We start from the raw sequence: 134,055 nt of genomic DNA, 5'->3' as shown, positions 1-134,055 counted from the left end.
TGTAGGTTACCCGCGGTGGCTGAGGAAAAATTTGTCCCATGCGCTCCGATTGGAGAAGGATACTATGGTGACGGTTTAGTATATTGTTAACGCTTGGAATATTGCTGCTGAATGTTAAGATGAGGTTTACGAAACCATTATCTAGCACCCGTTTGTGGTCTTGGAACAGGGCTTTGCGATCTGCTTTGCGGGCTTTGTTTAGAGCGTCGTCAACTAGGCTAGGTGGAAATTGACGACCGATGAATGTTTCCCTAAGTTCGAGCTAGATTTCTGTCCAAGTCATCGTCACTGGAACAGATGCGCCTGTATCGAAGTGCTTGGCTGTAAGGAATGGCAAGTTTAGTATGACGCGGGTGACAACTGTTAAATGCTAGATACTGTTGAGAGTCCGTAGGTTTACGGAACAGGTTTGTGGACAAGACCCCGTTGGTTAACTTTACTTGGTCATCGAGAAAGTTAACAGTTAGAAGGGAATAAGAATACGTGAACTTAATGGCCGGATGTGCTTTGTTAAAGTCGCTGATAAATGTGATTAGGTCATCTTCTGAGTGTGGCCACACCATGAAGATGTCGTCGAGGAACCGCTTGTAAAACGTCGGCTTCTTTAGGCGCTTAGACAGAAATTCCTCCTCTAGAGCTCCCATAAAAATATTTGCATAGTTAGGTGCCATTTTTGTACCCATAGCCGTGCCATGAACTTGCAAGTAGTGCTTACCGTCAAATTCGAAGTTGTTATTTTTCAGAATAGGATTGAGAAATGTGCATAGGACACAAGGATCGTATGCGGTATCAGAATATTTTGAAAATGCCCTTTCAGCTGCAGCAATGCCATCTTCGTGGGGGATGTTAGTATATAGCGAGGAAACGTCTAGCGTGACTAGCAAACTGGAAGAAGGAGGCTGACATTCACTTAAAACTTGAAGAAAGTGATCGGTGTCCTTAATGTAGGATGGTAGTTTAGGAGGTATATCTTTAAGAAGGTGGTCAACAAAGCTTCAAATGTTCTCGGTAGCTGTACCGTTGCATGAAACTATTGGGCGCCATGGATTTCCAGGTTTATGAATTTTAGGGAGCATATAGAACCTGCCCGCTGCGGGGTCTTTGGGGAGTAGATAATCCTATAGGGTGGAGTCTATCTTTTTACTTGCTTTTAGATCTTTTAGACTGCGGATAGTATGAGCCGTAATTTCCTCTGTAGGGCCAGCCTCGAGGAGTTTGTAGAACGATGCGCACGATAATTGCCGGATGCCTTCGTTAATGTAATTTTCTTTGTCCATTACTACGATTGCACCACCTTTATCAGCTTTTTTAATGACTATGTCACTGCGGTCCCGAAGGTCAGAAAGGCTGCGCTGCTCAGCCGGCGTTAGATTTGGCTTCGATTTGCTGTTGCATGATTTATTGTAAGCGTTAATGATATCTTTCTGAACTGCACGGATGTACATGTCCAGAGCCTTGTAATAGATGCGCTTGCATCTATTACAACAAGAGGTAGTCTCCTCGTTTGCTGGTTTGGCACAGGCAATAAAAGACATTGTTAATGAAACCGTGAATCGATTCACTTCTTTTCGGTTCGTTGTTACTTCGTGCGCAAAATAGGCTTTCCTTCATGCGAAATAAATAGATGCCCGTATTCGGACATTTATTTTTTGGACGGAATATAGATGCCGAAAAAATCCGATTTATAGTCCCCCATATAAATGCCGATAAACACCCCCAAATTGGATTGAAAATAAATGCCGAAAACCACAAACCCTACGTATAACCTACCTGCGAAAGCCGCATTCATGTAGCCCATATAGTCTCATCAGAAAGATTCGGTAAAAATATACATACGAGTATATAAAAAACGCCCTGCATGTTCTGCGATTCGTTCTAGTTAGATTGATTCGTTCTTTCTGTGTATTGTAGTCAGGGGCTTACCGACACCCTATTAACTGATGCGGTGCAGTGTAAGGATCGCCAACTCTTATGCGGGAACACGTCCGCACGATCCGCTACGCGCGCTACACGTCGGCCCGCGAGATCACCATCATGACCGAACAATAAAAGGTTTGAGTTTGGAACGCGAAGAAGCGAATACAAGACCCTATAGCGTACGTCAGCAACAGTTTCCATAAAAAGGCGCGCATTGATGACGAGAATGCCATTTACAACTTGAACAAGAACCTTCCGCTTGTAGAAGAATCCGAAGGTAAGCTGAAGTACAAGGTATTATAGCAATCGAAGAAGTAATGAACGGGTCGATGAGCAGAGTGACTGCTGGCTTCCAAATTAGGCGATTGGATTGGGTTGCAAATGAACTGGTAGCTGTAATCTAGTACGTGGGTTGCGATGTACCAAATGAAGGGAGGACAGCTGCCGCAGCTCGGCTTGAACCTCCACAGTCTAGGAAGACATCACAGAAGGATGCAGGCGTTTCCTGCGCAAACAAAAATCCTAGCCGGTTCTTATCTGGTGGACCTAGATACTCCCGCTTGCGAAATCCCCGATCCGGAAATTCCCGTTCTCGAAACGTGGAAAATCAAAGAAAATGCTCGATTGCTACGTAAGATGTTGTATGCCATGTTTAAAAACACAGTACCAAAATTTAAACACCCAAATTCACCCCAAGCAGCACAATGTATGTCGCTTCGCACATCTGCCACCACGATGCTAATAGGTGTGCAATCACCGCCGACCAAAGAAAGAAAAATAAAGAACTATTGGTGCAGCACCATTGGAGGATCCCGAAAGTTTGGGGAGAATGTTGTCATATCATGCGTAAATAACGCAAACTACTTCAACGAAGTCTAACCGTTCAGACAGGTATAAGGTGCACAATGCTTTATTGCAATCAGATAGTGAAGTTCTCTTTAGCGCTGCAGTTAGTAGCGGTACCGATATCTTCGTTTGTTGCTATTTGTCGTCATGCAGATCTCATCGTCTTTCTTAGAAGCGTGGAAGCTGTCCACACGCCATGCAGTGTAGATGACGTTTTGAAATTCGTCGTACTGGAGGAAAGGCTCATCAGTTGTAGCGATCTGGGTTAACAAACAGGAATGTAGGAGTTTATGTTCACGTATAATCTACGAAGTATGCAGATATACAGGGTGTCCCAGCTAAATGGGAACAGATGTTTAAAAATATATACGGTGAATCCTCGTTAATATGACCCCCGATAATATGACACTCACATTATGACCATTTTTCTTGGTAACCGTTCCGTCGCCATGTAAATCCATCTCGTTAGTATGACAATCCGCTTATCAGACTATGACTGAGGTTTTTGTCACAAGTATGGTCAAACACAAGCATTATCTTCTCGTTATTATGACCACGTCACATAACCCGCAGAATAGCCCCAGGAAGAGGCTACACACATGCCTCAGGCAGAGGGTGACGTGTTGAAGTAGGGCGCCAAGGTTTGGGATGACTCCTGATGTTGCTGACGTCGGAATTACTCATAGCGCTTTTCGGACTGCCAAAGCACTGTAGTGCTTAAAACAGCAGTGAACACGTGACCGGATCACACTATGCCGATGTTGTGCACCTAAGAATGGCCGGAACGAAGCGGTCTCTGAGGTCAGCGCATTGTCCGTTTCTCGTTCGCCTTACTCTCGTTTGACAATTCGCCTTATGACCAAAATCTGCGGGAGCGGTGCTGGTCATATTAACGAGGGTTCACTGTATATCACTTTTCCAAGATGAAATCTATTGCAATATAGCATATGATGAAGGGCGTTCGGTTTCCGGCGCATTCTGAATATTCGCATTCTCCACGTCGCCAATCGCTCTAAAAACGCTATTTAGGACTGTTTTCATGATCTAAGACGTTTTCAGCTTGATTTTTCGATTTCCGGCGCATTTTGAATATTTGTGTTCTCCACGTCGCCAGTCGCTCTAAAAACGTTACTTAGCACTGTTTTCATGATCTAAAACGTTTTCAGCTTGATTTTTCGATTTCCGGCTCATTTTGAATATTCGTGTTGTCCACGTCGACAATCGCTCTAAAAATGCTATTTAGCACAGTTTTCACGATCTAAGACGTTTTCAGCTTGATTTTTCGATTTCCGGCGCATTTTGATTATTCCCATTCTCCACGTCGCCAACCGCTCTAAAAACGCTATTTAGCACTGTCGCACTGGAAAGTCGAACGCGTATTTCCATCATCCCCAACGTGAGAGGGGAAAGGAGTACAGTGTCGCCTCATGCGTCGAAGATGAGCTTTAACTTGCGGAAACAAAACAAAAACAACTCTATCGGGTGACTCTATCGGAACTAGCCTTATCTTGGGTTGCATTTTCTGTTTCCTTTTAATCTTTTTCCAGGACGCGAGAGGCAATAGCAGTCCTCCTCAGGTAACCGAGTATGTGGCTGTAGAGTATGTACCACTACGCCAATCTACAACGTTGCAAGCTCATTGGCCTAGACTGTGTGCGCGCTCCGATTGGTCGACAATGTTTTGAAATCGCATTTTCTACGCGCGCATCTGCGTGGAGCGTCCCGGGGGCCGTTTCAACAGTTTCAGCATGGTTTCGAAATAGCTCGCATCGGCCGGCACGGCGTCCGTCGGCTTGTGTTCCGTGTTTCGGTGATGTCAATTGGCAGAACAGTTTGTGATTCTACGCGTGTTGTGCTGTTCCTGAACACGACTATTATCCCACGTACAGCCTATCTATTAACTACAGAACTGGAATGCTTCTGGGTTGGAGCGGTTGGAGAGTGAAGGACGCGTTCGGGCACCGTTGGACTTTGAGAGCTGACAACAAAGACAGGATTACGATTAGGTGCCACACAAGAGCCTTCCGCTCTGCAAGCAACGAAAGAAGATGCTTATCATAAAATCGGCCGCCACGGCAGTAGTATAGATATAAGCGGTATAATAACCGTTACGTACAACGACATCCTTTTTCTAATCCAAGATGGCCGATTCTAATCCAATTCTAAGCCAAAATCCAGTTCTAAGCCATCACAATCCACTTGTAATCCACGCACAAGCCAAATCCAAAGCCATCTGATTGGCAGCCATTAGCCCCGCCCACTTCACGTTGATTGGCCACCACGCCAAGCCCCCCCCCACTGATTGGCTGACCGTAGGTCCGCTCCTTTATGCTAATTAATTGGCTTGGCTCCACCCAGTTTGTGCTGAATGGCCCGTGCTAAGCCTACTGATCATTGATTGGTTGACTGTAGCTCCGCCCCTTTATGCTAATTACTCGGCTCTTCACGCTGATTGGTGCATGCGTATCGCTGAGCACGCCCCCGTTATGCTAATTAACTGGCTCTGCTGATTGGTCCATTGTAGGGCTACTGATCACTCTCCCACACTTTCTAAGCCCTCTGATTGGCCGCCGCCACCGACTGGCCCGCTGAACATAGCCTTCGTTAGCGCCCGCCAGACGGCAGCGGCCCCACTGCGGCTTTATCTCGGATGTTCAAACTTACCTTGTGGTGTGCGCCCACTTCATGCTGATTGGTCTGATTCAGACGTCTAAGCCTACTGATCACCCTCCCAATGTAAGCCTGCCGATTGGCCCGTTCTAAGCCCACTGACACCGGATGGTGCAACCCTTTACTGGCTCCACCCACTTCACGCTGATTGGCCCATTCTAAGCCTACCGATGGCTGGCCCTGATTGGTCCACGCTAAGCCTACTGAACGGTGATTGGCTTACCTGAATTTGTCGCTCCTAAGCCAGGCAGCAGCTTCAGACAAGACACACGACAATTGTTGATTTCAACCTTTATTTGGTACAACAGCCTCCCGGTCCAGCTGCATCAGAGAGATCATTGGTCCATAATTCTATGTGGACATCTCTCACGTTCACTCAGCTCCCTCGGTAGATTCCAACTGTTATTGGTTCATCTGACTGCACGTGGCCACCCAGCCAGCTTCTTATTGGTTCTAGTTGGTCACAGCTCCCTCATAGGCTCCAACCCCGATTGGTCCATCTAACAGCAAGTGGTCACTGCTATTGATCCATTGAACTGCAAGCCACTCATCGGTCACTCACACTCATCTCTAGACGAGATAAATTTAACTGTGGGAGATTGTAACTTTTACCATAGGATAACTTTAAAGGGGGTTGGTAGGCTCCAACTGCTATTGGCCCGTGCTAACCGCATGCCTCCACCCTGCTGCTCATTGGTTCACAACGCGCATGCTCTGCCGGTGCCGAAGAAGGTTCCCTACACATTTAATAGAAATTATGCTATTGGTCCAGCTGCGTCATAGGGCACGGCTTGGTTCTGCTGTGGCTGGCCCCGATGCTACTTACTTCGTGGCGCAACTCTTTAATGGCTCCACCCACTTCGCATTGATTGGTCCATTCTAAGCCTACTGACTTCTAAGCCGAACCACGCTAAGCCTACTGATTGTCCTTTCACACCAAAGCCTACCGATGTCTGGCCCTGATTGGTCCACGTTAAGCCTACTGAACAGTGATTGGCAAGCCTGTCGCTCCTAAACCACAATGCAGCAGCTTCAGACAAGACACATGACAATTGTTGATTTCACCCTTTATTTGGTAGAACAGCCCGTGGGTTGGTTCAGCTGCATCAGAGAGATCCCGGTCATCTCTTGTGCTCATTGGTCACTCAGCTCCCTCGATAGACACCATATGGCTCATCTAACTGCAAGTGCTCATTGGCCCATCTGACTACAAGCCTCTCATTGGTCACTTATGTCTAGAGCTCCCTAACAGGCTCCTACTGCTCATGCCTCCATCCGCGGCCGCTCAATGGTTCACAATGAAACTTTTTCACATGCTCTGCCCTACACAGACAAGAGATGGCGCCGCTTGTCTTTGCAAAGATGGACAGCTGCCATTGCATTGGTGACTCATTTCTATCCAACTGGTTCTAGAGAGCCAGCGTTCTGAACAGCTTACATGCCGCCGCCTGTTCACATAGACGCAGTTGGCAATAGGGACAAATTTTTTTTTCAGGGTACACATCTCAAAACACGCTCTACACAAGTAAAGTTGGCTTCCCCCGGTTGCATGCCTCCGTTAGGTGAAGCCCACCTCTGGGAGCAAGCTTTCGTTCTTGTGATAGTGTGCTTTGCACTTCAACATCAAAATATACTTCAGTGTTTATCAAGCAGAATGGAGAGGTAAAAACATAAATAATGCTCATTCTTAAAAGCTGAAGAACGGATTTTGTCGCAGATAGTGTGCTTCGACAACAACAAAAAAAGTTTTCAATGTTTAATAAACAGAGCCCCCCCCCGCCCCCCCCCCCCCCCCAAAAAAAAGACACTCATCGTGATGAGTGAAACCCACTAGCTCAGCACGCGTTCGAAATAAGCAGGAAGAAGCACATGATCGAGAAAACAACGATAGTTGATGCTGTGCAGAGAAGCTGGTTTGAGGGAAAAACTATTTCAATGTCGATTGAGCAGATCATCAAGAAACCCTGTAGAGCTGTACCTGCAAGGAAGCTTTGGATCGTTTTGTTTCAGACAGTGTGCGTTGCACTTGAACACAAGAGACTAATTAAATGTTCATCAAGCAGAATGGCGAAGCATAGTAATGGTGAAGCTCAAGATTGTTTCTCTCACTGACGCTCCAACGCTTATTAAACAAAGTGATCGGGTAGACTCATAGTGGTTGGTGCTATGCAGTGAAACTCTGCACGTACTCAATATTAAAAAGAAGACTCAACCCAAGCTGAGTAGCAAGAAGCACAATTTCAGATTGCTTTCAGAGCTCTCACGGAGGCATTCTGTGAAAACGTATCCAGCGCACACGACACGCCTAGCACGCGTTCCTTCAAAACAGTACGCAATATCACTATTAGACAGTAAGAAGCATCATTAGAAATATAAGTTAAGGGTGATCACACACATTCAAAATTATCATCACATTATAAGCAAGTTCATCTCTGAATAAATGCGTTTACGTTAAGAGTATCACAGTTACAAATATGACAGGTTTTACGCCACATAGATTCACCGCGCGACACGAGCACCATACAGCACGCAATATCTGAAACGCCTGGACAGCTCACGCGATTTTAGCCTGCCCATATCCGCGTATATTGCAATTTTTCACCTGGGAGGCATGCACACACCGTTATCACGTAGCTATGAATACACACACACACAATACAATTTTGAATGCGTAATCTGCGCGACGCACGAGCTCAACATGCGCCGACACACCAAACTATCGCGCGCCTTCCAGGTTTACATCACGCTGCAAACGTAGCCAGCGTGTATTTCACGCGACACACCTCCGCGTTCGCACGAGCACTACTGAACAGTATGAAGAAATATAAATTAAGGATGATCGCACTCAATCTTAAAAGGTATTGAAAAATACTTCAGAAAATCTTACAAAAGAAATCTCTCAGACTGCTGAAGGAATTTCTATGAGGTTATGAGACTAAATCTTACAAAATTTCTCTCAGAGTTTCGCACAGGGATCCTGTAGGATTCCAGGGAGGATTTCTTACAGGCAGGGGCAATGCAGCTTTCTTACAGGGCTTCTTACAGGGTGGCCTGTGAGGCTTTTTCACAGGATTTCTTACAGGCCTCGAGACCTGCAAGAAAGCCTGTGAGAAAGTGTAATGGGCCACCCTGCAAGAAACATCCTAAGAAAGCTGCACTGCCACGTATGATAATTGAAGGGTCCCATACTTACTTGCTGAGAAGTATTGAGAGTAAGTCGCATGCCGTCACTGTAAGGAATGTTGCAGAACATTTGTGGCCCAGCCAAAGTTCAGAAAGGCATGACCCAACGCATTGTACACGTACTTGAAATGTCCAATGCGACGACCAAGAAATTTCTTCATGTGATTATGACAACTTTTTGTTTCGCACATTGGGAACGCGTAGGCTTTTTTCCGTAAAAGCATCATCCAACTTTCTCGAGACGAGAATGGGTTACGACCACGTACGAATCCAATTAATTTCTGCTCGCTGCCGCTTCTTCCGAGTTTAACCTAGAAGAAACAGCACTTTAAAAAGCACGGTTAAAACAACATGTGTGTGCGTGAGAGATAGGCATACAAATATGTAACATACCGTTTTCCCAAAGCACAGTTGCTATAACCATCTCACTGCATTCTACCTTCCATTCCTCAGAATACATGCGAACAGGGGTAAAGACTCATAAAGAATGAGAATGCGTAGTACGGACGATTATATACCACACACACACACGTGCTATATACCTCAAAAACGACGAAAACACTGAATTCCTGGCGATATTTGCATGAGATGCGTAGCTGCATCCATGCGCTTCAACGTTTCAAAGCAGACTAACGAACTTGCTGGCAGTTGGAATAAACGCTGTTTCTGAATCACGCTGTTTTCTCATAGAAATCACAAGGCCAGACCCTAAATTATCCCACAGGATATTTTCACATTGGTGTGCCTGTGATGATAGGTATTCGAATCTGCATCCTTTGTGGGAAATTCTGAGGGACGAAGACGCTTCTGTAAGAAATTCTGAAGGAATGCTATGTTTCTATGAGATTTTCTGAAGTATTTTTCAATAGGGAGACTCAACCCAAGCTGAGTATGAAGAACACATTGCTCTCCCAGAACATTACGTGCAAACATAGCCAGCGCACGCAACCCACCTCGCGCAACTGGAAGCACCATTAGAAATATTAGGATAGTCGCATCATGAACAGGTTCATCTCGGAAAAAATGTGCTCACCTCCGCTGACGGGTCACGAGCACCATGCAGCAATATCTGAAACGCGCGGGCAGCTCACGCGACTTTAGCCTGCCCATGCGGTTTTAGACTTCAACATAAGAAATTAACTAAATCAAGCACAAAGCACAGTAATGCTATGTCGTGACTGACGCTTATTAAACAATGCTATGCAGTGAAACTTTGCACGTACTCAATGTTAAAAACGGACACTCAACCCAAACTGAGTATGAAGAAACACAATTTCAGATTGCCTTTCGCAGAACATCCCGCGCCTCCGCGTTCCTTCTCTGTACTGGAAGCAGCAATATTAAGATCGTCGCACTATGAACAAGTTCATCAAGAAAATAGGCTCACCTCATCACATCCGTATGGCGCACGTAGATTCTTGTCGCGCGACGCGCTACAGCAGGGTAGGGAAACACGGGCGCGTGGATAGCTCACAGGATTTCAGCCTGCCCGCGCACACAGGCTCAACATGCGATGACATACCAAAATGTCGCGCGCACCTTCCAGGCACCCGTTACCGTGCCAGCCGCACGGAAAACTTGATAGCCGAAACACAGGCGCGTAACACACCCCTCCGGTTAGGACCATCTTTTTTATATCAGTGCTCGCTCGTTTCCGCAAGGTTGCAAGTACGAGAAATTGGGTCACCTTGAAGATGTGTTGGAGCTATCTGTTTTATATCAAAACGCGCTTCATGGCCAAACTCTGCGGCGGACCCTAGCGTAAAAAAATGTTGCGTCAAGGTGATGTAAATAGACCTTCTCCGAGAAACTGGGTCACCTCGTAAATCATGTTTTCCGAGGCCGTGCGTATTAAAACCAGTGATCACACCACGCTATGCGACCACCTGCTCATTGCCGAAACAAGCACCAAGAACAAAGGGTTCGCTTATGCAGTTTCCAAATGTCCTTCGCGCGAGCGAGCGCTCGGGCGCGATTGTGTTAACAAAATCGCGCCATCCTCCAAGGGCGCATTTGAGTTCCGTCGGCTGTGGGTCAAGCGCACAACGAGGAAGATGAGGAAGTTCTCATTTTCAGTTCATTCGGTGTGCGTAGAAACTGAGAGCTCATGTCACCTAAGCCAGTATCATCGTCTAAGCGAGTATATAGTTTGTGGAGAGGTTACGATGCTTTCTTAAAGCAATTTTATATCATATCCCAAACGCTCGGCGCGATCAAACAGCATTATGGAAAGAAGAAAACCGTTTCATGCATCACGGTGCGTGCGCGTTCAGCGTGCTCAAACAAGTTCTGGCTATTAGTAAATAAGAAGTAGTTTTGGGTTCCCAGGCGGGTTCTGCATGGTGTTTCCAGCGCATCAGGCGACAACGTAAACTGTTCTGCGCGATCAAACAAGTCCCGCTCCCACGCGCGTGCCATATCATAACTTGTTTCAGCGTGCTCAAATAAGTTCTGGCTTTTGTGGTCGTATGATGGTGCAGATTTGTAAGAAACACTGAAGAGATTCAAGAGGATGATCCTCCGACATGAGAAAAGTGATGAGCATCGACTTGACAACCGCAAAAGTGCGAAGGCCCAGTGTGTCGTGTGAGATGGATCAGTTCGTATGCAAACGCATGCTGGCAGATTTACAATGTCTAAACAACTTTTTAAATGGACACGGAGAAGAGAGTGATTTTAGCGACATTTTGAGAGCTATTCCCGTGCGGAGTACTCATAAAATAAGACAGTTTGTGAGATACAAGTTGAAACTGTTGGAGCGATATAGAAACGGAGAACCCATCAGCGAGACAATCATAAATGCCGGGTTTTCCATCCCCGTGGTGCGTGCCTACTGGAAAAAGAACCACACGAGCTTGGACATTACCGTCGTCGAGGGAAAGGAACGTGTTGTCTCCACGTTAGAAGACGTCCTCGCTAAAGTGTTGTGAATAACGTGTTTACCACAAACAATTTTTTCATAATCTTTATTGTTTGTGACATAAAGTTCGCACGAAATAAATGCGGGAATGAAGCAAGCACTATATTCTTATGATGTAAACCAAATCCAACTCGCGAACGCGAACTACGCGGCGTATTGCCACCCATTGAGTAGATATGTAGTGACAACGCGAAATCTTCATTGTTTACGTAGATTGAGATCATCCATAGACTTTTTATGAAAAGAAACGTTTATTTGCCTGTACTGTTTCACTCAATTCTTGGGAATATAAACCGACCGCTCACTTGGTAAATCGTACAACAACAACATTGATTCCACCGATAGACCAGCATGCGTAGCAGAAGGAGAGCTTGAAGAATATCTACAGGTACAATGTCTTCGTAGCTCGACCTCCTTAGGACTTCATCGAGATTACGTGATATTTTGAATACAAATGAGACTCCTTGCTTTCGCTCGATTACGTAGTACATGCGTAAGATCTTGTCCACGGCGCTGTCTACCCTGTCATCTGCGCTGAATCTTTTGTTGATGAAAGCTTCATATATTCCTTCCGGCACCTCCTGTTCAGGTATCCATTGGAAGAAGGTTGTTACAACATCGAGGACCGTGCGTCCTACAGAAAATGTGATTTTCGTCAGTTCTGTGAAGAGAAGGCGTGGGGGCAAGAAATCGATTTACCCCTTCTTCTATCAAACACCATGCTGTGTCGATGTGCTATCCCGAATGGTGTGCGGTGGGAGCTCGAATTGCACAGCGTGTTGCCTATTTACAAATGTAGAGGGAGAGTATTTTCGCACCACTTACATCAGGCTTCGAAAGTACCTTATTCCCCATACTTTGGTTTAGGGTTACTCCATGTGTGGTTATAAAGATACGCAATGTCAAACGCCCGCGTGGCAATTTCAAAAAAATGCGTCGAATGAGGTAGGCTGGACGTTCGAAATCGTCTGTTCATGCATTCAAAAATATTTTGTGCGGAAGAAAGAGCTTTTTTTTTTTACGTGAGGATTACACAGCAGTTTCACTCGATCTTTAGGGGGCAGCCATACGGTTCGTACATGATACGACAGCATTCATTCCAGAGGTAAACTAAGACGTGCAGCAGATGGAGAGCTTGAAGAATATCTAGGCCCGCGATGTCTCTGTAGCCGTATCTCTTTAGGACTTCGCCGAGATCGCGTGATATCATGAATACGTTCGCATCTCCTTTTTGTAGCTCAGTTTCGTGGTATACTCGTAGGATCTCGTCCACAGCATCGTCGACGCTGTTGATGGTGGTGAATCGTTTCCCGATGAAAGCTTCATACAGACCCCGCGGTACTGCATCTTCCGGAATCCAACCGAAAAACGCCGTCAAAAGATCGAGGACCGTTCGCCCCGCTGAAAATAGTGCTTTTGATTAGACAGCGAGGATAAAATCGCAATACCTCTTCTAATTCGGCTGTCGATTTCCATAGCGTGTGCCCTTGAATCTCTTCAGTGTTTCTTACAAATCTGCACCATCATACGACCACAAAAGCCAGAACTTATTTGAGCACGCTGAAACAAGTTATGATATGGCACGCGCGTGGGAGCGGGACTTGTTTGATCACGCAGAACAGTTTACGTTCTGATGCGCTGGAAACACCATGCAGAACCCGCCTGGGAACCCAAAACTACTTCTTTTACTAATAGCCAGAACTTGTTTGAGCACGCTGAAACGCGCTCGCACCGTGATGCATGAAACGGTTTTCTTCTTTCCATAATGCTGTTTGATCGCGCAGAGCGTTTGGGATATGATATAAAATTGCTTTAAGAAAGCGTCGTAACCTCTCCACAAACTATATACTCGCTTAGACGATGATACTGGCTTAGGTGACATGAGCTCTCAGTTTCTACGCACACCGAATGAACTGTTTCCTCATCTTCCTCGTTGTGCGCTTGACCTACAGCCGACGGAACTCAAATGCGCCCTTGGAGGGTGGCGCGATTTTGTTTACACAATCGCGCCCGAGCGCGCGCTCGCGCGAAGGACATTTGGAAACTGCATAAGCGACCCTTTGTTCTTGGTGCTTGTTTCGGCAATGAGCAGGTGGTCGCATAGCGTGGTGTGATCACTGGTTTTAATACGCGCGGCCTCGGAAAACATGATTTACGAGGTGACCCAGGAGAAGGTCTATTTACATCACCTTGACGCAACATTTTTTACGCTAGGGTCCGCCGCAGAGTTTGGCCATGAAGCGCGTTTTGATATAAAACAGATAGCTCCAACACATCTTCAAGGTGACCCAATTTCTCGTACTTGCAACCTTGCGGAAACGAGCGAGCACTGATATAAAAGAGATGGTCCTAACCGGAGGGGTGTGTTACGCGCCTGTGTTTCGGCTATCAAGTTTTCCGTGCGGCTGGCACGGTAACAGGTGCCTGGAAGGTGCGCGCGACATTTTGGTATGTCATCGCATGTTGAGCCTGTGTGAGCGGGCAGGCTGAAATCCTGTGAGCTATCCACGCGCCCGTGTTTCCCTACCCTGCTGTAGCGCGTCGCGCGACAAGAATCTACGTGCGCCATACGGATGTGATGAGGTGAGCCTATTTTCTTGATGAACTTGTTCATAGTGCGACGATCTTAATATTGCTGCTTCCAGTATAGAGAAGGAACGCGGAGGCGCGGGATGTTCTGTGAAAGGCAATCTCAAATTGTGTTTCTTCATACTCAGTTTGGGTTGAGTGTCCGTTTTTAACATTGAGTATACGTGCAAAGCTTCACTGCATAGCATTGTTTAATAAGCGTCAGTCACGACATAGCATTACTGTGCTTTGTGCTTGATTTAGTTAATCTCTTATGTTGAAGTCTAAAACCGCATGGGCAGGCTAAAGTCGCGTGAGCTGCCCGCGCGTTTCAGATATTGCTGCATGGTGCTCGTGACCCGTCAGCGAAGGTGAGCACATTTTTTCCGAGATGAACCTGTTCATGATGCGACTATCCTAATATTTCTAATGGTGCTTCCAGTTGCGCGAGGTGGGTTGCGTGCGCTGGCTATGTTTGCACGTAATGTTCTGGGAGAGCAATGTGTTCTTCATACTCAGCTTGGGTTGAGTCTGCCTTTTAAGATTGAGTGCGATCATCCTTAATTTATATTTCGTCATACTGTTCAGTAGTGCTCGTGCGAATGCGGAGGTGTGTCGCGTGAAATACACGCTGGCTACGTTTGCAGCGTGATGTAAACCTGGAAGGCGCGCGATAGTTTGGTGTGTCGGCGCATGTTGAGCTCGTGCGTCGCGCAGATTACGCATTCAAAATTGTATTGTGTGCGTGTGTATTCATAGCTACGTGATAACGGTGTGTGCATGCCTCCCAGGTGAAAAATTGCAATATACGCGGATATGGGCAGGCTAAAATCGCGTGAGCTGTCCAGGCGTTTCAGATATTGCGTGCTGTATGGAGCTCGTGTCGCGCGGTGAATCTATGTGGCGTAAAACCTGTCATATTTGTAACTGTGATACTCTTAAAGTGAACGCATTTATTCAGAGATGAACTTGCTTATAATGCGATGATAATTTTGAATCTGTGTGATCACCCTTAACTTATATTTCTAATGATGCTTCTTACTGTCTAATAGTGATATTGCGTACTGTTTTGAAGGAACGCGTGCTAGGCGTGTCGCGTGCGCTGGTTACGTTTCCACGGAATGCCTCCGTGAGAGCTCTTAAAGCAATCTGAAATTGTGCTTCTTGCTACTCAGCTTGGGTTGAGTCTTCTTTTTAATATTGAGTACGTGCAGAGTTTCACTGCATAGCACCAACCACTATGAGTCTACCCGATCACTTTGTTTAATAAGCGTTGGAGCATCAGTGAGAGAAACAATCTTGAGCTTCACCATTACTATGCTTCGCCATTCTGCTTGATGAACATTTAATTAGTCTCTTGTGTTCAAGTGCAACGCACACTGTCTGAAACAAAACGATCCTAAGCTTCCTTGCAGGTACAGCTCTACAGGGTTTCTTGATTATCTGCTCAATCGACATTGAAATAGTTTTTTCCCTCAAACCAGCTTCTCTGCACAGCATCAACTATCGTTGTTTTCTCGATCATGTGCTTCTTCCTGCTTATTTCGAACCCGTGCTGAGCTAGTGGGTTTCACTGCTTGGCATCACGATGAGTGTCTTTTTTTTTTTTGGGGGGGGGGGGGGGGGCTCTGTTTATTAAACATTGAAAACTTTTTGTGTTGTTGTCGAAGCACACTATCTGCGACAAAATCCGTTCTTCAGCTTTTAAGAATGAGCATTATTTATGTTTTTACCTCTCCATTCTGCTTGATAAACACTGAAGTATATTTTGATGTTGAAGTGCAAAGCACACTATCACAAGAACGAAAGATTGCTCCCAGAGGTGGGCTTCACCTAACGCAGGCGTGCAACCGGGGGTAGCCAACTTTACTTGTGTAGAGCGTGTTTTGAGATGTGTACCCTGAAAAAAATTTTTGTCCCCATTGCCAACTGCGTCTATGTGAACAGGCGGCGGCATGTAAGCTGTTCAGAACGCTGGCTCTCTAGAACCAGTTGGATAGAAATGAGTCACCAATGCAATGGCAGCTGTCCATCTTTGCAAAGACAAGCGGCGCCATCTCTTGTCTGTGTAGGGCAGAGCATGTGAAAAAGTTTCATTGTGAACCATTGAGCGGCCGCGGATGGAGGCATGGGCAGTAGGAGCCTGTTAGGGAGCTCTAGACATAAGTGACCAATGAGAGGCTTGTAGTCAGATGGGCCAATGAGCACTTGCAGTTAGATGAGCCATATGGTGCCTATCGAGGGAGCTGAGTGACCAATGAGCGCAAGAGATGACCGGGATCTCTCTGATGCAGCTGAACCAACCCACGGGCTGTTCTACCAAATAAAGGGTGAAATCAACAATTGTCGTGTGTCTTGTCTGAAGCTGCTGCATTGCGGTTGAGGAGCGACAGGCTAGCCAATCACTGTTCAGTAGGCTTAACGTGGACCAATCAGGGCCAGACATCGGTAGGCTTTGGTGTGAAGGGACAATCAGTAGGCTTAGCGTGGTTCGGCTTAGAAGTCAGTAGGCTTAGAATGGACCAATCAGCATGAAGTCGGCAGAGCTGGTGAAGAGTTGTGCCATCTGGTGTCAGTGGACTTAAAACGAGGGCCAATTGGTAGCGGCCAATCAGAGCGCTGGTGGAGTGATCAGTAGGCTTAGCGTGGGCTGGCTTAGAAGTCAGTAGGCTTAAAATGGACCAATCAATGCGAAGTGGTTGGAGCCATTAAAGAGTTGCGCCACGAAGTAAGTAGCATCGGGGCCAGCCACAGCAGAACCAAGCCGTGCCCTATGACGCAGCTGGACCAATAGCATAATTTCTATTAAATGTGTAGGGAACGTTCTTCGGCACCGGCAGAGCATGCGCGTTGTGAACCAATGAGCAGCAGGGTGGAGGCATGCGGTTAGCACGGGCCAATAGCAGTTGGAGCCTACCAACCCCCGCTAAAGTTATCCTATGGTAAAAGTTACAATCTCCCACAGTTAAATTTATCTCGTCTAGAGATGAGTGTGAGTGACCAATGAGTGGCTTGCAGTTCAATGGATCAATAGCAGTGACCACTTCCTGTTAGATGGACCAATCAGGGTTGGAGCCTATGAGGGAGCTGTGACCAACTAGAACCAATAAGGAGCTGGCTGAGTGGCCACGTGCAGTCAGATGAACCAATAACAGTTGGAATCTACCGAGGGAGCTGAGTGAGCGTGAGAGATGTCCACATAGAATTATGGACCAATGATCTCTCTGATGCAGCTGGACCGGGAGGCTGTTGTACCAAATAAAGGTTGAAATCAACAATTGTCGTGTGTCTTGTCTGAAGCTGCTGCCTGGCTTAGGAGCGGCAAATTCAGGTAAGCCAATCACCGTTCAGTAGGCTTAGCGTGGACCAATCAGGGCCAGCCATCGGTAGGCTTAGAATGGGCCAATCAGCGTGAAGTGGGTGGAACCAGTAAAGGGTTGCACCATCCGGTGTCAGTGGGCTTAGAACGGGCCAATCGGCAGGCTTACATTGGGAGGGTGATCAGTAGGCTTAGACGTCTGAATCAGACCAATCAGCATGAAGTGGGCGCACACCACAAGGTAAGTTTGAACATCCGAGATACAGCCGCAGTGGGGCCGCTGCCGTCTGGCGGGCGCTAACGAAGGCTATGTTCAGTGGGCCAGTCGGTGGCGGCGGCCAATCAGAGGGCTTAAAATGTGTGGGTGGTGGTGGTGGTGGTGATGTGTGGGAGAGTGATCAGTAGCCCTACAATGGACCAATCAGCGGAGCCAGTTAATTAGCATAACGGGGGCGTGCTCAGCGATACGCATGCACCAATCAGCGTGAAGAGCCGAGTAATTAGCATAAAGGGGCGGAGCTACAGTCAACCAATCAATGATCAGTAGGCTTAGCACGGGCCATTCAGCATGAACTGGGTGGAGCCAAGCCAATTAATTGGCATAAAGGAGCGGAGCTACGGTCAGCCAATCAGTGGGGGGCTTGGCGTGGTGGCCAATCAACGTGAAGTGGGCGGGGCTAATGGCTGCCAATCAGATGGCTTTGGATTTGGCTTGTGCGTGGATTACAAGTGGATTGTGTTGGCTTATAACTGGATTGTGTTGGCTTAGAACTTGATTTTGGCTTAGAATTGGATTAGAATCGGCCATCTTTGATTAGAAAAAGGATGTCGTTGTACGTAACGGTGATTATACCGCTTATATCTATACTACTCACGGCGTCCTCTTGTGTTCCGTGTTTCAGCGATGTCAATCGGCAGAACAGTTTGTAGAAGTGTTCGCTGCTTTATTCATGCGTCGATGGGACTCAACGTGTGTTGTGCTGTTCCTGGACACGACTGTATTATCCCACGAACAGTCTATCAACTCCGGAACTGGAATGCTTCGTGAGTTGGAGAGTGAAGAACACGCTCGGGCCGTGTCGGATTTCGAGGGCTGTGTTGGTTTTGCTTCAAGCTCGAACTTAGTTACAGTGCGTCCACAACGCAGTGGGCTTTGTATTCACAGTGCACCCATGTTTCAGATCTTTGAATCAGTGTTTTGTGTCAAATAAATATTTCTTTTAGCCAAAAGAAGCTTAAGTTATTTTGAATATCGGGTAACGGCGGTAGGCGTGAAATCCGGTAGAAGTCGATGGAAGCAAGAACCGGCCGAAAGCTCAGCCAAAGTTAAGGCTCCTGATTGCCCGACTGGCATTGCATAATTTCTACAACGTTGCACTCTCATTGGTCGTGTGCCCAGTGTTGTGTGAATTATCTCAAACTGTGGGCTCTATGGGGAGCTATTGGAGCCTGGCGATAGTGTGCTCTTTCTCCCTCTCACATTGGGGGTGAAGGAAAGACGCGTCTGCGAAGATGCGCAATGAACAAATAAAGAAAAAAATGGCGTTCCTTCACTATTTTTTTGCGGGCGATCTATCGAACAGATTTTTGTTCTGAACACGGCTACGATATCAGGTGACCGAAAGGAACAGATGTTCTCATTGGGACAACTTTGTAGCTTTTATAATTAATAAGTTAATTAATGAAAGTTAATTAAGACATTGCCTTTGAGCTTTGCTAATGCCCTCCTAGGGAGTGCCTTTCAGCATATGCTATATTGCAATTGATTTCATCATGGAAAAAGTATTATATATATTTTTAGAAATATGTTCACAGTTAGCTCGGACACCCTGCATATATTTAAAAACATGTTCGCATTTAGCTGGGACACCCTGTATCCGTACATTACGTAGTCCTACTGTACTTTACCATACACACAAAAGAAAGAAAAGAAAAACAAAATGTGTGTCGACATTAACACCAATCGTTTGCCGAAATGACAGCAAGCGCGTTCCGCATTGTGGGATTTCCTGTGTTTGGGAGGTGGAAGTATGAATTGCACTTTCTTTCGCTCGTTAAGGCCGGCCCGCATGATGCGTGTTTCTATGAATATCGCGATGCGTAAAACTCAGCCGCTGCGGCATTACTATCACACAAAATTCAGCATGGCCACGCACCGTGTAAAAATTCGCCTGTCAAACCGCGTGGGGTGCAATTCCCGCTGCTGCGTGCACAGCGTGGTTTGGCGTATGTGCTTTACGAAGTGTTGGCAACATTCTCCTCTCCTTCCTGTTCCGTCCTGAAATGGTCGATTTTGTGTGCGTTCGGTTGTAATTGATTTCAATTGGAAAAAAAAATTACCCTCAAGAACGAAAGTTGTTGTACCAAGAGACGTCCTTCTGCAGCTTTTTCCCAAGAATGATCATTGCTAAAAAGGAAGTGGGATGCTGGACCGGAAGGAGAAACGACTTGCTGCGCCGTGATTGGTTGCTATGGACGCCCGTGAACTGAATGATGCGTGAAATATCAAACCTGCTCTCATTAGTGAATCACGTGCTACGAGCATCTGGGACGTACAAAATTTCGCGCTGGGCGTGAAAACTCAGCTTTTACGCAAGAAAAACCTATCATGCGGGCCGGTTTTTTCAGAAATGAAGTGAAGCGCGGAACGGATGGTTCATGTTCCTTATGTGTCAGTACCAGGGTAAAGACATCTCCCATTCAGCGAGGAAAACTTTTTGCACTTTAGTCTCCCTTTAAAGTTGGTCACATCTCCTGCGCGGCCTTTTGACTTTGTGACGTAGCTGTGACGATTCTCTTTTAGTGGGCCATACCGCTCCAAGGTTATCGTTCAGAGCGATGCCCTTCTGGCTTGACCTTTGACCTCTATTCCTTGACTAGCTTGACCTATCCGAGGAACATCAACACCGTGTGTGGTATCCATAGGTCGGCGAATTCGTTCACGAGCACCTTCTCCGACCTCACTCATCATCACATCATAGAGAATGATGTGAGATGAAAAGCGGTTGGGTTCCACTTTTTGAGAAATTTTCAGGCTGCAGTTCCTGTGAAGTTTACAACGCTTTTGTCACCGTTATGACTCCCGTCCGTTATGACAGCGATAATATCGCTGTTATCAAAATGAAGAGGTGCTGCTGGATGTTTGGCTGTGTTAGAGGTGTGGGGGGTGCTGAGAACAGGCCCTGCGCTGATCTGTACAAACCGCGGGCCTTAAGCGTTTTTATTAGACGTAACATAAATGCCACAGAAAGAGGTGCGGCTACTGTGTGTAATAAACCAGGGGAAATAACAATGCCATTCGGGATAATAATAAAATAATAATGGCACTCTGATGTTACACGTAAGGTTTGTCTGCGCAGTGTGGCGACATGTTGCACGAATTAGTTATGTAGCAGTAGCCATTCGGGATGATGGTTGGCTAGGAGCTTGTCATGGAGTTAAATTCTGTTTAAAGGGTGTACAACAGCAGCGCGAGGGAGAACGGTAAGACGACGTGTAATCTGAGCGAACCTTTGCCAAAACATGACTAATGCCGAATGCTTGTGGTCATTTGCTTGCAAATTCTTTTCTTTTTTTTTTGTTAGATTCCAAGCAACTGCGTTGGCTTGGTCAAAATGTAGCAATGTCGTGTGTTCTCGTGGCGCATCTCGAGCGCCAGGAATTTGGCAGCTAGCACTTTTGGCGCTCGGCCTCGAAGCGACGGGGCGGCAGATTGCCCACCTATATCCGGTGACGTCACATGCGCACCGCGAAGCTGGCGAGGGCTTTCATTGGCCCACACGTCGGAGACCACGTGGGTTAGCAGACAACGGAACCGGGAGAGTTTGAGTGGCAACGGTCACGTGTTCCAGCGCGGGCGCCGACCTCGCAATTTCCGAGCGCTAGGCCGTGTTGCAACGAAATGACCACCCGAATTCGCCACAAGAGACTTTTTGTGCAGTGCCGTTAGACGTCGCTGTCGCCGCGACAACAGTCCAACGGTTTCTCTTACTTTTACTCGTGGGGGAATGAAAGCTTGAACAGTGGGCTATGCCGCATACCGTAGTTCTCAAGATGCGTTGCAGAAGGCGGCGGTCTTGACTGTACAGTGTCTATAGTTCTGCAGAAATATGCGACTATGCAACAAGTTACACTATGCCTTACTATATCTACCTCGGTATGCGTGACGAATGTGCAGCAGTTTACTTACGTTGGCATCGAAATCGGGGCAAATATGTCTCGTCTCCTAAATGAGAAAAAATAAAAGAAGTTTGTCATGAACATTGCAAAGGTATAGTGTGACAAACTGCATTTAAAAATTTCGAACAAATCCGTCAGGTTCACCAAAACTATCGTCCTTTTGTCTTTGAGAGTACATCTTGACTCTGTTCCTTCCCTGCACTCACGCCAAAGAAGGCTTTCCCGAGTCGCAGCCGTGACGTACGAGACCTACGTCATCGAGTCCAGCCACCTAGGGTTGTGTTCGTTTATTCAACTCGCGCAACCCGCCGGCGAGAGTCGTACGTCATCGACTCCAGCGACCCGCATCGAAATGAGAGTCGCTGGCAGTCGTCTCTCGAGCACCTCTAGTGTCGAATCCTCCAGGTTTAGAACGGGAGTCACTGCCACAAAGGTGAACGCCACGAGAGCCGGCTCCGCGGCAGCCAGTTCCGCTCACCAAGAGGAGACACACGAGTTGCTAGGGTCCAAAAATTAAGTGGCGATTCAGCGGTAAATGCGAGAGAAATGCGTTAGCATTCAGCGCCTTTTCCGGTCTATACTTGACTTCCGGGTATCCACTTTCCGTCTAGACCCAACTTCCGGTTGTCCTCCTCCCTCTTCCCGTCTATACTTGACTTCCGGTTCGACACTTTCAATTACAGTACGTAAGTTCATTTAATGAACCTTTAATTACCTCAGTTACTTTAATTTCCCTTTAATTGCCAAACGTAACCACAAGTACCTGAGCTAATATTGGATTTCATTTATTTATTTCAATTACGTTTGCTTGCGTTAATCACTCTCAATTTCCCTTTACCTGACGTTAATAAACTATAATTACCTCCGGTAACCTGTGGTTACCTTTGATAGTCTTAAATGTTATTTAACCTTTCTCTTAATTATACCGGGTGTCCACGCTAACTGTGAACATATTTTTTAAAAATATGTATAACACTTTTTTCCAAGATGAAATCATTGCAATATAGCATATGCTGAAGGGCACTCCCTAGCAGAGCATTAGCAAAGTCCAAAGACGCGTCTTTCTTTCACCCCCAATGTGAGAGGGAGAAAGAGCACACTATCGCCTCTCGCGTCCTGGAAAAATATTAAAAGGAAACAGAAAATGCAACCCAAGATACGGCCAGTTCCGATAGAGTCACCCGATACATTTGTTTTTGTTTTGTTTCCGCAAGTTAAAGCTCATCTTCAACGCATGAGGCGGCACTGTGCTCCTTCCCACTCTTCCGTTGGGGATGAAGGAAGTACGCGTCTCCGAAGATGCGCAATGAAGAAAATAAAGAAAAAATGGCGTTCCTTCACGAATTTTTTTCGGGCGATCTATCGAACGGATTTTTGTTCTGAAAACGGCTACGATATCAGGTGACCGAAAGGAACAGATGTTCTCATTGGGACAACTTTGTAGCTTTTATAATTAAAAACTTAATTAATGAAAGTTAATTAAGACATTGCCTTTGGACTTTGCTAATGCTCTGCTAGGGAGTGCACTTCAGCATATGCTATATTGCAATGATTTGATCTTGGAAAAAAGTGTTATACATATTTTTAAAAAATATGTTCACAGTTAGCGTGGACACCTGTATATATCTTATATTGATTACCTTCAAACTCAACTTTCTTGCTTTAATTACGTTTACTTACATTTGACTCCTAATGACCTTCAAGAGCTTCAGTTTCCTACAATTTAGCTTCATTTACATTTACCGTCTTACCTCCCCTTTACATCTCCACTTATACCCCTGCCTCGGTGAGGCTTCAGAATCTCATGCACACATACATACATACAGTTTTTCCACTTTGTCACTCGTAATGCTAACGCATTAATAAACGAACACAACCCTATAGGTACACGGAAGGCCAGTTCGCCTCTCACTCCTTCCGATGTAGACATATGAAGTGCGGAGTCCAGCCAATAGACCTCCACCCGAGAAACGTCATCATGACGTTGGTTGACAGACTGAAACCGAAACAAATCGGAAGGGGAGGGCTGGGTTCCACGAATTGTCACTTGTTCGCGGTCCCCTATTGAAAGAAAAGTAGGACCTAAGGTCGCGTCTCTCTCAGGGACCATCGTAATTCCCTGAAGACCGTGGCTTTCGGGCGCGACCTTGTTCACCCCTAGTTTCGAGCGTAGATCAATCCTACCAAATTGGCGCCGCTGTCGAACACTACGACGTCATTTCTTTACAAGTAGGGAGAGGTCTATTGCCGCTGACGATGTTTGTAACATAGGCTTCCCGTCGACTCCAACGGCTGCCCATGTGGTTCATATCGGCTCGCCTCCATGACTACGGCTGCCGAAAGCACTGTCCCCATTGGCGGACCGTTAATTGTTACGTCACGTCGTTCTAGGGATCAGACTTTGTTTCTGGGTGGCGCTTCACCGACCCGCATCAAGACGACAGTCACCGGGGGTATTGTTGGGAATGCCGGGGAATTTTTCGAGTATAGGGACTTCGCTATTTTTATTGTATTTTACTTTTTTTTTGCGAATCCCGGACTAGAATTTCGGGATTAAGACAAGACACGGAAAGCGCGTACAACCTTTTAATCGCAGCTCCTTTTCTGTTGACGAATTTCATTGGGAAAGCAATTTTTGCACCGTGCTGTCTGTGGTTTCGTGCATGCTCCCCGGTGAGATCGCACGCGAGTTTGCTTTGCCCGTAGAATGCCAGCATTCAAGGTACGATGCGCGCTCTGCGGCTAGCGCTTGACCGGCGTGCTTTCTCGAGTTTGCTTTGGTCCCGTGGGGTTCGGCAAACTGCTTCCGAATCGCACAATACAATTGCGCACAGCGGGATGCGAAGTGTTTACACTGTTCAAGAGACGCGCGACTACTTGCGTGACACAGGAGCAAAAAGAAAAAAAAAAAAGAAAGCGCGAACATCACAGTCTCAATCAATTATCGCGCCCATGCCTTCGCTTCTAGGTCTTGTTCTGCTCAGGTAATCGCTGGGTCAAAGATTTTTGCCCCTTGCGAGTAAATGGTTTGTCCTGCCAATGTACGCTCCTTGTGTTTCCTTCCTCATTGTGCAAAGAGGTGAGGCTTCCACAAGCAGTGGCAGATTTACAGCAAAAAGCAGTAGCGGTCACGCCGTGGCTTAGTTTTTAACATTTGTAATACTGAAAAATACGCGACAGGTCACAAAGCACATTTATAGACAGATGCTAACGAGGGGAACACCCACTTCCCCAACTATTGGCCGCCTGGCGGCAAGGGAGGAAGGACTGATTTAATCATATCTTACCCATAGATCAGAGCCGTTCTGGCACACGACTCCCGGCGGACCATCAAACTTCCGTACTTCATAATTGTCGTTGATGTAAACCTTGCAACGAATACCGCAACCTCCACTTGCGACGTTCATAGTTCTCTGTGCGACGGACGCCAGGATTATAACGTTATGAATACATAAAATGTTTCGCTCCGGATGTGGATATGCAAGATGACCTTTGAAAGGTCTTCTTTTAACACGCATGAACAGCGAAAATACTGGCAACAGAAGGTCACGCGCTGTCAAGACCACAGGGGTGGCATCCAATGTAATGCTCCGTAGACGAAAGCGTGCTGGGCGAACGCAATGCATCCTGGACAGGTCATGGTCGCACGTCACAGCAAACGTCAAGGCACACGTGGCCTTAAAGATGGCGGCGCCCGTGATCGGCGGCCAAACAGGTTGGAAACAATGTTGGGGTTGGTTCTGCCTAACGTTTTGGATGTGTTTCGATCACGGTAATTACTTCTATCCGATAATATTGCAGTAAAGCGCGCAGTTTTGCACATAAGGCCTCGTAGTGTTGACGACTTCCAATGATGTGATGACGACCACGCGTTAAGACTCACTTAGCCGATGCGATGTACTTAAAGTAAGGAGAAATGGGCTACCATGTTGCGGAAGAAGCACCGCATAGTTTATGATGGCAAAATACGTCCATCTCTTGGCGTTTTGACGACGGGAATATGCTGGAAAACGGCAAAACGACACGTAAACAAAGTCATAGGATCTCAAAATCACGTTTTTTATGACGTGCGACCAGGGCAAGATGGCAGTTTTGAGAAAAAGCACCCGCGTGAGTGCAGTTACAACCATCGCGGGTTTGTGTCACCCCTGTGGTCAAGACGGAGGGCGTCTGCGAGTGCTATGTCACTCATTCAATTTGTTCATCCCCGGAGACAGTGCAGGGGGCGTTACACGGGCGAAGCAGGGTGTCGTGCAAATGCGAAAGAAGCGATGTACAATAATGCACTATAAGAACAATTTGGACAAGAAGAAAACCTCAACAAGCACATACAAAGCAGTCACAAGGAGAAAACAACGTCAAAATAATGAGCGAAACACATCAAAGCAATTAAATCTGAAACAGTGTTGTCTGTAAAGAAATTGCGAAAGGTGAAAGGGTCAGTTATCGTCATAACATCATCGCAAGGGTAACAACATAATAGAGAGTTTTAGCAAAGTGCGTCCTCCCGCACGGTAGATTACCGTCGGGGCGGCCACACAACTGCGCATGCTCAGATAACGTCACCCTCATCGTATCTCTCCGGCCGTCGCCGGAGCTCCGCTCGCTAGCCGCCATTACCGCAGACATTAACCGTGTATTCACACGAGCGCCTTTTCTGACTGCGCAGCGACTGAAGGAGGAGAAGGGGTATCAGCGTAATCACCCAATCATCCACCCATTCGGTCGCGGGCGGGGCTTCTCGTACAGCAGAATCTAGGAAGCGCGCACGTTCTTATCTTATTTTTGGCGAGATATGAAAGAGCCTTGTGCAACATCACTGCGCTCGGCAGCTCCGTCCGTCAGAAAGAACCACGCGGATAGTTTGTTCGCGGGGCACAGAATCTGACGACTGACGCGCAGAGCCTTCCGGGACGACGAAAAAAAAAGAAGAAAGAAAAGCCACCTTCTGTTGCCAATGTGACAAGCTCTTTTGTTTTTACCTAATACACCTGGAAGAGCAATACTCGATTTTGTAGAAACTTGCCGATGAGCAATACCGAAATGTACCATGGAAACATGCCATGTGAGAACAGATCGTTTTTGAAATGAAAAAGAGACACCTGGATGCCAAAGCAACGGTATGTATGTACACCAAAGCACGTTTTTGGTCTCCATATTCACGGCGTAGTCGTTGTATCAGCTAAGAACGCGTTAATTATTAATAACGAGTTGGCTGCATGCTCGCATTCCAAGCCAAAAGGTATTGGCTCAGGATGCTGGTAGATTCGTTTAAAAACGAGAAAATGTGAGCAGGATGTCGCACGCCAGGTAAGCCAAAGAAGCACAAAATTTAATCCACGAGCCGGCCACGGCGGAGGTCGCGCATATTCATAGTTGTCTTGCATCATAAATTAACCGTGTAATGCTATAATATTTTAGGGCTGTAACCGTGTAATGTGTTCGCCATCACGTCTTGCAGTGCGCTCGTAGGAGGCCACTGTGTGCATACATTGTGTCCTTACAAGCATCAACGAGGACGCACAGTTGTAATAGACGGAGCCAGTTTTCCTCGGTTTCACTATTTTTGCGTGTTTGTCATCCATCGCGGCCACAAAGTTTGGGAACTGCCACAAACTGCCAACTGCCAAAAATGCAACATATTGACGAACTTACGTTATAGCGTCTCGCTTTGCCATAGCAATATTTCGTAATTATTCACTGGGGGAGCTTCTTATACAACGCGATATGCAAAAAGTGCGAATTCGTAAATTTCGTTTTGTCCCATAATTTCATATGTATGGATGGGACGGTAACGTACCCCACCCCCACTCAACCCCCTCCCTCCAAAGAAAAAGAAACGAAAAGATCAGGAAAGATTATAAGGGTTGTTTGAGTGGGAGAGGATCATTTCCACGAAAGGTATTTCTCCCGTTTTAATTGCACTACCAACGGTGCGGGTTCATGGTGGTGGACTCTACCTCGCTATGCCACCGGTATATGCGATGAACGTTTTACTGCAATGAGTGGTATACGAAGGCAGTAGACATAAAAACATGGCCTGTCCAACGCCTAAAGCAATGGGGCCAATGAAACGCAGGAATTGGAAGCTCCCAGAGGAGGGGATCATACCTGAACAATCCCATTTCTGCACTCTAAAAACTGAACTTCTAGGGCATAGCAGGCTATGCTCCAACCATGGCCACGAGAGATAGGGTCTTCGCTTCTGATTCGAAGACAGAGGAGGGCGAACCGTTTTTTTTTTTTGTGTCACTTATCATATATCCGAATTGACACAAGGGAGGGAGGTTATGGCAGGATCGGCTCGCCGTTATTTTCCACACAGATGTGGGCGTCGTCACGACTTTAGCGAAAAGAAGAAAGCCGGATGGAGGATAGGGGTGCATAGAGCGGGCTTGGGTTCGCCGGGGGTAGCAAACTGTTAGATGGGTCTTGGAGCAAGACCTGCCTTCTGCAGAAAGAGGACAAGGTTTCTTGCTTTAGCACAACTACTACACACACACACCATTGAGACAAAAAGGTGTACGCTCCACTGTGTCTTCCAATCAGAAGTGGGCCTTTGCGGCAATGGTTGGCGCAGAGTGTACTATGTGATGAAGCTGTTTTTACTGTAAAGGTGCGACCTTTACGCCACAGATCTCAGTTGTCTCGCGATGTAAACCCCCAATTATAAATATATATATATAAATTTACGCCGCAGCCGTCTCTGCTTTACACCACACTCATCACCGTCACACTGCTGCGGCGTCACGGTAGAAAACGAAGACACACAGCCTTCATAGCACTCTCTCCTACACTCGTTCCCGCTCAGTCTTATTTACGAACGCTTTATGCATTCAGATGCATGTTTAAGCGCACATAATTCGAAGGAACCTGTTGTAGATGGGTTACGGAAAAACGATCACTGGCTAGTATAATGTCCCGCATATTCATCTCTATACTTTCCTTATGCGCTTTGCTATGCGGAGCAGAATGTATTCAAAAGCATCCATTCTCAAAACCTTGCGGTAGGCACATGGGTCCTCGTGTCGTAGCTCCCGTAGAAGGCTATTTTGCAGACGGTGCTCTTTTCTCAACACCCATTCTTTCCTCCATATCTTCCTTAACCACTTATTTTCATGGCAGCATTCACTATCGTCAATGAGAACAGCAAAAGCCACCAATTTTCGCTTTCTTTCGTCCATTGCGCACCAAGCGCAGTGCACATAAAATTAATGCTGCAACCTTCAACCGCAGCGCGAACGTTACCCCCGGCATCTGAGCTGACAGCACATTGGAACACTATCTGTGTAGGCATTCCAGAGGGGCGTAGCCTCAGCGCCTTATCATATACCCTCTCGCTCCTTCAGTCGCTGCGCCGTCAGAAAACACGCTCGTGTGAATACACGGTTACGGTAGCAATCTTCAGCATGGCAGTGTCGTCTGCTGCGGTGGCACCTGCTCGAAAGCGATTTACAATCGCGGACGATCTACATCTACTCCGCGAGGAGCTCGCGGACAATCCCTATGAGTCTTCAGCGAAATTGGCTTCCATTACGGAAGTGGTAAACATTGTTTCCAACAAAGCCTTCACAACGAGAGGCATAAAAGAAAGGACAGAGCTCCTCCTCTCGCAATTCAGGATACCAATGCCGTTTCCAGAACAAAAATCCGTTCGATAGGTCGTCCACAAAAAATCTAGGAAGGAAAACCATTATATTATATATTTTGTTCATTGCGCATCTCAGAGACGCGTCTTCCCTTCGCCCCCGGCGAGCGCGTCTCCGGTTCACTCCGGTCTGCTAAAAGTGTTCGCGCTGGCGTTGCCCCGGATACGATCGGTTCGCATTCACCGTATTTGTTGCCGATCGGGAGCTGCAAAATCCGATTTGCTAAAACTCTCTAATAATTAACATTCTTCTCCGTTGCACACACATCAACCTTCCCGAACCGTAGTCTCCGGATCCTTTAACGAGCAGGACTCTCGCCCTCTCCCTCTCTCACAAAATTGCTTGGTCGCTGGTCATATCCAGCCCACCAATGCTCTGCCCTCAAAGCTCTCTTCACCTTCCTGGATACCATAGCACTTCCATCCATATTGTGAAGGGGCTCATTATTTAATTCCGCGCATCACCACCAACAATTGGGCAGAATGTCGCCCATTGCGATGAAACTCTCATTCATCATCTTGTAAGAAAGTTGTTGTTGCTTAGGTACTGTAAAGCAGCACCGATCAAATGTCATTTAGTGTGGCTATTCGATAGTCCAAGTCACCAGGACAAAAACTGCGCAAGTTTCATTCCAATCGACGGTGCAATTAATTAGAAAATTACAATTAAAGATTACGGGCAACACTGTACGAGGTATTCGAAATGAATACGTACTCCTGACACATACGGCGGCAACCACATTGCATGCGTATAACACTGGGCCCGACATAACAATCCACCACAATCCACCATAAAATCCGCCCCTGCAGTCCACACAACGATCCACATCTGAGGATAAACGGATAAGCAAACTGAAATGAAATGCTGAGCCCTTAAAAAATATGTGTCAGACGTTCAAGAAGCCAGACAGCGTCGGGACTTGATTGTTCAGTGCGCAGGCGCTGCAGAGAAGTAGGGAGAGCCTCCATCGAACAGCGGCCAGCGCTGGGTTACTTCGCAAAAAAACACTGTTAACAGGGGTTTCAGGATGCATAGGTAAACAGGAAAACTAGTAATATGGTTACTAAAATAACGAAGTTCCGGTGTAATAGTGTGTAATACCAATTTTCAGTGTTGAGCGCTGTACAGGGGGTTATTTGACACGAGGCGTCGCACCGCTCCGCTATGCCGCATCTTTCATGGCAAATTAAAAATATTTGTAGCGCGTTGTCGGTCGTATGGTTCCGCATATGGTATTTAGGAGCAACAAAGTCTCTAGTCACATCACCGGCATATCATGCTTGTCTACTGCTTTACAGTACCTTTAAGAAGAGAATCTACGTGCAAAAGCGAGGCATCTGCATCGGTAACTGTGTTGCTCCTGTGCTGTATGATATTTTTCGGGTCTAGGTATGACCGAAGTTATTGCAGTGCGATCCTTGAGGGACCGTAGCACATGCAGGGTCTTCAGATATGTTGATGATTTTTTGGTCACTTTACACCTCAACCCTGACGATAGTTTAACTTCCACCGCGCGAGAGATTTTTTTTATAGGTTTTTAAGTATAGTTCCAACTCACTCAAGTTCACGTCGGAACATCCAAACCGTGATACTATTCACTTTTAGGATCTGAGCTTGAAGTTTGGCGGAAGCGCACACGTGTGTTTGGCCAATACGTCCTATATAGAAAATGGTTTAGTAGAGGCCCGTGCAAGAGCCACGGGTGTATTCACAGGCTCGTCGACCGTAGCTTGAAGCTTGCTCGTTGTTGTAGGCCTAGCTGTGGGCTCGCCACAAACGCCAAGCAGGGCCCGCCCATCAGAGAGTCTCATTTAGGAGCGCAGTTGGGGACACACCACGTGTTACGAGATCTGCAGGGTTTTTCAGTGCCAGGACAATGCCTCCAACAACTCAAAGGGAGGTCCTCATCCACGAAACGGCAATCATGGAATCTGTCCATGCATAGCAGCTAAGAACAGGAATGAGCAATGCGTCGGATACGGTCGTCAACAGCTGCGTCGCAAGCAGTGCTGCAAGCAGCTCCAACCTGGGAAGTGTCTGCCGCTTGAGGGCTGCAACTCGAGATTTTTCAAGCACGAGACCGTGCTCCTTGACGTAGTTGCACTTCCGCGGTAGACAATGGCTCGGTATGCTTGAGGCCTGGCGTCGGCAAAGACGTGCAACGTACGTTCGATACGTCGAGGCGTCGAGGTATCAGCCAGAAGCCGTCGTTGTGAAAAACGTTGTAGAAGACGAAGTCCTGAGCACCATGTGTTCCAAACTTGAGCATCTTCCGGGGTCAGCGGAGCATGCCACATAGTCTTTTTCTCCAATAGCCGCTGGAATAGGATCTTAGCGGTGATGGCAAATGGCGCAAGGAATCCGAAGGGATCATACAACCGTGAGACACCCCGCAAAACATATCGCTTCATATCTCTCTTGACGCTCAAAAATATGAGAACAGAGGCGAGGGAACATGAAAGTTCGTCGTCAATGGTGTTCCAAGTGACGCCTAACACTTTGACGGTAGCCGCTGTTCTGGTGACACCTCTTTTCACGAAGATTTGCTGAAGGGGGGCTGCGTTGCTGATCCATTTGCAGACAGGCATGGTGGCAGCATCGCAGATTTGAAGTGTCTCTTCAAACACGCGAGTGGCCTCGTAAAGATCACTAGCACCGGTGAGAAGGTCGTCAACATAAAATCACTGTTTCTCTTGCTAACGTCGACGGCAAGGCACACTCTTGCAGCTGCAGATGATTATAGATAATGGATTTAAGTAGATACATAATGGATGGAAGTATGGCGGGCAACAAGAAAGGACTCGAAGTTGCGCCAAAGGGCACACGGGTCATGCGCAATACTTCCACAGGTGGTAGCTCTCCTTGTGTAGAGGGCGGAGCGCTGTACCAGAAAACCCGCAGGAAATCTTTATCGCGCCCATTGAGGGGAATCTGAAGGGAAGCCTTTTGAATATCACCAGTCATCGCAATTTTCAAAGATCGGAACATAAGCAGGAGTTTCACAATATCAGGGTCGAGGTTGGGTCCAGGGTTCAAATGGTCATTCAGACATTCTTTCCCGGGAGCTTTAGAACTGATATAGAATACGATAGGAACTTTCGTTGTTTCACGGACTCTCCTAATTACTGCATGGTGAGGCATATAATATACTCGGCAGGAGTTTGAACAATCATATTCAATGGGAACTCTTTCCGCGTGATCGTAGATATTGGCGAACAGTCCGGTCGTACTCCTCAACCAGGTCTGGATCGCGGCGAAGAGCGCGGGTAAGTGCGTCCATACGCCGTCGAGGCAGGTCTTTGTTGTTGCCCAGATTTGTAAACTCTCCCTTCCATGGCAGGCGCACAACATATCGTGTGTCAGTCAAGCATGTAGTCTCACGAAAGCGCTTCAAGACCGGGTTATCCGGGGATCTGTCATGAGATGATGGCTCATTTACTGCTTCAGGCCGAGGTGTTCGATGTTCCAGAAATTCTGGAGATCTTTTGAAATTCTGATCGCGTCAGTCTGAATGTGGGTCACAAGGACTCGCAGTGTAGAGGTTTTCAATCAGGAGTTGAGCGCACGTGGAGCTTGAATTACCCAGCCAAAGATGCTCGCAATGGCGACGAATCCGTCATCAGGGCTGGGCGCGACACTTCAAAAAAGGATCTTCGATACCCATTACTCGATACCCTCAAAAATTGTATTTCCGATATCGATACAAGATACCGAACCAAAATTGATTTTCGATACAGATACTCGATACTGTATCGTCGATACTTCGATACACCACTGAAATCCTGAATATAATAAAGCTGGTAATGTGATTAGGGAAGTAAAAAAAAAATATCTGTTATATCTGGAACCGTTTGCGTATTTTTAGCGCACTCTTTCTGAAAGGGCTTAAACGTATCCGACCGCGCGGATTTAATGAAGCTGCACTCTCTGAGCAGCTAGCCTTGTTAGAGCCTTAGATTTGACTGAAGCCATGGGTAGTTGAAACGATCGCTTCCATAAGCAGCCTAGCAAAAAACAATTCTTTAAAATAATGTTCTTCATACGTACCGGTCAGTGAGCACCTGAGTATACAGATGGTACACTGGAGTTCGTCAGCCATAGCTGATACTTGATTTTCGTAGTTAGCCGTTGTGAATTGTGAGCTGTAGAACGGGTTGCAGTGCTCAAGCTAAGCCGGCGGCTATTCTTTCGGCATGACAGACGCGGAATCCACACTTCAAGTTAAGTGGACGTGCTCTTGCGCACTGACCCGGGGGACATCGTGCAGAGCAGTTCCAGAAGCCGTGACATTGGTCCCCGGTAAGTCCGCCACGGATGACGGCTAGCGTTTTCGGCGCGCCCGCCGTAGAAAGAGACGGAAGAGATTTTTCTGGAACCAACTAGAAGCCGCGCGCGCCCGCGTCCCAGAGCACGGCACAGGGCCTCCTCTCGCGGCGACGGAGCGCGCGCGCGGACATAACCTTCGAGCGAATTTATGGTAGACATGCCTACACCGTTGCGGCCTGACTTGTCTGTCTGAGCGAGCGCCGCCGACCCTAAGTCTCACAACAGCCTCGATATTTGCGTCTTTTTTTAGTATCGAGTGTCGTTAAAATACACGATACACTAAAAATGTTTACCGATACAGATACCTAACAAACGATACCGATACTCCGATACTCCCATTTTTTTGCACGCGATACCTAATACCGATACATAAAATGTATCGAAAGATAGTATCGAAGATACGTACAGGGTGTCTACGCTAAGTGTGAACATATTTTTAAAAAATATATCTATCACTTTTTCCGAGATGAAATCAATTGCAATATAGCATATGCTGAAGGGCACTCCCTAGGGGGGCATTAACAGACTCCTAAGGCAATGTCTTAATTAATTTTCAATAATTAACTTTTTAATTATAAAAGCTACGAAGTTGCTCCAATGAGAACATCTGATCTCTTCGGTCACCAGATACCAAAGCCGTTATCAGAACAAAAATCCGTTCGATAGATCGTCCGCAAAAAATTCGTGAAGGAACGCCATTATTTTTTCTTTATTTTATTCATTGCGCATCTCTAAAGACGCGTCTTCTAAGAAGCACAATGAACAAAATAAAGGAAAAAAATGGTTTTCCTTTTTTGCGGGCGATCTACCGAACGGATTATTGTTCCGAAAACGGCTGCGATATCAGGTGACCGAAAGGAACAGATGTTCTCATTCGGACAATATCCTAGCTTTTATAATTAAGAAGTTAATTAATGAAAGTTAATTAAGACATTGCCTTTGGACTTTGCTAATGCCCTCCTAAGGAGTGCCCTTCAGCGTATGCGATCGATTTCATCTTGGAAAAAGTTTTTTTTAAATATGCTCGCAGTTAGCTGGGACACCCTGTATATATATATATATATATATATATAAATTCATTCGTCATTAAAAACTGACCAGAATTTTTATAAAACAGCTATGAGAGCAGCATAGATGTTGTTTTTGCAGTTGAGTTCTACGGCCAGGCGGACATCCCCTGGAAGAGAGTATGTAACTACCAGATGACTAATTACCTGAAATTCATTAATAATTTTTTTTAATTAGGGAATTTCGGACAAAAGCGAGATAGCAGATTGAGAGACTATCCTCGTTGAACACCTTTCACGTTTAAAAAATCCTGAAACACGCACGTGCGCTAAGATATCCATCCCCGAATTTCGGTATGCAAATGAGCCAAAACCGAAACCGCGGCGACCGGGAACGCGCGGAGTAGAGCGCTCATTTCACGTCAGAGGGCGACGTGATTTGGAGCGGTGGAGATAATACGCTCCGCAAGCCCGCGAGTTTAGTGCGCATCACGTCACTGTGACGTTTCTAGGACGCTCCCGATTGGCCGAAGGAACCATGTGCGCGCTTGAAGAAGGTAAACAAAGGCACATTCGATGCACGGAGTGCCCCTGGGAGGGCCAAAACAGCTCCGGTTTCTGTATTAGAGGTCCCACTTTTCGTTGGGAATGATCTTGGTTTACCGACGAAAGACAAACGAAAGGTTAACGCAATATATTTGCTGAAGTTTCAACTATTCGGCTCTCGCTTGTGCGAGCACCCTGCAAACATTTTCCCCATTTTGTTCAAATTACGGTCTCACGGAGTTGACAGCTGTCTAGGGGAACAGCGAGTGTCCTCGTAGACATGGAAAATTCAGTCACATGGCAGCTGCAATGGTCTAAACTACCGTGAACGACAGGACGACGACAACCGTGCCTCAGCACGCGTACGAACTTCCGTCTTCCACTGTGAAGCAACTGGAGCCTGGTGCAGTTGCACCCGAACAGACAATGATCATGCTCGTTCCTGGTTCGTTCCACTGTTATTAGACGTTAGAACTACTATGAGACCACTCAAAACAGCACATTAAACTGTGACCTGCCGCGGCGCTCTTCGTCACTGTCACGAAAGCAGAGCCTTGGGAGTGCGCCGTGTTTGAACACTTTCTGTAGTCAACGTAAATCACTGCACAACACATACGCACACAAACACTCCCCCGGTCGTAGAATGCCGTTTGAACCCGACAGCAGCAGCAACAGTTAATCGCGTTCTCCCACCGTCAGCGAATCCGTGTGCGCTTTGGAAATAAATAAGTGACACTACATCCAAATGCGACGAAGTACAGTCATAAATGCAGCAGGTGTTTAACACCGTATCACTTAGCAAAGCGGAAAACACAAAAAAACGTATGGCGGGTTCCCTGATGTTTACCTTTCTCTGGTTCGCACGTGGAGGCGACAGGGGCCTTGGCGAATGGGAGCTCGGCACGCCGCCGCGCACGTCAGTTTACACCCTCGCCCTCTTCTGCTGCGCAGAAACGTACTTGCGGAGCGTCTGGGCAGATAAACGACTCTCCTGCACAGATAAACCCACAGGGGGGCCATATGTCCGCCATTTTTGTAACTACCCTCAAGCGGTCGCTTGTGGCAACGCCGCCATCTTGTCATGGACTCACGTCACGGAGCCATCATCCAATGATATGCCCCGCTGGTTTGTTTTCCTTATGTTTTGATCATTCCGCCTGTTCGCTCCCCCGTTTCGTCTGCTTCGCCGGCGGCGAGATTTTCCAAAGTCGGGATTAGGGTTCAGACGCGATTGTGTTTTGCTTTCATCAGTCTTCCGAATTTTTTATGGCGTATCCATAATCGAACATGGTACTTTGTTGTTATCCGGGTTGCAGTAACCGTTCCACGTTTGCTGGCAAAGCATCTGGCATAACATACCACCAGTAAGTACGCCACTTGGAATGTGCTTTCAGTTGTAGTTTCACTTCCCGACTACACTTCCTAGCTTCCCTCGAGAACCGTCTCTACGATTGTCGTGGGAACATGCGATCGGGAGACCAGACTTTGTGCCAACAAAACACAGCGTGGTCTGCTCGAAGCACTTCAGAAACGAAGACTTCGACAGAACTTCGCTAACACGGGTCCGTCTACGTGAAGGTGCTGTCCCCATTCCTTCGCTGCAGGTTCAGCAGGTAGGCATCGTAAACAAAATGCAATGGTGTAGTCAATTATCGGTGGCTGCATTGCCTCCAGTTGCTTGGGAAGGAGCCAGAAGTTGCTGGAGTGAGCGATCCCGAACCCAGCGCACAAGAGGCAAGCATTGATGACAGTATGTGTATTATAATAAACAGCACATCTTCTTATTATCTCATCACAGTTGCTTGAGGAACAGTCAAGCATGCCAGGAGTGAGCATGCCAGAACCCAGTGCACAAGAGGCAGGACATGTGAGCATATATATCATGTGAACAGTATATGCCTGCGACATGGTTGTCTCAATCTCAGTGTCATGCCCAAGCGGCTCCCCGTGAGACCTGGACGAACTTGTGTCGGGAAAGTAGTAGCAAAAAGTTAACCTAGGTCCCACTGCCAGTGTGTACTCCTTCATTCCCCATGGTGTTCACCAGGAACTGCAGAAAGGCTTCACAGTGGTAGAACCCAGATTTCGAACAACTGTGTCGCAGGCAGTATACATATGAGTATCACAGTTGTTCTCATATTACAGGTGCACGAGGTCGCGGATATGCCTTCTGTGCCTCCTTCACCTGCTTTGGTAAGTGCTAAAAATCTCCTGAAAACGTATTGCAGTGGTTCTGAAACCACGTACGTTATGGCATGGGCGACTATCTTTATGTGGAGTCGCTTCAATAAAACTTTTGATGAGTCTATGCCTGTAGAAACTGTCTTATTTTGAAGTACAGGGAGTCCAAATTGCTGTCCTTTACGCAGGTTGTTGAACGAGAGCGTGTCACGAAAAAAATATTTGAATCTGCTACCTGAGTTACAAACAGGTTCTATGTCAGGAGTATCACCCGTTTGTTACTCAAGTAGCAGGAAAGTAGCATTCGTTTTTCTTTTATTGCTCTCTTTAAATATTTTTTCCTGACACTCGCTCGTTGAACACACTCGTATCTATATCCTTTTCCTCCCCTCTATAGGACATATCGGTGGGTGACGTACAAGAAGACATCAGTGGAGTGAGTTATTCACTTACCTCCGCATGCACATTGTCATGGTGCTGTTTAGCATCTCAACTTGGGAAGTTTTCCATTACAATATCCCTTCTCTTAATCTATAGGACAGCACTGGGTTTGACTGCACACATATTCTTATATGTGACGAACAAAATGACCCATTGGTAAGACATATCACCGACTACGCAATAAGTATTTATGCATGCAGTTCTTAGGGCCGTCATTTAACTTGTGGGTACGTGGGTTTTGACTGTTGGTTTAGGTGTCATAAATTGTGCATCTTGTTGCAGCAATAACGTCTTTTCAGCATAATGCTATCTTTTGTATTTTGCTTCTAGAGCTTCACTGATGACACAAGTTCAGTAGGGACACCTGGGCCATCCGTTCAGTCATCCAGGCTGTCGTCTGTAGTAAGTCTTATTGCACTTTTTGTAGTATCTAAATGCTGCATGCAAGGGAGGTTAACTGCTATAATTAAAGCAAGGAATAAAGAAACCTAAGGAGGGAGCGCACCACATTATCTTGGTTGGAGAAGGTGTGGTGGAAACGGAGGACAAAAAGTGGCAGAATTGATGTTACTCCACACGGGCAATGTAAATTAAAGGATGTAGTGTGGTGCCATTAGAGTTGGTCAAACAAAGGCCGGGGGGAGAGGGAGCGAAGCACATGAGCAGCTAGCCAAGAGAGGAACTTTGTTCAACCAACAGCTATATGGCAGCCACTCTCTCCTTTGGCTTCTTTCCTCCATGAATTAGGGTATGCGGACTCTACAAAATTGAACATCTTTATGATGCACTATTCATTTATGCTCCTATCTGTCTGACCTTTTCAGGGCACTTCCCCGCTTGCCTCCCTTACCAGCCCAAGCACCAGCAGAGGCGTGCTCGTGGTAAGGGTAATACTCATAAACATAACACTTGAATATGATATTATACATTATGTCGTGAACTGGCAGTACCTGATAGGAAACAGATGCAATATCTGTAGTTACAACTTGTGACACGGACGTCTGAAATCTCAGTTCCACGCTATGGCTATGTTCTGCAATTTCTGGTGGACACAGTGCTGGGAATGAAGTATAGTAAAGAGTAGAGATGGGACGAATCCAGAATCTTGCGAATCCGAATCCCAGGAAGTTTCTGCGAATCCATTAATCTTACGAATCTCGAATCTTTCAAATCCTTTTTTTAAAAAGAGTTTGAAAAGCCAAGAAAAAAAAAGACTTCCACTGGAGAGTGCTTTGAAGCAGAATATGACACATTTGTTGAATGAAAAAAAAAAGTTCAGTTTCGGGTGAAAGTATACCCATATAGTATATCTAACGTATTGTTCATCGACTACGAAAAATTCATAAATTCTCGTGTCTGAATTATTTCCATAAAGCTAAAGCAACAATCAAAAGCAAAACCATATTACTTTTAAACTTGTAATGTAACAGTTCCAGCCTGAACTCTTTCAGCCAGAGCAATGTAAACAAACAAACAAGAAAACACCCGTCGGTCAATGAGGCTTTCGGCGGACACCGGAGGCGCCAGTTTATAAAAGAATCAACCAAATGTGGTCAGTGGATTTGAAAGACTCGATTCGCCGTTTGGGATTCGGATTCCCCAATCTCGAATCCCTGCCTACGATTCGTGGATTTGAGGATTCGCGGATTCGGCTGGCACATCCCTAGTAAAGAGTAATATTAGGACGCAGTCTACATGTTTACTACTACTTTCCTCATACTGTTCTGTTCTGAACTTCTGGAGAGTCGCTAAGGCGTCATACAGAGATTTCATACAACTGTGTCCATAGCTGTTCATGCCTGCTGAACAGACTCACAGTTACATTTGTGGCTGACATATACATGTCACATCACGAGAAACTGGTCAGACCACTTCACGAAGAGAGTGATAAAAAGATACTTGAGTTACAAACATGTGGTACATCAAGAGCAGCACTTGTTTGTGCCACAAAGGTATCCTCCAGTTTCTGTGTAGCACTCTTATTACGAAGCACTCTGGTCGGTTTTTCATGATGCACTTGTATAGTGTGTAACTATTGATACGGGTAACTATTGATATTTGTTTTGTTGGGTGGGGCAAATAATAATGCACTGTGCATAGTGCAGTTCGAGGTTAAATATTTTTGCATTAAGAAGTGCCCTCAAAGGAAAAAAATTAGATAAATACGTGTATTTGCAGACAGTTGGATGTCATGGGGAACTGTCCAGTTCATTCGGCATTTGTGCATGCTGATGATTCTTACTAACCCTCATACATGTTACAATGAATTGTACTCAGTCTGAGCCAATAAAAATGGATTCTATCGACCACAATGCCATGAGGTCCTTGTGATTTGCATGCCTGATACTTTGTCACCTGTTGCGGCTGCTACGATTCAAAGCCAAATCTCTTCTTTATTCGGTAAGTATACTCTATATACCAAAGGAAGTAAGTATTTTGTTTCACGTGCATGTTGACACTGAGAAAATATCTAAAGTTAGGTGCAATTGCTCATATGGCAACTTATTCTCCGTGCTCTATTCAAACTCCCTTCGCATGAAGTACCAGCACACTCTTCTCCCTATTTTGAGTCATGAGGGATTTTCTTTTAATTGTACTATTAAGCCAATATAAATGCATGTCACCAGAATCTGCAAAAGGTCGCAGTACCTGAAGTAGTACGCATGCTCCGTTTTGTGACTTGCCGGAATATCCAGTGGAGTCTATGCAATAAGGTACCTGCATATTGTCCTAGGAAAACTCAGCTGAGGACACACCTGTGAAAGCCTTCCTCAAAAAAGAAGTAAGACGAATTGGCAATCTGAACACCATCAGCAAAAAGCGGATCAAGGCATTGCAGCAAGCCCAACGCCGTATAAAGCAGAAGGTTGCTAAATTGCAGCACATCATATCAGATTTGACTTCCAAAAACATTTTGCTTGAAGAACATGCAGGCTGTCTTGAAAACATTGCTGGGGCGAACAAAGATCTGCTGATGCGACAAGTAGCGAAAAAGGGAGGAACCAGTTTGCCACATCAGTATAGCCCTGAGTTGCGTGCCTTTGCACTCACCCTTCATTTCTACTCACCGCGTGCCTACAACTACGTTCGTAAAACGTTTGACACATGCTTGCCCCATCCACGCACTATAAAAAAGTGGTACCAGTCGATTGATGGAGAAGCTGGATTTTCAAAGGAAGCACTGTCTGCATTGGAAATGAAGGCTGTCATTAACTCAAAGAAAGGAGTACAAACTGCGTGCAGCCTTATGGTTGACGAAATGGCCATTAGAAGACACATTGAGTGGGATGGGAGGAGGACGTACGGGTATGCAACTGCTGGGCCAAATTGTGAAGATTCCAGCGTAGTTGCCAAAGAAGCTTTCGTGATGCTGCTTGTTGCACTGAGTGAACAGTGGAAGTTACCTATTGGCTACTTTCTGGTTGATGGGATTACCGGAGAACAACGAAGTAACCTTGTACTCGAAGGGTTGTCGCTTTGTCACGACGCTGGCGTGACAGTTGTTTCCCTAACCTGTGATGGTGCTGCAGCCAACCTATCTATGCTTCAAAACCTTGGTTGCTCACTGCAGTACGACAGCTTACCCACAAGCTTTCCACACCCCAACACGGCGATGCCTATAAGTGTTTTTCTTGATGCGTGCCACATGTTGAAGTTGGTGAGGAACGCACTCTGCCACTTCAAGTCGTTTGTTGACGAAGATGGGCATGAAATATCGTGGAAGCACATTGAAGCCCTTCACTCAATCCAGCAGAAAGAGGGACTTCATGCAGCAAATAGACTACGAACAGCACATGTACATTTTCAACAACAGGTCATGAAGGTCAGCCTTGCTGCAGAGCTTCTCAGCACATCAGTTGCAGATGCCATAAGTGAGTGTCGAGACCTGGGTGTACCTGGATTTGAAAACACTAAAGGAACTGAGAGGTTCTTGAGGATAATTAACAACGTATTTGACGTCCTAAACTCTGTAAATGTTCACCAGAAATGTTGGAAGAAGCCGCTGTGTCCTGGAAATATTGAAGATGCCCGAATAATGTTCCAGATGGCTACATCCTACATACTTGCTCTTCGTAAAAGTGAATGTGGAAAATCTGGGCCACTTCTTGTGCAGACAAACCGAAAAACCGAATTCCTTGGCTTCCTTGTGTGCTGCAATAGTATCATTCAGCTCTACGACTTCCTTCTTTCCAAGTCCCTTGTCAAGCATCTTCCCACACACAGGGTCAGCCAAGACCATCTTGAACTCTTCTTTGGTTTGATAAGGTCACATGGTGGCTACAACAACAACCCAACCGCAAGGCAATTCGAAGCAGCCTACAAAAGGTTGATTGTTAATACCGAAGTAGAAGCCTCTGAAAAGGGGAACTGCCTTCCACTTGAAAACATCTCAGTACTTCATGTCAGCAGTGTGACACAACCTCGTTCAGAAGATGTCATAAATTGGACATCGAAAGGACGAAGCAACACAGCTGAAGGAATTCTCCAAGATGACCTTCCTGACCATGATTACTTCTCGGACCCAACGGAGCCAACCATTTTTGGGGACAGAATAATTGTTTTCATTGCGGGACATATAGCATGCCGCCTACAAGAATATTTGAATTGTGAAACCTGTATCTCCCAGCTAACTGTGCCCATGTCTTCCATCCACCATTCTCTCATGCAGAGAAAGGACAAGTACGGTGAATTTCGGTACCCATCTGACGATGTTATCACAATCTGTAGGAAAGCGGAAAAGCTGTTACGAAGGGCTCTCCTGCAAGAGGGCATATCGTCAAACACCCTTCTACAAAGGGTACTCTTGCAGGTTATGGAGTGCACTTTGGACAGCAGTGTCTTTAGCCAAATACGGAGTGAGCACATGCTTGAACAGACATGCCTTGAAAATCACTTTTTTCACTTGATAAGGTCTGTTGCCCAGAGGTATTTAAGTATACGTATGCGTCATGCAGCCAAGACACGTACAGAGGAGCTGCATAAGCGTAGGTGTCGCCAGCTTTTTACAAAGCTCACCCAATTCAAAGGGCAGTAGGCAATACTTGCAGAAGGTGTATCATTCGATACATTTGATACGTCATCATTGGGGTTTGTAAATAGTACCACGTTTTTGTATAGTTATATAGCTAAAGCTGTCAAATGCAACAAGATATTTTTTTATTCTGTATCATGTGAGCTACTTTTCTGTCCTCCTGAGCCTTGTAGGTGTTGTGTATGCCAATCATGCTGTGTAAATAGTGAAGTTCGGTTTAGTCAGGTTTAGTTGTGTCACTGTGCAAATAACACACTCGCAGTTCTGTGTTATGTTCATTTTATTCTACTGTTTACACCCTGTCTATTTTTTTTAGAGGCCCTTGTTTGTTTATTTGCAGTTTCGACTGGTTTTGCACATTTTTCTGTAGTCCAGCAGTCATCCTTGTCTAGATTTCGTTGCACCATTCAAAGGTGGAAACTGTGTCCTTATAGATGTTATTGATCATGTTACTGAAGTCTTCAATGAAAGAAATCGAAGAAGAAATCTGCATCCCCAGAAGAGGACTTCGTTTGTCTTGCTTGGCGGTGTGAACGTCTTATTTTATCCGAACAGTAAGGAAACATATGGCTGTCCTCCTGTACTTGATTTGCTTCCAGTATGATGTAAGCTAATTACGACAGTCCACTAGAGGCAAATGAAGTTATAAAATGACAGGCAGAGGCGGAAATCGCGTTGTTTACACCTGGCTTGATCGCCGACAATGGGCGCCGCCATGTTTCCAGGCCACGACAAGATGGCGTCGACCAGCACGCTATCTCTATGGGTCGAATGTATTGTAGGGCACCCCTGTGGATAAACCTCCGTCGACGTGGGTGATGCGCTCCTCAGGCGCGCTTTCTCGGTTTTGGCTCATTTGCATACCGAAATTCCGGGATGGATATTTCAGCGCACGTGCGTGTTTCAGGATTTTTTAAAAGTGGAAAGGTGTTCAAGGAGGGTAGTCTCTCAATCTGCTATCTCGCCTTTGCCCGAAATTCCCTAATTAAAAAAATAATTAATGAATTTCAGGTAATTAGTCATCTGGTAGTTACATACTCTCTTCCAGAGGATGTCCGCCCGGCCGTAGAACTCAACTGCAAAAACAACATCTATGCTGCTCTCACAGTTTTTTTATATAAATTCTGGTCAATTTTTTATAGTGTATAGGTGTGTTTATTAAGTGTGTGTATTAAGTGTATAGGTAGAGGAAGGTCGAACAAGGAGGGATAGATATATATATATATAGACGCCGACAGAGATTTTAGAGAAGTTAGGAACACTAGTTCGTTTAATCGGGAGATATTAAAAGTGGACGAGGGTCGAAGCTTCCACAGTGGCAATGACTCCGTCAGGACAAAAAGAAAAAAAAGGAGTGTGTGAAAAAGTTGCGAATGTGGCGATAGTCTTTTACGTCCGAGTCGGACGCAATCAGGACTCTAATCCAGGCACCGATTTAATCGGCGGTTCAGCAAAGTTTTCCTCGAGCGCAGTAAGGTAAATGTCGGCACAGTTGCATGACAAGTTGTCCCAGGACACACAGTGCTGCCCTGAGCGACACGCTGCCACAACGGCAGAGCTCTCAACAATAACACGTCATCGACCGACTAAACAATTCTGCAGGCAGCTCATTTAGTCCGTACAAGCGCTCTACACACCGTGTGTTGTATTGGAATGTAGGAACAACTTACCAGGAGATCTGGGTACAGGTGGCGATGGTGGCGGCAGAATTCTTCCACGCGGAAGTCGTAGACGCCAAAGAAACTGGGCATGCAGCAGGTGCTGCTCGTGCCGTAACATTTCCTTTCCTGCTTACCGTCTAGTGCGTCTCTGCGGATACATACACAATTTGCAGGGACCAGTCAACGTTCACTGAACTCATCCACACCGGACTTAACAGACGACACAAGGGGCCGCACACACACGCATAAAAGAGAAATATTTTCAATAATAGCGCACGTCTGTTCTCTATGAGAGGGAATAGCAGGGCCGTCAGCGGGACCTGTTGTTAGGGTGCCCTCTAATACAAAGGCTCGAAAGGCATGTTCCAAGAGACGATTAGCAAAGCTCTAGAGCATCTGGACTGTTTGAAGCACAGGACAGTTCTAGCTCTGGTTCTAGTTCTAGGCGGGTACCGTTAAGACTACAAAACTATAACTTAAGGCTGGTTTAGGGTACGACGTAGTCTTCACCCGTCGTCGCCCGCGTTCCGCTCCGACAGCTATCGTTCGCTAGGCCACGCTTCCTCATCGTACCGGGATCGTAGTCTGACGCGATTCGGCGCAGCGCAACGGAACTACTAATCCATTTCGTAGTGGGGAAGCAGTCATATCAGGCAACTGTACCCAGGTGTTGGAATCCGACTAAGGACAATCCATGTTCTCATGGTTGGTACTGTTATGTTCATACTACTGTAACGCTGTTAATACCCTCAGACATGGACCCTGAATTGAAGAACAAAGTTGCACGTCTTCTCAGCTGTCCTCCTCCTTTTGCTTGTCTCAATAGTTCATCCGTCGTTTATTATATATGCACGGATGCTCACTAACATCTATTATCAAAATCTCAATGGGAGAATCCATCTTGGGAAACGCGAGTCCGCCGAAGCCCACAGCTCGCTGGCCACCGCCAGATGTAGAGCATTGCTCTGCTCCCCCGACGGCGGTTGACGATGCGTCGCCGCGATGCGTCATCGCCGCGCTGCGCTTCGCCGAGTGTCGTCGAGCTATGTACCCATCAGGGGTAGCTCGCGATGCACGGTGGAGCGCTGCGCGTCGTTACGTCCTGCTCCATTGGACTTTAAACCAGCCCTTAGGTTTCGAGAACCCCCTTAGTCTTCTCGCCGTGCATGGGAACTTCCTTCGGTATCGAAGATGCAGAGCGTCCACCGGCAGGTGGTCAGGGACAATATCCAAGAATAATCCACGAGTGAAAATATCCACGAGTCTGACTTTTGTCTGGGAACGCCTGGACTGAACGTCTGTCTGTCTATTCGTCTGTATCCTTGCAGGGTACATCATTCACGCGATTCTTTCTATGGACGGGATACTGGTATCAAATACACTTTTCAAGAATTAAAATCAGGAACACAACATTTGAACAGGGCATTCTGAACCCGTATCGTGTCCGATGTATGCCACGGCAATCTGACAGCAGTATCTCACTGTTTCCTGCATGGTTGTACAGCACACAGCCATCGCCCGCTGCAGGAGAAAAGACTCTCACTTACTTGTAGTTAACCCTGTACCGTTGGCAATCCGTCCTTAACGAACCATTATTCCTCCCTCCAATGCTGAAATCAAAACACTTCTGTCACACACTTCCGGCACAATGGTGTCTACTTATACTCAGAATTTCGGAGCGGTTGGCATTGTGAAGAGCCGTTGCGTCATTGGGCAACGCCCCGTTTAAATAATAGAGTAGGGGTAGATAACGCCACCGCAAGACTGTTGTACATATCAGAACCAATTACTGCAGCAGAGGGTGTCAGTAGACGGTGATAACGTGGTGAGCAGATATGAGTAATCTGTACCCTGCTGTTTAATTACATCTTCCCCTGTATTTGTGAACAGGAACTAATTAATCCAATTAATTACAGTAAATTACCCAGACTCACGTCGTTCACGGGTACAGATATCTATATATCCATCTGTCTATCTATACAGGGAGTTGCCTCAGGACAGAAGCCGCCGATATTTCGAACAGAGACTGTTCTTCTTCTGGGCACCGTCCTCATCATTGGCATGGTATTTAAAGGGTTAAGTGTGACGTGTTTAAAGGTTCATGCGAATTGTGGGTCAACAGCCCGGAGGGAAGAAAGGTTCCGTACGGGTTTTTACGGCCGGAGTGAATGGCTGCTTTGTTAGAGTGTGGAGGGGATTATGTGAACGTAGTGATTACCTAGATCACTACGTTCACATAATCCCCTCCATACTCTAACAAAGCAGCCATTCCCTTCGTACATTCTACCGGTTCGCTGGATCGATGGACCCATCTATCTATACAGGGTGTTTCCTTTTATCAGCAACACATTTTCATAAAAAGTGGAGTCTCCTTATAGGGCGGTTTTACTTATTGCATTCGATTACTCAACGGGGCTGCTACTAGGAATCAAAATTTTTCCTCGGTTGCGGACTAATTAACAGAGATATTTTAATCATTTTTTTTAATTATTGACTTTAGGGAGCACATTGCAATTGCAATACTAAAGCCTGATCATCACATGATCCGCTCGAACCACAGCTGAAGCAGTACAGTAATCTCAGCGCGTGCTATAGACCCAAGTATTTCACCCTGGCCGTCCGCTGGAAACAGAAAGCTACCACAAAAAGAGCGACTGTGACGTCGATATCTCCGCCCTCAGAAAAACGTCATACGCGATGTTGGCAAATCCTTACCGCGGTACGTTTCAAAATCTTTGTTTTGTTTTTCTTTTTTTCTTCCTTTCGTTCCTTCATGTGTTCGCAGTCGCTTGCCCTATCAGTCAATTCATTCTGGCGGACACAGCTCTTGCCCTTCCCCCGGTACGATAAGCGCTGATATGTAGTGGTGACGCGCAAAGTTCTTTGCAAGCAAAAAAGAAAACAAAAGAAAACGAACATCTGGAAGCGTTACGTTTTTCTGTGACGGTAAGTGAGGGCGGAGATATCAACGTCATCGTCGCTCTTTTTGCGATCACTTTCTGTTTCCATCGGACGGCCAAGGTGAAATGCTCAGGTCTGTAGCACGCCCTCAGACTACTTCAGTGCTTCATCAGTGGCTCGAGCGGATCATGTGGTGACCAGGCTTTCATATTGCAATTCCAACGTGTCCCTAAAGTCAATAATTAAAAAGTTGATGACAGTATCTCTGTTAATTAGTTAAAAATTGAGCAAAAAATTGCATCCCCGTCGAGCAATCCAATGCGAAAAGTAAAACCGCCTTAGGGCAACTCCCCTTTTTATGAAAATTTGTTGCAGATAAAAGGAAACACCCTGTATATATAGATATAGCTTAAAGGGGTTGAAACATCACACGGCTGCGAAGTTGAATAAAAGTAAATTAATAAGACGTGAACGACAGATTAGAGGAAAGTTAACAAAAACTAGTTAATTTAACGACTAATATAACGCAAAGATTATAATATGCTATACAACGTTTCTCAGAATGGTCGAAGTTTCGACAGTGGCATTGTCTTCGTCAGGACAAAAGGCGATACAGGGGTTGGACATTGCTTAAATAGGTTCGGTAATTGACGTCACAATCGGTGCAAGTACGCCACATGTCGGTCTTCAGTCAGTCACGTTCCCGAACATTCCACAAGTGCGAGTCCGGGTGGTGATGTCATTGTCATCGTTCTTGGGGAGCCAGCTCATGGTGAGCTGTGCACAGGCTGTCCCGCGTACTTGCACAGATTGTGACGTCAATTACCGAACCAATTTAAGCAATGTGCAACCCCTGTATCGTGTTTTGTCCTGACGAAGACAGTGCCACTGTTGGAACATCGACCATTCTTTTAAACGTTTCATAGCATATTATAATCTTTGTGTTATATTAGTCATTAAATAAACTAGTTTTTGTTAACTTTCCTGTAATCTGTCGTCCACGTCTTATTGTTTACTCATATATAGATATATATATGTATATATGTGTAAATAAACTTGTGGTATGCAGCAGACGGTGTAGGCAAAATAGATAGGTCTGTAGCGCGCGCTGCGATTACCTCTGCGCTTCTCCAGGGGTTGGAGCGAATCATGTGGAGATCAGGCTTTAATATCGCAATCGCAATGCACTCCCTGTAGTCAATAATTTCAAAAAAATGATTCAATATCCCTGTTACCCTAATTGAGAAAAAATTCGGTTTCCTGGTAGCAGCCCAGTCGACTAATCCAATGAAAAAATTAAAAGCGTTCTAAGGCAATTCCCTTTTCTATTAAAATTTTGTTGTAGCTCAAAAGAAACACCCTGTATTTGAAAACAATTTCTAATTACGTAAAAAGTGGCTTGCACTCCGCCGCAGGCAACAAGGTTGCGGAGTTGCCACTCCACAGTTGGAATGATTCCGGAATCATTCCAGATTTATCGAAGTCCGGACCACCGCGAATTGGATTGGACAAGATGGGGTATATGCAGACCAGCTGGTGGATGAACTCCATAATGCCTGAGTCTGCTGAGAGTAAAATCCTGAGTATGGGCACAGAGAAGGACTGGGCGGTGAGCCCAGACTCAAGCTCTTACATTATGAAATTGGATTGGAATTACGAAAACTGCCCCACGAATGGAATGGAATGGGAATGCGATTAGGCATCATTTCGCAGGAATGGCCTGGCTTCCCCGCTGGTAGTCTTGGTTTCAAACCGCCGGTTTCTGCCCTCACGCCCTTTGCGCACACGCGCCGCACCTGGACGCGGTCAAGAGCGATAAGCTGATAAGTGCATTAACAAAAAAGTTCGGAAGCGAAATATAGTTGTGCCACTTTCGTCCCCGAACAAAATCGTCCACAAACCGGATCGTCCATATTATCGAATACCAATGAAATAACAACAACAACGAAGGAGGTTCATTGAAGAAAGGTCCCGAATTAGTGCCTGCTTGCAGGTACGCTTGATTGCATATCGATATAAGCTTCGAAAAACGTCAGCAACACGTAGAGCCTGCTCTCATCACCATTGGCCTTAAAGAATTGAAGAGCTTTTTTGTAGTCCCGCTTGAGCCATAGCTGATGTAACCGTTGGCTTGACGTTGGTCAGGTCGTTGACGCCAGAACCTGAACTTGCCATGACAGAAGTACCGTCGGCTCTGTTCTCGTAAGCTGCCGAGCGACTGCACTACGTTTAACTAAAATCACAACGCCTTGTACGAGGGCTAGTCGCACGTGGACAGGTTCGGAACAGTTATGACATCATACTGAATTTTGCAGGCCCTTCACATCCACAAATAACCCCCTTTCCAGTTATAGTTATTGTAGACGGTGAAGAGGGTGGGCATAGCTCTCTTTGTGCAAGGAAACGTCCTGTTTTAAAAGTTATTCTGCAGAATGTAGGGAGTCTCTTGCCCTCCATACCGATACCGTACATAAAAACCAGACGAAAACGCGTGTGCTACGTATGGTTTGTACCTTGCTGGACCGTCCATTGTCCGGAAAGCGAATTTTCACATTAACGAGACGAAAATGCATAGAAAAAGTTTAGTACTCACAAAAATCGCCCATAAGTCGAGTTGTCCATATTAAAGGGACTCTGACCAGAAACTGTGGGAGCTCTTTCGTACTTGTAGTCGATAAAGCACCCAACAAGGACTCTCCATGCGAAAATTCACGCATTAAAACCCCACGGTTTCTCTAAACTCGAATTTTAAACATTCGATTTCATCCGAGTGCAGCACGCCTAGCGTCAAACCGAGAAAACATACGTGTATATAGAATATCCACCCCGGCCCACCATCAAGATGACGTCAACACGGGGGCCACTCGCAACACCCACAATTGGCTCAAACGCGTCACGTGGTCACGCAATATCTGTCAATTTCCTTCGTGAAATGGTATTTCTACGTTAATATGTTTTTGTTACAGAGCCTCAAGAAGAAAAATATACCCTGCATTTATCACCTGCAACAGTTTCTACGATTTTCTTTTCAATCTGTACACGGCGTTCGATATATGCTTCCGTATCCGGTCAGCTGTAATGGATGCCGTATGCCGAGCTTGCTAACTGCGAACTTGTGTGACTCCCGGTTCATCCTCTTTGTTCGGGTCATTGGGTTGGTGTTGGAGTTGGTCACCATATTCTGAACGTTTCACCTATCGTTGCGGTGTACTGTTCTTGATCTGCTGCGAAGCGATGAACCGCAACGGCAGTCACTCGCCTCAGCGAACTTCTGTCTGCTGCATCTCAAAGGAGCATGGGGACCTGATGATACCTTCAACTAAAAAAACCAAATGTGCTCTCGTGTGGTCCTGACGGAAAAGTAGTATCAACAAGGTTAGCACATTTATTTTTCAGTTCCAAGTCTACGTACTGAAAACCATGCAGGTGCAGTCGATCATTCTCGTAGCTGTTGTGTAACGCGTATGCTTTCTTACATATCCCACAGAACCCTCCACTTTTTCGACCAAGTTATCGTTATGAGATCCTTCTGATGGCTTCTTACTAGGCTATGCCGCTCCGAAGCATTGAGATGACGAAGCGTCGTGGTAGCTGCACCTCTGCCTTCGAAAGATGAATCAGTCATTCCACACTGTGCTTACTGGCTTTGTATAGAGTCTGGCAAATCCGACAGACTTGGACTGCCTTTTTCAAGAAAGTTTGAAATGTAAGTATGTGTATATTGGTTTCACATATCCACCACATATAGAGCGTGTGTATGATTGTACTTTATATGCTACAGCGTATCAGCGTACATTATTATTCAACACGTAGTGTGGCAAACTCGACATCAGTCACACAAAGCTAACAATTGCCTTTTCTTCAATTGCTTATTTTTATCATATCATGTTTTTGTCTATATCTCAATTTACCAACCAACAAAGTACATTATTTTAGTATAATCATCTGATATTTAACAAGTCACAGTTTTACCATGGTTTTGGCACACTATAGCCCGAGTTGCTTATGCGTCATTAAATTGAATCATCGTCATCTTCAACTGCCATTATTCAATTCTGCTTTTTAAGGGTTCGTGTATTGACGACATTCAAGCCAAAGTTCATTGTGTTGTCCCACACCTACTAGAGTGGTTAGAGGCAAATTCATTAACATTAAATCTTACAAAAACTAAATATATGGTCTTTAGTTCGTATCGTAAAGCTGTTAGATTGTCGAATTTTAAAATACAAATCAAAGGGGCAAACATAGACTGTGTTAATAGCATTAAATACCTTGGTGTCATCCTAGACTCTCATTTGCACTGGAAGCCACATATTTCGTATATATGTTCTAAGCTTGCACGGGCAAATGGCGCACTATTCAGGGCGCGACAGGTACTCTCAGTTCCTATTCTCAGAACTTTATATTTTGTAATTTTTCAATGTCATTTGTTATACTGTGTAGAGTCATGGGGGCATACCTATCAGTCTTATCTGAACCCAGTTGAAGTTCTACAAAATCGTGCAGTCCGTATTATATCCAATACATATCCGAGGATCTCTTGTTCTAGTCTGTATCAACCATTAGGCATTCTGCCATTTAATCTTTTATGCTTTGAGAGAACTGTATTGATGATAAAAAATTGCATTATGAATGAGGGAGCTGTTGCTGGAGTAAGGCTTATATCTGTTACACGCACGAGCCGTGCTATGTTGGAACACCACTTTAATGTTGCGCAGTTCTCGAATATATATGGTAAGCGTCTTTTGCGACACCAAGGAGTTATCAAGTGGAACTCTCTGCCTCTATATGTTATAATGTCCAACAATTTAAAATTAGCTGTGCGAAGGTTCCTACTGAATAAGTGTTAGTATTACTGTTTCTTGATATAAGTGTTAGTTGGTATGATTACGTTTTTATGTTTGCTGTCGACTGGATGTCGGTAGCTTGGCACTGACATTTGACTGTTGCTGCTGTTGAACATTGTTACTGTATTTTTTCTTTCTTTACCGGATCGCACTAGCCTTAGGCTATGATCCGTATGGATTATGCAGTTATGTTGCTTAAAGCATGTGTCAAAAAAAAGAAATAATAATAATAATAAACATGGTCCGTTTGACGGCAAAAAAATAACAATTGAAGTGCCAGGTGGATATAATGATATGGCAAGATGTTTTTTTTGCTGTCATCCTGGAATTGCTAATTTCAGAAGAGTAGTCACCGTGAAGTTTGTTTTCGTTTTCAGAAACATTAAGAGGACTAAAACCAAACACTTTTTCTTTCAGAGCATCCCTTTTGCACCTGCATTTCAATTCCAATCTGTGTTACAAGAATGACAGACCACTCAACAGAGATGAACATCTGAAAGTGAAAGAGGTGGAATGAAGATGCGTTAATCTGTGTCAAAGGTTCTTAGTATGTGTGCGAGTCGAGGACATAGGTCTCAAGCTTATTCCTGTCTCCAGAAGAGGTGACAACTATGCTCCTTCTATCTATTAACCAGCTCCACTGTTTAGGGTTCCCTGTAAACTAATGGAGCACATCATGTACTACCACGTTGTCAACCAAGTTGACTCTGTCAATTTCTTTTTTTAAATTCCAGCATGGCTTTAGAAAAGGGTATTCAGGCAAAACTAACGTAGTGGAATTCGTTCACAGCATTTCAAACTGTCTTGATTTCTGGGTCCATGTAGATGTAGTATTCTTTTTATTTTGTAAGGGCTTTTGACACTGTGCTCTACGCTCGCGTGTTGGCCAAAGTAGCCTAATTAAAATTTGATCCTGCTACCTGGATATGCAGTTTCTCAACTAACCGTAACTGTGGCGACAACTCGTAAGGAGAACCTATCATATCGCCACCATGCAGCATTTGTTATATTATAATCGCTTCACATTTTAATCTAGTCAAAAGCAAGGCCTTTTGGTGATCGGTCTTGTATAATTACGTGCCCCTCCGCTATGTGACACCACACTGGGTTCTTCAACCTATGAGAGAGAAATAAATATATTGCCAAGTAAATTGTCTACAAGGCTCGTTATTCCATTTCGCCACACTACCACAAGCAATTGTTAGAGTAGTGGCCCAGGGTATGAAGCTCGCCACTAATCATCATTCAAACAAAGTTCATAATGTAAAATGCTTTACTCAGAACATTGGCTTAACACAACAATTAAGAATAAAGAGAGTAAACGCTTCATTGCCTATCCAGGTGGCATCATCCCTCCAACAGAGAACAATCAAAAACAACATCAAAGGAGTCAAATCGGTGGTCCGCATTCCTTTCATCCAATGTATTTCATACGCTATTTGGAGGGCACTGTGCCCATCAGGCATTTTGACTGTGCATATCAAGTTGAGTGCATAGAATCTGATACAACCTACATTGGCGAGATAGACAAAAGACGTGGGACAAGACTAAAAGAGCCAGGGCTACTAATGCTTAGCTTAACTAAACAGGACCGAATCAGTCTACCACTGCTGTCCTAAGGGACATATATTTTGATGGTGCAGTAACCTTTGCTCATGACTAGCGATGGGACCCTAGAAAGTTCTTAGAATCCTGCTTTATCAGGCGTGATGCTTCAGCCTGTAATACATACCGTGGCCCCCTATCGGATGTGTAAGATTCCCTCTTAGATAGGCTGATGTGCTCATCTTTGGCCTCTGTTGTACTGATGATGCCACCCGGAGAGGCGACAAAACGTTTACGCTCTGTTTTTATTCGTTGTGTTGAGCGGTGTTTGCAGTAAAGGACGCTACATTATGAGGTTGTCACCCGGCTTCTGGAATATATTTTCAAATAAAGATGTTGTTTTACAAAGCTCAATACATTGCAGAAATCATTCTTGTTGCCTATTGTTTTGGGGGTGCCATTCTTGCAGTCACATGAAGCACTGAAGGGCCAATTTAAAAAGTAAAGGCAGTCTGACTTATGTTCTTGCCGACATGGCACAGCGTATGTACGAGGTAGCTCCATTTCAGAAGCCTGAGAACACTCAAAGCAATTAGTGTGCTAGCATCAGATATGGTGCACAGCATTACATATTTGCTTTTGCTGGGGCAACTAAGAAGGGTGGATAGAAAGGCAGTTACGACCTGTTTCCACAAAAGACACCCAGATTCATTAGCAATTTCCTCCAAGAGAGCCAAGGCTATTTCTAGATTACTAGAACATGGGTACCTGGTTATAAATAACAAGAATTCATCTACCAGAAGTCAGTGTTTCACACACCCTGCTTTCCATCAACACTATTAAAAGGTGTGACCCCCAAACCTGCACAAAATTCCTGGAGAGTCTTTACTGGACACTGTTGCTGTCCCTCTCACCAGGTGCGCTCTATGAACCCGATTCACAGTTCTGGATGCACTGCCTGAGCTAACTTCAGCATGCTTTCCCAACACGAATGGTAACTGCTATGAGGAGTGTTGTACTTACTGAAAGCAACATGAAATGCTGTACCTTGACAGGTAACGTTGATATCCTTCTTAAGACCGTAGAGAGATGTTCCTTGCTCCCTTTCTTCCAAATCTTACTATCAGACGCAAGCCCACTTGCCACCAAGCAAATGAGATGTTCCTCACAGTCAGTGCAATCAAGGGAATCTATCACTGAGGCTCAGAAAAGCTGTTTTCCATCGGGATCTGATCCAGCACTGAGCCGTGAGTAGCCCCGTGAAAGTACCAGGGTTTCTTCGAATTTTAGATGTGCCAGCATTTGTTTTCCTCCCCTCCTTCTTTTTATGTAGTAACTGATTACTTTAGCCTTGTACTGCTTTGGAGAGGCTATATGCAAAATAAGGCATAGTGTGACTATGTACAAATCTTCTGACAATGTCTATGTATCATTCACACAAAGAGAGGATACGTGTTACATCTTTTTCCGGTTTTGATATTTATTTATTTATGAATATATCTCAAAGGCCATTGCAGGCATTACATGAGGGGGGACATCAACATGGGTCACTTAACAAATACGGAAGTTACAAGGAACATACATATTTGGAAGACAAGACTCTATTTTTTGTTCGTTCATCAGTCTTGCTCAAGAAATTGTTCACTGTAGCAATGGTACACAATGTCACGAAAGGAGTGCTCATCTATCATTCCGCAAGACTCATTAAAAAGGACTAGTGTTGTGTTTCAACACAACATGTTGAACTCATGAACCATGCATCATCCTGAGAGCTATAGATCATCCTAAATACAGATGCTGAATTATTTTAAATGTGATAGACGAGCTGTGCGAAGAGGTACCCCCAGTTAGGATCTTGGGTACTTGAAGCCTGTGGCATTTTCTGTGGGAAAGGCTTGCCAGACCCTCTTCACTGCACAGGCTGGGATGACCATGATCTTGTTTTTTCCAAGCTTTTGCCATACTCACCTTGCAAACTGGCGATACGCAGTGTATCTGCATCGTCTACACAGATGTACATAAAATATAGTTTAGGCAAATAGGTAACCGGTTACAGTACAGTGTGTGTGCATTGTCATTTCTACGTGTACCTGAGAGTAACTGCAGTTTACCTGCCCACACCTTGTACATTACTACACATGCTGTGTTCTTTTAGAACCCAAAATTGTACTACTTTTCACTGAATCGACAATCAAGAACACTCAATATCGCTAAAGACCTACGCTAAAACCTTATGCACAGGGCAATACATAAAAACGTGACTCAGGACACATCACACTGACAATTACAAAATTGCCTATATTGGTTTTCTCCAGTTCAGAGTCGTGTACTGTATAGCCTTTTTATGTGCTGCGCCCTGTACTGGAGTTTTTAACGACTCTATTGCAGGACCAAACCAGTTTTGGGCGCCCAAATTTTAACATCGTTCGACAAGGACACATGTGACTTACTTGTGAATACAGTCGCTCATAGGTTCGCGTGCCCACGGAGTTCAATATGCGACCTTCAGGACAGTCATATTGAAGAATAGAAGTTGAAAATCTTTGTGGGTTGTAATGCCCTCATACTGCAGTCATTCGGCAGTGTTTTCGAGCTCCTTGCAGCACAAGCATTCGATCTCCTTCGGCATTATGACACACCAGCCACACCGGCACCATGAACAGCAAGTGCGCATTAGATATCAGAACACGAAATTTCTGCGAACGTTTACATGTTCGATCACAGTGTGCGTTAAAAAGCTCATCGCTTACCTGAAGACAGGCGACTCATGCTGTTTGCTTCATCTGTAACTGATGGTCGTAGAGCTCTAACTTCGTCTCGCATTCGCGGCATCAGCGACGTTTCGAAAGCCTACCGAGCTGTTCAGCACGCAGAATTTTCTTCTCGATGTCTCGATCGCAGAAAGGTCAGAAAGAAGTTCCGGGCTCGAAGTCTCCGCATTTCTGCCTTCGACGTCCATATTGAAGATCGCTTTCCGGACGGATGCCGGCGTTCTCACAAACTCACTAACAACAGAACTTCCGGTCCGGGCGCCCAATGAAACGTGGCCCTCGTGACTTCGTCACGCACACGGAAATTGGCGGATGTCCACTGCAAAGAGGCTAGATTTCGGCCCCGATTGCGCGAGTTGAGGGGGAAAAGCGAAGCCGGTTTTCAGCTCCCTGTTTGGCAAACTTTGCCTCCGCGCACAGCCAAAATATTTCGCGTGTGGCTTGGAGGCATATTATACCTTCGTAATAGATGCAAACGAAATATTTGTCGAACTTCTGGTCAGAGTCCCTTTAACGACGCACGACTGTACCTTGTTTTTATGATTTTTTTCCGTGATCAATTAGAGTCACCAAATAGGGGTACAGAGTATAATATTCCATTCCCGCGTCGGAGCCGGAGTCCAGTGTCCGCGATTGGGCCCCCCGATCGTGTCACGGGGTTTCTCCGCCGTTCCTGCTGAGTCACATCCACGCAAAACCGGTTTCCTGAGTTGCGAGCTGGCTCGACGGAGCGTTGTTCTCCGCCAGGAGAGGTGGGAGATTGGCGTCCCGTTGCTAGGCGACGCAGGCGCGGCTGACTCAAGATGGCGGGCTCGCTCACCGGCGTGGCTCAGTGTCGCTACCGTGCTCCCTATTTAGTGACGCTAATGTGAATCTCGTCTAGCGCTGCCGGGGTAGTCGGTACGGTTAAGGGTCCCTTTTTTCTATTGATGGAATTGAAGGAATGGAATGGGCTTGCCAAGCTCATTGCCTTGCCAAGAGTGGGAATTGGCCGTACCTTTTCATTTCCAGGAAGTGAAACCAACGGAATTACCACAGTTATTTCCATTCCTAGGAATGGAACTGGAATAGATGACCCCATTCCGCAACCCTGGTAGGCAACATGCTCGGTGACGCATTGGCTCGTTGGTTAAAGAAACGGAAGCTGCCGTCTCTACCACTTCGTATTCAGCCAATTCCACTGCGAATGCGACTGCCTTGCCATCTCTTGCATTCTCCTGCGAAATGGTCTTGCAGTCCGGCTTACCTTGACTGAAACAGTCTACTCCAGTTCGGAAAGGCACACGCCGGGTGACTGGCATTGAGGCATGACGTCATGATACACGCAAAATGGCGCTTCTTTTGCATCGACGAAACCGAACCGTAAAACGCAATGTTAACAGACTCTCTGGCTAACAAACGTCACCGTGACGTAATCACGACGTTGGTTGACTTTGCGACAGAGCGGACGGAGAACACAGCTGTTTCACAAAGACGTATTCCTTCACAAATGCCAAGGACCGCTTCTTTGTACTAATGGTACACACAAATGAGGCCACGTTGGTATCTTCATTCGGGTTCCCTGTCTACTGGGGAAGGAATACAAAGCTCCGCACAAGGGTTGGTAGCATCGTTTCGAAAGACAATGTCATAATCCTGTGCGGAATTTGGTTTGTTATTACCACCTAGTTCGCGCTGGCATCGCATGGAGACCCCACGTGCACTCCGAGAGAAACTCGTGCCCTTTTGGTTCCTGAAGATGGAAGAGCCCGGTAGCCATCTTTAGAAAGGGCTACCGGTAGAATGGGTACTTATTGGATTTTTGTTATAGTAGTTCCAGTCTACAAAGTTGGTGGCGGTGTCTCACGTCATTTGTTTGTAAACGGGGAGAGGTTTATTCCCAGTGTTCCGCAACAACCACGGACTATAAATTTTGTGTTCTGCCTTTTCCCTCTTCTTCCTTCTCAAGTGGAGTCTCCTATCGGTATCCCCAAACGATTTGCCCAGTCATTGCTGGAAGTCACTTTGTGGCGAGTCCTGGGTTACGAGATTTGGCTACTTTGCGCCAAGGTGGCAACTTTCTGACCGTCGTGGCGGCAAAATTTGGGAAATGGCGACTTGGCTCTTTTCTGACTACCTTTCTGGACATTTCTTCGCGTACCACATAGGTTGCAAGTACGCAAGGTACGTGCTTTCCTGTATCCACAAAATTAGCCAGGAGAGAGCTAAGTCGCAATGATCCTTCCATTTGTCGGTGCGATGTCCTTCGAAATGTTTTGCTTGAGTGCTAAGGCTTTTGACACTCGATAAGGAGCCTTTTCACTCAACGCATGACGCGTGCACAGCACCAGATATGCAGAAATGGCTACATACAAGGGCTACTTTTGGCTACTTTTTCATAGCGCGTTGGAGATTTTTCATGATTCTCATCCGGCAACTCTGGCGGTGATCAATAAGGGGAGGCACCAGCCGGTTCCTCTGCAAACTCCGTGGAGGTGCACCTCCATGGATGTTCCAGTCATGGATGTACAGCATCGAAAGGTTCGGGGATTCATAGACCAGCAGTTACCGCGAAATTGCGAAAATTTAAATATTGTTCCACATGAACTAGGGTATTTATATGGGGCTGGCGTCTACTTACAGCTTCTCCAGTGCCACAAACAGGTCTTGATATACCCCGTAGCTGAACGGGTAGTCGAAGAGGACGATGGTTTTATATTCCGTGCACATCCTGGCATAGTACTCAATATAATCTGCAAATAAGTTTTTTACGGGTTTACAGTTTAGACGCAGCAACATGGACAACCACCTGTGACGTGATGAAAACTCTGCGCACTCAACCAGCTCTCACTTTCTCAAAGCACGTAAGCTGTTAGACAAAAATGTTAGGTTTCTTTCCCACCGCATGTTCCTGTCAGATTGCATTTCTCACAATGTTACTCCCAATGGATTTGCCCTAAGAAACCACCCTACTTTTGAATTCCATTCCCCACGCAATGCCATGCGATGGTATACTGTCTTAAATTATACTTCATTGGAACTAACCAAGATTGCGCAGTATGAATATTCTTATCTAACAAAGGACCTTGACAACCAACTTCGCCAGATTTCACCTCTACTCACTCCCCTTGATTTTTCAGAACTAGAATCCTTTGCATTCAAAAAGGCGACTGAAATAAATAAAGTAAAATTCAATAAAGCGAAGAAACTTGACGTAATATTAACACCCCTTGATCCCCGATACATCTTGGAGTCGCTCTTGCCTGTCAACCCATTACCATCCAATGCCACAAACGTAGTCTTCAATCTTTCTAACGCCGAATTGAGTCAGTCAGAGTTGGATGTTCTGTCGAAAGGCCTCAGTTTCGCTCCCACACAGACAACCATAAACAAATTTGAAGTACTCAACGATTTACAGAGCTTACGCAGAAGAATGCACCTCCGTACTTTCTTTCATGACAAATGCACAGATAAAGCTGAACCTTTCAAACAAACTTCTTCTTGGACACCTGATCCCAGCCAGACCAGCCCCCTCATAGATAATTACATTCAAGCCGTCCATAATGACATCATGTCAGCATTTAACAATAGCCCAAAATCGCATCACGGTAACCTCTCCTCCAAAGATAAAGCTGCATCGAATCGCCTAAAATCGCGAGATGATATTATTATTAGACCTGCCGACAAGGGTGGCGGCATAGTTGTTCTGAACACCTCCGACTACATAGACGAAGCCCTACGAGAACTTAGCGACTCGAAATTCTACAAAATCCTAGATAAGGATCCCACCAAATCTTTTTGTTGCATTATTAACCAAACCATAGACGCCCTCTCGCGTAAAAACCTGGTTCCCTCTGATATATCTAAATTCATGAAGCCAAAGAACGTTAAGCCAGGCAATTTTTACCTTCTGATCAAAGTCCATAAGGAAAATCACCCAGGCAGACCTATCATTTCAGGTGTAAATACCCCGACAGAGAAAATTTCTTTAGTTGTAGATAAGTGCATCAACCACATCCCTCCTCTTCTACCATCATATGTTAAGGACACAAAGGATTTTCTCGGCAAGATCGATTCACTCAACAATCTCCAGCTCAATCTTAGTAATGTCATTCTAGCGACCATGGATGTAGTATCCCTGTACACTAATATCCCTCATGACGAAGGACTTAAAAGTGTTGAAGCGTTTCTTTCTTTACATCCTCCCAATATTCTCCACAGCACCGCTATAATTCCACTCTTAGAGTTGGTTCTGAAATACAACAACTTTACCTTTTCGGACACCCATTATGTACAGATCCACGGAGCAGCGATGGGTTCGCGAGTTTCCCCAAATTATGCTAACCTTTTTATGGGCCAATTTGAACACAAAGCACTAGAATCGTTTGATATACGTCCCCTAGCATACTATAGATACATCGATGACATATTCATCATCTGGTCTGATGACGAAACGTCTCTAAAACGATTTTTTGAGCATTTCAACTCGCTTCATCATTCAATTAAATTTTCATGTCACTTCTCACACCAATCTGTGAACTTCTTAGATCGGGCTCACTTGTTACCGAGCTTTTTAAAAAACCCACAGATCGACGCCAGTATCTCCATTTTGACAACTACCACCCCCAGAAACAGAAAAGTAACATACCTTGTGGACAGTTTTTGCGCTTAAAACGTATATGCTCAGACCAGGAAGATTTTTCTAAGCATGCACGCGACATGACTAAAGCCTTCGTAAACCGTGGTTATCCTCCCCCTCTAGAAAGTGATGCCCTCCACAAATCAAACTTACAGGAAAGAGGTGTCCTACTAGCACCTAAAACTAGAATAGAAAGCCCAAACTTAGTTTTCACCACTCAGTTCCATAAATCTCTCAATAACTGTAAAGCAATCCTAAACCGCCATTTAAATATCCTTCACGCTGACAGGAAATTGAAGGAAGTTTTCCCGCAGGCACCCACGGTCGCTTTCAAGCGACAGACGAACTTGCGTAACCTACTAGTATCGTCAAAGATTCACCATCAACCCCCTAGTTGTGCTCCTTGTGGCAAAACACGATGCCAGACCTGTAAATTTATTGTTTCGTGTACACAGATTGATAACTAGAAAAACAACTTCACTTTTAAAATAAAACTCTCTCTTAACTGTAATTCATATAATGTATGCTACATAATCTTCTGCACCAAATGTCACGTTCAGTATGTCGGAGAAACTTCTAATTCCATGCGGGAACGGTTTTACGGACACAAAGGGGACATTGTTCATCAGCGACCAACCCCTGTTTCCTTGCATTCTAACCTTCCTGAGCACGACTTAAAGACACACACTTAAAGATAGTCATCTTAGAACCGGGCTTTCCTGACAACAACAAACGCAAAAACCGAGAGTCATTTTTAATTGCTAAATTCCAGTCCTTGACTCCACATGGTCTCAATGTTTTTTCTGGCCCACTTTATCACCTTGTTTCCCCGATTTTCCCGAAGGGTCCAAAAGATTGCCCGTCTGCTAAACATAAAAACCCTTGACCTATTTTTCACCTACTGCAGGAGACCACATGTGTATCGGTCATTTGACCACATGAAGCAATCCCCTTTAGTATTGTATAGTGCATACCCCCCCTTTTTTTTACCAACTCCAGGGCCCGCTAACTTTACACTGTGGTACATATACCTTGTGTTCTCAGCAGACATGTCACAATTTCTCCAGATTTTATTTTGCTTTGCTCATTACTTTTTCTTTTCTTCTTCTTTTTTTTTACCCATTTTAAGAATGTACACCTTTTGCAAGACCCCTAATAGCCGATAGCCTTTTCTCAGTTTCTGTACGGTAGAATGCAGGCTAAACACGAGTGCTGCCATTGTTTATCTTTCAAACCCCAGCAGTGTAATATTTCTTCCAGCAGTCTTCTTTACGATGTTCGCTCACCTGAGATCTCTCAACGGTTTTGGTCTCCGGTAACGCTCCGACTGTACACCGCTTTCTTTTATATTTTCGTTTTCGCGCCCTCAGTCCTCTCTAATAAGAATTTGTATCTCCTCCTCACCACCTTCGCTGTCCCCTTTCTCTGATGTACATTAGTATAAATATCTCTACCAAGTGTTCAATGTATCGCACCTGATGAAGGACGGACTCCGTCCGAAAGCTTGTTCTTCAATAAAATAAATGTTTCAATCTCTTTAAATACTTAGGTTATGAACATCACTATAAAGCCAGCATAACGCGACAGCAAGGCAGTGGAAAAAATACCTGAGTGAGCGCAATAACAAAACGCGCTCCAGTACCCACACCGTAGTACTCACAGCTACGTTTAATATTGTGTCTTACACTGTCTCCGGGTAGTTTGTGTTTGCTGTGAACTATTTTTATCATGACGGCAACTGATGTTCTGAAGCTTGAACACATAGAAAGGACAAATACACATCATACAAAGCCTCAAGTGCCTAAGAAATTAATGATGAAAAAAGGAAGTCACCGAGAGGGTTAGCCAGGGTCCAGAAGATGTGGGTTCGAGCGCTACAGCTGGCCACCCTTTTCGGTGACTTCCTTCGTTCATCATTTATTTTCATCGTTTTATAGCGCACTACCGACAAGCCCGGACATCGACACTCATGGATTTAATCTGTCATCGGATTTAACCGATGAGATTGTTCGGGTGTTGCGGCTCCGGTTATGACAACTCAGAAAAACTCGGGAAAAACTCGGGAAAAAGGTGCTGACGGCGAGGTTCGAACCCCTAGCTCCCTCGTGACTGCCGGTCAAACATGCTGCTGCTGCACCGCGACAGCAGGGCTTTCTCCCGAGCTAGGGCGTAGTGGCAGCATATGTGGCCGGAAATCAGACGGCCCAGGTTCCAATCTTAGCGTCAGCACCATTTTCCCGGGTTGTTTGGTTTCATCGATTTTGTGCGCTGGAGTCTTTTGTGTTTGTGTTGTCCCTATTCTTGGTCCCTGGCCACATCCAGCACACCAACGCTCTCCCTCAAGGCTCTCTTCACCTTCCTGGACACCACAGGACTTCGATCCATATTGTGAAGGGGCTCATTATTTTGTTCCCCGCATCACCACCAGCAGTGGGGTAGAGTATCGCCCCCGGCGATTAAACTCCCCAGTCATCATTCCGTAATAAAGGTGTTGTTCTTATTTGTTTGTGTTGTTCATGTTTGCAGTTCGGCTCAGCTAATTTCTCCTTGCTTACCTAGTCTTATCGCCGCCGGCATTCATTTCGTATCTCTTGACTCTCATTTGCGCCTTCGCTGAGGCTATACCGATGTCCTTTTTTAATGCGTGAGCATTATAGTCCTCGCTACGCAAGAATCGCGGCGTGATCTGTCTGTAGTCACAGCGCGGCGCGCATGCGCGGTGAGTGGAGGGGGAAGGAGAGGGCGCGTGGAGAGTGCGACGCGGCCACGGCGCCGGATCGTCAGCACTCGGCAGTAGTGATGGGCGATAGTCATCCACACACTATCGATAGCACTATCGATGATGGACATGTCTACTCATTTGAGTGTCGACGGTTTAGATAGTTTCACCTACCGATATTAAGCTAGACACAGTCCAAACTCGCTTGCTGCGAAAATGTAGGAGTCACATCTCCGAGTTGTGTATCAATCTAGTCGCATACATTTATTTATAGTTGCACAGTACATATCTTTTAAATAGTTTCGCGCCTTTAGCATGAAAAAAAAAATCGATTGCACGAGACAGACGAGCTGCTCCGAAAAACGGACGGGAACTTCTGTTCTGCTACAACCAACAAAGCACAGAAAGAGATTTCGTGGATTGTTGTGCGGTATGCGTATATTGTTATTATTACTCAGAGCAGCCGCATACGCTGTCAAACTGTAAGTAGTTTGTGTTACTGTCACAGTAATACGGGTTTGTACTTAAGGGCCACTAATTCCTCTTCACAAATGCCAAATTTATAGAAGCGTGTAGATATATACTCCGATATTTCGTATTTCTTGAACTTCATATTTTATTTCCATGATCCGATTTTTTCTCCTGAGAGGTAATTATGAATCACGAGCAAAACGCGATTTTCGAACTCCATGCGAAAAATGACAATTCGGAAGCTTTTGTTTCCGATGGAAATATCTTCGCTTTCAAGAGAGAGAGAGATTATGGGTTTAATGGCACAAAGGCAACAAAGGCCATAGAGCGCCAAACTACGGGGAGTATGCTTTCAAATGGAGAGTGAATAAACAATAATTCGCACGGGTGAAACGCGAACTCATGTGTATTTTTAAAAACATACATGAGAAAAATTTGAAATTCTTAGTCAACAAACTATTGATAGTTTGCAGGAATCAAACGCGAAATCAGCAAATTTATTTCCAACATAAACCTGCTCTTGCTCAGATTTTTCGCGGTGAGCGAACTCTTGATAGTTTGCTGTAGCCAAATGCGAATTCAGAAAGTTTCGTTCTTAAAACACACCTGGTCAAAAACTCAAAATTCGCATAAATTTTCGCTTTCAAAAGAAACAAGATAGAATTTTAAATTCGCAGTGAATAAAGTATGGATAGATTGCTGCCAGGAGCAAATTGCTGGATTGTCTTGGCTTAAGCGACGTGAAGCTCCGTGAAGTGCACCACCGACGCACAAATCACGACGCAAGTGCACACCGACGCAAGTGCACAAGTCATGGTACTATCGATAGTCCGAAAAACTATCGCGATACTACTGACATTCCGGTTCACTCGATAGTTGGACCGATAGTTGGATCGATAGTATCACCCATCACTACTCGTCAGTGCACAAGGTGGTGGTCGACACGTTCAGACGTGTCTCCGTGGGCGCGCCATGGGCTATAAAAGCTGTGCGAAGGAGCAGCAGCGGCGAAAGAAGGCTACGAAACTGCGCCGCCAAGCTGAATCTGAGTAAGTCAGGAAGGCTCGCTTGGCTGCGAATGCTGTCTCGCGTTAGCGTTGTGTAGGATCGTGTAAAGAGTTGTGTGGCGTTCGTGAAGAGTCGCTGAAGGAATGTGTCGCGTCGTGAAGGAAAGTTACCAAAGTGTTTGCAAGTTTTAATGCTAACGTATTTGCGTCGGATCCACCTCTGTTTTTTTTTCTTTTTTGCCCCATTGGGGGAAGACATGCGTTTAATAGGAGGGTGAGTGTATGCATGGTTTATAGGAGGATATGGTGGAGCTTCTTCCTTTCTGCTCCTATATACAATTAACTATTGACCAGAGTGTCGAACCGAAAAAAAATATGGGTTCGTGTTCGCGTTGCTTCGATTTCGTTCCGGTTCTGTTCCGGTTGGGCTGCACCAAAATCGCACCGGTTGGGAAACCCGTTCCCAGCCGCGAATCGGTTAGCAAACCTGTTCAACACTGCCGCTTTCATATCTCCATAAAAGTGCTTTTATCATGAAATGCGTGACTAGCAAGTGCAAGCCGGCAAGTACATTGTATATGTACTTGCTGGCATGCGAGCTGTCCTCGACTAGGAGTGCACGATTAAACTCATATGCTCAACGTGCAGCCACAGAGCTTCGGCTATTTTTTCTGCATTTTTTTTTATATCTACCTGCTGGCTTGCAGTGCGGCCGGATTTCTTGCGTAGCCAGGACTATAATGCTGACGCATTAAAATATAGAACGTCGTAATCTAAACATGCCACAAGTACCTGGCGGCTTTTCGAGTCGTAAAACACGTGCTTTCGTTTGTGGTAAGAAGAGCTGCGCACATGTGCAGTTGAAGTGGAACTACTGCGAACTTTTTTTCCGAATGATCCGAAGAGTTCGAATTTCGCGAAGTTTTGCGTATTCGGGCATAAAAAGATTCGCGTCTAATCAGGCTCTACTTATTATTGACTTCCGAGAATCATCTCCTAGAGAGATCGACCAGTCGAGACGCGAGGCATGCGACTCCAAAAAGAATGTAACAGAGAGAAAAGAAGAAGGCGCGTTTCTTACGATTCTTTCTTCTTACGATAATGAAGAAAAGAGAGGAGGAGCCCTACTGCTCTGAGAAGTGAAGCCGAGTTTGGGAGCCACTCCAGTGACATCAACGCTCGCTTTCCGGTTCATAAATCTCTATGGGAGCCCCCGACGCATAGTTTCGGAATACTTGGAGGGGTGTGGTGTAGCCCCCGAAGTGCCCCCCAAAGTGGCGTGTGCAAAGCGACCTCATTTGGCTATTCAGGTCACGTGACCCTCGCGAGGCTCAAAAGAAGTTACGGCTCATCTCCTATCCTCACGTCACTTGCCCCACGCTTCTCTCTTCTGTCGAAGAGCCGCTGGGGCGCCTCCTTTCCTTCTGTCCTGCATGGATGAGTGGCATGACGTCCCATACTGAAAGCTGGGGGAAGGAACTTTCCTCATCCGCGAAATTTAAAGGCAGAAACGCGCCGACCTTGTAGTCCGGTTGACCTTGACTGGAACCGGCTACCCCACTTCGGAAGCTCGCATGCCCGGCGACTGGCATTGATGGATGACGTCATAATACACACGGAAATGGGCCTCTTTTGCAGGGACACCAAAACCGTACGGCTAAACGCTGTTAATTCCCAGTGTTCTGTAACAACCACAGTGGCCGAGATTTGCGGACTATGAACTTGAGTTCACACAAACGTTGTAGAACCAATATAAGCACCACCAATATAAGCAAGGTTTCTGTCCCTCTGTACAGAACTCATCTAAAGCGGAGCTAGCGCCTTCAAATCTCCCCGTGCCTTTCAGCCTGCCATTTTGGAGAGGACTTATAGCCTCGATATCTCAACTCCACGGCTTGTCTCTCCTTCCGGCCAAATGGGTGGAGCGATGACGTGTGTGACGTCACGCCGAGGTCCCATATGTCCAGGCGGCAAAAAAAAGATCGAAGAATGGCCAAACTTTCTCAATAAACGGCTCCGATGCTCGGTGGACCGTCGCATTCAACGGAAAAATACATCACGCCAAACGTTTCAATCCAGGTCCCCCAAGGTCGCCATTTTCCCATGTATTTGTTCCTATCCCGATGCGTGCAATGCCGGAGGCCGCCCTTAGATACCCCATTGTTAGCAGACGTTGGCTTGCGTTGCATTGTAGCGCGCTAAAGATCCAGTTGAAGCACAATCCAAGCCAGGCCAAGTCACCGAAGGAGAAATGGACGACTGCGCCTGCGGCGCCTGGTACGACAGGTACGCTATGTGGTGCACGCAGCCGTGCACTAGATCCTTCCGATCGCTCAACACGTTTAAAAGCTGGACCAAAAAGTGAAACCCGACACAGAGAGTTGTTGTACGCGTTTTACTTGGACATATAAAGACTAGATTCATTCGCAGAAACAACAAAAACATTTTGCCGCTAAACTTATCGCGCTGAAGTGATCCGGAACGGCAACAGTGGGGTATCTAGTGACGGCCTTCTTCGTTGCACGCTTTTCCGCGGTGAGTCTGGGGGACCTGTTTCAATCCCCAGGCGCTTGTCGTCTGCTCCGGTACCCCCACACGAGGTGGAAGCTCAAAAAAGCTCGTTGGCGTCAGACACTACTCCGGATGCGTTGCGTTCATCCACAGATCCACAGGGGTGGCATCCAATGTATTGCTCGGTAGACGAAAGCGTGCTGGGCGAACGCAATGCATCCTGGACAGGTCCTGGTCTCACGTCACAGCAAATGTCAGGACACACGTGACCTTAAACATGGCGGCGCCCTTGATCGGCGGCCAAACCGTTTGTAAACAGTGCGGTTGCTGTTTCTGGACGACGTTTTGGATGTTTTTTTTTTATCACGGTAATTATTTTTATTCGATAATCTCACACTAAAACGCGCAGTTTTACACATAAAGCCTCGTATTGTTGACAACAACTTCCAAAGATGTGATCACGACCGCGCGTTACGACTTACCGAGCCAATGCCATGTACTTAAACTAAGGTGAGATGGGCTACCATGCTGCGAAAGAAGCACCAGATAGTTTACGCTGGCCAAATACGGCTATCTCTTGGTGTTATGACGGCGAAAAAAAGTTGGTAAGCGGCAAAACGACATGTAAACAAAGTCACATGACCTCAATTTAACGTTTTCTATGACGTGCGACCAGGACAAGATGGCAGTTTTGCCAAAAGCACTCACTGGAGGGTAGTTATAACAATGGCGGGTTCATGTCACCCCTGTGCGTTCATCCCTGAAACAGTCTCACTTAGAAGCGCCTACTTAATCCATCCCATGATAAGACTACTATCCCGCGTTGGGGGCGTCGCGAACTTGTATACAAACTGAACAGTGATTCGTTCAACAGCCCGCACCAAAGTAGATAAAGTAGAATGTTTCTAATCTTACATGAGGTGTTTGCATCCCTCGTCAGCAGGTTCCTGTCGGAAGAGAGCATCAGGCTATGTTACACTTGCAATCCAATGCATACGTACACGTCATTAGATAACGCTCCTGCAATACAGCAGCTTCATAACTGGAACGTTTAGCGTTAACGAGAAATGCATTTAAAGCTCAAGCATTGAATTCAAGGCTCTTTCAGAAGTTTGCATGTTAGACGCTTGGTGGCGCTACAGGGACGCCTAATCCAGAGTCGTATATTAAAGAGAGTCTGGCCATTAAGGGGTGATGGTTATACCTGAAGCTTCACCCACTTTTTCAGCTTTCTGACCGATGGAGTGTTGAAATATGGGACGCTGTCGATCAACCTATCCTCACAATTTGTCCCCCCTATCCAACATGGGCAGTGCCATTTTGTGTGGCAAGTGGATTGGATGAGATTGAAGTGGATACGTTTCGCAATCTGAAGAACTAGTGGATATTTCGTACAAATCTGATGAACGCCAACAAGGGTGCGTGGGGGACGTCGGGAATTGTCGTCTGCTTCCGTCGTTGTACCGCTGCCGGCAGAACCACCTGCTGGGACACACTCTGTCGGCGGTACGATTCTAAACAAATATACATGAATAGTTGGAATATAAAAGGCAAGAATGATTATATCCATGAAATTCAGCAATCAAGTATAAGATGGTACAGCACAGTGCCGTTTTTTGTTATGATTGCGTTGTGATCGCCGCGATCGCCGTGTTCACTAGGCCTAACGCCGTCGAGAAAACGTATTATTTTCCGTTAGATATCGATGGGTGAGCATCAGTTGAAACTAATTTCTGCGAAACGAATATGAGGATGTACATTTGCAGCGTAAAATCAGAGTAGTCTGTGAAAAAAAAATTGTCACGAAATCTCCGCTTCGCCGTGTTTGTTTTCATCGCCATTTTGGGTGGCAGTGAGGTATCATGGCTACCCCCTTGACAAAAAGCAAACCAATCAGTGGAGCGAAACTGGGATTGACAGGTCGAGCCTCCTTTTGTGACTCCTCCCAATGGGCAGACTACCTTTTAATATACGGCTTTGGCCTAATCGGCATTGGTTTCAGTCCTCGTTAAAGAGTGCGTCCGTGACAGGGGTATAATTATCCACCTAGATTGATGTTGTTTTTGCTGTTTATGCACGTGTTTAAAATGGTACGTTGCCACACAGCACGCTGAAAGTGGCCACTGCGCAGACTGATATTGTTTTTGTTTCCGTCTCAAAAATGCACAACTGTCGCAAAAGTCGTCCCATTTTCGACCAATGGGGAGGGAGAATGTAGTATCGTAAGAAAAGGATGGTTGGTTGACCCAAGCGTGTTGCGTTGTTCATGTCTTCTTATACGGCGCACTTCTGTGGCACACTATGCGGGAAGGTGTCTTGTAAAACACACCCGTCCTTTGAAAAGGTGCATTCCATGGAAAACAGCGTTTCGGAAGGGTGTTCTGTTTAAACCACTGTTCCGGACTGGTGCTTTGGATGTCGCCTTTATCAAGCCTGTTATTATTGTTCCACCTATCCAAGGCTGTTATTCCAGTTGACCTTGCGAAATTCAAAATGGTCCTCATTAAGAAAAATTCCATTTACACGCTGAAATGTGTAAAAATATTGACTTGTTATGGACAAACGGTTTTCAATGGTAGTTCCGTAATTCTATTGTAGTGTGAGTGAACAGCAGGCGTGCGTAAAATATATAAAATCCACCGTGCCAACGTGGGCAGGCCAAGCAGCTTCCTGGGAACAGTTGGTTACGAGAACACGCGTCGGGACGACTAAGTCCTTCCGAAGTCATATATGATGTGACATACCCTGTTAGCACAACTATGATGTCGGCAACCATCGCCTGAGGATGCTCCGTGATAAACTGCCACAGATACGGGCCGACAATTTTAAGGTCAGGTGGAGGTGAGCCCCTGTAAGAACTGCTCTTGGGAAGGTACAGTTCTTCTTCTGGCAGTCCAAACTGTGAGAAGCAGATGTCTGAAATTCTATTGGGAACAGGTACACTCAAAGTAGAAACAAAAAGAATAGATTAAAGACAATTTATAGCTTCAAATTTCGGAGACTGAAATTAGTCCCCATTTAAGGGTCGATTCGTACCGTCCGAGCAATGGTTGCACGCAATGGACCTTTTTCACAACGGCTTATGCGCCTGACCTTGAGGCGTCGGAGAGAGTTATCTCCGTTTTCATTAGATGGCGCAGTATGAGCACGACAGAAGTGGGGATCTGTGGGGAGACCGCACGAACAGCGCGAGCTCGTCGGTCCCACTCCGGACCGGTTTTGGTCCTTCGTGCTGCCCACGTGGGTTTGTTTTGACGCGCTCAGAGCGTAGTTCGCAGGAGAGCCGCTAGGATACGACGCGTATGTGTAGAAGGTCCATTGATGCTGCAGAGAGTAAGCCCCTTCGACACGGTGAGCAACTGGCTGCGTCGTAGTGTTGAACCATAGCCTCCTATATACTGACATTATACAGGAGGTTATGGTTGAAAGAATTCGCAATACGGTATTGGTGGCGATGATGAAACGGCTTGCCGGTGTGGGCCTGACAGAGGTGGGCAACGTCACGATTGACGGATGTGCGTCCTGGGCCGACTTCTAAGGGAACTGTGCTGACATATTCGACATATGCTCAATTGGTAGAGCCCTGGATCGGTAATCGCAATACGGTAAACTCATACACGCAAAGAAATGTCATCGTCGTCTTCTTAAAATCAAATAATTCAATCATCGTCGTTATCTTCGTCTAACAGCACGAGAGCGAAAATTGTAAATGTGATTGACAGTTTTCAATGTTGTATTCAAGGCAGACGTGTAAGCCGACGGAACTTTGACCGGTGGCTGCGTCATGCCCATTTAACGACCGGCAGCGGCGACGTTAGCTGCGCGAACAAATGAGAGTCAAAAACAGTACAGAAGCGCGACGTACTGTCATCGGCACCAATAAAAGCAAATTGGACTTCGCGAGAGGGCTGCAATGCGTCTTTTCGCGCAAAAAAACAGACCCAGAGCCGTTTATAGAGAGAGTCTGGCCATTAGGAGGAGCCTAACATAAAGCGCGTCATGCGACGTCACGGCTGAACGACCTCCCTTATGGTTCTCTATTGTTATCCAGTCGTCAACCGGTCGCCGACGCCATGTTGATGTTGTTCATTGTTTACACTCCAAGGGGAGAAGATACGTGCGTACTTCTTGCTTCGAAAGCCTTCCGACCTTGAACTCTTTCTGTTTGGCAACAAAGCCCCCCTTATGCCCCCCTGCCCCCAAAGCCCCCCTGTGCGCCTGTGGGTCATAAGCCGGTTAAGGCTGGTTTAGAGTCCAGCGGAGCGGGGTCTAACGACGCGCAGCGCACGGTCGCGCATCGCGAGCCACTGTCGGTGAGTTCATAGTTCAACGACACTCGGCGAAGCGCGGCAGCAACGCGCCTTACGTCAGCCGCCGTCGGGGGAGTAGAGCAATGTTCTACAACTGGCGGTGGCCAGCGAGCTGTGTACGGCGCGGGCTCCGGTGGACTCGCATTTCCAAACATGGCGTCGTCCATTGAGCCTTTGATCGAAGCTGTTAAGGAACATCCGTGCCTATATAATACACGACGGATGGATTATAGAGACAAGCAAAAGAACGAGAACATCTGGGAAGACGTGCGACTTTCTTCTTCAATTCAATGTCCATCTTTGGGGATACCAACCGTATTACAGTAGTACAAGCATACGATGGGAACACGGATTGTCTTTAGTCGGATTCCAACACGGGGGTACAGTTGCCAGATATGACTACTTTCCCACTACGAAATGTGAAAATCTCCGGAAGTGTTTTCGTTGCGCTGCGCCGAATCGCGTCAGACTATGATCCCGGTAGGATGAGGAAGCGTGTCGTAGCGAATGCTGGCTATCGGCGCGCAACGCGGGCGGCGATGGGCGAAGACTACGTCGGACTCTAAACCAGCCTTTATTCCCGTAGATTACATTCAGCGCGACCACGAAGCTGTCGACCAGCTGGCCGAAAGCATCAATATGGCGCGGACTAGATGGCTGATGGGGGGATTCCGCTTGGATTCAGGCTTTTTGGGCGGCGCAACGACGACTCTGACGTCAAAATAGGCTCCACCCACGAGGGGCAAAAGATCAGAGAATGGCCAACCTCTCCCTATAAATGGCTCTGAACAGACCTGTGCGAAGGCGCCCCCGGGGCGCCGGTTTGGGGACGCTACAGATGGCTGCAGCACAGTATCCGCGGCGGCATGCCGCGGCCGCGAACACATGTCTAATGGACCTTTTTCACATACGCGTCGTATCGTAGCGGTTCTCCAACGAATCACGCTCGGCGTGACAACAAATCCACGTGGGTAGCACAAAGGACCAAAACCGGTCCGGAGTGGGGCCAACAAGCTCGCGCCATTCGCGCGATCTCCCCACTGGTCCGCACTTCTGTCGTCACCATACTGCGCCACCTAGTGCAGACGGAGATAATCCTCCCCGGCGCCTCAAGGTCATACGCATGCGCATAGGCCATTGCGAAAAAGGTCTATGCAAGGGCACATTCCCTTGGAATATTTTACATCAATCGCAGGGGCAGCTTCCATGCTACTATCGTCGCCTTCGTAACCCGCGCCGACTGGGCTGCGCAGTTTACATCTCGGAAGTGACGTCACATAAGAGAGACATTGCAATTGGATGTCTTCGGAGGAGGAGCCAAGTGATTGACATAAGAGATCGCTCCTGGGACGATCCGTGCTGCAAATTCAGCAACGGGATTGCGGAACCCGTTCACAGAGCGCAACCTAGTTGCACGCGACTAAAGTTTCATCGTGTGAATAGTCGCGCGATACCGGAATCCCGAAACTTACTCACCAGCACTGCGACTACTATAGTCCTCAACATTCGCACAAGACTCAGTTAATTTAGTCTCGAAAGGGACCTGTGGTTCTGGCAAATCACGCACACTCTAAGAAAAAGGGTGTGAAAAGGTGCTGGTAGGTTCTATAGTTAGCACCTAGGTCAATGTAGCGTCTGATAAAGGGTGTAAAATTGTGGTAAAAGAAACTATGATATATCCAAATTGCTACAAAAAGGAGTACGCCCTTGGTACGTGGCAATGGTTGGCGGACAACGTGCTATGCGGTGAAGTTCTGTTTCGAGAGTGAGGTAGCAGGTAGAACTTTACAACCTGCTAGGAACGACATACGCGACAACTATTACCTCCAAAATGGTGTAACTGCTCCACCCCTTTTTTCTAAGAGTGTAGTTGCCAAAGACATTAAATAACTCATTCCCCCCCCCCCCCCCTTGGAGTGCAGCGTATTTCGTGAAAAGGTACTTACCACATACGTGCCTGATACCTTGAATTTGAGAAGGCAGTTCCTCTCCCTTTCAAATTTAAATGTCATCTATAAACGTGAGAATAATACTGAATATTACAACTGATAATACGTGGCTTCGCGAGCCAAAATAACACAACGGTCTCTGGACTAACAAAAGTGAAGTAGTGCTGACCAGCTGGTGCATGACTGCAAGAGAAAAATTCTCGTTTTGAGAATTAGAAACGCGCCACGTTCAGTCGAAGCCTTTGGGACAAGTACACATCCTACCCGGGATATCGACATACCAGAGTGTGGACGCCCCGAGACTCCCCGAGAGTGGGAACCTTGGTTCCAACAAAGTCTGTAGGGAATGCTTGGACTATGCCGAGCTGAGCCATAATATCGATAACGGTATCGACATCGGTATCGACCACTTCTCGGCCACTCGAATTATGATTTTTTTCTAAACGTTTAACATAGTACATAGCTATACCTACCATGTTCAACAGACTCTGTGCGTAGAGATAAAAGTCGTTCGGTCGCACAGTGTTGTTGAGCTGCTTCGGCGAAGGGTATCGCAGTGGCGTGTAGAAGTGGTCTCCAACGAAAAACACGTTGTACGGGCGCCAGCGATACATGTTGGAGATGCCTTGCGAATTGCTTATGATTTCCGAATCTGAAAAAAAAGAAGAAAATAACTGATTTTTATTTGATTCGAATTGATTTGAATGAAATGGAATTGAATGAATTTGACCGAATTTGAAATTTATTTATTCGAAAGCGTGGAACAAAAAAAAATTGGTGATTTAATGGCAAATGCGAGAGAAATGCATCTGCATTAAGCGCCTTTTCCGGTCCATACTTGACTTTCGGGTATCCACTTTCAGTCAAAATCCAACCCACAGTTGTACACTTCCGGCCTAAACCCGACTTCCGATTGTCCACATCCGGTCTAACCTGACTTCCCGTTGTCCACCTTCGGTCTATACTTGACTTCCGGTTCGACACTTTCAATATCGATATGTAAGTACGTCTAACAAACCTCTAATTAGCCTCAATTACTTTCAATTACACTTTAATTACCGAAGGTAGCCGGAGGTTACATGAGGTACCTTGAATTTCATTTAATTCCCTTTAATTACGTTTACTTGCTTTAATTACTCTCATTTCCCCTTTAACTGGCGTTAATTACCATTAATTACATTTAAATACCTCCGGTAACCTGTGGTTACGTTCGGTAATCCTTAACTTCGTTTAATCTTTCTAATTACAATGTCTTACATTCAGCTTTGAACTCTACTTTCTCACTTTAATTGCCTTTAATTACATCAAATTACCTTCACTTACTTTGACCTCTTACTGTTAATTACCTTCAATTACTTCAGTTGGAAATCATTTACCTCCATTTACATTTACCCCTCTAATATCCCCTTGACGTGTCTGCCTGTACCGCTACCACGGTGAGGCTTCACCATCTGATACACGGACAGCCTGTTTCATTTTGAAACTCCGAATGCTAACGCATTAAAAAGGTTGCTGTGGGAAAGGGAAGCTCGGGCGTGCCATCGCTGTAATTATGTACTCCTTGCCATCACTACTGCTCATACCAACTTCAATAGACTTCTACGCGAAAAACGTTATCATCACGTTGGTAGACAGACTGAAACCGAAACAATTCGAAAGGGGAGGGCTGGGTTCCACGAATGGGCACTTATCCGCTGCTTTCTACTGAAAGAAAAGTAGGACCGAAAGTTCGGTCCCTTTCAGGGACCATCGTAATCCCCTCAAGGATGGTAATCCCCTCAAGGTTGTGGCTCTCGGGTGCGAACTTGTTCGCCCCTAGTTGCGTAGTTCAACTCCACCAAATTGGTAGCGCTGTCGAATACTAATGACGTCATTTGTTTACAAACAGGGAAAGGCCTATTCACTGCTGGTCGCCCACTTGCCCACCACCCACTTTTTTTAAGAAGAAGGTCTTGAGGTTACCTCAGAAATCCTGTGGTTACATCAGGCTATCTTGAAGTTGCGCGAGGTTACATCAGAACTGCCTCTGGATCTCCTGAGGTTACCTCAAGATTTTCTGAGGTTCCGCCTCAGGACCACAGACTTGCTCTCGCTCTTTTGAGTTAACCTCAAGAAATTCTGAGGGTCTGCCTCAGAACCCCAGACCTGGCTGTGGTTCCTTTAAGATTTCGCCTCAACACCCCAGACCCGGTAGTAGCTCTCCTAGGGTTACCTCAGCGAATTTTGAGGATAAACGTAGGGCCTCACGCCTTGGTACATCTTACAGAGTTGGGGATTGCTGTGGGAATTTCTCAGGGGCCCTTTTCGTTGAGGAGGTTCTTTGGATTTTTTGGGCAGAATTTAGTTTGCTGACTTTTAACTGAATTATGTTATCTTTATTAAATTGACAGCATTAATTAACCATACACAAGACCGTGACACTTAAACGCTACACGAAACTTCATAAGGGGCAATCTCTTTCACGTTTTGTTTTGCAATAAAGGAGAAAGAGAGAAGTGTTATCCACATAAATCAGCAGGAAGACAAAAATTCAACGTAAAAAAATTCTGTTATAAATTCTAAGACAGTAAACGCCCACAAGTTGTACACCAATTCGACGAAAACGATCGGGCGGTGTCCACGTTTGTCTCTTTTCGTAGCTGCCTAATCCCGGTGGTTTTGATAATATCCAAACAGAAATCGCATTCCTTCTGTGAAAAATACACTACGGATCTTTGTCCGGCCAATTATGTGAAAACTAAATAAGCGCGAATTGTATAGGATTAGCAGTTGAAGTTTACGCGTGAATTTCTCTTATAGGCTATAAAGGATATATAAAATTGTAAACAGGAGTTGTTGCGATACTTTCTGCTTCTATGTGCTTCGAACAGGTTGGTGTACGCGATTACAATGAAATGTTAGAGTGCCGCGCAGTGCTGCGCTGCGCAAGCTGATTCGCTCTTGGCCGTCACGTGGAAGCGCGGAGCGGCGGCAGCTGGGTCCTGAGCCGTCTTCAGTTGCACCTCGTCTCTGGACGTGTTCAGGCCTGTCTCATTCGTAGTCCGGGACTTTCGCGTGCGGCTGAATATGTGTATCATGACGTGTAGCGTTTGTTATAGAGGGTGCTTATTTCTATTCGTTAAATATTTTTTTATTAAAAAAAGACAAAAAATGGCGACAGCGGACGACAGTGACATTTGGGTCTTTCGGTACATCAGAACCTCTGGACGCTATTTCGCTTAGCAGTGAGTGTGTTGACTTCGGTTTGGGGGTCATCCGCGTGAGTTCATAAAGCATTGAAGACATATCTAGGGTTTATTCACATGGCGTCATCCGCAGCAGACCGCCACTGTCTCTAGCTCTCTGATGTGCTGCATTCGATCGCCATATTGTAGGTCCCATCTGCGCCGTTACCCGTATCGTACTCACCGTATATTTAGTGTTTCAAAGTGATTGTGCTGAGTGATTTGTAGCATATCCTAGAAATTTCCACGTTTCCGACGTTAATAGTAATCAAAAAAGTACATGGCAGCGAAGTAAGGCGGGAACATAACTTCGAGGGACCTGCAGTATGGCGTCGAGGCGACGTCTGTGAATAAACCCTATTACAGATATTTAGCGCCCATTCCCAGATACGGTAGCTTGGCTCTGCTCCGCAACTAGATCTACACCGCACAGAAGCATATTTCTACCTTCACATGCAAATAAATTATGTTTGTTGTACGTATGGTTTCGCGCATGCTGGCCTGAACAAAACATGAGGTCGCAAAATTCGCACTGGATTTCCGGGCGTGCTCCGGGATGCAATCGAGGCGAGCAGCGTCGAAAGCAGCTCTGTCGCCGCTACTCTTAGCTAACCCCCGTCCCATAGGGAGTAGCACGAGTCGATCCGGGGCAACGCCACCTAGATACAGATTGCCTCCTCTCTCTCCTTCGCTACGTAGACGTATAAAGTCAGAACTCGTCTGCTACCGTAATTCTCCGTTCCGCGAATTAAAGAACTCGCAAATGATCGCTGCTAACTTGGAACCTGCAGAGAGGAATATGTAGACGAAGGGCAGCACACTTTTCCGGGAAATCGGTTCTGAGAAAGATACGTGCCCGTTTTTGCGCTTTATTTTCAAGTTTCCCCATTTGGTACACGGGGACGTTCGCAGACGACGGTGGTTCCTCTTCGTGGCCACGACAGCTGAAAGCACGTTCGTGATTGGTTGCCGCCGTTGAAAACGAGATCCTAATTGGCTGACTCTCAGTTGTTACGTCACGTCGACAAGCAGGCTTTGTCTATCTAGTTGGTTTGGTCCGGGGTCGCTACCCTAAGGTGGATGACACATTCCAGGAACACGCCTCGTGACGTAATCGAGTTGATTCTGGAACGCAAAGAGTATACCGTCAACTTGCGGGTCGACCCGGATGAGTCCTGCAACGCAGCCGTGTTGGGCAGGTGGAAACGAAAAGCTCTGTCTCGCACTGTCGGAGTGGTTGCGAGATGCGGCGCGGTTCCGGTATTGTCAGTGTTGGCGCCTAAACTGAGAATCTTTGTTGTGGCGATATCGTTCCTTTGGGTGAATGACCTTCTCGTTGTTTTGTTTCGGCCGAAAATCGCAACTTACGTTGTACGTATCGCTTCGCTGCTCCGCACGCGGCTGCCATGCAAGAAGGAACGAGAGCCCTATCCCACTCAGAAGTAAAGCTGGAATTGGGGGTCATGCCATGTAATGCCAGTACTGGTTTCACGGTTTCGGTTTGACAGTTGCCTGCATTGCATAGTTTTGCACTTTCACGGCAAGGTGTGATAATGGCATGTCGAGGCGAGGCGAAGGGCCCCCTAGAGTGGCGTGTACAGAACCTCCTCGTTGACCTTTTTAGGTAGGTACAAGAAAACGTTGCTTCCATCACGCGTTTCCTCAGACCGAAACACAGCACTGTGTACCTTGTGCGTACCTTGAGTGCACCAACTAGTGCTTTGTAGGCAAGGCGCAACACTCTTTCCAGAAAATCTGTTCTGACAACGATACGTGACCGTTTTGAGCTTTATTTCCAAGTTTTCCCATTTAGTATGTGGGGACGTTCGGAGACGGCGGTGGTTCCTCTTCATGCCATGACAGCTGAAAGCACGTTCGTGATTGGCTCTATTTAAATTAATCGATTTATCGATTTAAAATGAGTAGTTCGCGATTACAACGCAGCTACGCATCACTAGGAAAACGTTATCGTTACGACCCAACGTTACGCGCAACGACTAGTTTATCGTTAGAAAACCATGACCCTTGCAGGTCCCCAACAAAGCTATAAAATTCACCCTTTTTTGTCTAGAATCACTTGCCCTACGCCTTTCTCTATTCTCGGACTCCCGTAGGACGTCTTCTTTTCTTCCCTCCTCTGTGGCGGAAGCCAATTTCGGCTAGTTCCAGACTCCACCCGCTGAGATATGAAACGTGATCTGAACTCGCACGTTCCTACTCAGAGGATCGCTCCGACCAGCCGAAGATGCGATAAGCAGAACAAGTTCGGTGAAATACTTCAGATGTTACGGGCATTTTTTTTATTGTTTCAAAGGACTCAACATCTTCACGAAGAACATTGAAGGAGTTGCCCTGCACGGCACGATTCTTATTGAGAATTACAAATACTAACACCGTGGTAGATCTATGTATATCTGTCTTTGCTTTGCTTTGCGTTCGGAGATTTACGTAACTGCTGCGGCAGGCTCGATGGGTTGACGTAGCCCATGCGGTACGGACAACGACTATGTAAAGAAGACCGCCATAAACGTGCTTCAAAACTGTGCAAACCTTACCACATTGAGAGCAACGAATTACTCACCCGCAAAACCAGCATGGCTCTCGCCACAGTTTCGTGCATTGCAACCGTGTTTTTTTTTTTTTTTTTTGTGTGTGTGTGTGTGCCATAATCCCACCATCAATCGTTACCACAATCCCAGTAAAGTTAGACGTACCTTCACTCCGCTTTTCCGCCATCCAAGTTTTGTTTTCTTACAATGCCTTTATTCGCACACACACATACAATTTTTGCACACTTCCTATGTACGATCATAGCCTCTTATACATGCTTGCACAATGAGGCAAAATCGACCGTTCTCGCTACCGTATGGAGCCGCCAGTTTCCTAGGGCCAGAAACACGGACATTCAGTCAGAGCAGTGACAGCCTTTGCCTCCCCGTAAGCGTACGCTGCCGAATGCTCGGTGCATGGGCTGCCCTACAACGCTTTGCGGAGATAAACGTCTTGGATGGGTGCAGGCTGTGCAAGCCTCCGTTATCTCTCCATAAGCCAGTGGTTATCGAAAGACGCCGTGCTAGATAGCGTTGGTACAGTCTCCTATGGGCGTCATGTCATCTTTCCGACTGTCAGACGCTACCAGTTGTAGTCTACAGTCTGTGTGTAGGAGGACGGCGTCATGACCGATGCTGCTGCTATCGCATCGGGGTAACTATCACCAACCTAGGAAACTAGCGCCACTATATTGGACGATCGGCACCTGTGTGTTTCGAAAACGCTGGACAGCCATAGAGTATATAGGAGGTTATGGTACAATACACGGAGGTTCCGAGGTACCGCAACATGTATTACATCCCTCAGAGAGCAGAATAGATAAGATGCTTAGTGTGCTCGATGACTAGCTCCCTCTGTGTGGAGTCGAGTAACTTTTTTTTAAAGTATGCCCGCCATTTAGGTCAGACGGTCACCAAGCTTGGATGCTGTGTTCCTCTTTCACCGACTCCTCCAATATTTGCTTAATTAGATTGTATCTCGTAAGCGTAACCGCAAGCGCAAACCGTAAGCGCTAGATCGCACCGTAAGAGTACCTCCGAGTGAACATAGCCGCCGCCAGTAATTATGAGAGCCAGCGCGGCCTGCGCTTTTGAAAAAGATTGGCGGATACCGTAGCAAACAATACGGCTGCCATAGCTCATTGAACGACCGACACCACGCTATAGTCGACTATAGTCGTGACGATGCCCACTTGAGGGCGGCCAGCAACGGCAAGCTACATCGACTCCCCCCCCGCCCCCCCCGCCATCGCCCTCTACAGAGGGAGCTAGTTTTCAGGCACCCTAACAATGATAGTGAAATGATAGCTGAAAACAAGTGCTTGAGAGCATACAGAAGTCTTGAACACGTTTCCACGCCTTAGAGTGTAGGAATACGCTTGGCACCTCCTAACTTACCGAACACTTAACTAACTAGCTACAGACCTTCGGTGAGGGCACACAGCTTTGGACCGGAGTTGTTTCATGGACTTCCAACTCCGTCGACCAGTTACACCACATAGCATATTTCGAACATTCTTAAAGGTCCGTGTGGACACGTGCATCTTCTTTTTTAAATATCCGTTAAAGGCGCATGGAAGTGACCCCAAAAATATTTTTTTTGTTTTTCGCTGCGACGTCTTCCGCAACGAATAAAATGAGCTCCTGCGAAAGAACGATGAGCCCAGGTGACCTACAGAGCACGCGCAAGGCTATGTTCCGCACACCTTGAAAAACCCTCTCCACGTGCAAAGAGCGCATCGGCGAACGAGAACACGTCGTGACGATCACGGGCTCTGGCACGTGACCAGTGTCGTATGACACTGACAGCGACGTCAAGCATGTATAAGCGACGCATGAGCCGAGAAGAAAAAGAATAAAAAGCCCAGAGGAGTTACTACATCACGCGGAGCTCGTGTCTCACGTCCGCGATTGCTTTCTCCGACTGTCTTTTGTAAATCTTATTGGGTAGTGACAGTACGCCGCAGAGCGAAAATATTTTTCATGGTGATTCCTTGTATACAGCTTCAAAGAGGAAGCAAGGTTTCGATGCATAATGTAAAAACCTCGAGACTAGGGAACACGAAGGGACAGACACAAACACGAAGTCTCAAACACAGCTGCAGAGCTGTGTTTGAGACTTCGTGTTTGTGTCTGTCCCTTCGTGTTCCCTAGTCTCGGGGTTTTTACATTAAGCATCATCGTCACCAGCTCGCTTGCTTCTCAGCCATTTCTTCAGGGTTTCCAGTCATGTTAAATGTCACTTCCATGATCCTTAAAGCTTTACTTCTTGTCAGGAAGAACTCTGATTGTAGCTACGTCACGGAATCGAAGTTTTGAGTTACGACAACAAGTGCGAAATTATCACAGCGTGTATCCTAATTTGAGGTAAACTTGTGTGGACATTTCAGTGCCCCCTTAACATATTCAGAGCTTACGGATTCGTGTTATCGAGGAATATTTGCGAGTACGAAGAGAGAACAGACTGACAGAATTCTTCAGACACGGTGTACCTGGAACAGGACAGGAGGGCCAAGAAAATTACAAGCGCAGGGATCATGTTGGATTCGTGGATGTGAACTTTCAAACTGAAATCAGGAACAGTTGGTTGTAGCGTCTGGCAACAGCTGCTCCTCGTGATTCCTCTGACCACCTTCGAGAAGATAATTCCGCAAAACAAAAGAGTTCGTGACATTTGGCGAGCAGTTCGTGACTATAGCACAAGAAACTCTCGTTATTCGAGCGCTTCTTACCGGTGTCTTGCAGGCGCACACAAGTTCGCCTAGTGTCCTAATTACCTTACTGCATTTTTTACATCATTGCCGTATAAACAGGAATATAGGACCCTCGCCCATTCCCAAAATTGACCGCAAAAAGTCCATCTTCGTCTTACGTACCCCTAACTGGCCGGAAAAACTCCGACAGTCTCGCAACAAGAACTGGTAGACGACGCCATCTTACCTCATGTTATTTGCTTTTCTTTCCTTCGTTAGGTGTGTGCGCGCAGCCGGGTTCCTCTAATAGACACGTCGCTTTCGGTGAACAAAATCTTAATGAGAAAATACTTGAGCCGCCATCGTGTGATATTTCTAAGGTGAGATAATGTTGCGGTCGTTTATTGTATGGCGGCGCAGTGCTGCTGGATATCTGAGGCGTTGTCCGCTGAAATGGTGTGGCAGCCTAGGGGATGAAGCCGTTCAATGTTTCAGACAAAACTGAAACACGTGCTACCTGAAAGTGGAGGACCCTACACTGCAGAGCAAGTCTTTGTATCTGTCCGAAATTATATCCCATACCGTCAGGCACTGCGACGTGATACAAGTTGGAACTTGAGTACAATTCTTCTCGAATCGCGTGACTGTAGTCTCGGCTACACCAGACCACCGAGGTTTCGGTTCTCAGCCCACATCGTGACACATATACATCGCCCTGCAGGAACACCAGTGTGTGGCCCACGATACCCGCGGGTACCTTGGAGACGGGGCTCCTGGGACATAGGACGACGGAGTGGTGGGACTCTGCCAAGGTCGTCGCAAGGGTCGTGACACTGAACTGGGGCAAGAACATTGCCTCCGAACAGCGCGACGATACTCGTCTGAGCAACGTTAAAATCTGGGCAGATTGGTAATCCATTTCAAAGCGATAAAAACCTCAGTATTAGGGAAAAAAGTACAAGACCCGTCTGGTTCGAAATGGGGCTGCTGGATGGGGCCACGGGCTCCGCTTGCCGAAGGACTCGACACACGAGAGATAATCGCTTATGCAGAGCTGCAAGCATAACTTTCCGGCCTTCTCGCTTCTCCAGCTAAATGCAACCCTCGAGAACGAGCAATACTGGTGCACCAGAGCATCAAGTTGGCGGCATCAGTTGGCTGTGTGCTACTACCGAACGTTCTGCCTGCAGGTGCACTACGGTGCACCTGCAGGCAGAACGTTCGATAGTAACACACCGCCAACTGATGCCGCCAACTTGATGCTCTGGTGCACCAGTATTGCTCGTTCTCGAGGGTTGCATTTAGCTGGAGAAGCGAGAAGGCCGGAAAGTTATGCTTGCAGCTCTGCATAAGCGATTATCTCTCGTGTGTCGAGTCCTTCGGCAAGCGGAGCCCGTGGCCCCATCCAGCAGCCCCATTTCGAACCAGACGGGTCTTGTACTTTTTTCCCTAATACTGAGGTTTTTATCGCTTTGAAATGGATTACCAACCTGCCCAGATTTTAACGTTGTTAAGACGAGTTTCGTCTCGCTGTTCGGAGGCAATGTTCTTGCCCCACTTCAGTGTGACGACCCTTGCGACGGCCTTGGCAGAGTCCCACCACTCCGTCGTCCTATGTCCCAGGAGCCCTGTCTCCAAGGTACCCGCGGGTATAGTGGGCACCACACTGGTGTTCCTGCAGGGAGATGTATATGCGTCACGCTGCGGGCTGAGAACCGAAATCTCCGTGGTCTGGTGTAGCCGAGACTACAGTTTCGTGATCCGAGAAGAATTGTACTCAAGTTCCAACTTGTATCACGTCGCAGTGCCTGACGGTATGGGATATAATTTGAGACAGATACAAAGACTTGCTCTGCAGGGTAGGGTCCTCCACTTTCAGGTACCCTATTGAAAAATCTCATATGCGATGTTGTGGGAATCTGGTGTGAGATCTCTTATCACACATCAATGTAGGTTCTCATATTCCATATGAATATAGGACCTCATATCCCACATCTGTATAGAATCTCATATTAGTATAGGATCTCATAAAATTATAAGATCCCATACCATATGCGAGTAGCTTGGGTTTTGCTGTCTTAGCACATAATATGAAGTTCTTTATATGCTGACACCAAATAGTTCAAATTAATATTACCAATCAACAAAACGATAAATAACAAAAATTAAAAACAAATAGGAGGAAAATTTTCATTCACTGTCGTTTACACAGGACCATGAAGCTTAAAATCTAAAGTTACTGCAATTCGAAGAGTGTTTGATATTTTTTTCACAACATGCATTTTTAACTACCATCCACTCACTACTGGGGAAATATAGGGCCCCATATGAGTTCATTCTAGGAAATATGTGGCCACATATGAGGCCAATATAGGAAATTATGATCTCTGAAGGGTAATATGAGGTCCCATAAAAGGTTGGTGTGGGAAGTATAGGATCCCATAAAAGGCCGATGTGGAAATTATAGGGTCCCATAAAAGGCTGATGTGCGAATTATAGGGTCTCATAAGTGTCATGTCGATGCTCGCATCAAATCAATATGGGACATGTGATATCTTACATGTCTCATACAGATTCCTACTTGTAATAATGTGGGTCTTTGTGGGATTTTTCAATAGGGTAGCAGGTGTTTCAGTTTTGTCTGAAACATTGAACGGCTTCATCCCGTAGGCTGCCACACCATTTCAGCGGACAACGCCTCAGATATGCAGCAGCACTTCGCCGCATACAATAAATGACCGCAACATTATCTCGCCTCAGAAATATCACACGATGGCGGCTCAAGTATTTGTTCATTAAGATTTTGTTCACCGAAAGCGACGTGTCTATTAGAGGAACCCGGCTGCGCGCACACACCCAACGAAAAGGAAAGAAAAGCAAATAACATGAGGTAAGATGGCGTCGACTACCACTCCTTGTTGCGAGACTGTCGGAGTTTTTCCGGCCTGTGTGTGGTACGTAAGACGAAGATAGACTTTTTTGCGGTCAATTTTGAGAAAGAGCGAGTGTCCTATATTCCTGTCTATACGGTAATGACGTACAAAAATGCTGTAAGGTAATTAGGGCAGTAGGCAAACTTGAGTGCGCCTGCAACACACCGGTTAAGAAGCGCTCGAATAACGAGAGTTTCTTGTGCTATAGTCACGAACTGCTCGCCAAATGTCACGAACTCCTTTGTTTCGCGGAGTTATCTTCTCGAAGGTGGTCAGAGGAATCACGAGGAGCAGCTGTTGCCAGACGCTACAACCAACTGTTCCTGATTTCAGTTTGAAAGTTCACATCCACGAATCCAACATGATCCCTGCGCTTGTAATTTTCTTGGCCCTCCTGTCCTGTTCCAGATACACCGTGTCTGAAGAATTTTGTAAGTCTGTTCTCTCTTCGTACTCGCAAATATTCCTCGATAACACGAATCCGTAAGCTCTGAATATGTTAAGGGGGCACTGAAATGTCCACACAAGTTTACCTCAAATTAGGATACACGCTGTGATAATTTCGCACTTGTTGTCGTAACTCAAAACTTCGATTCCGTGACGTATCTACAATCAGAGTTCTTCCTGACAAGAAGTAAAGATTTAAAGGATCATGGAAGTGTCATTTAACATGACTGGAAACCCTGAAAAAACAGCTAAGACACAAGCGAGCTGGTGGAGATGGTGAAACCCCGAAACTAGGGAACACGAAGGGACAGACACAAACACGAAGTCTCAAACCACCTGCAGAGCTGTGTTTGAGACTTCGTGTTTGTGTCTGTCCCTTCGTGTTCCCTAGTCTCGGGGTTTTTACATTATGCATCGAAACCTTGCTTCATCTTTGAAGCTGTATACAAGGAGTCACCATGCAAAATATTTTCGCTCTGCTGCGTATTTTCATTACCCAATAAGATTTACAAAAGACAGTCGGAGAAAGCATTCGCGGATGTGAGACACGAGCCCCACGTGACGTAGTAACTGCTCTGTGCCTTTTATTCTTTTTCTTCTCGCCTCATGCGTCGCATATACATGCTCGAGCTGTGCCGTTGGACGACACTGGTCACGTGCCGGAACCCATGATACGTCACGACGTGTTCTCGTCCGCCAATGCGCTCTTTGCACGTAGAGAGGGTTTTTCAAGGTGTGCGGAACATAGCCTTGCGCGTGCTCTGTAGGTCACCTGGGCTCATCGTTCTTTCGCAGGAGCTCATTTTATTCGTTGCGGAAGACGTCGCAGCTAAAAATAAAAAATAGTTTTTGGGTCACTTCCATGCTCCTTTAACGGACATTTAAAAAAGAAGATACACGTGTCCACACGGTCTTTTACGAATGTTCGAAATATGCTATGTGGTGTAACTGGTCGACGGAGTTTGAAGTCCATGAAACAACTCCGGCCTAAAGCTTTGTGCCCTCACCGAAGGTCTGTAGCTAGTTAGTTAAGTGTTCGGTAGGTTAGGAGGTGCCAGGCGCAGTCCTACACTCTAAGGCGTGGAAACGTGTTCAAGACTTCTGTATGTTCTCAAGCACTTGTTTTCAGCTATCATTCTGCTATCATTGCTAGGGTGCCTGAAAACTAGCTCCCTCTGTAGAGGGCGATGGCGGGGGAGGGGGGGAGTAGCTTGCCGTTGTTGGCCGCCATCAAGTGGGCATCGTCACGACTATAGTCGATTATGGCGTGGTGTCGGTCGTTCAATGCGCGATGGCAGCCGTATTATTTGCTACGGTATCCGCCAATCTCTTTCAAATGCGCAGGCCGCGCTAGCCCTACACTTAACACATAACTACTGGCGGGGGCTAGGTTCGCTCGGAGGTACGCTTACGGTACGATCTAACGCTTACGCGTGCGCTTACAGTTACGCTTACGAGGTACGATCTAGTTTAGCAAATATCGGAGGAGTCGGTGAAAGAGGAACATAGCATCCAAGCGTGGTGACCGTCTGACCAATAGCGTAAAAATGGCGGGCTTACTTAAAAAAAGTAATACTCGACTCCACACAGAGGGAGCTAGTCATCGAGCACACTAAGCATCTTATCTATTCTGCTCTCTGAGGGATGTAATACATGTTGCGGTACCTCGGAACCTCTGTGTATTGTACCATATCCTCCTGTATACTAGACGGCTGTCCAGCGTTTTCAAAACACACAGGCGCCGATCGTCCAATATAGTGGCGCTAGTTTCCTAGGTTGGTGATAGTTACCCCGATGCGATAGCAGCAGCATCGGTCATGACGCCGTCCTCCTACACACAGACTGTTGATTACAACTGGTAGCGTCTGACAGTCGGAAAGATGACATGACGCCCATAGGAGACTGTACCAACGCTATCTAGCACGGCGTACCAAACTGGCGGCTCCATACGGTAGCGAGAACGGTCGATTTTGCCTCATTGTGCAAGCATGTATAAGAGGCTATGATCGTACATAGGAAGTGTGCAAAAATTGTATATGTGTGTGCGAATAAAGGCACTGTAAGCAAACAAAAATAGGATGGCGGAAAAGGGGAGTGAAGGTTCGTCTAACTTTACTGGGATTGTGGTAACGATTGATGGTGGGTTTATGGCACACACACACACACACAAAAACACGGTTGCAATGCACGAAACTGTGGCGAGAGCCATGCTGGTTTTGCGGGTGAGTAATTCGTTGCTCTCAATGTGGTAAGGTTTGCACAGTTTTGAAGCACGTTTATGGCGGTCTTCTTTACGTAGTCGTTGTCCGTACCGCATGGGCTACGTCAACCCTTCGAGCCTGCCGCAGCAGTTACGTAAATCTCCGAACGCAAAGCAAAGCAAAGACAGATATACATAGATCTACCACGGTGTTAGTATTTGTAATTCTCAATAAGAATCGTGCCGTGCAGGGCAACTCCTTCAATGTTCTTCGTGAAGATGTTGAGTTCTTTGAAACAATAAAAAAAAAGATACCCGTAACGTCTGAAGTATTTCACCGAACTTGTTCTGCTTATCGCATCTTCGGCTGGTCGGAGCGATCCTCTGAGTAGGAACGTGCGAGTTCAGATCACGTTTCATATCTCAGCGGGTGGAGTCTGGAACAAGCCGAAATTGGCTTCCGCCACAGAGGAGGGAAGAAAAGAAGACGTCCTACGGGAGTCCGAGAGAAGAGAAAGACGTATGGCAAGTGATTCTAGACAAAAAAGGGTGAATTTTATAGCTTTGTTGGGTACCTGCAAGGGTCATGGTTTTCTAACGATAAACTAGTCGTTGCGCGTAACGTTAGGTCGTAACGATAACGTTTTCCTAGAGATGCGTAAGTGCGTTGTAATCGCGAACTACTCATTTTAAATCGATAAATCGATGATCAATTAATTTAAATCAAGCCAATCACGAACGTGCTTTCAGCTGTCGTGGCATGAAGAGGAACCACCGCCGTCTGCGAACGTCCCCACATACTAAATGGGAAAACTTGGAAATAAAGCTCAAAACGGTCACGTATCATCCTCAGAACAGATTTTCTGGAAAGAGTGTTGCGCCTTGCCTGCAAAGCAGTAGTCGGTGCACTCAAGGTACGCACAATGTACACAGTGCTGTGTTTCGGTCTGAGGAAACGCGTGATGGAAGCAAAGGTTATCTTGTACCTACCTAAAAAGGTCAACGAGGAGGTTCTGTACACGCCACTCTAGGGGGCCCTTCGCCTCGCCTCGACATGCCATTATCACACCTTGCCGTCAAGTGCAAAACTATGCAATGCAGGCAACTGTCAAACCGAAACTGGGGAACCAGTACTGGCATTACATGACATGACCCCCAATTCCAGCTTTACTTCTGAGTGGGATAGGGCTCTCGTTCCTCCCTGCATGGCAGCCGCGTTCGGAGCAGCGAAGCGGTACGTACAACGTAAGTTCCGATTTCCGGCCGAAGCAAAACAACGTGAGGGCCATTCACCCAAAGAAACGACACCGCCGCAACAAATATTCTCAGTGCACGCGCCAACACTGGCAATACTTGAACCGCGCCGCATCTCGCAACCACTCCGACAGTGCGAGACAGAGCTTTTCGTTTCCACCTGCCCAACACGACTGCGTTCCAGGACTCATCCGGGTCGACCCACAAGTTGACGGTATACTCTTTGCGTTCCAGAATCAACTCGATTACGTCACGAGGCGTGTTCCTAGAACGGGTCATCCACCTTAGGGTAGCGACCCCGGACCACACCAACTAGATAGACAAAGCCTGCTTGTCGACGTGACGTAACAACTGAGAGTCAGCCAATTAGGATCTCGTTTTCAACGGCGGCAACCAATCACGAACGTGCTTTCAGCTGTCGTGGCCATGAAGAGGAACCACCGTCGTCTGCGAACGTGCCCGTGTACCAAATGGGGAAACTTGAAAATAAAGCGCAAAAACGGGCACGTATCTTTCTCAGAACCGATTTCCCGGAAAGTGTGTTGCCCTTTGTCTATGGAAGGACCTTACACAGTGCATACACACATATTCCTCTCTGCAGGTTCCAAGTTAGCAGGGATCATTTGCGAGTTCTTTAATTTGCGGAACGGCGAATTGCGGTAGCAGACGAGTTCTGACTTTATACGTCTACGTAGCGAAGGAGAGAGAGGAGGCAATCTGTATCGAGGTGGCGTTGCCCCGGATCGACTCGTGCTACTCCCTATGGGACGGGGGTTAGCTAAGAGTAGCGGCGACAGAGCTGCTTTCGCCGCTGCTCGTCTCGGTTGCATCACGGAGCACGCCCGGAAATCCGGTGCGAATTTTGCGACCTCATGTTTTACTCAGGCCAGCATGCGCGAAACCATACGTACAACAAACATAATTGATTTGCATGTGAAGGTAGAAATATGCTTCTATGCGGTGTAGATCTAGTTGCGGAGCAGAGCCGAGCTACCGTATCTGGGAATGGGCGGTAAATATCCATAATAGGGTTTATTCACGGACGTCGCCTCGCCACCATACTGCAGGTCACTCGAAGTTATGTTCCCGCCTCACTTCGCTGCCATGGGCTTTTTTGATTACTATTAACTTCGGAAACGTGGAAATTGCTCGGATACGCTACAAATCGCTCAGCACAATCACTTTGAAACATCAAATATACGGTGAGTACGATACGGCTAACAGCGTAGATGGGACCTACAATATGGCGGCCCAATGCAGCACCTCAGCCAGCTAGAGACAGTGGCGGTCTGCTGCGGATGACGCCATGTGAATAAACCCTAGATATGTCTTGAATGCTTTACGTACTCACGTGGATGACCCCCACATCAAAGTCAACGCACTCACAGCGAAGCGAAGTAGCGTCCAGAGGTTCTCATTAACCGAAAGACCCAAATGTCACTGTCGTCTGCTGTCGCCATTTTTTCCCAGTTTTTTTTTTTAAATAAAATTTATTTAACGAATAGAAATAAACACCCTGTATAACATACGCTACACGGCATGATACACATATTCAGCCGCACGCGAAAGTCCCGGACTACGGACGAGACAGGCCTGAACACGTCCAGAGACGAGGTGCAACTGAAGACGGCTCAGGATCCAGCTGCCGCCGCTCCGCGCTTCCACGTGACAGCCAAGAGCGAACCAGCTTGCGCAGCGCAGCACTAACGGCACTCTAACATTTCATTGTAATCGCGTACGCCAACCTGTTCGAAGCTCGTAGAAGCAGAAAGTATCGTAACAACTCCTGTTTACAATTCTATATATCCTTTATAGCTAGGGAGTGACTTTTTCGGGTTAAACCCAATTCCGCCCGGTTATTCCCCCCCCCCCCCCCCGAACTGACCTCCGATCAATTCGGGTTAAACCTGATTTCTTCCCGAATTCCAGTGACTATGAGACCCTGAAGTGACGTTTCCACTGAAGACGAACAAAGGTCGCCACGTGTAACGCATGTAAGAATGGGTCACCTACGTTCCCAGAAATACACCCATGTGTGTCAACACTGTCTATGTCTTCGGGGATTACCGCTGGAAGGTCACGATTCCGAAAAAAAAAAGACGGAGAGAGAGTGATTAGGAAAGGACTTAATATAGTCAAAAGAAGCAACAAAAACACCCGATAACGCGATTATCGCCCGATTTCTCCCCGAATTACAGATTTAAAAATAGCGCCCTATTTTTACCCCCCGAATCTGAGAAAGGCATTTAACCCGAAAAAGTCACTCCCTATTTATAGCCTATAAGAGAAATTCACGCGTAAACTTCTACTGCTAATCCTATACAATTCGCGCTTATTTGGTTTTAAAATAATAGGCTGGACAAAGATCCGTAGTGTATTTTTCAGAGAAGTAATGCGATTTCTGTTTGCATATTATCAAAACCACCGGAATTAGGCAGCTACGAAAAAAAAAAAACGTGGACACCGCCCGCTCGTTTTCGTCGAATTGGTGTACAACTTGTGGGCGTTGACTGTCTGGGAATTTATAACAGAATTTTTTTACGTTGAATTTATGTCTTCCTGTTGATTTATGTGGATAACACTTCTCTCTTTCTCCTTTATTGCAAAACAAAACGTGCAAGAGATTGGCCCTTATGAAGTTTCGTGTAGCGTTTAAGTGTCACGGTCCTGTGTATGGTTAATTAATGCTGTCAATTTATTAAAGTTAACATAATTCAGTACAAAGTCAGAAAACTAAATTCTGCCCAAAAAATCCAAAGAACCTCTTCAACGAAAAGGGCCCCTGAGAAATTCCCACAGCAACCCCCAAGTCTGTAAGATGCACCAAGGCGTGAGGCCCTACGTTTATCCTCAAAATTCGTTGAGGTCTTGAGGTCGTTGAGGTCTTGAAGGCATGAGGTCCTGAGGCAGAACCTCAGAATTCCTTGAGGTAACCTCAGGAGATCCAGAGGCAGTTATGATGTAACCTCGCGCAACTTCAAGATAGCCTGATGTAACCACAGGATTTCTGAGGTAACCTCAAGACCTTCTTCTTAAAAAAAAGTGGGTGGTGGGCATGTGGGGGACCAGCAGTGAATAGGCCTTTCCCTGTTTGTAAACAAATGACGTCATTAGTATTCGACAGCGCTACCAATTTGGTGGAGTTGAACTACGCAACTAGGGGCGAACAAGGTCGCACCCGAGAGCCACAACCTTGAGGGGATTACCATCCTTGAGGGGATTACGATGGTCCCTGAAAGGGACCGAACTTTCGGTCCTACTTTTCTTTCAGTAGAAAGCAGCGGATAAGTGCGCATTCGTGGACCCAGCCCTCCCCTTTCGAATTGTTTCGGTTTCAGTCTGTCTACCAACGCCATGATAACGTTTTTCGCGTAGAAGTCTATTGAAGTTGGTATGAGCAGTAGTGATGGCAAGGAGTACAAAATTACAGCGATGGCACGGCCGAGCTCCCCTTTCCCACAGCAGCCTTTTTAATGCGTTAGCATTCGGAGTTTCAAAATGAAACAGGCTGTCCGTGTATCAGATGGTGAAGCCTCACCGTGGTAGCGGTGTAGGCAGACACGTAAAGGGGATATTAGAGGGGTAAATGTAAATTGAGGTAAATGATTTCAAGCTGAAGTAATTGAAGGTAATTAAGAGTAAGAGGTGAAAGTAAGTGAAGGTAATTTGATGTAATTAAAGGCAATTAAAGTGAGAAAGTAGAGTTCAAAGCTGAATGTAAGACATTGTAATTAGAAAGATTAAACGAAGTTAAAGATTACCGAACGTAACCACAGGTTACCGGGGGTATTTAAATGTAATTAATGGTAATTAACGCCACTTAAAGGGGAAATGACAGTAATTAAAGCAAGTAAACGTAATTAAAGGAAATTAAATGAAATTCAAGGTACCTCATGTAACCTCCGGCTACCTTCGGTAATTAAAGTGTAATTGAAAGTAATTGAGGCTAATTAGAGGTTTGTTAGACGTACTTACATATCGATATTGAAAGTGTCGAACCGGAAGTCAAGTATAGACCGAAGGTGGACAACGGGAAGTCAGGTTAGACCGGATGTGGACAATCGGAAGTCGGGTTTAGGCCGGAAGTGTACAACTGTGGGTTGGATTTTGACTCAAAGTGGATACCCGAAAGTCAAGTATGGACCGGAAAAGGCGCTTAATGCAGATGCATTTCTCTCGCATTTGCCATTAAATCACCAATTTTTTTTGTTCCACGCTTTCGAATCAATAAATTTCAAATTCGGTCAAATTCGTTCAATTCCATTTCATTCAAATCAATTCGAATCAAATAAAAATCAGTTATTTTCTTCTTTTTTTTTCAGATTCGGAAATCATAAGCAATTCGCAAGGCATCTCCAACATGTATCGCTGGCGCCCGTACAACGTGTTTTTCGTTGGAGACCACTTCTACATGCCACTGCGATACCCTTCGCCGAAGCAGCTCAACAACACTGTGCGACCGAACGACTTTTATCTCTACGCACAGAGTCTGTTGAACATGGTAGGTATAGCTGTGTACTATGTTAAACGTTTAGAAAAAAATCATAATTCGAGTGGCCGAGAAGTGGTCGATACCGATGTCGATACCGTTATCGATATTATGGCTCTGCTCGGCATAGTCCAAGCATTCCCTAAAGACTTTGTTGGAACCAAGGTTCCCACTCTCGGGGAGTCTCGGGGCGTCCACACTCTGGTATGTCGATACCCCAGGAAGGAAGTGTACTTGTCCCAAAGGCTTCGACTGAACGTGGCGCGTTTCTAATTCTCAAAACGAGAATTTTTCTCTTGCAGTCATGCACCAGCTGGTCAGCACTACTTCACTTTTGTTAGTCCAGAGACCGTTGTGTTATTTTGGCTCGCGAATCCACGTATTATCAGTTGTAATATTCAGTATTATTCTCACGTTTATAGATGACATTTAAATTTGAAAGGGAGAGGAACTGCCTTCTCAAATTCAAGGTATCAGGCACGTATGTGGTAAGTACCTTTTCACGAAATACGCTGCACTCCAAGGGGGGGGGGGGAATGAGTTATTTAATGTCTTTGACAACTACACTCTTAGAAAAAAGGGGTGGAGCAGTTACACCATTTTGGAGGTAATAGTTGTCGCATATGTTGTTCCTAGCAGGTCGTAAAGTTCTACCTGCTACCTCACTCCCGAAACAGAACTTCACCGCATAGCACGTTGTCCGCCAACCATTGCCACGTACCAAGGGCGTACTCCTTTTTGTAGCAATTTGGATATATCATAGTTTCTTTTACCACCATTTTACACCCTTTATCAGACGCTACATTGACCTAGGTGCTAACTATAGAACCTACCAGCACCTTTTCACACCCTTTTTCTTAGAGTGTGCGTGATTTGCCAGAACCACAGGTCCCTTTCGAGACTAAATTAACTGAGTCTTGTGCGAATGTTGAGGACTATAGTAGTCGCAGTGCTGGTGAGTAAGTTTCGGGATTCCGGTATCGCGCGACTATTCACACGATGAAACTTTAGTCGCGTGCAACTAGGTTGCGCTCTGTGAACGGGTTCCGCAATCCCGTTGCTGAATTTGCAGCACGGATCGTCCCAGGAGCGATCTCTTATGTCAATCACTTGGCTCCTCCTCCGAAGACATCCAATTGCAATGGCTGGCTTATGTGACGTCACTTCCGAGATGTAAACTGCGCAGCCCAGTCGGCGCGGGTTACGAAGGCGACGATAGCAGCATGGAAGCTGCCCCTGCGATTGATGTAAAATATTCCAAGGGAATGTGCCCTTGCATAGACCTTTTTCGCAATGGCCTATGCGCATGCGTATGACCTTGAGGCGCCGGGGAGGATTATCTCCGTCTGCACTAGGTGGCGCAGTATGGTGACGACAGAAGTGCGGACCAGTGGGGAGATCGCGCGAATGGCGCGAGCTTGTTGGCCCCACTCCGGACCGGTTTTGGTCCTTTGTGCTACCCACGTGGATTTGTTGTCACGCCGAGCGTGATTCGTTGGAGAACCGCTACGATACGACGCGTATGTGAAAAAGGTCCATTAGACTAGTGTTCGCGGCCGCGGCATGCCGCCGCGGATACTGTGCTGCAGCCATCTGTAGCGTCTCCAAACCGGCGCCCCGGGGGCGCCTTCGCACAGGTCTGTTCAGAGCCATTTATAGGGAGAGTTTGGCCATTCTCTGATCTTTTGCCCCTCGTGGGTGGAGCCTATTCTGACGTCAGAGTCGTCGTTGCGCCGCCCAAAAAGCCTGAATCCAAGCGGAATCCGCCCATCAGCCATCTAGTCCGCGCCATATTGATGCTTTCCGCCAGCTGGTCGACAGCTTCGTGGTCGCGCTGAATGTAATCTACGGGAATAAAGGCTGGTTTAGAGTCCGACGTAGTCTTCGCCCATCGCCGCCCGCGTTGCGCGCCGATAGCCAGCATTCGCTACGACACGCTTCCTCATCCTACCGGGATCATAGTCTGACGCGATTCGGCGCAGCGCAACGAAAACACTTCCGGAGATTTTCACATTTCGTAGTGGGAAAGTAGTCATATCTGGCAACTGTACCCCCGTGTTGGAATCCGACTAAAGACAATCCATGTTCCCATCGTATGCTTGTACTACTGTAATACGGTTGGTATCCCCAAAGATGGACATTGAAGAAAGTCGCACGTCTTCCCAGATGTTCTCGTTCTTTTGCTTGTCTCTATAATCCATCCGTCGTGTATTATATAGGCACGGATGTTCCTTAACAGCTTCGATCAAAGGCTCAATGGACGACGCCATGTTTGGAAATGCGAGTCCACCGGAGCCCGCGCCGTACACAGCTCGCTGGCCACCGCCAGTTGTAGAACATTGCTCTACTCCCCCGACGGCGGCTGACGTAAGGCGCGTTGCTGCCGCGCTTCGCCGAGTGTCGTTGAACTATGAACTCACCGACAGTGGCTCGCGATGCGCGACCGTGCGCTGCGCGTCGTTAGACCCCGCTCCGCCGGACTCTAAACCAGCCTTAACCGGCTTATGACCCACAGGCGCCATTGATAAGGGGGGCTTTGTTGCCAAACAGAAAGAGTTCAAGGACGGAAGGCTTTCGAAGCAAGAAGTACGCACGTGTCTTCTCCCCTTGGAGTGTAAACAATGAACAGCATCAATATGGCGTCGGCGACCGGTTGACGACTGGATAACAATAGAGAACCATAAGGAAGGTCGTTCAGCCGTGATGTCGCATGACGCGCTTTATGTTAGGCTCCTCCTAATGGCCAAACTCTCTCTATAAACGGCTCTGGGTCTGTTTTTTGGCGCGAAAAGACGCATTGCAGCCCTCTCGCGAAGTCCAATTTGCTTTTATTGGTGCCGATGACAGTACGTCGCGCTTCTGTACTGTTTTTGACTCTCATTTGTTCGCGCAGCTAACGTCGCCGCTGCCGGTCGTTAAATGGGCATGACGCAGCCACCGGTCAAAGTTCCGTCGGCTTACACGTCTGCCTTGAATACAACATTGAAAACTGTCAATCACATTTACAATTTTCGCTCTCGTGCTGTTAGACGAAGATAACGACGATGACATTTCTTTGCGTTTATGAGTTTACCGTATTGCGATTACCGATCCAGGGCTCTACCAATTGAGCATATGTCGAATATGTCGGCACAGTTCCCTTAGAAGTCGGCCCAGGACGCACATCCCTCAGGGCGTCAATCGTGACGTTGCCCACCTCTGTCAGGCCCACACCGGCCAGCCGTTTCATCATCGCCACCACTACCGTATTGCGAATTATTTGAACCATAACCTCCTGTATAATGTCAGTATATAGGAGGCTATGGTTCAACACTACGACGCAGCCAGTTGCTCACCGTGTCGAAGGGGCTTACTCTCTGCAGCATCAATGGACCTTTTACACATACGCGTCGTATCCTAGCGGCTCTCCTGCGAACTACGCTCTGAGCGCGTGAAAACAAACCCGCGTGGGCAGCACGAAGGACCAAAACCGGTCCGGAGTGGGACTGACGAGCTCGCGCTGTTCGCGCGATCTCCCCACAGATCCCCACTTCTGTCGTGCTCATACTGCGCCATCTAATGAAAACGGAGATAACTCTCTCCGACGCCTCAAGGTCAGGCGCATAAGCCGTTGTGAAAAAGGTCCATTGCCTGCAACCATTGCTCGAACGGAACGAATCGACCTTTAAATGGGGACTAATTTCAGTCTCCGAAATTTGAAGCTATAAATTGTCTTCAATCTACTCTTTTTGTTTCTACTTTGAGTGTACCTGTTCCCAATAGAATTTCAGACATCTGCTTCTCACAGTTTGGACTGCCAGAAGAAGAACTGTACCTTCCCAAGAGAAGTTCAGACAGGTACTCACCTCCACCTGACCTTAAAATTGTCGACCCGGATCTATGGCAGTTCATCAGGGAGCATCCTCAGGCGATGGTTGCCGACATCATAGTTGTGCTAACAGGGTATGTCACATCATATATGACTTCGGAAGGACTTAGTCGTCCAGACGCGTGTTCTCGTAACCAACTATTCCCAGGAAGTTGCTTGGCCTTCCCATGTTGGAACGGTGGATTTTGTATATTTTACGCACGCCTGCTATTCACACTACAATGGAATTACGGAACTACCATTGAAAACCGTTTGTCCATAACAAGTCAATATTTTTACACATTTCAGCGTGTAAATGTATTTTTAATAATGAACACCATTTTGAATTACGCAAGGTCAACTGGAATAACAGCCTTGGATAGGTGGAACAATAATAACAGGCTTGATAAAGGCGACATCTAAACCACCAGTCCGGAAGAGTGGTTTAAACAGAACACCCTTCCGAAACGCTGTTTTCCGTAGAATGCACCATTTCGAAGGACGGGTGTGTTTTACAAGACACCTTTCCGGATGGTGTGCCACAGAAGTCCGCCGTATGAGAAGACGTGCACAACGCAACACGCTTGGGTCTACCAACCATCCTTTTCTTACGATACTACATTCTCCCTCCCCATTGGTCGAAAATGGGACGACTTTTGCAACAGTTGTGCATTTTTGAGACAGAAACAAAAACAATATCAGTCTGCGCAGTGGCCACTTTCAGCGTGTTGTGTGGCAACGTACCATTTTAAACGCGTGCATAAACAGCAAAAACAACAACAATGTAGGTGGATAATTATACCCCTGTCACGGACGCACTCTTTAACGAGGACTGAAACAAATGCCGATTAGGCCAGAGCCGTAAAGGAAGTCTGCCCACTGGGAGGAGTCGCAAAAAGAGGCTCGACCTGTCAATCACAGTTTCGCTCCACTGATTCGTTTGCTTTTTATCAAGGGGGTCGCCATGACACCTCACTGCCACCCAAAATGGCGACGAAAACAAAAAAGGCGAAGCGGAGATTTCGTAAGAAAATTTTTTCACAGACTACTCTGATTTTACGCTGCAAATGTACATCCTCATATACGTTTCTCAGAAATTAGTTTCAACTGATGCTCACCCATCGATATCTAACGGAAAATAATACGTTTTCTCGACGGTGTTAGGCCTAGTGAACACGGCGATCACAACGCAATCACAACAAAAAACGGCACTGTGCTGTACCATATTATATTTAATTGCTGAATTTCATGGATATAATCATTCTTGCCTTTTATATTCCAACTATTCATGCACATTTGTTTAAAAATCGTACCGGCGACAGAATGTGTCCCAGCAGGTGGTTCTGCCGGTAGCGGTACAACGACGGAAGCAGACGACTATTCCCGACGTGCCCCACGCACCCTAGGTGGCGTTCATCAAATTTGCACGAAATATCCACTAGTTCTGCAGATTGCGAAAGGTATCCACTTCAATGCCACCCAATCCACTTGCCACACAAAATGGCGCTGCAAATGACGGATAGGGGGGACAAATAGTGAGGATAGGTTGATTGACAGCGTCCCATATTTCCACTCTCCATTGGCCAGAAAGCTGGAAACGTGGGTGAAGCTTCAGGTATAACCGTGACCCATTAATGGCCAGACTCCCTTTAATATATATAGGCATCCCTGTAGCGCAACCAAGCGTCTAACATGTAAAGTTCTGAAAGAGCCTTGAATTCAATGCTGGAGCTTTAAATGCATTGCTCGTTGACGCTAAACGTTTCAGTTATGAAGCTGCTGTATTACAGGAGCGTTGTCTAATGACGTGTAAGTATGCATTCGATTGCAAGTGTAACACAGCCTGATGCTCTCTTCCGACAGGAACCTGCTGACGGAGCATGCCTTCACCTCATGTAAGATTAGAAACATTCTACTTTATCTACTTTGGTGCGGGCTGTTGAACGAATCACGGTTCAATTTGTATACAGGTTCGCGACGCCACCAGCGCGGGCTAGTAGTCTAATCATAGGATGGATTAAGTAAGCGCTTCGAAGTGCGACTGTTTCGGCCTCCACTGGGATGAACGCACAGCGGTGACACAAACCCGCTATTGTTGTAATTACCCTCAAGCGGGCGCTTCTGGCAAAACTGCCACCTTGTCCTGGTCGCACGTCATAGAAAACGTTAAATTGGGGTCATGTGACTTTGTTTACATGTCGTTTTGGCGCTTACCAACATATTTTCGCCCTCATAACACCAAGAGATAGCCATATTTGGCCAGCGTAAACTATCTGATGCTTCTTTCGCAACATGGTAGCCCATCTCACCTTAGTTTAAGTACATGGCATTGGCTCGGTAAGTCGTAACGCGCGGTCGTCATCACATCTTTAGAAGTTGTTGTCAACAATACGAGGCTTTATGTGTAAAACTGCGCGTTTTACTGCGAGATTATCGAATAAAAATAATTACCGTGATCAAAAAACATCCAAAACGTCGTCCAGAAACAGCAACCGCACTGTTTACAAACGGTTTGGCCGCCGATCAAGGGCGCCGCCATCTTTAAGGTCACGTGTGCCCTGACATTTGCTGTGACGTGAGACCAGGACCTGTCCAGGATGCATTGCGTTCACCCAGCACGCTTTCGTCTACCGAGCAATACATTGGATGCCACCCCTGTGGATGAACGCAACGCATCCGGAGTAGTGTCTGACACCAACGAGCTTTTTTGCGCTTCCACCTCGTGTGGGTGTACCGGAGCAGACGACAAGCGCCTGGGGATTGAAACGTTTGGCGTGACGTATTTTTCCGTTGAGTGCGACGGTCCACCGAGCATTGGAAAGGCACGGGGAGATTTCAAGGCGCCAGCTCCGCTTTAGATGAGTTCTGTACAGAGGGACCGAAACTTTGCTTATGTTGGTTCTACAATGTTTGTGTGAACTCAAGTTCATAGTCCGCAAATCTCGGCCACTGTGGTTGTTACAGAACACTGGGAATTAACAGCGTTTAGCCGTACGGTTTTGGTGTCCCTGCAAAAGAGGCCCATTTCCGTGTGTATTATGACGTCATCCCTCAATGCCAGTCGCCGGGCATGCGAGCTTCCGAAGTGGGGTAGCCGGTTCCAGTCAAGGTCAACCGGACTACAAGGTCGGCGCGTTTCTGCCTTTAAATTTTGCGGATGAGGAAAGTTCCTTCCCTCAGCTTTCAGTATGGGACGTCATGCCACTCATCCATGCAGGACAGAAGGAAAGGAGGCGCCCCAGCGGCTCTTCGACAGAAGAGAGAGCGTGGGGCAAGTGACGTGAGGATAGGAGACGAGCCGTAACATATTTTGAGCCTCGCGAGGGTCACGTGACCTGAATAGCCAAATGAAGTCGCTTTGCACACGCCACTTTGGGGGCCACACCACACCTCTCCAAGTAATCCGAGACTATGCGTCGGGGGCTCCCATAGAGATTTATGAACCAGAAAGCGAGCGTTGATGTCACTGGAGTGCCTCCCAAACTCGGCTTCACTTCTCAGAGCAATAGGTCTCCTCTCTTTTCTTCATTATCCTAAGAAGAAAGAATCGTAAGAAACGCACCTTCTTCTTTTCTCTCTGTTACATTCTTTTTGGAGTCGCATGCCCGGCGTCTCGACTGGTCGATCTCTCTAGGAGATGATTCTCGGAAGCCAATAATAAGTAGAGCCTGGTTTGACGCGAATCCTTTTATGCCCGAATACGCAAAACTTCGCGAAATTCGAACTCTTTGGATCATTCGGAAAAAAAGTTCGCAGTAGTTCCACTTGAACTGCACATGTGCGCAGCTCTTCTTACCGCAAACGAAATCATATGTTTTACGACTCGAAAAGCCGCCTGGTACTTGTGGCATGTTTAGATTACGAAGTTCTATATTTTAATGCGTCAGCATTATAGTCCTAGCTACGCAATAAATCCGGCCGCAGTGCAAGCCAGCAGGTAGATATACAAAAAAAATGCAGAAAAAATAGCCGAAGCTCTGTGGCTGCACGTTGAGCATATGAGTTTAATCGTACACTCCTAATCGAGGACAGCTCGCATGCCAGCAAGTACATGTACAATGTACTTGCTGGCTTGCACTTGCTAGTCACGCAATTCCTAATAAAAGCACTTTGATGGAGATATGAAAACGGCAGTGTTGAACAGGTTTGCTAACCGGTTCGGGGCTGCGAACCGGTTTCCCAAACAGTACGATTTTGGGGGCAGCCGAACCGGAACAGAAGCGGAACGAAATCCAAGCAACGCGAGCACGAACCCATATTTTTTTCGGTTCATCACCCTGGTCAATAGTTAATTGCATATAGGAGCAGAAAGGACGAAGCTCCACCATATCCTCCTATAAACCATGCGTACAGTCACACTCATATTAAAAGCATTTCTTCCCCGAATGTGGCAAAAAAGAAAAATAACAGAGGTGGATCCGACGCAAATACGTTAGCATTAAAACTTGCAAACACTTTGGGAACTCTCCTTCACGACGCGACACATTCCTTCAGCGACCCTTCACGAACGCCACACAACTCGTTACACGATCCTACACAACGCTAACGCGAGACAGCATTCGCAGCCAAGCGAGCCTTCCTGACTTACTCGGATTCAGCTTGGCGGCGCAGTTTCGCAGCCTTCTTTCGCCGCTGCTACTCCTTCGCACAGCTTTTATAACCCATGGCGCGCCCACGGAGACACGTCTGAACGTGTCGACCACCACCTTGTGCACTGACGAGTAGTGATGGGTGATACTATCGACCCAACTATCGGTCCAACTATCGAGTGAACCGGAATGTCAGTAGTATCGCGATAGTTTTTCGGACTATCGATAGTACCATGACTTGTGCACTTGCGTCGGTGTGCACTTTCGTCGTGATTTTTGCGTCGGTGGTGCACTTCACGGAGCTTCACGTCGCTTAAGCCAAGACAATCCAGCAATTTGCTCCTGGCAGCAATCTATCCATACTTTATTCACTCCGAATTTAAAATTCTATCTTGTTTCTTTTGAAAGCGAAAATTTATGCGAAGTTGGAGTTTCGCTCGTGCAAACTACCAATAGTTTGTTCACTCGAGATTTAAAATTTTAGCATGCTTCTTTTGAAAAAAAAAACCCTCTGAATTCGCCTTTCGGTGCTGCAAACTATCAATAGTTTGCTCAATCCGACATCAAAATTTTAATTTTGCTCCTGCAAACTATAAAGATATAAAGAGTTTCTTCTCTCTGAATTTAAAATTTGACCAGGTTTGTTTTAAGAACGAAACTTTCTGAATTCGCATTTGGCTACAGCAAACTATCAAGAGTTCGCCCACCGCGAAAAATCTGAGCAAGAGCAGGTTTATGTTGGAAATAAACTTGCTGATTTCGCGTTTGATTCCTGCAAACTATCAATAGTTTGTTGATTACGAATTTCAAATTTTTCTCATGTATGTTTTTAAAAATGCACATGAGTTCGCGTTTCACCCGTGCGAATTATTGTTTATTCACTCTCCATTAGAAAGCATACTCACCGTAGTTTGGCGCTCTATGGCCTTTGTTGCCTTTGTGCCATTAAACCAATAATCTCTCTCTCTCTCTCTCTTGAAAGCGAAGATATTTCCACCGGAAACAAAAGCTTCCGAATTGTCATTTTTCGCATGGAGTTCGAAGATCGCGTTTCGCACGTGATTCATAATTACCTCTCAGGAGAAAAAATCGGATCATGGAAATAAAATATGAAGTTCAAGAAATACGAAATATCGGAGTATATATCTACACACTTCTATAAATTTGGCATTTGTGAAGAGGAATTAGTGGCCCTTAAGTTTCACGAACCCGTATTACTGTGACAGTAACACAAACTACTTACAGTTTGACAGCGTATGCGGCTGCTCTGAGTAATAACAACAATGCGCATACCGCACAACAATCCACGAAATCTCTTTCTGTGCTTTGTTGGTTGTAGCAGAACAGAAGTTCCCGTCCGTTTTTCGGAGCAGCTCGTCTGTCTCGTGCAATCGATTTTTTTTTTCATGCTAAAGGCGCGAAACTATTTAAAAGATATGTACTGTGCAACTATAAATAAATGTATGTGGCTAGACTGATACACAACTCGGAGATGTGACCTCTACATTTTCGCAGCAAGCGAGTTTGGACTGTGTCTAGCTTAATATCGGTAGGTGAAGCTATCTAAACCGTCGATACTCAAATGAGTAGACATGTCCATCATCGATAGTGCTATCGATAGTGTTTGGATGACTATCGCCCATCACTACTGCCGAGTGCTCACGATCCGGCGCCGTGGCCGCGTCGCACTCTCCACGCGCCCTCTCCTTCCCCCTCCACTCACCGCGCATGCGCGCCGCGCCGTGACTACAGACAGATCACGCCGCGATTCTTGCGTAGCGAGGACTATAATGCTCACGCATTAAAAAATGACATCGGTATAGCCTCAGCGAAGGCGCAAATGAGAGTCAAGAGATACGAAATGAATGCCGGCGGCGATAAGACTAGGTAAGCAAGCAGAAATTAGCTGAGGCGAACTGCAAACATGAACAACACAAACAAATAAGAACAACACCTTTATTACGGGATGATGACTGGGGAGTTTAATCGCCGGGGGCGATACTCTACCCTACTGCTGGTGGTGATGCGGGGAACAAAATAATGAGCCCCTTCACAATATGGATCGAAGTCCTGTGGTGTCCAGGAAGGTGAAGAGAGCCTTGAGGGCAGAGCGTAGGTGTGCTGGATGTGGCCAGGGACCAAGAATAGGGACAACACAAACACAAAAGACTCCAGCGCACAAAATCGATGAAACCAAACAACCCGGGAAAATGGTGCTGACGCTAGGATTGCAACCTGGGCCTTCTGATTTCCGGTCACATATGCTGCCACTACGCCTTAGCTCGGGAGAAAGCCCTGCTGTCGCGGTGCAGCAGCAGCATGTTTGACCGGCAGTCACGAGGGAGGGGTTCGAACCTCGCCGTCAGCACCTTTTTCCCGAGTTTTTCCCGAGTTTTTCCGAGTTGTCATAACCGGAGCCACAACACCCGAACAATCTCATCGGTTAAATCCGATGACAGATTAAATCCATGAGTGTCGATGTCCGGGCTTGTCGGTAGTGCGCTATAAAACGATAAAAATAATTGATGAACGAAGGAAGTCACCGAAAAGGGTGGCCAGCTGTAGCGCTCGAACCCACATCTTCTGGACCCTGGCTAACCCTCTCGGTGACTTCCTTTTTTCATCATTAATTTCTTAGGCACTTGAGGCTTTGTATGTGTATTTGTCCTTTCTATGTGTTCCAGCCTCAGAACATCAGTTGCCGTCATGATAAAAATAGTTCACAGCAAACACAAACCACCCGGAGGCAGTGTAAGACACACAATTAAACGTAGCTGTCAGTACTACGGTGTGGGTACTGGTGCGCGTTTTGTTATTGCGCTCACTCAGGTATTTTTTCCACTGCCTTACTGCCGCGTTATGCTGGCTTTATAGTGATGTTCACAACCCGTAAAAAACTTATTTGCAGATTATATTAACAGTGAGTACTATGCCAGGATGTGCACGGAATATAAAACTGTCGTCCTCTTCGACTACCCGTTCAGCTACGGGGTATATCAAGACCTGTTTGTGGCACTGGAGAAGCTGTAAGTAGACGCCAGCCCCATATAAATACCCTACTTCATGTGGAACAATATTTAAATTTTCGCAATCTCGCGGTAACTGCTGGTCTATGAATCCCCGAACCTTTCGATGCTGTACATCCATGACTGGAACATCCATGGAGGTGCACCTCCACGGGGTTTGCAGAGGAACCGGCTGGTGCCTCCCCTTATTGATGACCGCCAGGGTTGCGAAGTGAAAATCCTGAAAAGTCGCCAACGCGCTATGAAAAAGTAGCCAAAAGTAGACCTTGTATGTAGCCATTTCTGCATAGCTGGTGCTGTGCACGCGTCATGCGTTGAGTGAAAGGCTCCTTATCGAGTGTCAAAAGACCTAGCACTCAAGCAAAACAGTTCGAAGGATATCGCACCGACAAATGGAAAGATCATTGCGACTTGGCTCTCTTCTGGCTAATTTTGTGGATACAGGAAAGCACGTACCTTGCGTACTTGCAAACTATGTGGTACGCGAAGAAATGTCCAGAAAGGTAGTCAGAAAAGAGCCAAGCCGCCATTTCCCAAATTTTGCCGCCACGACGGTCAGAAAGTTGCCAGCTTGGCGCAAAGTAGCCAAATCTCGTAACCCAGGACTCGCCACAAAATGACTTCCAGCAATGACTGGGCAAATCATTTTGGGATACCGATAGGAGACTCCACTTGAGAAGGAAGAAGAGGGAAAAGGCAGAACACAAAATTTATAGTCCGTGGTTGTTGCGGAACACTGGGAATAAACCTCTCCCCGTTTACAAACAAATGACATGAGACACCGCCACCAACTTTGTAGACTGGAACTACTATAACAAAAATTCAATAAGTACCCATTCTACCGGTAGCCCTTTCTAAAGATGGCTAGCGGGCTCTTCCATCTTCAGGAACCAAAAGGGCACGAGTTTCTCTCGGAGTGCACGTGTGGTTTCCATGCGATGCCAGCGCGAACTAGGTGGTAATAACAAACCAAATTCCGCACAGGATTATGACATTGTCTTTCGAAACGATGCTACCAACCCTTGTGCGGAGCTTTCTATTCCTTCCCCAGTAGACAGGGAACCCGAATGAAGGAATGTGTACCATTAATACAAAGAAGCGGTCCTTGGCATTTGTGGAGGAATACGTCTTTGTGAAACAGCTGTGTTCTCCGTCCGCTCTGTCGCAAAGTCAACCAACGTCGTGATTACGTCACGGTGACGTTTCTTAGCAAGAGAGTCTGTTAACATTGCGTTTTACGGTTCGGTTTCGTCGATGCAAAAGAAGCGCCATTTTATGTGTATCATGACGTCATGCCTCAATGCCAGTCATCCGGCGTGTGCCTTTCCGAACTGGAGTAGACTGTTTCAGTCAAGGTAAGCCGGACTGCAAGACCATTTCGCAGGAGAATGCAGGAGATGGCAAGGCAGTCGCATTCGCAGTGGATTTGGCTGAATACGAAGTGGTAGAGACGGCAGCTTCCGTTTCTTTAACCAACGAGCCATTACGTCACCGAGCATGTTGCCTACCAGGGTTGCGGAATGGGGTCATCTATTCCAGTTCCATTCCTAGTAATGGAAATAACTGTGATAATTCCGTTGGTTTCACTTCCTGGAAATGAAAAGGTACGGCCAATTCCCACTCTTGGCAAGGCAATGAGCTTGGCAAGCCCATCCCATTCCGTCAATCCCATCAATAGAAAAAAGGGACCCTTAACCGTACCGACTACCCCGGCAGAGCTAGACGAGATTCACATTAGCGTCACTAAATAGGGAGCACTGTAGCGGCACTGAGCCACGCCGGCGAGCGAGACCGCCATCTTGAGTCAGCCGCGCCTGCGTCGCCTAGCAACGGGACGCCCATCTCCCACCTCTCCTGGCGGAGAACAACGCTCCCTCGAGCCAGCTCGCAACTCAGGAAACCGGTTTTGCGTGGATGTGACTCAGCCTAGACGGCGGAGAAACCACGTGACACGATCGGGGGGCCCAATCGCGGACAGCGGACTGCGGCTCCGACGTGGGAAAGGAATATTATACTCTGTACCCCTATTTGGTGATTCTAATTGATATTAGCCATCACGGAAAAAAAATCATGAAAACAAGGTACAGTCGTGCGTCGTTAATATGGACAACTCGAATTATGGGCGATTTTTGTGAGTACCAAACTTTTTCGATGCATTTTCGTCTCGTTAGTGTGAAAATTCGCTTTCCGGACAATGGACGGTCCAGCAAGGTACAAACCATACGTAGCAATTCGTTTTCGTCTCGTTTTTATGTACGGTATCGGTATGGAGGGCAAGAATCTCCCTACATTCTTCAGAAGAACTTTTAAAATAGGATTCCCTTTAAAATATTCCCTTGCACAAAGAGAGCTATGCCCACCCTCTTCACCCTCTACAATAACTGTAACTGGAAAGGGGGTTATTTGTGGATGTGAAGAGCCTGGAAAATTCAGTATGACGTCATGACTGTTCCGAACCCGTCCACGTGCGACTAGCCCTCGTGCAAGGAGTTGTGATTTTAGTTAAACGTAGTGCAGTCGCTCGGCAGCTTACGAGAATAGAGCCGACGGTACTTCTGTCATGGCAAGTTCAGGCTCTGGCGTCAACGACTTGACCAACGTCAAGCCAACGGTTACATCAGCTATGGCTCAAGTGGGACTACAGAAAAGCTCTTCAATTCTTTGAGGACGATGGTGATGAACAGCAGACTGTACGTTTTGCTGACATTTTGTGAAGCTAATATCGATATGCAATCAGGCGTACCTACAAGCAGGCACTAATTCGGGACATTCCTTCAATAAACCTCCATCGTTGTTGTTGCTATTTCATTGATATTCGATAATATGAACGATCCGGTTTATGGACGATTTTGATTGTGGACGAAAGTGGCACAACTATATTTCGCTTCTGAACGTTTTCGTTACTGCACTTATCAACTTATCGCTCTTGACCGCGTCCAGTGCAGCGCATGTGTGCAAAGGGTGTGAGGGCAGAAACCAGCCGTTTGAAACCAAGACTACCACCGGGAAAGCCAGGCCATTCCAATTCCATTCCTGCGAAAAGATGCCTAATCGTATTCCCATTCCATTCGTGAGGCAGTTTTCACAATTCCAATCCAATTCCATAACATAAGAGCTTGAGCCTGGGCCCCCAGGCCTGGGCCCTGGGCACCCAGTCCCTCTTTGTGCACACACTCAGGATTTTACTCTCAGCAGACTCAGGCATTATGGAGTTCATCCACCAGCTGGTCTGCTATACGCCATCTTGTCCAATCCAATTCGCGGTGGTCCGGACTCCGACAAATCTGGAATGATTCTGGAATCATTCCAACTGTGGAGTGGCAACTCCGCAACCTTGTTGCCTGCGGCGGACTGCAAGCCACTTTTTACGTCATTAGAAATTGTTTTCAAATACAGGGTGTTTTTTTTTAGCTGCAAACAAAATTTTAATAGAAAAGGGAATTGCCTTAGAACGCTTTTACTTTTGTCATTGAATTAGTCGACTGGGCTGCTACCAGGAAACCGATTTTTTTCTCAATTAGGGTAACAGGGATATTGAATCTTTTTTTTTTAATTATTGACTTCAGGGAGTACATTGCGACTGCGATATTAAAGCCTGATCTCCACATGATTCGCTCCAACCCCCGGAGAAGCGCAGAGGTAATCGCAGCGCGCGCTACAGACCTATCTATTTTGCCTACACCGTCTGCTGCATACCACAAGTTTATTTACACATATATACATATATATATATATATATATATGTTTGTTATCTTGCAAGTTTGTTAACTTGCCTGTATATATATATATATATACAGGCAAGTTAACAAAAACTAGTTTATTTAATGACTAATATAACACAAAGATTATAATATGCTATGAAACGTTTAAAAGAATGGTAGATGTTCCAACAGTGGCACTGTCTTCGTGAGGACAAAAGGTGATACAGGGGTTGCACGTTGCTTAAATTGGTTCGGTAATTGACGTCACAATCTGTGCAAGTACGCGGGACAGCCTGTGCACAGCGCACCATGAGCTGGCTCCCCAAGAACGATGACAATGACATCACCACCCGGACTCGCACTTGTGGAATGTTCGGGAACGTGACTGACTGAAGACCGACATGTGGCGTACTTGCACCGATTGTGACGTCAACTACCGAACCTATTTAAGCAATGTCCAACCCCTGTATCGCCTTTTGTCCTGACGAAGGCGTGCCACTGTCGAAACGTCGACCATTCTGAGAAACGTTTTATAGCATATTATAATCTTTGTGTTATATTAGTCGTTAAATTAACTAGTTTTTGTTAACTTTCCTCTAATCTGTCGTTCACGTCTTATTAATTTACTTTTATTCAACTTCGCAGCCGTGTGATGTTTCAACCCCTTTAAGCTATATCTATATATACAGGGTGTTTCTTTTATCTGAAACAAATTTTCATAAAAAGGGGAGTTGCCCTAAGGCGGTTTTACTTTTCGCATTGGATTGCTCGACGGGGATGCAATTTTTTGCTCAATTTTTAACTAATTAACAGGGATACTTTCATCAACTTAGAGTAGAGTAGAGTAGAGTAGAAGTAGCTGCGTTTTGGAGCTTGGTGACGCCCGAGTTTGGGGTCTGCTGCTCCATTTCTTTTTAATTATTGACTTTAGGGACACGTTGCAATTGCAATATGAAAGCCTGGTCACCACATGATCCGCTCGAGCCACTGATGAAGCACTGAAGTAGTCTGAGCGCGTGCTACAGACCTGAGCATTTCACCTTGGCCGTCCGATGGAAACAGAAAGTGATCGCAAAAAGAGCGACGATGACGTTGATATATCCGCCCTCACTTACCGTCACAGAAAAACGTAACGCTTCCAGATGTTCGTTTTCTTTTGTTTTCTTTTTTGCTTGCAAAGAACTTTGCGCATCACCACTACATATCAGCGCTTATCGTACCGGGGGAAGGGCAAGAGCTGTGTCCGCCAGAATGAATTGACTGATAGGGCAAGCGACTGCGAACACATGAAGGAACGAAAGGAAGAAAAAAAGAAAAACAAAACAAAGATTGTGAAACGTACCGCGGTAAGGATTTGCCAACATCGCGTATGACGTTTTTCTGAGGGCGGAGATATCGACGTCACAGTCGCTCTTTTTGTGATAGCTTTCTGTTTCCAGCGGACGGCCAGGGTGAAATACTTGGGTCTATAGCACGCGCTGAGATTACTGTACTGCTTCAGCTGTGGTTCGAGCGGATCATGTGGTGATCAGGCTTTAGTATTGCAATTGCAATGTGCTCCCTAAAGTCAATAATTAAAAAAAATGATTAAAATATCTCTGTTAATTAGTCCGCAACCGAGGAAAAATTTTGATTCCTAGTAGCAGCCCCGTTGAGTAATCGAATGCAATAAGTAAAACCGCCCTATAAGGAGACTCCACTTTTTATGAAAATGTGTTGCGGATAAAAGGAAACACCCTGTATAGATAGACAGATGGATAGATAGATATCTGTACCCGTGAACGACGTGAGTCTGGGTAATTTACTGTAATTAATTGGATTAATTAGTTCCTGTTCACAAATACAGGGGAAGATGTAATTAAACAGCAGGGTACAGATTACTCATTTCTGCTCGCCACGTTATCACCGTCTACTGACACCCTCTGCTGCAGTAATTGGTTCTGATATGTACAACAGTCTTGCGGTGGCGTTATCTACCCCTACTCTATTATTTAAACGGGGCGTTACCCAATGACGCAACGGCTCTTCACAATGCCAGCCGCTCCGAAATTCGGAGTATAAGTAGACACCATTGTGCCGGAAGTGTGTGACAGAAGTGTTTTGATTTCAGCATTGGAGGGAGGAATAATGGTTCGTTTAGGACGGATTGCCAACGGTACAGGGTTAACTACAAGTAAGTGAGAGTCTTTTCTCCTGCAGCGGGCGATGGCTGTGTGCTGTACAACCATGCAGGAAACAGTGAGAGACTGCTGTCAGATTGCCGTGGCATACATCGGACACGATACGGGTTCAGGATGCCCTGTTCAAATGTTGTGTTCCTGATTTTAATTCTTGAAAAGTGTATTTGATACCAGTATCCCGTCCATAGAAAGAATCGTGTGAATGATATACCCTGCAGGGATACAGACGAATAGACAGACAGAGTTCAGTCCAGGCGTTCCCAGACAAAAGTCAGACTCGTGGATTATTCTTGGATATTGTCCCTGACCACCTGCCGGTGGACGCTCTGCATCTTCGATACCGAAGGAAGTTCCCATGCTCGGCGAGAAGACTAAGGGGGTTCTCGAAGCCTAAGGGCTGGTTTAAAGTCCAATGGAGCAGGGCGTAACGACGCGCAGCGCTCCACCGTGCATCGCGAGCTACCCCTGATGGGTACATAGTTCGACGACACTCGGCGAAGCGCAGCGCGGCGGTGACGCATCGCGGCGACGCATCGTCAACCGCCGTCGGGGGAGCAGAGCAATGCTCTACATCTGGCGGTGGCCAGCGAGGTGTGGGCTTCGGCGGACTCGCGTTTCCCAAGATGGATTCTCCCATTGAGATTTTGATAATAGATGTTAGTGAGCATCCGTGCATATATAATAAACGACGGATGAACTATTGAGACAAGCAAAAGGAGGAGGACAGCTGAGAAGACGTGCAACTTTCTTCTTCAATTCAGGGTCCATGCTTGAGGGTGCCAACAGCGTTACAGTAGTGTGAACATAACAGTGCCAACCATGAGAACATGGATTGTCTTTAGTCGGATTCCAACACGCGGGTACAGTTGCCAGATATGACTGCTTCCCCACTACGAAATGGATTAGTATTTCCGTTGCGCTGCGCCGAATCGCGTCAGACTACGATCCCGGTACGATGAGGAAGCGTGGCTTAGCGAACGATAGCTGTCGGAGCGGAACGCGGGCGACGACGGGTGAAGACTACGTCGTACCCTAAACCAGCCTTAAGTTATAGTTTTGTAGTCTTAACGGTACCCGCCTAGAACTAGAACCAGAGCTAGAACTGCCCTGTGCTTCAAACAGTCCAGATGCTCTAGAGCTTTGCTAATCGTCTCTTGGAACATGCCTTTCGAGCCTTTGTATTAGAGGGCACCCTAACAATGCTATTCCCTCTCATAGAGAACAGACGTGCGCTATTATTGAAAATATTTCTCTTGTATGCGTGTGTGTGCGGCCCCTTGTGTCGTCTGTTAAGTCCGGTGTGGATGAGTTCAGTGAACGTTGACTGGTCCCTGCAAATTGTGTATGTATCCGCAGAGACGCACTAGACGGTAAGCAGGAAAGGAAATGTTACGGCACGAGCAGCACCTGCTGCATGCCCAGTTTCTTTGGCGTCTACGACTTCCGCGTGGAAGAATTCTGCCGCCACCATCGCCACCTGTACCCAGATCTCCTGGTAAGTTGTTCCTACATTCCAATACAACACACGGTGTGTAGAGCGCTTGTACGGACTAAATGAGCTGCCTGCAGAATTGTTTAGTCGGTCGATGACGTGTTATTGTTGAGAGCTCTGCCGTTGTGGCAGCGTGTCGCTCAGGGCAGCACTGTGTGTCCTGGGACAACTTGTCACGCAACTGTGCCGACATTTACCTTACTGCGCTCGAGGAAAACCCTGCTGAACCGCCGATTAAGTCGGTGCCTGGATTAGAGTCCTGATTACGTCCGACTCGGACGTAAAAGACTATCGCCACATTCGCAACTTTTTCACACACTCCTTTTTTTTCTTTTTGTCCTGACGGAGTCATTGCCACTGTGGAAGCTTCGACCCTCGTCCACTTTTAATATCTCCCGATTAAACGAACTAGTGTTCCTAACTTCTCTAAAATCTCTGTCGGCGTATATATATATATATATACGTATATATCCTTCCTTGTTTGACCTTCCTCTACCTATACACTCACGCACACATGTATATATACAGGGTGCGTCATTAAAAAAGTGACCAGAATTTATATAAAAAAAGCTGTCAGAGCAGCATAGATGTTGTTTTTGCAGTTGAGTTCTACGGCCGGGCGGACATCCTCTGGAAGAAAGTATGTAACTACCAGATGACTAATTACCTGAAATTCATTAATTATTTTTTTTAATTAGGGAATTTCGGGCAAAGGCGAGATAGCAGCTTGAGAGACTACCCTCGTTGAACACCTTTCCACTTTTAAAAAATCCTGAAACACGCACGTGCGCTGAAATATCCATCCCGGAATTTCGGTATGCAAATGAGCCAAAACCGAGAAAGCGCGCCTGAGGAGCGCATCACCCACGTCGACGGAGGTTTATCTGTGCAGGAGAGTAGTTCATCTGCCCAGCTGAGCGGCACCCACTCCTATTATCTCCACCGCTCCAAATCACGTCGCCCTCTGACGTGAAATGAGCGCTCTACTCTCCGCGTTCCCGGTCGCCGCGGTTTCGGTTTTGGCTCATTAGCATACCGAAATTCGGGGATGGATATTTTAGCGCACGTGCGTGTTTCAGGATTTTTTAAACGTGGAAAGGTGTTCAACGAGGATAGTCTCTCAATCTGCTATCTCGCTTTTGTCCGAAATTCCCTAATTAAATAATTTATTAATGAATTTCAGGTAATTAGTCATCTGGTAGTTACATACTCTCTTCCAGGGGATGTCCGCCTGGCCGTAGAACTCAACTGCAAAAACAACATCTATGCTGCTCTCATAGCTGTTTTTATAAAAATTCTGGTCAGTTTTTAATGACGCACCCTGTATATATATATATATATATATATACAGGGTGTCCCAGCTAACTGCGAACATATTTTTAAAAAAAAACTTTTTCCAAGATGAAATCAATCGCATACGCTGAAGGGCACTGCTTAGGAGGGCATTAGCAAAGTCCAAAGGCAATGTCTTAATTAACTTTCATTAATTAACTTCTTAATTATAAAAGCTACGATGTTGTCCCAATGAGAACATCTGTTCCTTTCGGTCACCTGATATCGCAGCCGTTTTCGGAATCCGGTCGGTAGATCGCCCGCAAAAAATTCGTCAAGGAAAACCATTTTTTTTCCCTTTATTTTGTTCATTGTGCTTCTTAGAAGACGCGTCTTTAGAGATGCGCAATGAATAAAATAAAGAAAAAAAAATGGCGTTCCTTCACGAATTTTTTGCGGACGATCTATCGAACGGATTTTTGTTCTGAAAACGGCTTTGGTATCTGGTGACCGAAGAGATCAGATGTTCTCATTGGAGCAACTTCGTACCTTTTATAATTAAAAAGTTAATTATTGAAAGTTAATTAAGACATTGCCTTAGGAGTCTGTTAATGCCCCCCTAGGGAGTGCCCTTCAGCATATGCTATATTGCAATTGATTTCATCTCGGAAAAAGTGATAGATATATTTTTTAAAAATATGTTCACACTTAGCGTGGACACCCTGTACGTATCTTCGATACTATCTTTCGATACATTTTGTGTATCGGTATTAGGTATCGCGTGCAAAAAATGGGAGTATCGGAGTATCGGTATCGTTTGTTAGGTATCTGTATCGGTAAACATTTTTAGTGTATCGTGTATTTTAACGACACTCGATACTAAAAAAAGACGCAAATATCGAGGCTGTTGTGAGACTTAGGGTCGGCGGCGCTCGCTCAGACGGACAAGCCAGGCCGCAACGGTGTAGGCATGTCGACCATAAATTCGCTCGAAGGTCCGCGCGCGCGCTCCATCGCCGCGAGAGGAGGCCCTGTGCCGTGCTCTGGGACGCGGGCGCGCGCGGCTTCTAGTTGGATCCAGAAAAATCTCTTCCGTCTCTTTCTACGGCGGGCGCGCCGAAAACGCTAGCCGCCATCCGTGGCGGACTTACCGGGGACCAATGTCACGGCTTCTGGAACTGCTCTGCACGATGTCCCCCGGGTCAGTGCACAAGAGCACGTCCACTTAACTTGAAGTGTGGATTCCGCGTCTGTCATGCCGAAAGAATAGCCGCCGGCTTATCTTGAGCACTGCAACCCGTTCTACAGCTCACAATTCACAACGGCCAACTACGAAAATCAAGTATCAGCTATGGCTGACGAACTCCGGTGTGCCATCTGTATAGTCAGGTGCTCACTAACCGGTACGTACGAAGAACATTACCTTAAAGAATTGTTTATTGCTAGGCTGCTTATGGAAGCGATCGTTTCAACTACCCATGGCTTCAGTCAAATCTAAAGTTCTAACAAGGCTAGCTGCTCAGAGAGCGCAGCTTCATTAAATCCGCGCGGTCGGATACGTTTAAGCCCTTTCAGAAAGAGTGCGCTAAAAATACGCTAACGGTTCCAGAAATAACAGAGAATTTTTTTTTTACTTCCCTAATCATATTACCAGCTTTATTATATTCAGGATTTCAGTGGTGTATCGAAGTATCGACGATACAGTATCGAGTATCTGCATCGAAAATCAATTTTGGTTCTGTATCTTGTATCGGTACAATTTTTGAGGGTATCGGGTATCGGTATCGAAGACACTTTTTTGAAGTGTCGACTGATGCCGGACTCGTCGCCATTGCGAGCATCTTTGGCTGGGTAATTCAAGCTCCACGTGCGCTCAACTCCTGATTGAAAACCTCTACACTGCGAGTCCTTGTGACCCACATTCAGACTGACGCGATCAGAATTTCAAAACATCTCCAGAATTTCTGGAACCTCGAACACCTCGGCCTAAAGCAGTAAATGAGCCATCATCTCATGACATATCCCCGGATAACCCGGTCTTGAAGCGCTTTCGTGAGACTACATGCTTGACTGACACACGATATGTTGTGCGCCTGCCATGGAAGGGAGAGTTTACAAATCTGGGCAACAACAAAGACCTGCCTCGACGGCGTATGGACGCACTTACCCGCGCTCTTCGCCGCGATCCAGACCTGGTTGAGGAGTACGACCGGACTATTCGCCAATATCTTAAAGACGATCACGTGGAACGAGTTCCCATTGAATATGATTGTTCAAACTCCTGCCGAGTATATTATATGCCTCACCATGCAGTAATTAGCAGAGTCCGTGAAACAACGAAAGTTCCTATCGTATTCTATATCAGTTCTAAAGCTCCCGGGTAAGAATGTCTGAATGACCATTTGAACCCTGGACCCAACCTCAACCCTGATATTGTGAAACTCTTGCTTATGTTGCGATCTGTGAAAATTGCGATGATTGGTGATATTGAAAAGGCTTCCCTTCAGATTCCCCTCAATGGGCGTGATAGAGATTTTCTGCGGTTTTTCTGGTACAGCGCTCCGCCCTCTACACAAGGAGAGCTACCACCTGTGGAAGTATGGCGCATGACCCGTGTGCCCTTTGGCGCAACTTGGCGAGTCCTTTCTTGTTGCCCGCCATACTTCCATCCATTATGTATCTACTTAAATCCATTATCTATAATCATCTGCAGCTGCAAGAGTATGCCTTCCCGTCGACGTTAGCAAGACTGAAACAGTGATTTTATGTTGACGACCTTCTCACCGGTGTTAGTGATCTTTACGAGGCCACTCGCGTGTTTGAAGAGACACTTCAAATCTTCGATGCTGCCACCATGCCTGTCTGCAAATGGATCAGCAACGCAGCCCCCCTTCAGCAAATATTCGTGAAAAGAGGTGTCACCAGAACAGCGGCTACCGTCAAAGTGTTAGGCGTCACTTGGAACACCATTGATGACGAACTTTCATGTTCCCTCGCCTCTGTTCTCATATTTTTGAGCGTCAAGAGAGATATGAAGCGATATGTTGTGCGGGGTGTCTCACGGTTGTGTGATCCCTTCGGATTCCTTGCGCCATTTACCATCACCGCTAAGATCCTATTCCAGCGGCTATGTGAGAAAAAGACTATGTGGCATGCTCCTCTGACCCCGGAAGATGATCACGTTTGGAATACATGGTGCTCGGGACTTCGTCTTCTACAACGACGGCTTCTGGCTGATACCTCGACGCCTCAACGTATCGAACCTACGTTGCACGTCTTTGCCGACGCCAGGCCTCAAGCATACGGAACCGTTGTCTACCGCAGAAGTGCAACTACGTCAAGGAGCACGGTCTCGTGCTTGAAAAATCTCGAGTTGCAGCCCTCAAGCGGCGGACACTTCCCAGGTTGGAGCTGCTTGCAGCACTGCTTGCGACGCAGCTGTTGACGACCGTATCCGACGCTTTCCTCATTCCCGTTCTTAGCTGCTATGCATGGACAGATTCCATGATTGCCGTTTCGTGGATAATGACCTCTCTTTGAGTTGTTGGAGGCATTGTCCTGGCACTGAAAAACCCTGCAGACCTCGTAACGCGCGGTGTGTCCCCAACTGCGCTCTTAAATGAGACTCTCTGATGGGCGGGCTCTGCTTGGCTTTTGTGGCGAGCCTACAGCTAGGCCTACAACAACGAGCAAGCTTCAAGCTATGGTAGACGAGCCTCTGAATGCAGGCCGTGGTTTTTGCACGGGTCTCTACTAAACCATTTTCTATATAGGACGTATTGGCCAAACACACGTGTGCGCTTCCACCAAACTTCAAGCTCAGATCCAAAAACTGAACAGTATCACGTTTTGGATGTTCCGACGTGAACTTGAGTGAGTTGGAACTATACTTAAAAATCTATTTGAAAAATCTCTCGTGTGGTGGAAGTTAAACTATCGTCAGGGTTGACGTGTAAAGTGACTAAAAAATCATCAACATATCTGAAGACCCTGCATGTGCTATGGTCCCACAAGGATCGCATTGCGATAACATCGGTCATACCTAGACCCGAAAAATTTCATACAGAACAGGCGCAACACAGTTACCGATGCAGGTGCCTCACTCTTGCATGTAGATTCTCTTCTTAAAAGCAACAACAACTTTATTACAAGATGATGAATGAGAGTTTCATCGCAATGGGCGACATTCTGCCCAGTTGCTGGTGGTGGTGCGGGGAATTAAATAATGAGCCCCTTCACAATATGGATCGAAGTGTGATGGTATCCAGAAAGGTGAAGAGAGCTTTGAGGGCAGAGCGTTGTTGGGCAGGATATGACCAGCGACCAAGCAATTTTGTAAGAGACAGGGGGCGAGAGTCCAGCTCGTTAAAGGATCCGGAGACTACACGGTTCGGGAAGGCTGATGTGTGTGCAACGTAGAAGAATGTTAATTATTATGTTGTTACCCTTGCGTTGATGGTATGACGATAACTGACCATTTCACCTTTCGCAATTTCTTTACAGACAACACTGTTTCAGATTTCATTGCTTTCATGTGTTTCGGTCATTATTTTGCCGTTGTTTTCTCTTTGTGACTGCTTTGTATGTGCTTGTTGAGGTTTTCCTCTTGTCTAAATTGTTATTATAGTGTATTATTGTACATCCCTTCTTTCTCATTTGCACGACACCCTGCTTCGCCCATGTAACGCCCCCTGCACTGTCTCCAGGGATGACTAGCAGACTAGCAGACGCCATCCGTCTTGACCACAGGGGTGACACAAACCCGCGATGGTTGTAACTACACTCAGACGGGTGCTTCTTGGCAAAACTGCCATCTTGCCCTGGTGGCACGTCATAGAAAACGCCATTTTGAGATTCTGTGACTTTGTTTACATGTCGTTTTGCCGCTTACCAACATATTCCCGTCGTCAAAGCGCCAAGAGATGGACGTATTTTGCCATAGTAAAGTATGCGGTGCTTCTTCCGCAACGTTGTAGCCCATTTCTCCTTACTTTAAGTACATCGCATCGGCTCAGTGAGTCTTAACGCGTGGTCGTCATCACATCATTGGAAGTCGTCAACAGTACGGGGCCTTATGTGCAAAACTGCGCGCTTTACTGCAAGATTATCGGATAGAAATAATTACCGTGATCGAAACACATCCAACACGTTAGGGAGAAACAACCACCGCATTGTTTCCAAACTGTTTGGCGCCAAACCGATCACGGGCGCCGCCATCTTTAAGGTCACGTGTGCCTTGACGTTTGCTGTGACGTGCGACAAGGATCTGTCCAGGATGCATTGCGTTCGCCCAGCACATTTCGTCTACGGAACATTACATTGGATGCCACCCCTGTGGTCTTGACACCGCGTGACCTTCTGTTGCCAGCATTTTCGCTGCTCATGCGTGACCTTTCAAAGGTCAACATGCATATCCACATCCGGAGCGAAGCATTTTATGAATTTGTAACTTTATAATCCTGGCGTCCCACAGAGTTCTATGAACGTCGCACGTGGAGGTTGCGGTATTCGTTGCAAGGTTTACATCGACTACGGTTATAATGTACGGAAGTTTGATGGTCCGCCGGGAGTCGTGTGCGGGAACGGCTCTGATCTATGGGTAAGATCTCATTAAATCAGTCCTCCTCCCTTGCCGCCAGGCGGCCGATAGTTGGGGAACTGGGTGTTGCCCTCGTTAGCATCTGTCTATAAATGTGCTTTGTGACCTGTCTCCTATTTTTCAGTATTACGAATGTTAAAAACTAAGCCACGGCGTGACCGCTACTGCTTTTTGCTGTAAATCTGTCACTACTTGTGGAAGCCTCACCTCTTTGCACAAAGAGGAAGGAAACACAAGGAGCGCACATTGGCAGGACAAAACATTTACTCGCAAGGGGCAAAAATCTTTGACCCAGCGATTACCTGAGCGGAACAAGACCTAGAAGCGAAGGCATGAGCGTGATAATTGATTGAGACTGTGATGTTCGCGCTTTCTTTTCTTTTTCTTTTTGCTCCTGTGTCGCGCAAGTAGTCGTGCGTCTCTTGAACAGTGTAAACACTTCGCGTCCCGCTGTGCGCAATTGTATTGTGCGATTCGGAAGCAGTTTACCGAACCCCACGTGACCAAAGCAAACTCGAGAAAGCACGCGGGTCAAGCGCTAGGCGCAGAGCGCGCATCGTACCTTGAATGCTGGCATTCTATTGCCAAAGCAAACCCGCGTGCGACATCACCGGGGAGCATGCACGAAACCCCAGGCAGCACGGTGCAAAAATTGCTCTCCCAATGAAATTCGTCAACAGAAAAGGAGCAGCGATTAAAAGGTTGTACGCGCTTTCCGTGTCTTGTCTTAATCCCGGGAAATTCCGGTCCGGGATTCGCAAAAAAAATAAAATAAAATACAATAAAAATAGCGAAGTCCCTATACTTGAAAAATTCCGCGGCATTCCCAGCAATACCCCCCGGTGACTGTCGTCTTGATGAGGGTCGGTGAAGCGCCACCCGGAGACAAAGTCTGATCCCTAGAACGACGTGACGTAACAATTAACGGTCCGCCAACGGTCCGCCAATGCCGTGCTTTCGGCAGTCGTAGTCATGGAGGGGAGCCGATATGAACCACATGGGTAGCCGTTGGAGTCCACGGGATGCCTATGTTACAAAAATCGTCAGCGGCAATAGACCTCTCCCTGCTTGTAAACAAATGACGTCGTAGTGTTCGACAGTGGCGAAAATTTGGTAGGATTGATCTACGATCGAAACTAGGGGTGAACAAGGGCGCGCCCGAAAGCCACGGCCTCCAGGGAATTACGATGGTCCTTGAGAGGGACGCGACCTGAGGTCCTACTTTTCTTTCAATAGGAGACAGCGAACAAGTGACACTTCGTGGAACCCAGCCCTCCCCTTCCGATTTGCTTCGGTTTCAGTCTGTCAACCAACGTCATGATGACGTTTCTCGGGTAGAGGTCTATTGGCTGGACTCCGCATTTCATGTCTACATCGGAAGGAGTGAGAGGCGAACTGGCCTTCCCTGTACCTATAGGGTTGTGTTCGTTTATTAATGCGTTAGCATTACGAGTGACAAAGTGGAAAAAGCTGTATGTATGTATGTGTGCTTGAGATGCTGAAGCCTCACCGAGGCAGGGGTATAAGTGGAGATGTAAAGGGGAGGTAAGACGGTAAATGAAGCTAAATTGTAGGAAACTGAAGCTCTTGAAGGTCATTAGGAGTAAGAGGTAAATGTAAGTAAACGTAATTAAAGCAAGAAAGTTGAGTTTAAAGGTAATCAATGTAAGATATATATATATATATATAATTAAGAGAAAGGTTAAAGGAAATTTAAGACTATCAAAGGTAACCACAGGTTACCGGAGGTAATTATAGTTAATTAACGTCAGGTAAAGGGAAATTGAGAGTGATTAACGCAAGCAAACGTAATTGAAAGAAATAAATGAAATTCAATATTAGCTCAAGTACTCGTGGTTACCTCTGCCAATTAAAGGGAAATTAAAGTAACTGAGGTAATTAAAGGTTCATTAAATGAACTTACGTACTGTAATTGAAAGTGTCGAACCGGAAGTCAAGTATAGACGGGAAGAGGGAGGAGGATCACCGTAAGTCTGGTTTAGACCGGAGGTGGACAACCGGAAGTTGGGTTTAGACTGAAAGTGGATACCCGGAAGTCAAGTATAGACAGGAAAAGGCACTGAATGCTAACGCATTTCTCTCACATTTACCGCAGAATCGCACCTTAATTTTTGGACCCTGGCAACTCGTGAGTCTCCTCTTGGTGAGCGGAAATGCCGGCCGCGGAGCCGGCTCTCGTGGCGTTCACCTTTGTGGCAGTGACTCCCGTTCTAAACCTGGAGGATTCGACACTAGAGGTGCTCGAGAGACGACTGCCAGCGACTCTCCTTTCGATGCGGGTCGCTGGAGTCGATGACGTACGATGACTCTCGCCGGCGGGTTGCGCGAGTTGAATAAACGAACACAACCCTAGGTGGCTGGACCCGTTGACGTAGGTAGGCTCTCGTACGTCACGGCTGCGACTCGCGAAGGCCTTCTTTCGCGTGAGTGCAGGGAAGGAACAGAGTCAAGATGTACTCTCAAAGACAAACGGATGATAGTTTTGGTGAACCTGACGGATTTGTTCGACATTTTTAAATGCAGTTTCTCACACTATACCTTTGCAATGTTCGTGACAAACTTCTTTTATTTTTTCTCATTTAGGAGGCGAGACATATTTGCCCCGATTTCGATGCCAACGTAAGTAAACTGCTGCACATTCGTCACGCATACCGAGGTAGATATAGTAAGGCATAGTGTAACTTGTTGCATATTTCTGCAGAACTATAGACACTGTACAGGAAAGATGCAACACATCTTGAGAACTACGGTCTGTGGCATAGCCCACTGTTCAAGCTTTCATTCTCCCACGAGTAAAAGTAACAGAAAACGTTGGACTGTTGTCGCGGCGACAGCGACGTCTAACGGCACTGCAGAAAAAGTCTCTTGTGGCGAATTCGGGTGGTCATTTCGTGGCAACACGGCCTAGCGCTCTGCGAGGTAGCCGCCCGCGCTGGAACACGTGACCGTTGCCACCCGAACGAGAGGACAAGGAATCAAGCGGTTATAGTCACGCTAGGGGCGTCGCGGTCGCTCGTCTCCCGTTTCCGTCGTCTGCTAACCCACGTGGTCTCCGACGTGTGGGCCAATGAAAGCCCTCGCCAGCTTCGCGGTGCGCATGTGACGTCACCGGATATAGGTGGGCAATCTGCCGCCCCGTCGTTTCGAGGCCGAGCGCCAAAAGTGCTAGCTGCCAAATTCCTGGCGCTCGAGATGCGCCACGAGAACACACGATATTGCTACATTTTGACCAAGCCAACGCAGTTGCTTGGAATCTAGCAAAAACAAAAAAAAAAGAAAAGAATTTGCGAGCAAATGACCACAAGCATTCGCCATTAGTCATGTTTTGGCAAATGTTTGCTCAGATTACACGCCGTCTTACCGTTCTCTCGCGCGCTGCTTTTGTACACCCTTTAAACAGAATTTAACTCGATGACAAGCTCCTAGCCAACCATCATCCCGAATGGCTACATAACTAATTCGTGCAACATGTCGCCACACTGCGCAGACAAACGTTACGTGTAACATGAGAGTACCATTATTATTTTATTATTATCCAGAATGGCATTGTTATTTCCCCTGGTTTATTACACACAGTAGCCGCACCTCTTTCTGTGGCATTTATGTTACGTCTAACAAAAACACTTCAGGCCCGCGGTTTGTACAGATCAGCGCAGGGTCTGTTCTCAGCGCCCCCCACATCCCTAACACAGCCAAAAATCCAGCAGCACCCCTTCACTTTGACAACAACGATATTATCGCTGTCATAACGCGGACCAGAGTCATAACGGTGACAAAAAACGTTTTAAACTTCACAGGAACTGCAGCCTGAAAATTTCTCAAAAAGTAGGACCCAACCTCTTTTCATCTCACATCATTCTCCATGATGTGATGATGAGTGAGGTCGGAGAAGGTGCTCGTGGACGAATTCGCCGACCTATGGATACAACACACGGTGTTGATGTTCCTCGGATAGGTCAAGCTAGTCAAGGAATAGAGGTCAAAGGTCAAGTCAGAAGGGCATCGCTCTGAACGATAACCTTGGAACGGTATGGCCCACTAAAAGAAGATCGTCACAGCTACGTCACAAAGTCAAAAGGCCGCGCAGGAGATGTGACCAACTTTAAAGGGAGACTAAAGTGCAAAAAGTTTTCTTCGCTGAATGGGAGATGTCTTTACCCTGGTACTGACACATAAGGAACATGAATCATCCGTTCCGCGCTTCACTTCATTTCTGAAAGGACCGGCCCGCGTGGTGGGTTTTTCTTGGTTAAAAGCTGGGTTTTCACGCCCAGCGCGAAATTTTGTACGTCCAGGATGCTCGTAGCGCGTGATTCACTGCATGAGAGCAGGTTTGATATTTCACGCAGCAGTCAGTTCACGGGTGTCTATAGCAACCAATCACGACGCAGCAAGTCGTTTCCTCTTCCGGTGGAGCATCCCACTTCTGTCACTGTCTACGTCTGTACGCCGCTCAAGCCACAGTTGCTTCGGTGCGCTAACACGGAACTCTTAAGAAAAGCTTACCCAAGGCACCAGATGTTCTCAATGGGACAACTTGGTAGCTTTTATAATTAAAAAGTTGATAATTGAACACTAATTAAGACATTGCCTTAGGGGTTTGCTAATGCCCTCCTAAGGAGTGCCCTTCATCATATGCTATATTGCAATTGATTTTCATCTCGGAAAAGTGATATACAGTGAACCCTCGTTAATATGACCACCACCGCTCCCGGAGATTTTTGTCATAAAGCGAAGTGTCATGCTAACGAGAAACGGACAATCCGCTGACCTCAGAGACCGCTTCGTTCCGGCCATTCTTAGGTGCAACAGCAGCATAGTATGACCTGGTCTCGTGGTCACTGCTGTTTTAAGCACTACAGTGCTTTGGCAGTCTGAAAAGCGCTATGAGTAATTCCGAGGTCAACAATATCAGGAGTCATCCCAAACCTCGGCGCCCTACTTCAACACGTGTCACTCTCTGCCTGAGGTATGTGTGTAGCCTCTCTGCGGGTCATGTGACGTGGTCATAATAACGAGAAGATAACGCCTGTGTTTGACCATACTTGTGACAAAAAGCTCAGCCATAGTCTGATAAGCGGATTGTCATACTAACGAGATGGATTTACATGGCGGCGGAACGGTTGTCAAGAAAAACGGTCGTAAAGTGAGTATGTCATATTATCGGGGGTCATATTAACGAGGGTTCACCGTATATATTTTTAAAGAATATGTTCGCATTTAGCTGGGACACCCTGTATATCTGCGTACTCCGTAGATTATACGTGAACATAAACTCTTGCATTCCTCTTTGTTAACCCAGATCGCTACAACTGATGAGCCTTACCTCCAGTACGAGGAATTTCAAAACGTCATCTACACTGCATGGCGTGTGGACAGCTTCGACGCTTCTAAGAAAGACGATGAGATCTGCATGACGACAGATAGCAACAAGCGAAGATATCGGTACCGCTACTAACTGCAGCGCTGAAGAGACCTTCATTATCTGCTTGCAATAAAGCATTGTGCATCTTATACCAGTCTGAACGGCTAGACTTCGTTGAAGTAGTTTGCGTTATTTACGCATGATATAACAACATTCTCCCCAAACTTTCGGGATCCTCCAATGGTGCTGCACCAATAATTCTTTATTTTTCTTTCTTTGGTCGGCGGTGATTGCACACCTATTAGCATTGTGGTGGCAGATGTGCGAAGCAACCACTGTGCTTGCAATACATACAAGAGCGCCCGGCTGCGTCCTTTCATAACTACGAACGAAGAATAAAGGTTGCTATAGTAGCAATCTTTGTTGTTCGTTCGTAGCAGCCCATAGCAACAGCTTTGCGCACCATTCACGGCTGCTTGTTTGCGTGAACAGCAAAGCATAAAGATAACAATGGTGTGCCTCGAAGTAACTGCGATAAACAACAGCGAACTTAGACTAAACTGGACAGAAGAATGCAAACACCATACTTGGAGTAACGTATAATAAACTAACCAACGTTGCGTTCCGTCGTATCTGCCCCGCTAAGCATAGAATTTGGGTGTTTAAATTTTGGTACCGTGTTTTTAAACACTGCATACAACACCTTACGTAGCCATCGAGCATTTTCTTTGGTTTTCCACGTTTCGAGAACAGGAATTTCCGGATCGGGGATTTCGCAAGCGGGAATATCGAGGTCCACCAGATAAGAACTGGCTAGGATTTTTGTTTCCGCAGGAAACGCCTGCATCCTTCTGTGATGTCTTCCTATACTGTAGAGGTTCAAGCCGAGCTGCGGTAGCTGTCCTCCCTTCATTTGGTACATCGCAACCCACGTTACCAGTTCATTTGTAACCCAATCCAATCGCCTCATTTGAAATCCAGCAGTGACTCTGCTCATCGGCCCGTTTACTACTTCTTCGATTGCTATATAATACTTTGTACTTCAGCTTAACTTGGGATTCTTCTACAAGCGGAACGTTCTTGTTCAAGTTGTAAATGGCATTCTCGTCATCAATGCGCGCCTTTTTATGGAAACTGTTGCTGACGACCGCTAGGGCCTTGTATTCGCTTTTGCGCGTTCCAAACTCAAGCTTTTTATTGTCCGGTCATGATGGTGATCGCGCGGGCCGACGTGTAGCGCGTGTAGCGGATCGTGCGGACGTGTTCCCGCATAAGAGTTGCCGATCCTGACACTGCACGGCATCATTTAATAGGGTGTGGTTAAGCCCCTGACTACAATACACACAGAGAGATATCTAACTAGAACGAATCGCAGAATATGCAGGGCGTTTTATATATATATGTGACGCTTCTTCGGTTACAACGGTTGTTGAGGACGTCGTTACCTCATCTTCTTCATCAGAAGTTTCGAAGACTCCAAATTGCTCTGAAGTCCTTCTGCAAACCGCTAAAGTTTGGCTTGTGGGACCACGTGGACGAAAACAGCTCATCAGGGTCTTGTTTGACGGGGGAAGTCAAAGAAGTTTCATTCGGGCCGACATATCAAAACGCATGGAATGTAAAGACGTAAGGTCAGAAGATCTACGAATTCACACCCTTGGGAATGTCACATCCGCTCGAACACAACACCGTTGTGTACAACTTTTATTGCGAAACCAGGACGCTTCTCACACACTTGTGATGGATGCAATCGAGTACGACCAGATTTGCACTGACAGCCTCCCGTCTTTACCCTTCGACATGTCGAAACAACTGAAAGATATGGGCCTTCAGCTAGCTGATGAACCGTTTTCGGCGCGTGTCGAGATTTCTCTCCTGATTGGGTCAGATTATTACTGGCAAGTCGTCACTGGACAAACTGTTCTACTTTCGAAACATCTGGTAGCAGCTGAAGCCCTTTTCGGGTGGACCATCCAAGGAGTCTGTTCGTCCGATGGCAGGAAGGGACGACATGATATTCAAGTAATGAAGATTTGCGTGGAAACAGATGTCGAGGTTGACACCGACAGGATATATTCGCAACTACAGGCATTTTGGGACCTTGAGCATCTAGGCATCACGGACCAGTGTTCAACGTCCAGTTCCTACAATGACCCCATTCTTCAAGAGTTTAGCACTTCAGCATGCCTACAGAACGGGCGATATATGGTCCGTCTCCCCTGGAACCTGGAGAAGCGTCACATGCTGTGCGATAACAAGGTACTCGCGTTCCGACGGTTGAGTTACACCACCAAGAAGCTGCTACCGGATCCCAGTTTGATGGAAGAGTACGACTCTACGATTCGTCAATATCTGCTAAATGGACATGCTGAGCGCGTACTTGAGACGGAGAACACCGGTGGAGGGCCTGTATATTACATGCCTCATCATGCTGTCATACGAAGAGATCGGGAGACGACTAAAGTACGCATTGTATTCGACCCTTCGTCAAAGTCATCTGGTGCAGTCTCTTTAAATGAAGCTCTTCGCGCTGGACCCAACTTGAACCTGAATGTTCTAGATTTGCTCCTTCAGTTCAGGGCATATCAAATAGCTCTTACAGCTGACGTTGAAAAAGCATTTTTACAGATCGTACTCGATCCACAGGATCGCGATTTTTTGCGCTTTCTTTGGTACGCCACTGCGCCGAAGGCAGACGAGGCTTTGCCTCCTATTGAGACTTGGAGAATGATGCGGGTACCGTTCGGCGCAAAGTCCAGCCCGTTTTTGTTGGCCGCCACTATCCGAAATCATTTGCAATCTGTGGTTACACGATATCCTCGAACGGCTTCTCTTCTATCAAGTCACTTTTATGTGGATGACCTGGTTGTCGGCGTGGATTCCGTTGACGAAGGAAATACGCTCTACCGTGAATCGCGTGACATCCTTATTGAAGCAGGGATGAAGCTCGTCAAATGGACCAGCAACGGCAGCACCCAGTGGAAGTTATTTCAAGCGGAAGGCACTGCTTCATCATCCACCACTTCCCTTAAAAAGGTGCTGGGACTCAATTGGGATATCGACTCTGATGAGATACAGCTCTCCATGAAATCATTATCCTATTTTCTGGAACGTCCGGTTGACACTAAGCGTTACGTGCTTCAGGCTGTTTCTCGGATTTTTGATCCTCTGGGCTACGTGGCGCCGTTCGTCATTACGGTCAAGATCCTACTGCAAGGCATCTGACTTGCTAAGCTTCAGTGGGACGATCTCCTTCCTGACAACATAAGGTCTGTATGGAGTAATTGGCGTCAAGAGGTGCCTACGCTGGCTCGTTTCCGGCTACCTCGAAAGCTAACAGGTGCCACAGCTCCGTTGACGGAGGTTGCTATGGAGTCTGCATGTTTTCTGCGATGCCAGCTCCAAGGCCTACGGAGCAGCTGTTTACTTGGGTTCTCAACGTGGCGAAGGCCTATTGGAAGCATGTCTTCTGCTGGCCAAAACCAGAGTCGCCCCGGTGAAAGCAATGTCCCTCCCGCGCCTCGAATTGATGGGCGCCGTTCTAGCCACACGACTGCTTAAGTTTGTCCGGCAGACGTTATTCCTTTTAGATGTGGAAGCTATCTTGTGGACAGACTCCGAGGTTGCTTTGCATTGGATCCACGGATCTCCCTCGGCGTGGAAACCTTTTGTACGGAACCGCGTTGCTGAGATTCAATCTTCTACGCAAACCCGCCAATGGAGACACTGTCCTGGTCCCGACAACCCTGCCGCCCTTTTGGCGAGGGGTGTGTCATGCCGACGCCTTCTGGACACTACGTGTTGGTGGAATGGCCCGAGTTGGCTATGCAGTCCTGAATCCTGGCCGCCAGGTTGGCGCTCTACAGCCAATGCTCCAGGAGATGTCTACTCCGAGGCTAAGACCTCCGACGTTCTCGCAGTGATGACAGTGATCAACGAGCCCATCCTGCAAGTACGAAAGTACAGCTCGTTCTCCAGACTGCTCCGGGTTACGTCATGGGTGCTACGGTTTGTCCACAACAGCAGGAGCCCTTCTCTCAAGGACAGGGGTATGCCAAGTTTAGAAGAGATTAATGCGGCAGAGCACTATTGGATTAGAAATGCTCAGCGTGAGTCTTTTGGATTGCAGCCTACCACTAAAACTTCTCTTCGGAACGCCTCCTTGTTTTACGACGACGAAGGGATCCTCCGCATGCAAGGACGTCTCCTGTACGGTGTCTTTCCTGATGCAGTCAAGCATCCTATAGTCTTGCCCTCGGACCACCCTATCACAGCCATGATTATCAGGCAGACTCACTTACGGTTGTTGCACGCTGGCGTCCAAGGAACACTGACTGACCTACGGGAGGCCTACTGGGTCATTCGAGGACGGCAAGTGGTAAAGAGGGTGGTGCACGGCTGTCGCGTTTGCCGGCGAGCGAAAGCCCGCGCGTGTACTGAGAGTGCTGGTCCCCTGCCTCGGGACCGAATATCAGCTGCAGCGCCATTTGATGTGACAGGAACCGATTATGCTGGGCCACTCTTTTACAGACCACCCTATGGAGAGAGCAATGTTTCAAGAAAGTGTTACATCCTCATCTTCACTTGCGCCGTAACTAGGGCAGTTCATTTAGAGCTCACAGAATCTATGACTGCCGAAGACTTTTTGAAGGCCCTCAAGAGATTTGTATCGAGGAGAGGTGTGCCAGGAACAGTATACTCTGATAATTTCTGCACCTTCAAGAGTGTGTCCCGTGAACTTTCCGTTGGCCAGCTGTCGCAGGATCCAGATGTGAACGGGTTCCTTACGGTACATCGGATCAGCTGGAAGTTTATCGTTGAGCGCGCTGCCTGGTGGGGAGGCTTTTGGGAAGGCCTAATAAAAAGCACCAAGGTGTATCTACGGAAGATACTGGGAAAAAGCACCCTAACGTACAGCGAGCTTGCCACTGTTGTCACAGAGGTGGAAGCCGTTCTGAATTCACGGCCCTTGACATATGTTTCCGAGGATCCAGACGATCTCTCCGTGCTCACGCCTGGTCACTTCCTGGTTGGTAAACGTATTACAGCCCTTCCCTACGAGCCTGCAGACGAGTTGCGTTCGACGTCAAACCAGCTGAGGCGACGATGGAAGTACCGCGAGCGCTTGATGGAGTCGTTTTGGACTAGATGGACCAAGGAGTATATCCTGTACCTGAGATCCGCGAACATACGCAGGCCACTTTCATCGTACAGCGTCAAGACAGGAGACATCGTTCTCATAGCCAAGGAGAATGCTCCTCGGGTGTCTTGGCCTCTTGGCCGCGTTGAAAGTACAAGAGAGAGCGCCGATGGCCGCATCCGATCTTGCCAGGTCAGGATATCGGGGGGCAAAGTTATCTGTAGACCAATTCAACTACTACACAAGTTAGAGGCAGACGAAGATTAGTTGCTAGGGTCTCTCATCTGCTTCATCGACATCGTCAATTCAGGGGTGGGAGTGTAAAGAAAGATGACATCATATCGCGTAAAATTATGGCACGGATCTCGTGACTTGAGATTCTTCCGCCATCTTCATATTCATTAAACGTTTTGCAGTACCCTTGAACAGACGTCCTCTCTTCTTGTTACAATAGTGTAACGTAACGACGAAGAGACCGAACTCACGCTCGTATTTGGGCAGTATTATTCATTAAACTGATATTGCTCGGGACGGATGTTCCAGTGTTCATCACATATATATATATATATATTATTATTTATATATATTTTACAGAATCTTTCTGATCAGACTATATGGGCTACCTGAATATGCGGCTTTCGCAGGTAAAGGTTATGCGGCCAGGCGAATCCTCTCGGAAAGCGTATGTGACTATACTGGATGACAAAGTATCTTATTATCAACAACTACCACATAAACTGACATACAGCTTAGAGGTCCATACGGAAAACGATATAAAAAAATTCAAGTGAGCAACACAATAGGAACAATCCAGGGAAGTTGGTATAGGTTCATGATGGCGAATAGCAGCAAGAAGACAAGGATAAAGGTGGAAGTAGACAGGGCAGTTGAGAGTCTGCAGTTGTCCTGTCTACTTCTACTTTTGTCCTTGTCTTCTTGCTGCTATTCGCCATCATGAAGTGAGCAACAAAATGGACGGGGCAGCGCTTGTGTCGTCTCATTCCTGTCATTCTTGCAATGGGGGTCTTTTGCTTCCTAAATTGGACGTTTTGGAGTAAATACGAGATGGCAGGATTGAAGCCCGTCATTATTCACCACTCTTTCTCAAATGTCCTGAAACGAGCACGTCCCAGTAAACCAAAAACGTCTACGGGACATCCAGAGGATGGTATAAAGTGGACATTTGGGATGTCTAGTAGATATCCAGATATGTCCACGTTGCATTCCATAGATGTTCCATTGATCGTCGGAAGCTCGTCCATAACTATAAATGCATGTCCTCTGGATGTACCTGCTGGACATTTGTCACATCCAGTGGACGTGGTTGTGAGGCATTGCGACATCTAATATACGTCCTATCGATGTTCCTACCGGATTAACATACGACAATATATATATATATATATATAATGTGGGCGGAAAAGTCATTAAAGAAACAAGTAAATGACACTAGACATGTTTGAAATTCAAAATTACAGATTAAGATGGCTTCTATGGCTGCACGCAGAGAAACAGATACTCATGGAACGAGTACGTGAGTATGTGACTATCTCAGGGAGGTTGTGAAGTCGATCGGCAAGCGGTCTATTCGGTTATCGCATCAGCGCTCTCTTGCAATCAGCTACATCGTATTACACAACCCGTGTATCTCAACACGAACCCTCATTGTTTTGTTTGCGCTCGAGGAATGTGCGTCTTCCGCATTGGCCCATTTGCATAGCAAAACTTGGCGACATATTTCTCAATATACGTTCGCACTTTATTCCCTCTCTATCTCGTCGCTTCCAACAAGCGGTTCTGCCTGTCAATCAGTTCTGCTAGCAAGCACTTCTGCTCCTCTGAATCTTCCCGACATGCGACTCTCCATCCAGATTGCTGAGGAAAATCAGTTGCCCTGCGCATGCGCCAGGAGTGGCGTCACGTGTCGTTCTTTGCCGCGCCTTGCCGTCTGCTCGCTCCGCATGCGCATAGCGTAGCAGACAGCGGTTTGTTTGCGCGAGCATGGCTTGAGTGGCTTGAGGACGAGATTGTTGGTATTGGTGAAGCAGCCTTGCCAAACATTCCGTTCAAGTTGCCCCGCTTGTTGTCCCGCTCGTCCGTCCATGTTCACCACGTGAGGGGTGAGGGAACGTTTCAGCAACGCCCGCGAGTTGCATGCTCGGTTCAAAAGGTGAAGGCGTCTGTACAAAATTGTTTCGATTGGTCGCTCTGTTGCTACAGATGCAACAAGTGCCAGTCCACTTTTTCTCAGCTGCACCCTCTCAACCAGCAGCGGGGCAGCAGCATCAGGTGAGTGTACACAACTTCCAAGTGAAATAAGACACACAATGCAATTCTGAAGCAGGTAAGTACGTCTCATGCTTTGTTACACAGGCCGGATTGACGTCAGTTCAGGCAGAGAGGTCCCATCGACCTCCTTGATTTTCGTTATTTTTTTTTATATTTAGAAGCTCATCGTACAGGATGACCAACAGCGGTAAAAGAATAATTTCTACGGAATAGCTTTCGCGCAAAAAAAAAAAAATCGAGGAAAAGCCCAGCCCTGAATTCGAGTGCTTCAGTTTTGCCGTGTTTGCAGGTGTATATCTCCCGAGTCTTAAAAAAATATTGCAGTGAAATTTTTTATGCTTTAGCATGCCTACAGGCCAGCAGTCCGAGCGCAAATGTTGGCGCGCAGGAGCAGCGTTCTGTGCTATAAGAAATGGCGAACATGCTCTCTCACGCAGTTTTGTTCCAACTTCGACGCGTGATTTCTCTGGCTGTAGATATTTCTCACTACCATATTTGGAATCACTTCATTCAGCTTTTAATGCTCTTTCATCTTATATATATAACGTGCGTATGCCCCCTACAGGTATCTGCTGAAACAGGCAAATGTTCAGGTATATTTCGAAAAAACAAGGATTTTGAGCGTCCGTTTCTCGAAAAGTCCCCTTTTTATTTCATTTATATTTTGCCAGGACATGGCACGATGTTAGACCTTTCATCTTACGTAAAAAAAGTCTGCTTCAAAAGGCGTACACTGGTGATTAGCGCGTTAAAACACGGCCCTAGTCTGCGTGTCGGAGCCCGGCTACCGGTGCCGCGTGATGGCGGACCTCTTGTCGTTACTCCCTTTGTTTGGGCAAGGTTGTCTGGCCTTAGCCTTACCTGAGCTATTCGTCGGCAAACTTTTGACGTCCTGCTGAAGAAATAATTCATGCCTGGTAGTTAGTTATTTCCAACGAAGCATCTGAATGAAATCCTACGTTGCCGTAAAGCGGTATTTCAACGGCTAGGTCAAACTCAATGGTCAGCGAAAAGGTAAAACTTCACTCTTGCAAGCTCCGTACACGGTGATACCAATAGTGTACAAATAAATATCGAGTTAGGAATTGCTTTTTTCATGGTTCCCGCAAGTTCCTGCGATGCTTGCTTTACTTCATTTTGCGATATTTTGAAGTTATGCAGAGGGCTTTTAGCACAAAACGCGTGTTCTGTGCAGAACATGAAGCAGTACATTTCTTCTCAAAGCTAGTGAAGTGGGCGGGTTCCCGCATTTGTCATAGTTACATTAGAGCCCTTCAGAGCAGAGCCATACGGGAGACGCACCTAATGCACTTCGATTTCGCTCAAAACTGGACAGTAGCCATGCCTAGCGAAATACAAGCGTGCCACTGGGAAAAACAGATTTCCATATTCACATGTGCGGTAACAGCTGGCAGGAAAACGCACAGTTTTGGTGTGGTGAGCGAAGACTTGTGTCACGATTCAGCACAGTCACTGTTAGCTTCCATAGCTATTGAAGAATATCTTGACGAGAATGTTCCTCTTGTAGCTAATGATTTACGTACGTGTCACATGGAGCGGCGAGCCATTTTAAAAATCGACATAGGCTCTATGAGCTCTCCAAATCTACTTCTGCGAGCGCAACATGGCTGTTCAGGAACAGGCCACGACA

The 134,055-nt window shown here is 46.4% G+C and overlaps 5 protein-coding genes across 6 annotated transcripts; 4 read left to right on the top strand and 1 right to left on the bottom strand.

Annotated features, from left to right (window-relative positions):
• Window positions 1-24,809: 24,809 nt before the first annotated feature.
• LOC135391491 (uncharacterized) lies at window positions 24,810-82,514 on the bottom strand. Its single transcript, XM_064621758.1, has 10 exons — window positions 82,337-82,514; window positions 74,568-74,746; window positions 74,092-74,157; window positions 70,580-70,734; window positions 68,688-68,782; window positions 59,130-59,241; window positions 45,993-46,055; window positions 44,455-44,593; window positions 24,890-25,015; window positions 24,810-24,848 (listed from the first exon to the last, which is right to left on the bottom strand). The coding sequence occupies exons 1-10, from the start codon at window positions 82,404-82,406 to the stop codon at window positions 24,810-24,812; spliced, it is 1,044 nt and encodes a 347-aa protein (XP_064477828.1). The 5' UTR covers window positions 82,407-82,514.
• On the top strand, window positions 36,869-40,064 carry LOC135373634 (uncharacterized). Of its 2 annotated transcripts, XM_064606738.1 has the most exons (7): window positions 36,869-36,997; window positions 37,276-37,323; window positions 37,709-37,747; window positions 37,849-37,908; window positions 38,083-38,154; window positions 38,577-38,633; window positions 39,931-40,064. In XM_064606738.1, the coding sequence occupies exons 1-7, from the start codon at window positions 36,950-36,952 to the stop codon at window positions 39,982-39,984; spliced, it is 378 nt and encodes a 125-aa protein (XP_064462808.1). In that variant the 5' UTR covers window positions 36,869-36,949; the 3' UTR covers window positions 39,985-40,064. The 2 variants fall into 2 exon arrangements, with proteins under 2 accessions (XP_064462808.1, XP_064462802.1); XM_064606732.1 differs by lacking the exon at window positions 39,931-40,064 and having other exon boundaries at window positions 38,577-38,831.
• Window positions 82,515-85,764: 3,250 nt separating the features above from the next.
• LOC135378857 (uncharacterized) lies at window positions 85,765-125,124 on the top strand. The gene is made up of 11 exons (XM_064612003.1): window positions 85,765-85,924; window positions 93,717-93,895; window positions 94,306-94,371; window positions 97,671-97,825; window positions 99,594-99,625; window positions 105,228-105,345; window positions 111,157-111,219; window positions 112,583-112,721; window positions 119,464-119,589; window positions 122,194-122,229; window positions 124,913-125,124. The coding sequence occupies exons 1-11, from the start codon at window positions 85,855-85,857 to the stop codon at window positions 125,066-125,068; spliced, it is 1,140 nt and encodes a 379-aa protein (XP_064468073.1). The 5' UTR covers window positions 85,765-85,854; the 3' UTR covers window positions 125,069-125,124.
• A 1,591-nt stretch (window positions 125,125-126,715) lies between these two features.
• On the top strand, window positions 126,716-128,200 carry LOC135391485 (uncharacterized). The gene has a single exon (XM_064621752.1). The coding sequence runs from the start codon at window positions 126,716-126,718 to the stop codon at window positions 128,198-128,200; it is 1,485 nt and encodes a 494-aa protein (XP_064477822.1).
• A 280-nt stretch (window positions 128,201-128,480) lies between these two features.
• On the top strand, window positions 128,481-130,382 carry LOC135391481 (uncharacterized). The gene has a single exon (XM_064621749.1). It carries the CDS (start codon window positions 128,481-128,483, stop codon window positions 130,380-130,382), a length of 1,902 nt encoding a protein of 633 aa, XP_064477819.1.
• Window positions 130,383-134,055: the final 3,673 nt, after the last annotated feature.

Source organism: Ornithodoros turicata, chromosome 1 (assembly GCF_037126465.1).
Source record: "Ornithodoros turicata isolate Travis chromosome 1, ASM3712646v1, whole genome shotgun sequence".
NCBI classification, from domain to species: domain Eukaryota; kingdom Metazoa; phylum Arthropoda; class Arachnida; order Ixodida; family Argasidae; genus Ornithodoros; species Ornithodoros turicata.
This window is presented reverse-complemented; position numbering and strand designations above follow the sequence as displayed.

Coding starts and splice junctions, on each gene's coding strand:
- LOC135373634 (XM_064606732.1), top strand. CDS start 36,950: ATGCCAGGAGTGAGCATGCCAGAACCCAGTGCACAAGAGGCAGGACAT. Junction 36,998..37,275: donor GTGCACAAGAGGCAGGACAT/GTGAGCATATAT, acceptor CTCATATTACAG/GTGCACGAGGTCGCGGATAT. Junction 38,155..38,576: donor CATCCAGGCTGTCGTCTGTA/GTAAGTCTTATT, acceptor TGACCTTTTCAG/GGCACTTCCCCGCTTGCCTC.
- LOC135391491 (XM_064621758.1), bottom strand. CDS start 82,406: ATGATCCCTGCGCTTGTAATTTTCTTGGCCCTCCTGTCCTGTTCCAGG. Junction 68,783..70,579: donor ATCATAGTTGTGCTAACAGG/GTATGTCACATC, acceptor CTCTTCCGACAG/GAACCTGCTGACGAGGGATG. Junction 44,594..45,992: donor CGGTACAGGGTTAACTACAA/GTAAGTGAGAGT, acceptor ATGTATCCGCAG/AGACGCACTAGACGGTAAGC.
- LOC135378857 (XM_064612003.1), top strand. CDS start 85,855: ATGATCCCTGCGCTTGTAATTTTCTTGGCCCTCCTGTCCTGTTCCAGA. Junction 94,372..97,670: donor AGGTATCAGGCACGTATGTG/GTAAGTACCTTT, acceptor TGCTTCTCACAG/TTTGGACTGCCAGAAGAAGA. Junction 119,590..122,193: donor GGAACGGCTCTGATCTATGG/GTAAGATCTCAT, acceptor TTTCTCATTTAG/GAGGCGAGACATATTTGCCC.
- LOC135391485 (XM_064621752.1), top strand. CDS start 126,716: ATGGATGCAATCGAGTACGACCAGATTTGCACTGACAGCCTCCCGTCT.
- LOC135391481 (XM_064621749.1), top strand. CDS start 128,481: ATGTCCCTCCCGCGCCTCGAATTGATGGGCGCCGTTCTAGCCACACGA.